Source organism: Melanerpes formicivorus, unplaced genomic scaffold (genome assembly GCF_026170545.1).
Source record: "Melanerpes formicivorus ecotype bairdi unplaced genomic scaffold, bMelFor1.0.p_v2 SCAF_116, whole genome shotgun sequence".
NCBI lineage: Eukaryota > Metazoa > Chordata > Aves > Piciformes > Picidae > Melanerpes > Melanerpes formicivorus.
In genome coordinates, this window is record NW_027142468.1 from 601,290 (window position 1) to 733,075 (window position 131,786).

A 131,786-nucleotide genomic window follows, 5' to 3' on the forward strand; every position below is an offset into this window, starting at 1 on the left:
GAGACAGGGGCGCGGCGGACGAGACGGGGGCAGGAACAGGGGGCAGGGACGGCGCGGACGGGACGGGACCAGGGACCGGGGCAGGGACGGCGCGGACGGGACGGGACCAGGGACCGGGGCAGGGACACGGCGGACGCGAAGGGACCAGGGACCGGGGCAGGGACACGGCGGACGCGAAGGGACCAGGGACCGGGGCAGGGACGGCGCGGACGGGACGGGACCAGGGACCGGGGCAGGGACACGGCGGACGCGACGGGACCAGGGACCGGGGCAGGGACGGCGCGGACGCGACGGGACCAGGGACCGGGGCAGGGACGGCGCGGACGGGACGGGACCAGGGACCGGGGCAGGGACGGCGCGGACGGGACGGGACGGGGGCAGGGACGGGATGGGGACCGGGACCGCGGGCAAGGACGCCACCGACGGGACCTCCAGCTCGGGCTGGGGTCCTGGCTGCTGAAGTTTTCACTGGATGGGGGCTGGAAGGAGAGAGGTTGCTGCCGAAGCCTGGGAGCACTCTGGGGCTCCTCTTGCTGCACTGCCGTTCACAGGGCCTGAAGGATGCTCCGGGGCTGCAGAGAGAGGAGAGAAGGGCATCAGGCAGCTCTGGGGCACAAGCAGCAAACGCAGCTCCCTTCCTGAGGCACACCCAGGCACTGGCACCTCCCTGCTCTCCCGCCCTCCCCCCAGCACCAACCATGCCCCTGCCAGGGCTTTGCCTCGCAGCTGGCACAGGGCTGGCACAGCAGCAGGCTGCAGGCTGCCGCGGGGCAGGGCTCACTCCTGGCTGAGTGGTTCCCAGGGCAGCCTCACCTGGGCTGCAGAGGACAGGGCAGCTCTGTTCCTGCTCTGGAGTTCCACTGCCCACTCTCCGGGGGGCAAAGGGCTCTGGGAAAGGCAAAGAGGCCATTGGCACCCAGCCAGGCTCAGGGCAGAGGCCACAGGCAAGGTGCAGCTGCAGCCATGGGGCAGGGCCCACACTGGGGAGCACAAGCAGCTGCTGGCAGCTCTCTCACCTCTCAGCTCCCTCCTGCTTCAGGGCAGAGGCTCTGCAGTCCACAGGCAGCCTGGGCACAGAGGGTGTCCGTGGGGCACAGGCCAGCTTGCAGGGCCTGCAGGCAGGGCAGAGATGGTTAGTGCCAGGGGGGATCCTGACTGCCCCTGGCACGGGGCTGGGAGGCACCTGGGTGCTGCGTGGCTCCCTCCCTGGGGGCCAGGGGTCGCACTCGCACCGTGACGGCCACGGCGCCCTCCTGGGGGGAGGGACCAGCACCATGGCGGCGACGACAACGCAGGGCTGAGGGCACTGCCCCTGGGGTCCGCACAGCACCGCTCCAAGGACAGCACTGGCTGAAGAACACAGCTCCGGGCTCCAACGTCCTGAGGGCGCACTCTCGGGAGAAAAAAAGGTCAGGCAGGGAGGGGAAGCGGCGGAGGGGGAGCCGCAGGCTGCAGAAAGCCTGGACACCCCCAGCCCCCCACCCGGGACCCTGCTCCCACACCCCCCCTGTGGTAACTCCCACCGGTACCCCGAGAGCTGCCCTTCCAATACCCTCCAGCCCTACAGGTTCCCAGCGTCTGCAAGGATCCTACATCACCCTGGGGTCCCCACAGCCACCCTAACGCTCCTACAACCGCCCCGGGACGCCCCCACATCCAGAGCCCTGATCCCTGATCCCTGATCCCCAACCCCCTCCCCACGCCCACATCCCCGGCCTCTAGCCCTCCCCGGCGCCCTCCCCAGCTTCCCCCCGGCGCTGCCACCGCCGCCTCCAGCACTCCCTGCCTCCCCCAGCCCCCGCTCCCCGCAGCCGTCCCCATCCCTCTGCCTCGCCGCTCCCGGGGCCCCAGCGCTACTCACCGCCGCCTGCGCCGCAGGGCTTCAAACGCTGCCGCCGGACACGCCCCCTGCGCTCACTGGCCGGTGCCCGAACGCAGCCCCCCATTGGCTCTCCAACGCCGACAGCCCCGCCCCCTCCCGCCCGCGCAGAGCACCATGGGAGCCGTAGGCCGCCGGGGCCCGGCCGCCATCTTTGCCCTCAGCCCCAGCCCTGCCCTGGCAGCTTCTCCTCCCAGCTCCCTGCCGGCAGCTCCGGCCCCGACCAGCCCCCGCGGCCAGCCCAGCGCCGCCTGCCCCTCAGCAGCGCTGAGAAGCCAGCACCGGGCACCCACCAGGGCCCGCACGGGGCACGCCCAGGGCTGTCCACACCTCCCCAGGGGCTCTGCTCTCTCACCCGGGGCTGGAGGCACTCTGGGGCTGCTCCTGCTGCGCTGCTGCTCAGAGGGCCTGAAGGATGCTCTGGGGCTGCAGAGAGAGGAGAGAAGGGCAGCAGGCAGCGCCGGGCACACCCAGGCCCTGGCAGATACCTGCTCTATTGCCCTCCCCCAGCACCAACCATCCCCATGGCAGGGCTGTGCCTCCAGCTGGCACGGGGCTGGCACAGCAGCAGGCTGCAGCCACCCCCAGCACCAACCATCCCCATGGCAGGGCTGTGCCTCCAGCTGGCACGGGGCTGGCACAGCAGCAGGCTGCAGCCACCCCCCAGCACCAACCATCCCCATGGCAGGGCTCTGCTCCAGCTGGCACGGGGCTGGCACAGCAGCAGGCTGCAGCCACCCCCCAGCACCAACCATCCCCATGGCAGGGCTGTGCCTCCAGCTGGCACGGGGCTGGCACAGCAGCAGGCTGCAGCCACCCCCCAGCACCAACCATCCCCATGGCAGGGCTCTGCTCCAGCTGGCACGGGGCTGGCACAGCAGCAGGCTGCAGCCACCCCCCAGCACCAACCATCCCCAGGGCAGGGCTCTGCTCCAGCTGGCACGGGGCTGGCACAGCAGCAGGCTGCAGCCACCCCCCAGCACCAACCATCCCCAGGGCAGGGCTCTGCTCCAGCTGGCACGGGGCTGGCACAGCAGCAGGCTGCAGCCACCCCCCAGCACCAACCATCCCCATGGCAGGGCTCTGCTCCAGCTGGCACGGGGCTGGCACAGCAGCAGGGCTCACTCCCAGGGCAGCCTCACCTGGGCTGCAGAGGCCTTGGCAGCTCGCTGCCTGCTGCGCAGCTGGGGGATGCGGCTCCGCTGTCCACCCCCGGGGGGGCAAAGGGCTCTGAGGGAGGCAAAGAGGCCATTGGCACCCAGGCAGGCTCGGGGCAGAGGGCACTGGCAAGGTGCAGCTGCAGCCATGGGGCAGGGCCCACAGTGGGGAGCACAGGCAGCTGCTGGCAGCTCTCTCACCTCTCAGCTGCCTTCTGCTTCAGGGCAGAGGCTCTGCAGCCCACAGGCAGCCTGGGCACAGAGGGTGTCCGTGGGGCACAGGCCAGCTTGCAGGGCCTGCAGGCAGGGCAGAGATGGTTAGTGCCAGGGGGGATCCTGACTGCCCCTGGCACGGGGCTGGGCCCTGCCCTGTCCCCATTTCCAGCTCTCCTCACTCTGAGCTATTTGCAGAGCCCCAGAAGCAAGGAGGTCTCCCTGGGGGTGTCCTGCACCACCAGGGCCAGGTGGGGCTCAGCCTCTGCACAGCCACAGGGCTCCAGAAGAGCCAGAGCCTCTTTGCTGCACCAGCCAAAAGCCACCCCAAAGATGCCCAGGCCCCCAGGGGCACAGCCCTGACCCCCAGTGCCAGGAGAGCAGATGCCCAACCTGCTCCCAGCCAGCACTCCTGAAGCAATCTGGAGGATGCTCCAGGGCCAAAGGGAGGAGCAGGAGCAGGAAAAGCTTCCCTTGGAATGCTCTCTGCCCTGTGCAGCCGTGCCCAGGTGAGCTCAGCCTGTGCCTGCTGGCCAAGTGCCTCCTGCCCACCCTCTGCCCTCCCCAGAGCTGCAGCCATCCCCACAGGAGGCACCCAGCCATGGAGGGCAGGATCCCCAAAGCCACAGGGAAGGCCCCAGGGCAGCACTCACTTGGGCACCGAGAGGGCATCCTGCTTGTGCTGCCAGCCTGGGGGCTCCAGGCCCCTGCAGCCCAAGGGCTCAGGGCTGCTGCCTGAGGCTGGCAGCCTGCAGACCTGGTAGGTGACATTGAGCTCATGGCTCCTGGCAGCAGCTGCAGCCCTGGGGCAGAGAGAGACAGAGCCAAGGAGCAGTCAGGGGCTGAACCTCAGCCCCTGGCACCCAAGACAGGCTCAGCACCACCAGCAGCACCTCTGAGCCCCCTCCTCAGCTGGGGCACAGCCTGGGGGGAGCTCTGGGCCAGGCAAGCTTTGAGGCAGAGCTCATCCCTGGGGCAGCTACGTGCAGGAGGAGGGGGCACACACTGTGCCAGGGCAAGTGGCACACAGGGGGGCCTTCTGCTTGGCTTTTTCTCTTCAGCAACCCCTGCCCAGGTGAGCTCAGCCCACTGCTGCCCACCCCCCAGCCCTGTGCCCCCTGCCCACCCTCCCTCCCCACCGAGCCGCAGCCACCCCCCCAGGAGGCACCCAGGGGGTCCCCAACCCCGCAGGGAGGGCCCCAGGGCGGCACTCACTTGGGCACCGAGAGGGCATCCTGCTGCCGGAGGAGGTCCTGGCTGGGGGGCTCCAGGCCCCTGCAGCCCGGGGGCCCAGGGCTGGCTGAGGCTGGCAGCCTGCACACCTGGTAGGTGCCATCCAGGTCAGGGCCCGGGGGCAGGGCACAGCCCTGGGGAGCTGCCAGCGGCGCCAGGGGCAGGCGGCTCCGGGAGAGCCTCTCCGGGCACAGGCTGGAGCCGCAGGGCCAGGCTGGCAGCGCCACAGGGGCTGGGGGGGCTGCAGCCGGGGGGCAGGGGCTGGGGGGGCTCTGTGCCGCCCTGGCAGCCTCTGCCGGCTGCCCACTCGGCCGCCGGCGTTTGGGCCGCGGGGAGAGGCTGCAGGCAGAGGCCGGCTGGGCAGGAGTTGGCATCTCAGGGGACCTCCTCCTCTTCCCGATGGGGCTGAGGGCCAGCAGCCTGGCACTGCTGAGCGCAGCCAGGTGCTGCCAGCCTGGCAGGGGAGAGCTGGTCACGGGGGCGCCAGGCACAGCCACGCAGCTCTCGGCTGGAGGAGCAGAGCAGAGACCGAGTCAGCTCCCTGGCTGCAGCTCCCAGGCCCTCCCCCCCTGCCCCCCACCCCCCTCAGCTCTTTGCTGGGACTGCCCCAAACCACACCAAGCCCAAGAGCCAGCACCAACCATCCTGGGCCCAGAGCAAGTGCCCCGGGGCAGGGCCTGGCCTGTGCCCAGCAGCAGCCTCTGCAGAGCCAGGCTCTGCTGCTGGCCTCATGCATGGGCACCGAGGATGAGGAGGAAGAGCTCAGCCCTGCCCAGACACAGGCTGCCAGCAGCCAGGCCACAGCTGGGCTGAGCGGGGCAGATGCAGCCCAGAGCAGTCACCCACAGGAGATAAAGGCAGGCTCAGCCCCCACTGGGTGCCAGGGCAGGAGAAACTTCTGCCCCTGCCCTGTGCCCACAGCTGGCAGCTGCCCCCCACCACCCCCCAGCCCTGCAGCAGAGCCTGGGACAGAGGAGAGAGAGGGCACCAACCTGGATCCTCAGCAGCACTGCCCTGCTGGCTCCTCTGGGCTGGGCTGGCCCTGCTGGCCTCTGCAGCCCTCCCTGGGGAGGAGGCCTGCTCCTGGCTGGCAGCAGCCTCCTGAGGGGCCAGGGGCTGCAGTGCCTCAGAGGCCACAGCAGCAGCAAGGAAGCTGCCAGCCTGGGGCAGGGACTGCTGCTCTGGGGAGGAGCTCCTGGCAGCAGCTGCAGCCCTGGGGCAGAGAGAGACAGAGCCAAGGAGCAGTCAGGGGCTGAACCTCAGCCCCTGGCACCCAAGACAGGCTCAGCACCACCAGCAGCACCTCTGAGCCCCCTCCTCAGCTGGGGCACAGCCTGGGGGGAGCTCTGGGCCAGGCAAGCTTTGAGACTGAGGGGTGCCCAGGCTGGCACTGCAGGACCTGAGCTGGGAGATCACCTGTGGGCTGCAGGGCACCCAACAGCAGCCCCAGAGCTGTGCTGGGCCTCAGGCACACAGCACAGGCAGCCTCCCTCGGGAGACCTTCCCCCTGCCAGGACATTGGGGCACAGACAGCAGCAGGTGGTGCCAGGGCAGCACCTCGGGGAGCAGAGGCAGCAGCAGAGCCCTGGGGGAGGCAGCTCCAGGCCTGGCAAGAGGCACTGAAGGCTCTCAGCTGCTGTGCCTGGAAACCTTCCCTGCTGACCCTTCCAGGGGAGCTTCTCCCCTGGGACTGGCTCTCTAGGAGCCAAATCCCACCTCAGAGGGCAGGCACTGCTCTGTAAGCCAAGGCCTGGGCCCTCCCCCACCTCCAGCACCCTCAGGGGGCTGCACACCACAGGAAGGTTGAAACTCTCTGAGCAGCCAGGAGCAAGTGGCACAGGGAGGGGGCACAAGGACACTCACCCCTCTGGCTGGCTGGCAGTCAAGCCCTGCAGGAGGGGGGCTGCTTCCTTTGCTTCCTGCTGCACATCTGCCTGCTGGATGGCTGGGGCAGACCTTTCCTCTGCAGCCTGCAGCAAGCCCCCAGAGCAGCATCAGGCCAGAGCTGAGCTGAGCCTGGGCCCCCAGCTGCCCCTTCCCTGCCAGGCTCAGAGCTTTCTCCAGCACTCCACAGCCCAGCACCTGCTGAGCCCAGACCTCCCAGAGCAGCTCAGCTCCTGCCCTCTCCCAGCCTGCCCAGTGCAGCCCAGCAAGGTACCTGAGCTGGGTCCCATCACCAGGCCAAGCCCTCCTCTCACCTCCTCCAAGGCCAGCTGCAAGGCAGCAGGACACCCAGCTGCCAGCTCCTGCTGCTCTCCAGCACTCTCCCCACCAGGGAGCTCCAGGCACGCCTCGGGCGCAGCCTCCTCCACCCTACACAAGTCACAGCAGCAGCCCCTGAGCCAGGGAAGAGCCTCTGGGGAAGCCATCCCTTGGCCTACCAAGGTTTGGGATGGAGCCAAGGGCAGCTTTGGCCTTTGTCCCCCAGCTCTGGGGGCTGCCAGGCTCCTCACTCCAGCTGGGCAGCGGAGAGGCTGTGGCACAGCAGCAGAGCAGCTCAGCTGCGTCCTGGCAGCCACTTGGGCTGCAGCCAGCAGCCAAACTCTGCAAGCTCCTGGCCCTGGGGGACCCCAAGGTGCCAGCCCAGGCTCCCTCCCTCCTGCCCAGCAGCCTCACCTGGGCAGCTCCAAGGGGCTGGAGCCGAGGGCAGGCAGCGGCTCTGGCGCCTGGCTCTGTGCCCCGCGGGCAGCATCCTCATAGGCACGGAGCTTGGCCTGCAGCTCTGCCACCTGTGAGCAAGGGGCAGCCCTGGCTCAGAGCATGCCCTGAGCCCCAGCAGCTCAGCAGGCTGGGTGCCAGGCAAAGCAGAGCCGCAGACAGAGCCCAGCCCTGCCCCCGGCAGCTCACCTCCGCTCTCAGCTGCGCACACAGCACAACGTACGGACAGACGTGGGAGTCCGGGCTCGGCAGGTTGCTCTTGAGCTGCGGGGAGAGGGAGGAGCGGAGCTGAGAGCAGCACCGGGACAGCTCCTTCCCCTCCGCTGAGGCGGCAGCGGGGCAGCTCCTCAGCCTGCCCTGGGCTGGTGGGGCCCGAGGGGCTGCAGCTGACTCTGAGAGGGGCTCCAGAGGCAGCCCGGCTGCAGCAGGGAGGCAGCAGCCCGCAGCAGCCTGCCCCAGGCTCCTTCCCGGGCAGCCCCAGCAGCTGCCGGCCGCGGGGCGAGTTGCTCACCGAGACCTGGATCTCCTTGGCCCTGCTGGCATACTTGAGGGTGTTGAGGGTGTCCTGGCAGCAGAGCGGCGAGGGGCTGAGGGCAGCCAGCATCAGGGTGCGGCAGTTGCCGCCGATGGAGTCCTTCAGCAGCCGCGTCAGCTTGCTGTCCCGGTACGGGACGTGGCTCTGCTTGCCCTGCCCGGCACAGCGAGGCTCCGCTCAGGGGCTGGCCCTCGGCTCCCAGCCCCCGGCTCCCAGCCCCGGCCAGGCCCAGCCCACGGCAGCTCTGCCGTGGGGACGGCGCTCAGGGCCCCTCAGCGGCAGCCTCACCTTGGCCCCAGCCAGCGCCTGGATGACGCTGAGCAGGGCCAGCAGCGAGCGGTTGATGCTGGCTCCCTCCCGCAGCCGCTCGCCGCTGGTCTTGGCCACCGCGGCTCGCTCCGAGCCGGCCAGGTCGACCAAGCTCATCTTGGCCACCCGCACGGCCCCAGCGAGGCCCTCGGCGCGGTCCTGCTGCTTCACGTAGACCTGGCAGGGCACACAGAGGGCAGGCTGCAGCTCCGCAGGGCGCTCGGGCTCGCCGCTCGCAGCCGCGGCAGCAGCCCTGGCACGCCGGCCCTGGCACAGCATCGCCGCCTGCCCCCCTCCGGGCAGCGGTGCCAAGGGCTGCCCCAAGCACCACCCCTCACCTGCAGCACGGCGTGGGAGCGGGAGGAGGAGGCGTTGGCATCGGTGGCATGCTGCGTGCGGTTCCTGCTGCCCCCGAGCAGCATCTGCAGGAGCTGCTCTGCCGAGCTGGGCTGGCGGGGAGCAGGCAGAGGGCAGGGATCAGCGCAGCCCCGGCACGGGCACCGAGCGCCCACAGGCTGAGGCCTCCTGCGCCCCTGCAGGGCTCCTCTGGCCTCGGGCTCAGCGCTGCTGCCAGCCGGCACCCACCCAGCCGGCACCCCCGGGGCCCCGCAGTCCCTGCCCCGGGGCCCCGCAGCCCTCCCCTCCCCCTCCAGCTCCCCCGGTCCCAGCTGGCACCCCTGGGGCGGGCACAGCGCTGCCCACACCTTGTGCCTGCTTCCACCCCCACCTGCTGGATGGAGAGGCCCTGAACCACAGCTCCTCTCTCAGGATCCTCCCGGATGGGCAGAGGGCCCTTGGGCTCCAGCAGGTCACGGATCTGCTCGTTGTAGACCTGCAGCAGGCAGCTCCAGCTCAGGATGAGGCTTGGGGCCCCAGAGGGCAGCAGGCAGAGGAGCTTGGGACCCCAGGGCCTGCTGCCCACCCAACAGCACCTCTGGCACCTGCCGCCAGCAGGAGCAGCTGAAGGTGCCCTAAGGCAGGGGACAGCTCAGGAGGCTTCAGCAGCCAGGCACTGAGCCACTGCTCCTCCAAAGCCCTTGCAGCCAGGAAGCCCTCATTGCCCTGTGGCCCCCAGCTCCAGAGGGGGCAGGCCAGCAGCACCAGCCCAGCAGCCTGGCCAGGGGCAGCCTGCTTCCAGTCTGGGGCTGCCCTGGGCACAGCTGGCAGCACAGGGGTAGCCCTGGCACTACAAGCCCAGACCTTGGAGGTGGTGGCCTGGCAGCAGGAGGGGCACAGCTGGGCACAGCCTACCTCCAGGTAGGAGACCAGGACCTCGCAGCTCTTCTGCTCCTGCCTGGCCTCCAGCCTCCTGAACAGCTCCTCCATGGTGAGGTAGATGATGCCAGGGCTGTTCTCCGAGCCCAGCATGGTGTAGGTTTTCCCTGCTCCGGTTGCTCCGTAGGCAAACACTGGGAGGAGAAAGGGAGGAGCCCTGAGAGCAGCCTCCATCGACAGCAGCACTGGGGGGATGCTGCCAGCTCTGCCTCAGCTGGGGACACAGCCCCAAACCCAGCTCCTGCTGTGGGGCACTGCTGCCTCCCACTCACATCCTGTCCAGCAGGGCCCCCGGGGCCCTCTGCACCAGCCTGCTGCCCAGCCTGCACAGGGCTCCCAGCTGATGCCACCCCACAGGCAGGACTCCACACTCATCTGGGCTTGTCTCTGCTCTCCTCTTGCTGGCCTGGGCCCTGCCTGCCCCCAGAGCCCTCGGATGACATCTCCAGGCCAGCACTGGCCCTGTCCCGGCCCCAGCTTGGTGCCAACAACAAGGTCAAGGCTTTCTCTTTCTGCAGAGCCGCTGCGTCCCCACTGCTGCCACAGCCGCTCAGGGCTTCTGGAACCAACCCCCAGCTCTGCTGAGCCCACCCAGAGCAGGGGCAGATGGGCAGGAGCTCCTGCAAGGGCCAGAGCAGGCTGCTAGGGCTCACCAGAGCAGTTGTAGCCATCGAGGAGAGTATCGACCATCTGGCGGGTGGTGTGCTGGAACACCTCCTCCTGGGTGGCCTGCTCAGCAAAAACCCGGTCGAAGAGGAACTTCTGATGTTTGCCTGGGTTCTTGCCGCGGCCAGCAGGCAGCACACCGCCGGAGGCACCAGGGTCGAACAGGAGGGTGTGATGGTCGACCACCCTCAGCAGCGGGTGCTGCGCGGCTCCCTCGCCGGGGGCCGGGGGTCGCACTCGCACCATGACGGTCACGGTGCCCTCCTGGGGGGCAGGGGCCGCCGCCATGGCGGCGGCGGCGACGAAGGTGACACAAGGCTCAGGGCACTCCCCTTAGGGTTCGCACAGCACCGCCACAAGAAAAGCACCGCTCGAAGGAAAGCGCCGGCTGAAGAACACCGAAGAACACAGCTCTGGGCTCGAAAGTCCTGAGAGTGCACTCTGAGAAGAGACAACAAGGGTCAGGCGGGGAGGGGAAGCGGCGGAGGGGGAGCCTGAGGCTGGAGAAAGCCTTTACCTCTCGAGCCCGGAGCCTGCTCCCGAGCCCTGCCTGCCCTAACCGCCGCCGCTGCCGCCGGGGCTGCCGTTACACCCCCCCAGCCCTGCGCCTTCTCCCCGTCCGGAAGGAGCCTGCATCCCCTGCGGGTCCTCACAACCGCCCCAACGCTCCGACCCCACCGCGGGTCCCCAGAGCCCCTCCACAGCCTCGGCCGCGATCCACCGGCCCCGGCCCCGCAACGCTCCCCGGGCCCCGGCCCCGCCACGCACCCCCGGGCCCGCAACGCTCCCCAGCCTCGGTCCCGCAACGCACCCCCGGCCCCGGCCCCACCACGCTCCCCCGGGCCCGCGACGCTCCCCCGGGACCGGCCCCGCGACGCTCCCCCGGGACCGGCCCCGCGACGCTCCCCCGGGACCGGCCCCGCGACGCTCCCCCGGGACCGGCCCCGCGACGCTCCCCCGGGACCGGCCCCGCGACGCTCCCCCGGGACCGGCCCCGCGACGCTCCCCCGGGACCGGCCCCGCGACGCTCCCCCGGGACCGGCCCCGCGACGCTCCCCCGGGACCGGCCCCGCGACGCTCCCCCCGGGACCGGCCCCGCGACGCTCCCCCGGGACCGGCCCCGCGACGCTCCCCCGGGACCGGCCCCGCGACGCTCCCCCGGGACCGGCCCCGCGACGCTCCCCCGGGACCGGCCCCGCGACGCTCCCCCGGGACCGGCCCCGCGACGCTCCCCCGGGACCGGCCCCGCGACGCTCCCCCGGGACCGGCCCCGCGACGCTCCCCCGGGACCGGCCCCGCGACGCACCCCCGGGGACCGGCCCCGCAACACAACGCTCCCCCGGGCCCGGCCCCGCAACACAACGCTCCCCCGGGCCCGGCCCCGCAACACAACGCTCCCCCGGGCCCGGCCCCGCAACACAACGCTCCCCCGGGCCCGGCCCCGCAACACAACGCTCCCCCGGGCCCGGCCCCGCAACACAACGCTCCCCCGGGCCCGGCCCCGCAACACAACGCTCCCCCGGGCCCGGCCCCGCAACACAACGCTCCCCCGGGCCCGGCCCCGCAACACAACGCTCCCCCGGGCCCGGCCCCGCAACACAACGCTCCCCCGGGCCCGGCCCCGCAACACAACGCTCCCCCGGGCCCGGCCCCGCAACACAACGCTCCACAGCCTCGGTCCCGCAACGCTCCCCCGGCCCCGGCCGCGCAACGCAACGCTCCCCCGGGCCCGGCCCCGGCTCCGCAACGCTCCACAGCCCCGGCCCCGCAACGCTCCCCCGGCCCCGCACCCAGCACTGCCCAGGGCGCTTCCACCGCCGCCTCCCGCAGCCCGCCGCAGCCCCGCAGCCCCCACAGGCTGCCCCTGACCTTGCAGGCTGTCCCGGATCCCGCAATGCTGCCTCAGCCCCGCAGCCCGCCTCAGCCCCGCGGAACCCGCAATCCTGCCTCAGCCCCGCAGTTCCCGCAGTCCTCCCCTGTCCTTCCAGGCTGCCCCCGGCCCCCGCAGCCGTCCCCATCCCTCTCCCGTAGCCCTTGGGGCACCGGAGCGCCTCTTACCGCTGCTTCCACCGATGAGGGCTCAAACAGTCCCGCCGACCACGCCCCCTGCGCTCATTGGTCAATCGTCGAGCAGAGCCTCCCATTGGCTCTTCAGCAACGCGAGCCCCGCCCGCTCCCGCCCACGAGCCCCGCCCGCTGCCGGCCGCTCCGCCCGCGAGCCGCGGCCGCTCCGCGCAGTGCACCATGGGAGCTGTAGGCCGCCGGGGCCTGGCCGCCATCTTTGCCCTGAGGAGCCAGCCCCGGGCACCCCTCAGGGCCTGCAAGGGGTCCCCGGCCCCGGCCCCGGCCCCGGCCCCGGCCCCAGCCCCAGCGCTGCCCACACATCGCCAAGGGCTCTGCTCTGCGAGCCGGGGCACGGAGCACTCTGGGGCTCCTCTCGCTGCGCTGCCGCTCAGAGGGCCTGAAGGATGCTGCGGGGCTGCCGAGAGAGCAGAGAAGGGCAGGAGGCAGCGCTGGGCACAAGCAGCAAACGCAGCTCCGCTCCTGCCGGCTGCCACAGTCCCTGTCCCGAGCAGAGGCTTTGCTTCAGAGGGCAGCTGGCAATCAGCTGCTTAACCCAGCCCCACGCTGGCCCCGAGCTCCTTGCCCAGCTGCTGCTCGTGGGGCAGGAGTTGCAGTAGGGAACCAGAGAGCTGCAGGGCAGTGCTGAGAGGTTCTGCTCTTGAATCCTGCCCTGCAGGTCCTGACCTGCTGCCCTGGCTCTGCTGCAGGCACCTGGTCCCCATCCTCACTCCCAGCCTGAGGCATAGATTGCTCTGCCTGCCCTGCTGCCTGCATCAGCTCTGTGCCTGCTGCCCACCCCCGGGGGGCAAAGGGCTCTGAGGAAGGCAAAGAGGCCATTGGCACCCAGCCAGGCCCGGGGCAGAGGCCTCCCTGCAGCCCCATGTCCCCTGGGTGCCAGCTCTGGGGACCCAGAGGCTCTGGGGAGCAGAGGGCTGGTGGCACTGAGGCTGCTGGATTGCCTTTCGTGCCCAGCCAGCTCTGTGCCCTTGGGGCTGTCCTGGGCCGCTGGCAGCAGTGCCAGGCAGGGCTTCTGCCCACACAGACAGCTGCTCTGGGGCACCGAGGTACCCCACAAGTGGCACTTGGCATCCCCACCCTGCCCCCCAGGGACAGCCCCAGGGACAGTGGCTGTGCCAGCCCCTGGGCTCAGGGCACCTCCAGCCCCACAGACTCCCTGAAGGCCCCCAGGGGGCACAGCCCTCACAGGGTAGGGGACAGTGTGGGGGCTTCGGGCTGCCCCTGAGCTGCCAAGCAGCTCCCCAGGGATTCCTCTTTGCCCAGCTCCTCCCCAGCCAGGATCCAAGCACAGAAAGTGTGGAGTCTCCTTCTCTGAAGCCTTTCCATCCCTGTCTGGATGTGTTCCTGTGGTTTGGCTGTGGTGCTTGGGGCTATGCTTGAGGGGTGACCCTTGCAGAGCAGGGTTCTGGGTTGGCCTTGGTGACCCTGAGGCTCTTTTGCAACCTGAGTGTTTCTGTGACTCTGTGACTGGCAGTGTGGAACCACAGCATCCCAGGTCTGTTGAGGGTGGAAGCAGCTCTGCTCCTTCTGATGTCATTAGAATACACAAACACAGCTCCTGGCCCACAGCTGCCCAGCTCCAAGGCAGACCATGCCTTGGGCCCAGACCCCACCTCAGGCACTCCTCCTTGGGCATGAGTGGAAGCCTTACTCTTGGGGGCAGGAGGGGTGGAAAGAGGAGGAGTTTGGACACAGGCAGGTGTGAAGCTGGTTATAACAGAGGTCTCCTTTTCAATGGGACAGGTTACAAGAAGAAGAAGAAGAAGAAGAAGAAGAAGAAGAGGCTGCCACAAGAAGGCAAAGAATACCCAGGAGGAAAGCTTTCCCCACCAGGATCCAGAGAAGATCAGAAGGAGCAGCAGGACTGCACCAGAGAGACAGCTTTGGACCCTCACAGTGGTGGTAGCCATAAACTTCTTCCTCTCTTCACTTTACCTTTCCACCTTTCTCCTCTCACTTTTCCCTACCTATTGCACACCAGCTTATGGGCAAACAGTGCCAGAGGGCACTGCCAGCAAGTCTGCTGCTGGCACCAAGCTGGGAGGAGTGGCTGACACACCAGAAGGTTGTGCTGCCATGCAGCAAGACCTGGACAGGCTGAGAGCTGGGCAGGGAGAAATTTGATGAGGTTCAACAAGGGCCAGGGGAGAGTCTTGCACCTGGGAAGGAACAACTCCATGCAGCAGTACAGGCTGGGGACTGAGCTGCTGGAGAGCAGGGAAGGGGAAAGGGACCTGGGGGTGCTGCTGGATGGGAGGTTGAGCATCAGTCAGCAATGTGCTCTGGTGGCCAAGAAGGCCAAGGGCATCCTGGGGTGGGTTAGAAGGGCTGTGGTGAGTAGGTCAAGAGAGGTTCTCCTCCCCCTCTGCTCTGCCCTGCTGAGGCCACACCTTGAGTCCTGTGTCCAGTTCTGGGCCCCTCAGTTTCAGAAGGACATTGAGAGACTTGAAGGTGTCCAGAGAAGGGCAATGAAGCCAGGGAGGGGTCTGGAGCACAGCCCTGTGAGGAGAGGCTGAGGGAGCTGGGGTTGCTTAGCCTGGAGAAGAGGAGGCTCAGGGGAGACCTTCTTGCTCTCTGCAACTCCCTGAAGGGAGGTTGTAGCCAGGTGGGGGTTGGTCTCTTCTCCCAGGCAAGCAGCACCAGAACAAGAGGACACAGTCTCAAGCTGTGCCAGGGGAGGTTTAGGCTGGAGGTTAGGAAGAAGTTCTTCATAGAGAGAGAGATTGGCCCTTGGGATGTGCTGCCCAGGGAGGTGGTGGAGTCCCCATCCCTGGAGGTGTTCAGGAGGGGATTGGATGTGGCACTTGGTGCCATGGTCTAGTCATGAGGTCTGTGGTGACAGGTTGGACTTGATGATCCTTGAGGTCTCTTCCAACCTTGGTGATACTGTGAGCCTGTGATACTCTGATGCTGTGATACTGTGAAGTTCCTCAATGTCCTTCTTAAACTGAGGGGCCCAGAACTGGACACAGGACTCAAGGTGTGGCCTAAGCAGTGCTGAGCACAGGGCACAATGACCTCCCTGCTCCTGCTGGCCACACTGTTCCTGATGCAGGCCAGGATGCCATTGGCCCTCTTGGCCACTTGGGCACACAGCAGACTCAGGTTCAGCTCCTGTCCACCAGTACCCCCAGGTCCCTCTCTGCCTGTCTGCACTCCAGCCACTCTGTCCCCAGCCTGTAGCTCATTAGAGAACATTTCTGGTCCCTGACAAAGCAGTAAAAGCTCTTATTACCAAAACTGCCCAGGGATTCTTTCTTTGCTCACATAGCTCTGCTTTCATTTGGGGAAACTGGAGGACAAGGTTAGTAGATTGACTTTTGTTCAGCTAAGTGCCATAAATTGGACCTGAGTGCTCCTGTATGGCTGGTTTCCATCACTGCAGACACTGAAGGCTTTTGAGGAGGCATGGGGGTGCACTAGAAGAGCCTCAAGCACTCAGGTCCTAATAAATCTGGGGAAAAAGTTTTGTTTCCACCTCAGCTTCTCTGTTCTGTGGTCTGACAGTGCCTCCATCCAGGGCAACATGAAGACTTTGAAGCAGGCAGAATGTTTTAGGCTAGCTTGGGTCATTAAGCATGCATTCCAGACACCAGTGGCACGTTAGCACTTGGGGTCAACACCTGCTGATGGCATCAGGATGTTTGCATCTCCTCTGAGCCCTCCATAGTCATGGCTTAGAGACAGTGTGTTGGATTGGACGGGCTTCTTCTGGTGTTCATAGAAACACAGAATCAGCCAGGCTGGAAAAGACTTCAGAGATCATCAAGTCCAACCTGTCACCACAGGCCTCATGACTAGACCATGGCACCAAGTGCCACATCCAATCCCCTCTTGAACACCTCCAGGGATGGGGACTCCACCACCTCCCTGGGCAGCACATCCCAATGGTGAATGACTCTCTTAGTGAAGAACTTTCTCCTCACCTCACCTCCAGCCTAAACCTCCCCTGGCACAGCTTGAGACTGTGTCCTCTTGTTCTGCTGCTGGGTGCCTGGGAAAAGAGACCAACCCCCACCTGGCTACAACCTCCCTTCAGGGAGTTGGAGAGAGCAAGGAGGTCTCCCCTGAGCCTCCTCTTCTCCAGGCTACACTACATTCTTGTAGTAAGATCCCCATTGCCCATCTATGGTGTAGGCTAGATGATGTATGCCTTCAAGGACCACAGATGAAGGTAAACCCCAGGAAAATGCTCCCTTCCCTCCTTCCTATGAACCCCCAAATGCACAAAGCCTCTTCTTAATTCTTGCTGCATTTCCTTTTCACTTGTCAGCACTTGCCAGAGGGTTTCAGACTTTCACATGAATTTACCAAACTATAGAGCAGCCACCTGCTGTCCTCCTGGGTCACACTTTGGTTGGTGACTGTATGCTGGGGGTTTGCTTCCTGTGGCTTGAGGCTTGCTTCTTTGGGGCTTGGGGTTTCCTTCCTTTCGACTGGGGGTTTACAGAACCAAGGGCAAGGTCCTGCAGCTGGCTCAGGGCAATCCCAGGCACTGCTAGAGGCTGGGCAGGGACTGGCTGGAGAGCAGCCCTGAAGAAAAGGCCTTGGGGGTGCTGGGGGAGGAGAAGCTCAAGAGGAGCCAGCAGGGAGCACTTGCAGCCCAGAGAGCCAAGCAGAGCCTGGGCTGCAGCAAGAGAAGTGTGGCCAGCAGGGCCAGGCAGGGGATTCTGCCCCTCTGCTCCACTCTGCTGAGACCACAGCTGGAGCTCTGGGGCCAGTGCTGGAGCCTCTGTGCCAGGAAGGATCTGGAGGTGCTGGAAGGTGTCCAGAGAAGGGCCACGAGGAGGAGCAGAGGGCTGGAGCTGCTCTGCTGTGAGGACAGACTGAGGGAGTTGGGGTTGTGCAGGCTGGAGTGGAGGAGGCTCTGAGGAGACCTTCTGGTGGCCTTCCAGGATCTGCAGGGGGCTCCAAGAAAGCCGGGGAGGGACTTTTGAGGGTGTCAGGGAGGGATAGGACTGGGGGGGATGGAGCAGAACTAGAAGTGGGGAGATTGAGACTGGCTGTTAGGAAGAAGTTGTTGGCCATGAGGGTGGTGAGAGCCTGGCCCAGGTTGCCCAGGGAGGTGGTGGAAGCCTCCTGCCTGGAGGTGTTTGCAGCCAGGCTGGAGGTGGCTGTGAGCAACCTGCTGTGGTGTGAGGTGTCCCTGCCCATGGCATTGGGCTTGGAACTGGCTGAGCCTTGAGGTCCCTTCCAGCCCTGACACTTCTGTGATTCCTTCCTTTGGGCTGGGTTATTTTTGTTTGTGGTTTTCTCTCAGGTGGTCCTGCTCTGAGCAGGGGGGGGGGCGGGGGGAGCTGGAGTAGATAATCTTTCAGGGTCCCTTCCAACCCCTAACAGTCTGTGATTGTCATTGGACCTTCACCCCACTCACCATCAACCTGCTTTTTGAAGTAGTCTTTGATATTTCTCCATCACTTCCACAACAATATTAAGGCTTCTGATTATTTTCCCTTTTGGTCATGGCTGTGTGACTCAAACCATTGAGCAGCTGCAGTACATCCCATAAATGGCCATTCACTTTAAGAGAGCCCTTCCAATGCTCTAGGCAACTGAGCCTAGAGCAAGCTCTGCCCCACTCCCCTGATGAAAATTGAGTTTATCCCTAGTTCCCTTTGACCCTATAAAGTGCATCCCCAGGACAGGCTCTTCTGAAATGAGTTGTATGTGGTCCTAAGTTATCTTTTAGGTTGGGACTAGGAGCTTGGCTTGGGTTAGGTATCTTGGAGCCACTGGGAACAAGAAAATACTATTGGCACTGTTAATGTACAATATTAATGTGCAATTTTATTCCTTTGGAGTCTCTCCTACAAAGAAGGCATTGAGGGGCTGGAGCAGGTCCAGAGAAGAACAACAAAGCTGGTGAAGGGTCTGGAGAACAGGGCTGGTGGGGACGGCTGAAGATACTGGAGGTGTTCAGCCTGGAGAAGACCTCCTTGCTCTTTACACTTCCCCAAAAGGAGGCTGAATCAAGGTGGGGCTTGGTCTCTTCTCTCTAGTAACAACTGATAGGACAAGAGGCAATAGCCTCAAGTTGCACCAGGTTAGAGATCAGAAGAAACTTCTTCACTGCAAGGGGTTTTGACCACTGGAAGAGGCTGCCCAGGAGGGTGCTTGAATGCTCATCCCAGGAGATGTTTCAGAGATGTGGTGCTGAGGGCCATGGCTTAGCACCAGACTTGGTATAGAATAGGATAGGATAAAATATAGGATAGGATAGGATAGGATAGGATAGGATAGGATAGGATAGGATAGGATAGATCTGACCAGGTTGGAAGAGAACTTCAAGATCATCCAGTCCAACCTATCACCCAGCACCAGATAATCAACTAAACCATGGCACCAAGTGCCTCATCCAGGCTCTCCCTAAACACCTCCAGTGATGGTGACTCCACCACCTCCCTGGGCAGCACATCCCAAGGGCCAATCTCTCTCTCTATGAAGAACTTCTTCCTCACCTCCAGCCTAAACCTCCCCTGGCACAGCTTGAGACTGTGTCCTCTTGCCCTGCTGTTGATGATTGTTGGACTCAACGACCTTAAAGGTCTTCTCTAACCCACACACTCCACGTGATTCCACATAGTCTGTCTCTGTTCACACCTAAGATGCTTTCACCTATTCTAAGTCAGTCCCCATCCAGGGCAATTCCCTTCCAGCCTGCTGTTTCTAGGAAGAGGAAGCACAAGTTGCACATAAAAATCAGCATTCCCCTTGAAAGAGCTGCTAAGATGCACTCAAAAGAGATTAGGAGAACATAATGAACCCCTCTGATCATCAGGAAAAGTGAGGTGTTTGGCAGTAAGGTGTTTATGGCCAGCTAGGTAGCTGGCTTTCAAATCCTCCTGCCATAAATTATTAATTACCTGAATGCTTAATTCTCTACATGCCCCAGGAGGGATTGCAGCTGTGCCTCTGTTTTGGTACAAGCTGAAGGATTGCCTTTTGCTGCCTCTGTAGCTCATCTCTTTCCCAAGTTTGGAGCTACTTGCTTACCCCTTAGCAACCAAATGGATCCATTTGTTAGCAATGTTTTCTCCATAAGCAAAAAGATGCTCACTTAAATAGCTCATTTGCATACTTCTCAGATCTCGGTTCTGCTAAAGCCATCATCAGGCTGTTAGCAAAACTGCTCTGAGCCCCAGGTGGCACTAAGGAGTCTGTCAGAGGCATATGTCAGGAGTGGTACCCACAGCAACGTTTCTAATGACCTTTGGGTGACAAACATGCAGGCATCAGCACACTAAAGAAAAAGTAAAGCATCATTTACAATCACTCAGTGATTTCAAGACAGTTGGAGGGTTTGGAGTTCTTTCTTTGCTTTTGGGGCATTTTCAGTGTGAATTGTTAGAGGAAAAGAGGTTCTGTGCCCAAGTGATTGAGGCAAACAGCAGGATCTCCTCTCCTCTCCTCTCCTCTCCTCTCCTCTCCTCTCCTCTCCTCTCCGAACCTCTCCGAACCTCTCCGAACCTCTCCGAACCTCTCCGAACCTCTCCGAACCTCTCCGAACCTCTCCTCTCCGAACCTCTCCTCTCCGAACCTCTCCTCTCCGAACCTCTCCTCTCCGAACCTCTCCTCTCCTCTCCGAACCTCTCCTCTCCTCTCCTCTCCGAACCTCTCCTCTCCGAACCTCTCCTCTCCTCTCCCTGCACTCTACCTGGCACCCACAGCTGTTGGTGATTCTTGACTACTTGACTGTCCCCCACAGCAAGCTCCTGGCCAAGCTGTCAGCCCCTGGCTGGGACAGCAGCTCTCTGAGCTGGGTTAGGAACTGGCTGGAGGCTGAGCCCAGAGAGTGGTGGTGAATGGTGCCACAGCCAGCTGGCAGCCAGGCACCAGTGGTGTGCCCCAGGGATCAGTGCTGGGCCCTGTGCTCTTTAACATCTTCATTGATGATCTGGATGAGGGCATTGAGTCCATCATCAGTAAATTTGCAGGTGACACCAAGCTGGGAGCAGATGTTGGTCAGTTAGAGGGCAGAAGGGCTCTGCAGAGGGACCTCAACAGGCTGGACAGATGGGCAGAGTCCAAGGGCAGGAGATTGAACACATCCAAGTGCCAGGTGCTGCACTTTGGCCACAGCAACCCCAGGCAGAGCTACAGGCTGGGGTCAGAGTGGCTGAGAGCAGCCAGGCAGAGAGGGACCTGGGGGTGCTGGTTGATGGTAGGCTGAACATGAGCCTGCAGTGTGCCCAGGCAGCCAGGAGGGCCAATGGCATCCTGGCCTGCATCAGGAAGAGTGTGGCCAGCAGGAGCAGGGAGGTCATTGTGCCCCTGGACACTGCACTGGTTAGGCCACACCTTGAGTCCTGTGTCCAGTTCTGGGCTCCTCAGTTTAAGAAGGACATTGAGAGACTTGAAGGTGTCCAGAGAAGGGCAAGGAAGCTGGGGAGGGGTTTGGAACAGAAGCCCTATGAGGAGAGGCTGAGGGAGCTGGGGTTGCTTAGCCTGGAGAGGAGGAGGCTCAGGGGAGACCTTCTTGCTCTCTCCAACTCCCTGAAGGGAGGTTGTAGCCAGGTGGGGGTTGGTCTCTTCTCCCAGGCAAGCAGCACCAGAACAAGAGGACACAGTATCAAGCTGCACCAGGGGAGGTTTAGGCTGGAGGTTAGGAGGAAGTTCTACACAGAGAGAGTGATTGCCCATTGGAATGGGCTGCCCAGGGAGGTGGTGGAGTCACCATCACTGGAGGTGTTCAGGAGGAGACTTGATGGGGTGCTTGGTGCCATGGGTTAGTTGATTAGGTGGTGTTGGATGATAGGTTGGACTTGATGATCTCGAAGGTCTCTTCCAACCTGGTCTATTCTATTCTATTCTATTCTATTCTATTCTATTCTATTCTATTCTATTCTATTCTATTCTATTCTATTCTATTCTATTCTATCCCATCCCATCCTATCCCACCCCACCCCACCCTACTCCACCCTACTCCACCCTACCCGACCCCACTCCACCCTACCCTACCCTACCCTACCCTACCCTACCCTACCCTACCCTACCCTACCCTACCCTACCCTACCCTATCCTATCCTACTTGACTACTTTTGACCATTACTCCTACTCTTGATTATTACTGCTGGCATGCAGCCTACAAACTGTTTCTACCTAGAAACACAGCTCAGACAGCACAGGTTCCCAGGCTGCATTGGGTTGGAAGGGACCCTTCTCAAACATCATCTTGCCCAGCCTCCCTGCAGAGGGCAGGCATAAGCACCTCTAAGGGTAGGGAGAAGCTTTGCTCATCTAGAATTTTCTGGCTGTTGGCAAAAGCCACACACTGGCCCTTGGCTGAACACTAAGTCATGCTCCAGGTCACTCCCCTTTGGGCAGCAGCAGCAGTTTTTTGTGCTAAGGCAGGAGTATGACTCATGGCTGTGTTCATCTCTCCGTGCCTCTTTCCTCTGGGTCTCTGAGAAACTAGATAAGCTCTGGCATTAGGATCTTAGCTCCCACGAGGGGAAGGTGAATTTCTTCAGACAAATGTTACAGGCACTGAGAAGTTTGAATTACTATGGGAGAGGAGAATTCAGCCAACAGCTATTTGAAAGTGGAGGTGGGAGGCAAGAGGATTGTTTTCCTGTCACCAGGGACAAAAGAAAGTGCAGGACCAAAAGACTTAGAAGTGAAGCAAAACACTCCCAAAGACTACAACCTTGTTGTAGGCTAAAGGCTAACCAGGACAGACCTAACCTAAGCCCTTTTTCTTTGCATGTAATGTCCTATTCCTAAGGAAAAGTACAGCTGCATTGTTCCTCCATGCTTTGGTTTTATTGCTTCTTTCCTCTGTGTTCTCTGTAAGATAAAGGGAAACCAAGAGCTCTGCTGAAACAGCAACTCCTGAAGTATTTCTTTCTCTCTGCTATCAATAACCCAGATGTTATAATGAGGATGGAAACACACTCACTAGGTCTGCTGGGGTGATCCATGGCTTGATCTCCACCTGTTGGTTTTATGATTGCTGCATTAACAAACGAGCAAACAAAGCCATCCACTTTAAAACCCAAGTGGTTCTGTAGAGGAGTATTGTGTTCAGTTTGGGGCACCTCAATACAGGAGAGATGTGGAGGTGCTGGAGATAGTGCAGAGGAGAGCAACAAAGCTGGGGAAGGGCCAGGAGAATAAATCTGATGAAGAGCAACTGAGGGAGCTGGGGCTGGGTGGTGTGAAAGAGAGGAGGCTGAGGAGAGGCCTTCGTTTAACACCAGAGCTAGATAGTGGCTGAACTTCATGATCTTAAAGGGTTTCTCCAACAGAAATGATTCCATGGCCCTACAAATACCTCTACCAACCACTCTGTTTGATAGGGTGCTTGGTGCCATGGGTTAGTTGATTAGGTGGTGTTGGATGATAGGTTGGACACAATGATCTTGAAGGTCTCTTCCAACCTGGTCTATCCTATCCTATCCTATCCTATCCTATCCTATCCTATCCTATCCTATCCTATCCTATCCTATCCTATATTCTTCTTCTCCTCTCCTCTCCTCTCCTCTCCTCTCCTCTCCTCTCCTCTCCTCTCCTCTCCTCTCCTCTCCTCTCCTCTCCTCTCCTCTCCTCTCCGAACCTCTCCGAACCTCTCCGAACCTCTCCGAACCTCTCCGAACCTCTCCTCTCCTCTCCGAACCTCTCCTCTCCTCTCCGAACCTCTCCTCTCCGAACCTCTCCTCTCCTCTCCGAACCTCTCCTCTCCTCTCCTCTCCTCTCCGAACCTCTCCTCTCCTCTCCGAACCTCTCCTCTCCTCTCCGAACCTCTCCTCTCCTCTCCGAACCTCTCCTCTCCTCTCCGAACCTCTCCTCTCCTCTCCGAACCTCTCCTCTCCTCTCCTCCCTTCCCAAACCTTCCCTTCCCAAACCTTCCCCTCTATTCTACTTCTATTCTGATCTTATTCTATTCTATTCTATTCTATTCTATTCTATTCTATTCTATTCTATTCTATTCTATTCTATTCTATTCTATTCTAAAACAGTCTTCGCTCTTCTTATCTCTTCTCTGTTCACTTCCTTGCTCTGAAGGGCAACAAAGCTGGGGAGGGGTCTGGAGCACAGCCCTGTGAGGAGAGGCTGAGGGAGCTGGGGTTGCTTAGCCTGGAGAAGAGGAGGCTCAGGGGAGACCTCAGTGCTCTCTACAACTCCCTGAGGGGAAGTTGTAGCCAGGAAGGGGTTGGTCTCTTCTCCCAGGCAGCCAGCACCAGAACAAGAGGACACAGTCTCAGGCGGTGCCAGGGGAGGTTTAGGCTGGAGGTTAGGAGGAAGTTCTACACACAGAGAGTGATTGCCCATTGGGATGGGCTGCCCAAGGAGTTGGTGGAGTCACCATCACTGGAGGTGTTCAGGAGGAGACTTGACAGGGTGCTTGGTGCCATGGGTTAGTTGATTAGGTGGTGTTGGATGATAGGTTGGACTCGATGATCTTGAAGGTCTGGTCCATTCCATTCCATTCCTTTTAAGTTTCTTGAGGCTGGATTTGGCCAGTGGGCATTCTCATAAACAACTGGCAGGAAGCAACAACTCTTGTAAGCAACAGGAAGCATGAAGCTAGAGTTGTGCCCATACTTCTTATTAGCACAAGCATCTCATGAGATGGGTGTGTGCAATTGTTTGTGCCACCTGGCTAATGCCTTGGCCTTTGTTCCCCTCAGGAAAGGAGGGGGATGTGTCCACACATGCTGAGACAAGGGGGAAAGAGAAGGAAGTAAAGCTACCAAAAACTAATCTGGAGTTGGTTTGGAAGTAGGAGAAGTAAATTCTTTTTAACAATATATGTATGGATAGTATTAACAGGGAGGGTTTACAAGGGTGAGGAATAAGGATGAGTAGGAAAATATATAGAACCCAATTTGGATGGCTTTGTATCTCCCTCAGTGTATGTGGATTTCAGTCCCTTAGAGAAGTGTGGATGCGGCAGGGAGAAGGCCAGGCCTGGCCCTGTGGCGGCACCAGGAGGCCAGCAGTGGCTGTTGGTCCTTCAGAACAAGCGAGGCAGGAGCAAAGAGGGAAAATGGCAGCAGTGTCCTCCTGTTTGTAGGCTTCCTGGACAGGAAGGGGGAGGGGAATAGACCACCTTTGGTCTAAGCTCATCACCCTGATAGTCTCCTTTATTGGGAGGACAAGAACTCCTACACACCCTGCCTGAACCAGTGAGCAGGTGCTGGGTAGGGTGCTTTGCACCCAGGGGAGTGCCCATGCAGTGGCTGTAGTGGCTTTTGTCCTTTGGAAGTGACCTGTAACCTACAGATGGGGAAATTGAGGCAGGGGGGTGGTGTGGGGGATCTGTCTCCAAGTGGGACTGGTCCACCCTCCACTTTCCCCTTGCCCTAGGCTTCCCCAGGAAGTAAATGTGCAGACCATCAGTGCTGAGGTAATGTGGAACCTCTTTGTTCAGGATATGCAATGGAGGGTGAGTGCTCCTGTGACACCCCAAGCCAGGCTGGAGAACCAGGCAGGAGCCATACTCTACTCTGCCCTGCCCTCACCTCACCTGTTCCCTGGCCAAACCCATTTCACCCCCTCACTAACACAACACCTGGCATAAACCCCACCCAAGAAGCTTTTCAATCTTCACCCCATTTCCCTGGCATCCCAGGAGCTGCCCTTGAAGCAGCTTCCCTGCAGGGCTGGGGCTCAAGGCAAAGCCTGGGCACACTCCCCTCGTGCAGAGCAGGACAAGCACTGCCTGTGCAAGAACACAGACTCCATGCAGCTGCACTCCAAGGTGCAGTGACTCTACAACGAGTACGGCACCGAGCTGCCTGCCTGCAGGAGACGAGGGCCCGAGCACCCTGCGGGAGTGCAGCCCTCAGGGGGTGGGGGGCAGTGCTTGTGCCCCAGGGGCTGGCTGGGGCTGGGCCTCTCTTCCAGATGGTTCAAGCCCTTTGTCTTCCAGTGGCTGGATGAGAATGAAGAGGTGTCCTGGGATATCCTGCATGGAGCACTGGAGCAGGACAAGGAGAATGGGGTATGCACAGGACTGCTGGTACAGGACCTGCTGCTGGGGGCTGGGCAGGGGGCTTGTCCCCAACAGGGCTAAAATCCTCCAGTTCCAGCTCGGTGGTGGATGTCTTCTCCCAGCTTAACCAGAGCTCGAGATCATCAAGAAGCTTGAGTGCTCTGCCCCCCCGATTGTTGGGTATCACATAAGAAAGTTTGCCAAGGTGAGCAGCTACCAGGGTGGGGCCATTGGGCCAGCATCACTCTTGGCACTCTTGACTCAGCTCTGGCCCAGGGCTCCTGCACTCTCTGTCACTTCCTGTCCAGCTGCAGGCAATGACATAGGGCACAGACTGCACCACCTCTAGCATGTTCAAGCAAGCATGCCACAGCACCTGTGGCTCTCCCAGCTTTGATAGCAGAGGAGATTAGCTCAATAATGAGATAATTGGTCAATGAATCTAGATAAGTTACATGCTGGTGGCTCGTTGCATTGTGGGAGATTTGTGCAGCCTTGCTGGCTGATGCTCAGAGCTGTGAGGGTGATGGAGCTGCTTACTGAGACCAAGCGTGCTGGGTCTGGCTTCCAGAGGCTGTGCTTCTGGCACATCTATAGGGCCAGAGGGTCTAGGAGCCCCAGCTCTTACCCAGGTTGTTTCCCTGCTGTGGGACTCAAGGTCTTCTCTCTCTGCTTTGCTGCTGTCTGGGTGTCTTTGCTGCTGCCATCCTGTGGCTGCAGACCAGCAATGTGCTGCTCCAGTACGCTGAGATCATCTCCAAGGATTTTGCCTCGTACTGTGTCTGCATCCTGCCTACTCTCCTTCTCCAAGGAGAAAGTGGTGATGGTGTCTTCCTTCTGCTTGCCACCTGTCTGGTTCTGCCAGGCAGAATTGTTCCCACATGGTGGCCCAGCCCCTCACCTCAGCTCCAAGGCTGGCTCCTGTGATGAAGGTTCTGCCCTCATCTCTGCCCCGTGGCAGTTTCTGAAATGCTGCAGGCAGGGCTCTCTGCCATGACTGTTCTCATGTCCAGGAGTACATGCTGGGAGGGAGCTGGGGCAGCAGAGAGCTGTTCCAGCTACTTTTGTTGGTGCTGACTCCACTTTCCATCCTTTCCCCTCAGCCCTGCATTCTGATGAACAACATCCAGCAGCTCCCTGTCCAGCTCGAGAAGATGTTTGAAGCCATGAGTGGGAAGGAGGTGCATATTAGGTGTCCAGGAGGGAGCCATGTGGGGGAGCTGAACCAGTGTCCTCTACCCAGAGGAAGTCCCTTCCCTGGCTCCACAGCACTGGGTGCAGACCCCAGTTCCTCACCCCTGTATGGGACCATGCTCTCCCATTCCATAGCACCCTGCTCTTCCACCATGTCAGATGATGGACGGGCTTCACCCTGCCCAGGGATGCATTTGGCATGCAGAAAGTCCCCCGGGGCTGGACCAGGAACCCTGATGGCTTCTCCAATCTGTCCCTCCTCCAGCTGGAGCCAGAAGCCAGAGATAGCCTCAAGGACCTGCAGGTGAAACTCAACCATGTCCTGGAGGAGCTGAGCAGAATCTTTGCCAGCAGGTACACCTGGCTGAGAGGAGGTGGGTTTGGGGGTCAAGGAACTGCAGCTGGGGCCTGGCTGGGGCCTCTGCTTGGCCAAGCAGGTCCTGGGCATGGCTGTGGGAGATGCTGAGCTGACTGAGCACTGTGCTCCCCGGTTTCCAGCCACGCCTGGAGGAGTGCTGAAGCAGCTGGGTGACATCCTGGGCCAGCTGAAGGAAGGGCACTGGCAGTGTCCCTGCCAGCACCTGCAGCAGTGCTGCACAGCATGCTGACAGTGTCCTGCAGCCCACCATGGGCCTCCTGGGCAGCAAGGGAGTGTGGGGCCAAGAGGAACACAGACATCTCTCAGCGCCCCTGACCCCCCCGGGAGTGTGGGGGACCTGCAGGCTCTGTAGTTCCTTTGAGCAGTTTGACAGAGTCAGGTTGCTGCTGAAACAAAGCAGACCTTTAGCTGCCAGGGGCAATGCTGCCTGAGCAGGGGCTCTGGGAGCCACTCTGGGCTATGCATCCTGCAGTGCTCTTCCCTCTCTGAGGTGAGTGAAAAGCAAGACTGCTTTGTAGGGTGAGTTGTGTTTGAAACAGCATAGAAGGGCTGAGGTTGGAAGGGGCCTCAGAGATCAACCTTCCCAGCCTGGGCAGGGACAGCTCTCAACTGGACTCAGCTGCTGGAGGCCTCATCCGACCTGGCCTTGGACACCCCCAGGGAAGAGGCAGCCACAGCCTCCCTGGGAAGCCTGGGAGCAGCCTGCAGCCTCAGGGTGCCGGTGGGTGAGGAACTGGACCTGAGCCAGCAAGGGGCACTTGCAGCACAGGAGGCCAGTGGCAGCCTGGGCTCAGCCAGGGCAGCATGGCCAGAGGGGCAGGCAGCTGGTTTGAGTCTCCTGGGGCAGCAGGAGCTGTGTGGGGGCTCCCCGCAGGAGCAGCTTGGCAGCCCTGGCTCCTGGGGGGCTTTCTGGGCCTGCCCTGGGGGAGCTGGAGCAGGGGGGCACAGGCAGCTCCCCTGTAGGCTCTGGGCAGCCCTGTGCCCGCTGGCTGCCATCTGGTGCCAGCGCTGGGCACTCCCCTCTTTGTCCCCGCGGTTGCCAGGGTGCCGCTGGGTGGCCTCAGGCTCTGTCGCTGTGGCAACCAGGCACAGCCCAGCCGCGACTGTGTGGCAGTGGGATCGCTGGTGGATGCTGGTGGATGCTGGTGGATCCTGGTGGATCCCATTGGAGACTGGTGCCGGCCCCGGGCCGAGGTGACGATGGCTGTGTCCCCTCCCCAGCCAAGCCCCGGGAGGGGCTTTGGCTGCCTCAGGAGGGAGGGCTGGGAGCAGGGCTGAGCAGGGAGGGTGGAAGCCTGAGCGCCGCTGTCCCACCCAGCAGTGCTGAGGCCATTGCCGGCACCCAGCTGCTGCTCGGGGCAGGATTTGAGGGAGGAGGCTGCCCCTTAGCCAAGGGGAGGTTCTTGTGCTGGGGGACAGGCCCCTGGAGCTGCAGCACTTGCCATGCTGGGCACCCCCGGAGGAGCTGGAGCCCCTTCTCCCTGCCCCCACAGCTGGACAAACTGCTCCCTGAAACACAAAATCCCTCTGGGTCTTCTTTGTTGCCATGGGATGCTGCTGTGTCTGCCTCCAGGCTGGGACTAAACGTGGAGGGGAGAGAGGCTGCCTGTCTCCCTGCTGCCAGTCTGATCCTCCTTCCCTTGCACCTGGGCTTTGGGATGTTTTTGCCTTCAGTTTTCACCTCTGCTGCCCCATCTGCAAGTGAGGGGTGAGAGGATTTCTCCTCTGCCTAGCAAACGCTGTGCAGGCTGAGGATGAAAGATGCAGCAGCTGCCTAGGTAGCAGAGACTGCAAAGCTCCCCCAGCCCAACTCTCCTTTCCTTGCATTTTAAAACCCTAGGGGATTTCCTGAGAAGCAGCAATTCTCTCTCTTGAAAATCCAGAGGCTGGACTGCTTCAGGAGGCTGCAGGTAACTCAGGACAGGCTGTCCAGCCTTGCCTCTGAACTGAGGGATGGGAAACAACTCCGTGAAGTCCAAGCTTCACCAGCACGGGGTCCCAGGCAGTGCTGCAGCAGGGCAGCCGCTGGTAATGTTCCCTGTCCTGGCAGCCAGCAGTGCCTGTGTGTGCTGGGGAGCCGGCACCAGGCTGAGCCTGCCAAGGTCAGGCTGGAGGCTGCATTCCTGCTGCTGCTTTTGGTCACTTCCCCTTCTGCAGCTGGGTGTCTCTGAGCTGAGTGTTTCTGTTCTTCCAGAGGCTGGGCCCCAGTGTGGGGGTGGGGCAGGCACACTGAGAATTATTTGCCCAAGAAGGTTTGGAGGCTTGAGATGAAAGCAGCTTGGTTGGGACTGAGGGTTACCGAGCATTTCAGAGCTCTCAGGGAGGCTCCAGGAAGGCAGCTGCTCAGGATGTGACCATCAACAGCCTCTGCTGGACACTGGGAAGTGCTGCTGCAGGATCTGCAGATGGTTCAGCAAGGGGGAGAGGCTGTTTTCCAGGGCTGCTGGCAGTGCCTCTTGTGCCAGCTTGGCTGTGGATCGCTGGTGCCCCTCAGCAGAGTGGAGCTCACTGTTGATAGCTTTGTGTCGATGGAGAGAGGTGGTGGCCATGCTGCTGAGTGGAAGAAGTTAACCTGGACCTGCTTCACTCAGGGGGACCTGTTAAGCCATGCTACTTGTAGGCTAAGGAGGCTGGAGAGCCTCTGCTGCTGTTAGGATGAAGCCTTAAGTGGCCCTGCTCTCACCCCTGCAGCATTTCTTGCTGAGCTTCTCCCTTGAGTGGTTTCCTGCTTTTCTTTCTGCTGCTGCAGCCTCTGGAGTGCCTGTGGGGAGCCTTGAGTTTGGGTGTCAGGGAGTGAAGAGCAGGGCCCTCATTCTCCATGGAGAAATGCTGGTGGGCACTGTGGTAATTGTGTGTCTGGAAGGAGTCATCTTTGCTGGCTCATTTCTGTCCCTGAAGCCAAGCAGAGCAGCCCTGAGCAACTCTGCTGAGCAGCTCTGCTTCTTGCCCAGGGAATGGAGCCCTGTGCTCCCCGAGGCAGAAACAGCAGCAGGGCAGCCCAGGTGCTCTCCCCTGGGGAAGGATGCCCCAGCCTGGAGACACTGTGGAGCCTTTGGCTTTGCTGGGAGTGGGCTTCTGGCTTTTCAAAGGTCTGCTGCTGCTCCTTGCAGGTGAGCTGAGCCATGGCCACTGAGCAGAACCAGCGCTCCAGGAGGCCCTCCAAAATGCCTGAGGGGCTCCAGGGCACAGTGGCAGCACCTGGTCACCTGAAGCCAGCCAGAGAGGCAAAGCAGCCTGGAACTGTAAGTAGCTGCTGTGGTCAAGGAGGAGCCTTGGAACAGGCTGCCCAGAGAGGTTGTGGAGTCTCCTTCTCTGGAGAGATTCCAAACCCACCTAGATGTGATCCTGGGCAAGCTGCTCTGGGTTTCTGCAAGAGGGTTGGACTGGCTGATCCCCAGAGGTGCCTTCCAACCCCCACCCTGCTGGGATAGCCTACATGGAGCACAGAGCCACCCCTCTGGAGCCAGGGCAATTCTTCCTTCCTCTCCATAACTGTCCCCTTTGCTGACTGGAGCTCACCTGACTGGAGATGCCCTGGTGCTGATGGTCTCTCAAGGAGATGTCTCTGTAGGCTTCTGAGGAGGGCTCTGTGAGGCCAGGACAGAGAGAAAAGTGCTAATGAAGGAGAACTCAGACTTGGAGACACTCCTCTGCACCTCAGTCCTGGCACAGGGCTGCTTTTCTGCCCTCCTCTGCCTCCCCCAGCAGTGCCATCTCCCCAGGGCAGGCTGGGGAGCCTGGGGCAAGGGCAGAGCTGGGGCAGTTCTGAGCACTCTTGCCCTGCTCTCTTCAGAGCTCCCTGGCTCTATCCAGCAGCACTACAGAGGGAACAAATGCCCAGAGAGCAGCAATCCCCAGGAGTGCCCCAGCAAAGCAGGCAGCAGCTCATGGGACAGAGCCCCTTGGTTAGAGCTTGTCCCTTCTGCTCTGGCTCAGGAGTGCTCTGATCTGAAACACTGCAGCAGGTCCCTCAGGAGGCTTCCAGGACTGGCCTGGTAGCTCTGACCACAAATTACTCCTCAGTGGCACTCGGACAAGAGGAGCAGAGGGGTTGCTGTGGCTTGTGCTGGTGGTGTGTGTTTCAGCTGACTCCCTCCTCCTTCCTGCAGGAGATGCCTGAGCTCATGGAGCAGAGCCTGGGTGGCACTCAGGAGGGGAGCCTGCCCCAGATCATCCAGAGGGGTGGCAAGGCTGAGGAGAGGAGGCTGCCCCGGCTCAGGCAGAGGCTGGGCAGCATTCAGGAGATGTGGCTGCCCCCAGTCTCCACCCAGAGGGGCAGCAGCCTGGAGGGGAAGCTGCCCCCAATCTGCACCCAGAGGGGCAGCAGCCTGGAGGGGAAGCTGCCCCCAGTCTCCACCCAGAGGGGCAGCAGCCTGGAGGGGAAGCTGCCCCCAATCCCCACCCAGAGGGGCAGCAGCCTGGAGGGGAAGCTGCCCCCTGTTCCCAGGAGGGGCAAGCCTGAGGCCAGGACCCTGCCCCTGATTGCCCAGCTTGCAGACTCCAGTGAGGCCTCCTGCCCAAAGGTAAGCTTTTCCTGCCCTTTCCTTGCTGTTTGGGGAGGCATTTGGAGAGGAGCCTGCTCGTGGCAGGCCTGCCTCCAGCTTAGCTCTAAGTGGCTGGCCAGGTCCTGTTGTGCTGTGCAGCTGCTGGCAGTGCTGAGTTCCTCCTGCCAGGAGAAAGCTCAGACCTTGCTCCCTGCTGAGCTGTTCAAGTCCTGAGCTGTGCTGCAGAAGCTCTGCTGCAGCTGGGGGGGGTTCCTGGAGCTGAGCCCCTGGCACTCAAGCCCCATGCAGGGGGCAGGCTGGGGCAGGACACAAGGGCAGGAGCTTGCCATTTGCCATCCTCCTGCTGCCACAGGCAGCTGCTGCTTGGGGTGGTCGCTGCCAAGTGCCTGGGGCTGGGACTCCTTCGCTGCTGGCAGCCTTGGCCTTGGGGGGCTGAAGGCCTGCAGGAGTTGCTCAGCACTGAGCACACTCAGCTGCAGTGGTGCTTTGGGGTGGAGCAGCAGGTTGGGGCCCTCCCAGGGGGCTGGCTTTGCAGGCTGCAGGCTCCTGCCAGCTGCAGAGGGGCCTCAGCCCCTGGCTGTGCCTTGTCTGGCTGAGTGTTTGCTGCAGCTGTGCCTCAAGCTGCTTTGCTGCAGAGCTGCTGGCCAGAGCACACAGCCCCGAGGGCAGAGCAGGGAGGGAGGCTGCTGAGCAGCAATTGCCAGCAGCAGACCTGTGACATACTGGTTGTGGGTTGCCCTGGCCAGCCCAGGAGGTTGGGAAGCCCTCAGCTGGGCACACAGAGCACTGGCAGCATGCTGCAGCTGCTGGCTTCAGCCTGGCCATGGCTTGTGTGGAGCAGCAGGAGAGCTGCCTGGGTCTGGTGAGTGGGAGCAGCACAGCTGGGAGAGGGGAGGCAAAGCAGGGAGGAACTTTCTCCTAGCAGTGCCTCTGCTCTGCCAGCATTTGCTGCTTGTGTGCATTGCCAGGCTGCTGCTGCAGTGGAGTTGAACAAAAGCAGCAGCACCAGAGCAGGACCAAAGAGCCACTGAAAGCTCCTGGCAGAAGGAGCTGCCAAGTCCAGTCCTCCTCCAGCTGCCCAGTGCTGCAGAGAAAGGAGCTGAACCTCGCCAGCACTCAGCTCTCCTTGTCCTGCCTTCCCTCCTCTGCTGCTGTTCTCTCCTTAGCAGCTCCCAGGCTTTACACTGGCAAAGCTCTTTGGGGCTGTGTGGGCCTCGGCCTCCCTGCCTCAGAGCAAAGATCATCCCCAGAGTGTTTCCCCTGGAGCCTCCTGTCCATTGCTGGCCCTCAGCTGCTCCATGAGTGCTGCCAGCACTGTCAGGGAGTGCTCTGGTGCTGTGTGACCACAGCAGCACAGGGCTTTGCCCTGTGTTTGGGAGAGGGAACCTGGAGAGACAGCCCAAGAGCTGCTTAGCCTGAGCCTGCTCAGCACAGCCCAGCTCCTCTTGAGCCACCCAGGAGCCAGGTGGGAGAGCTTCTGCTTGCCCAGGCTGAGCTGGGCAGAGGGACTCGCCAGGAGACTGGGCTGGACTGGAGAGCAGTGTAGGGTTGTCACTCAGGAGTCCTGCTGCCAGCAGCTGAACCTCTCCCTGCTCTCTGTGCACCCCCAGCTGCCAGCTGCCCTGCAGCAGAGCTGCTTTGAGCCTCTCCCAGCAGAGGTGGTCTTCCAGAACTACCTCCCCCACCAGGTCTACGAAGCGACGCTGGTTCTGCGCAACAAGGGCAGGGTAAGTGCTGGGGGGTGGGAGGAACCTGCCCTCTCTGGGCATGCTGTCTCTGACACTGCCATGTGCTGCTGGGAGCTAGCCCAGAGGAGCTTGCCTAGAGAGCAGCCTTGCCTCTGAAAGCCCTGGCTTGCTGAGAATGTTGAGGGCTCTGCAGCTGTTCTCTCCTCTCACGCTCTGCCTCAGGTGTGCAGCGCATCCTGATGGCTCCTTGGTTAGTCTTGCCTTTGGGGAGGGCCTCTCTGCCTCTCACAGCCTGCTTAGCTGCTTCAATCCCCTGACAAAGCTCAGGGCTTGTCTTCTCTGCTTGAGGCTGGAATAAGTCCTAGGGAGTGGCACTGAAACTCCAGGAGAGGTGTTTGGAAAGAGCAGTGGAACAGACTGATGGAGCAGCAGCAAGGGGAGGCCTTTAGGCACGACCTGGGGGTCCTGCTACGCTTCATTCAGCCCTGCTGGGGCTTTCCTGGAGCTCTGCTTTCCCTTTGGAACACCACAGCACATCCAGAGCCATCTCCTCCTGAAGGTCTCCACCTGTGCTTGGAAAGAATTGGTGGTGCTGAGGAGATTCCCCAAAGAAGTGGAGCAGGGAAATGCTGCCAAATGCCAGCAGTTTTGTTCCTGTGGAAAGAGGAAGATTTGAGACCCTTTGAATTTGAGCTGGGGAAACATTTGCTGGAGTGAGGCAGGTGCCCAGAGCAAGCTGGTGAGAAGAGACAGGAGGGAGGAGTGGGGCTGGGTTCAAAGGTGCTCCAGGAGAGAACCCTGTGCACACAGGGGCTTCTCTTGCCAGGCAGCAGGCAGTGTGCTGGAGGCAGAGAAGGGTCAGCAAAGGAAGTGTCCTGGAAGCTGCTGCTCTGCAGTGGGGAGCAAGATGTGAAGGGGAGAGGAGAGCAGCTGGGAAGGCAGAAGCAGCCTGCATGAGAGCAGGGGAAGGAGCTCCCCCCCACACACCTCCCTCCTGGGGGAAACAAGGGGACAACAAAAGCTGTGGGGGAAGAGCAAGAGCAGTCCAAGTGTGTCCTGAGAGAAGAGGCTTTGCCAGGGCTGTGGCTGGAAAGAGAAGCCCCTTTGGCAAGGAAGGCTGCAAAGTGTGGTCCCTCTCAGTTCCTGCTGGGGAGAACAGAGCCATTCCTGCTCTGGTGCCTGGCTTGGGAGTGTTGGCAAGAGGCCCCTGGGACATTGGTGTGCTCCACACTGACCCCAGACACTGTGCTGCTCTTTCCCCTTTCCTCATTAAAATGGGCCTCAGTTTGTCCTTTCCTCTGGCTCTGCTTCACAGCAGGGCTTGGGCCTGCAGCCCATGTCCCAGAGCTCCTTTGCCCAGGCAGCAGGAACTTGGCTCCAGCCTTGTCCTCTGTGCTGGAAGTGCCTTGGGAAGGAAGGATGGCAGCTGGCCATGGCCAGGTTTCTTCTCACAGTGCCACAGGTGGCAAAATCCCAGTTGTGTCTTCCCTGCAGGTTCCTCAGTGGGTGAAGGTCATCCTGGAGACCTCTCCTTACTTCAAGTTGGTTGGCCCCAAGGATGTGTGCCAGAAGGTAGCACCTGGCATGGCTTCTACTTACTGCATCCTCTTCACCCCTGAGGAGAACAAGGTGAGGCTGCAGGTCTCAAGAGGTTGCTGCCTGCAGTGGTAGGAGGAGCCAGGGAATTCCAGGCCTGTCAGCCTGACCTGAGTGCCAGGCAAGGTTATGGAACAGGTCATCTTGAGTGCAATCACACAGCCCTTACAGGATGGCCAAGGGCTCAGGCCCAGCCAGCATGGATTTAGGAAGGGCAGGTCCTGCCTGACCAACCTGATCTCCTTCCATGCCCAGGTGACTGCCTGGTGGCTGTGGGGAGCTGGGAGCCACTGCTGATGGTGATGTGGCAAAGGCCTCTGGGCAATGTGCCTGAGCATCCCTGCCAAGCTTCCAGGAGGTGCCTGCATTGCTGGGACTGCACTTGGCACCGTGGCACAGCTGGGTGCCTTTCCCAGGCTTCAGTGGCTCTGGGGGGCTGGCACCCCTGAGGTGGAGTCACTCTGGGCTGCCTCAGCATCCAAGCATCAGAGAATCTGCTTTGGTGCTGCTGGCCTGCTGAGAGAGCAGGTGGGGCAGAGGGGCTGGCTCAGCTCTGATCCTTCCCAGCCCTGTGCCAGTTGTGCTGCAGGAGAGAAGGGTGCCCAGGGGCTGCTGCATCTCTGCCTGCAGCTGGCAGTGAGACAAAGCCCAGCAGCTTCCCTTCTGCCCTGGGGCTGGCACTGCCTGCAGCCTGCTGAGGCTGTTCCTTTCCCTGCAGGATTACTGTCACCAGCTGCTCTGTGTCACCCAGAGGGAGGAGTTCACTGTGCCCATCCGGGCTGTAGGTGCCCAGGCTGTGCTGGACTTCCCCCAGCAGCTAAACTTCTCCATCTGCCCAGTCAAGTACAGCACCCAGAGGACTCTGCTGCTCCGCAACGTGGGCGAGCGGGAGGCTCACTACAGCCTCAGCACTCAGAGGTGAGGAGCTCAGCATCCTGCTCTGCTCTTCAGGCCAGGCTTTGCTTGTCCCTGCCTCTGCTTTCTAGGCTGGGATCTCCTGGGCCAGGAGTTGCCTTGCCATTTGCAGCTCTTGAGGTGAGGTTTCTGGGTGGCAGGGAGCCAGGGGGAAGCTCAGAGTGCCAGCAGCCCTTCCAGCCCTGTGCTCTCCAGCAGCCCTTCCAGCCCTGTGCTCCGCAGCAGCCCTTCCAGCCCTGGGCTCTCCAGCAGCCCTTCCAGCCCTGTGCTCTCCAGCAGCCCTTCCAGCCCTGTGCTCTCCAGCAGCCCTTCCAGCCCTGTGCTCTCCAGCAGCCCTTCCAGCCCTGTGCTCTCCAGCAGCCCTTCCACCCCTGTGCTCTCCAGCAGCCCTTCCAGCCCTGTGCTCTCCAGCAGCCCTGCTCTGGTGGCATTGCCAGCAGCTGGGCTCTGCAGCCTCACTGCAGGGAGCTGGATGCAGTGTATGGGGCACCTGCTGTCCTTCTCTACTCTAGGCCCTTCTGAGGGCTGAATCTCCTCAGCACTGAGCCAGGAGCTCTCTTTCTGATCCCCTGGGGGGTTGGTTTTCCTTCTGCTGTCTGCAGTGAAGGGAGCTAACTCCACTTGGTGTCTGGTCCCCAGTGGTGGTCCCCAGGGCTCAGTGCTGGGGCCAGCTCTCCTGAACACTTGCTCAATGCCCTGGGTGAGGACATTGAGGCTCCCTCAGTCAGTTTGCAGACAGGCCCAACTGGGCAGCAGTGCTGAGCTGCCTGTTAACCTACAGAGGCACCTGGCCAGGCTGGATCAAAGGCCAAGCCAATGGCATGAGGTTGATCAAGGCGAAGTGGCAGGTCCAGTACCTGGGTCACAGCAACCCCCTGCAGCACTGCAGGCTGGGGGAAGAGTGGCTGGAAAGATGCCCAGCAAAGACCTGGGGTGCTGCTCAACAGAGGCTGCAGATGAGCCAGCCGGTGGCCAGGTGGCTGAGCAGGCCAACAGCATCCTGGCCTGGGTCAGCCATGGTGTGGCCAACAGGAGCAGGGCAGTGTAGCCTGCACTGGGCACTGGATGCACAGCCTGAGTACTGCATTGACTTTTGGCCCCCTCACTGCAGGGAGCACACTGAGGTGCTGGGGTGGCTCCAGGAGGGACTACAAAGCTGGTGAAGGGTCTAGAGCAAAAGTCTTGTGAGGAGAGGCTGAGGGCACTGGGGATGTTTAGCCTGGAGGAGGCTGAGGGCAGATCTTCTGTCTCTCTTCAGCTCCCTGACAGGAGGCTGGAGCCAGGCAGGGCTTGGTCTCTGCTCCCAAGGAACAAGTGCTAGGCCACGAGGAAATGCCCTCAGTTGTGTGTGGCCTGGGACATGAGGAACAATTTCTTGCCCTTGAGGGTTGTCAAGGCCTGGTCCAGGTGGCCTGGGGCAGTGGTGGAGTCCCCATCCCTGGGGGGTTGGTGTGGTGCTGAGGGCCATGGTTTGGGGGTGCCCTAGCAATGGGAGCATGGTTGGACTGGAGCTGAAAGATCTCTTCCAGCCAAAAAGGTTCTCTGCTTCTGCTGCTTGGGGCTGCTTTGCTCCTTGCTTGCAGAAGGCAGCTGCAGAGCAGTGGCCTGCAGCAGGGCTGTGGTGCCCAGGTCTCTGCAGCAGCCCTGCTGTGTCTCTCTCTTGCAGCCCATTCTCTGCTGAGCCCTGTGTGGGAGCTCTGGGGGTCGGTGCTGCTGTGCAGGTGGCTGTGGAGTTCCTGCCGCTGCGGACCGGGGAGCACCGCGGGGTCCTGAGCCTGCACTGGGACTCAGGTCAGTGCTGGGCACTGCCTGCCTGCACTCTGTGTCCCTGGCTGCCCACTGCAGAGCCTGAGCTTTGGTTCCCAGCCAGTGCTGGGCCTGAGGGCTGACAGGAGGAGGGCAGGGCTCTGTCAGACGCTGTGGTGCCCAGGGCCTCTGGCACTCCTCTGTCCCCTGCTCTGCTTCTCCCTTGCCTTGCCTCAGAGCCTTTTGCTGCACTCTCCTCTCCCCATCTCCATCCCACACCTCCCAGCTTCAGGACTAAAAGGCTCTTGGGCTCGGGCAGGAAGTGCTCACTGCCTCCTTGGAGAGGTGTCAAACTCCTCCTGGGGTGGGAGAAGCCAAGAGCAGGCCCCAGGAGAAGTGTCAGCCTCAGCAGGCCCTTGAGGAGGAAGTGGGGAGCGGAGCTGGGACCTCCAAATGCTGCCCACAGGCTTGGCTCAGCAGAGCTGATGCTGAAGCAGAGCCTTGCTCACAGGTGCCCTCGGGGTGTGTTGTCTCTGCCTGCAGCAGAGCTTTGCTTTGTCCCTGTTGCTGCCCCTGGCTCCTGGGCAGCCTGATGTGCTCCCTGGGTGCTGCTGTGGTGCTGCAGCCCTGCAGTGAGCACTGGAGCTCTCTGGGGCTGGCAGAAAGGATCCAAATGCTGCTGTAGCTTGCAAGTGAGATGAGCAAGACTCCCCTCTGCTTTCCTGCAGGAGAAGATATTCACAGCAGCCTCAGTGGCACAGCTGTGGATGTGAACATCAGGCTGGACAGGAGCTCCTTGAGCATGGAGCAGACCTACCTGTCGCTGAGCAGCCGCAGCACCCTGCTCATCCACAACAGCAGCAGTGTGAGAGCTCACTTCCAGTGGAAGGCTGCTGCTAGTCAGGAGGAGGAGGAGCAGCAGCAGAGGTGGGTTGGAAAGCTGCACTGCAGGCAGATCCCTCTCCAAGGGTGACACTCAAGTGTGGCCTCCAGGGCTCTGGGTGCTTTGCAGTGGTTGAGGCCAGGAAAGCCCCCACAGCACCAAGGCCTGGATCCCTGGGCTTTGGGGTACTGGAGCTCAGCACTTCCCTTCCCAGCTGCATCCACACTCCAGCTGAGGATGGTGTCTTGGGGAGGAACTGCAGGGCCTGGATTTCCTCAGAGAGCAAACTGACTTGTGGGGGCCACAAAGCACTGAGGCCCAGAGATCTCTGGGCTCCAGAGGGACCATGAGGCTGAGGCAAGGCTCAGTGCTGGGCTGCACTGAGTAGCAGCACTGAGCACAGCTGCATGCAGCACAACTCTGCTGCTACTCGCTGCAGCTTCTCCTGCTGCAGCTGGCACAAGCTGGCAGGCTCCTTTCCCAGCCCTGTGCGGGGCAGAGTGCTTCAGGGGCCCAGAAGGTTGAGGCTATCCTGCTGCAGGCTGTTAACTGCCTGCTGGTGTCCCAGTTTCCAGCACCAGGAGCTATTTCCACCCTGCCTTGGAGGCTGAGCAGAGCTGGGAGGTGGAGGGTTCTGCAGGGAGGGTGGAGCAAGGCAGGACTTAGAAGTCCAGTTGAGTTTCAGCACCTGTGTCTTTGTGGTGGTGGGAGATGGGGCAGGCTCTCCAAAGGCTGCCTGTGGTGAAGCTTGGAAATTGCCACCTCAGGCAGCAGAGGAAGAGCTGGAGCCCAGGGGCTGAGCTGGAAAGCACACTGCAAAGCCTGGGGGATCCCGGGAAGCCTTGGGTGACTTTCCAGCCCCAGGTGCATGGAGGGATCTGGAGTTAGTCTGAAGCCACAGCTGGGGAGGAAAGTGCCTTCAGCTGGAGTGCTCTTCAGGGGCTTCTGAGCAAGTCAAGTTCAGTGTGGTTGGGCCAGGCAGGCCCTAGAGGCCAGCCCCAGGTTCCCCTCGCTCAGTGCTTTTCCTTGCCCAGTGTGTGGCTGCTGTGCAAGCTGAGGCTGTGCAAAGAGCAGCCCTGAGCAGCTCCAGGGGAGGAAGAGCCACTCGAGGCTGTTGTTGGAGCCTCCATCAGCTGTGGCAGTGGCTGTGAAGCAGGAAGGCTCCCGGGGGGCTGCTGCCTTTCACAAAGCTCTTCCGAGCTTGCAAGCAGGGAGTGCGAGTGGCCAGGGAAGAGGCAGGGATCGTGGGCTGGGAGCCGGGGGCTCGGGGGCAGCCCCTTGCTGTGCCGCTGCTGTGCCTCCCCGAGCGCTTCTGCCAGAGCCTCTGCAGAGCTGCTGGTGATGCCCTTGTCTGCTGGGCTTTGTCTCTGGGCTGCAGGCTGTGGGGGCAGTTCAAGCCGCGTCCCCCCCTGGAGCCCAGGAAGCAGCCTGCGCCCCAGGGACGCCGTTCCCGGCTCCCCCGCATCTTCCAGCAGCAGAGGGCGAAGGCGCAAGGAGAGTCCCTGCTGTGCCGCTCTGAGGAGATCTTCACCATCGAGCCGCTGGTGAGCCGCAGCTGAGAGCCCTCCTTCCTCCTCCTCCTCCTCCTCCTCCTCCTCCTCCCTGGGGAGGTCCCTTGGCAGATCCTGCCCCCAGCTCCCGCAGAGGGAGTGGAGCTGGCAGGGCTTGGTGCACAAAGCCTTGGTGAGCTGCAGGGCCCTGGCAGGCAGCGAGAGCCTGCTGGCAGCTGAGCAAAAGAAGGGCACTGCCTCGGTGTCCTTCCAGCCCTCAGAGGGCTCTGCGGTGTTAGCTGCAAGGACATCCCCTCCGTGTGGCTCGGGGGCTGCCCAGAGGCTGTTAGAGCACTGCAGGTCCCAAACCACCTGAAGAAGGGAAGGAGAGGAGGCAAAGGGCAGCTGAGTTATGGCAATAGCAATCCCCTCCTGGAAGCCGGGCTTCCACCAGCTCTGAGTCTCCCTGCCAGTGTCACCTGTGAGCCTGGGCCCCAGGCTGGCAGGTTGAAAGGGGCTCTGGGAGTTGTGGTGCCCCTAGGTACAGAGAAGGGCTTGCTGCTGGTTCTGGGAGCCCAAGGCCACATCCTGCCACCAACCAGAGCCCTGACTCGGAGGGAGAGCATGGTCTGAGCTGGAGAATGCTGCTGTCTGAGCAGCATCTCATCTGGGAGTAAAGCCTGCAGGAATCCCAACCTCTTCTTTCTATGCAGAGAGGTGAAATGAGTGTGAAGGAAGGGCTCAGCTGCTCTTGCTGCTTCCTCCTGGAGCCCATGGAAGGCTGAGAGCCAGCAGCAGCAGCACCACTGCGCTGTCCCAGCACAGCAGCTGGCAGCAGCAGGATGGGAGCAGGAGGTTGTGGCAGAGCAGTAGGGATGTTGGAGGCAGTGGGAGGTGAGCAGCATCCTGTGGTGTGTCAGAGCTGCTTTGGGAGTGTGTTGGGGGCTCCTGCTTGGTGACAGCTGCACTGTGTCTCCACAAGCAGCTGAACCTGCTCTCCAGCTTGTGAGGGGCAGCAGTCTGGCTGCCCACAGCACTGAGTCCTGGTGCTCCTGGTAATGATGGAGGGACACCAAGTGCAGCCTGGCCTCAAGCCTTGGGAGTGGAAACCTTTCCTCACTGGCTCTGGGGATGTGCCACACTGTGCTCTAGGACTGACTTAGAAGTGGGCTGCTCCATGGCTCTCTGCCCTTCTGCCCTGTCCAGCCTTCTCAGTCTCTTGGTTTCCCAGGCTTCCCTCCCCTCTGGAGCAGGTTCCCTTGCAGAGCTCTGCCTGTGCCTGTCTCTCCTCCCCCAGCCCAGCACATGTGGTGCTTGCTCCTCGCTCTCCCTTGGTGCTCTGAAGAAGGGCTGCAGGGCTGTGGCTGCAAACATGAGCTGGAAGCTTTGGTGATCAATGGTTTGCTGCCATCCTCTCTTCTAGGAGGGAGAGGTGTGGCCAAACTCCTCAGCTGAGATCCAGGTGACCTTTAAGCCCCAGGCAGCCAGAGTCTATGAAGCCAAGTTCTACTGTGACATCTCAGGTACAGCTCCATTCTGCTGCTCTCTGCCCCAGGCTGCAGGCCAGGCACAAGCAACCTTCCAGCCCCCTGGCTCCTGCTCGAGTTGCTAGGAAGGGTCAGTGGCCAACAGGACCCGTGCCTGCTGTCCCTGTGGCTCCCAGCTGCTCTGCTGTCCAAGGCCAGGGCTCAGGACACTGCCTCTGGACCACTGAGTCCAGAACATGTGAGGCAGGGAAGGGCTCAGGTTTCCTGCCATGGGTTTGCCAGCCTTTGCTCTGCTGGGAGGTGTCTGTGAAGGCCAAGGAGCTACAGAACACAGCAGCCCCTAAGCCCCTCCAGCCTGTTTCCCTCCAAGAGGAGTCCTCATAGCCTGGAGGCATCCTGGGGCTCCTGAGGTGGTAGGAGCTGAGTTCCAGAGTGCTGCCAGCCCCTGGATCTCCTCCCACTGGTCAGCTACTGCCAGCCCTTAGGTGGGGAACCCTGCTGAATGCAGGGTGCCCTCCAAAGGAGCATCTCTGGCCAGCAGGTGCTTCTCCCTGCCTGGGAAGTGTCTCCTGGCAGCTCTGAGGCTGTGCTTCCCCTGGGTGGCGTTGCTCAGGGCTTGCTCTGCTCAGCAGGAGCTCTCTCCCTGGCAAGCTGAGCCCCAGCAGCCTGCTGGATGAGCTCTGTGCCGCTGCTGTCTCCCTGCAGGGTGCTCAGGCTGTTGGTGGCAGCAGCCAGCACTGCCCCCTGAGTGACACCAGCTCTGCCCTTCCAGAGGTGGTGGCTGTGCTGTGCTAGCCCAGGGCAGGGAGTGCTTGTAGCCAGGTTCAGGCTTCCTTGTCCTTCCTCTCCATCTCTGCAGGGTGCTGCTCAGGCTGTGTCTCAAGGGTGGGAGCTCGCTGCCAGGCTTTCTCCACGGAATCTGATGGGTGTCCTCACCTCCAGAGCTCATGGAGGTCCAGCAGCCCAGCTCCCACTCTTGGAGGGTGCTGAAAGCACCAACCCTGCTCTGCTGCTTTGTTGATTTCCTTCCTGCCCCAAGCCAAGGGACACAGATGCCAGGGAACAGCTTTTGACTTGCCCAGGAATTGGGCCTGGTTCCCTTGGCCAGTGCCACCTCCAGTGTGAGCCCAGGGCTTGTGTTCCCAAAATGTCTTCCTGCCCCAGCTGCACTTGTCAGAGCTGGGCAAGGCAATTCTTGCTTCACAAAGTTGCCAGTGCTGAGCTGCTGGCTCTGGGCTTTCTGCTCTGCTGAGGGAGATGTCCATCCCTCTACAGCAGGGGTGGATCTCCAGGGCTTGTGCCAGGAGAGGTTTTGCATTGCAGAGCAATAAGAGAGCTACTTGCACACAGCCCTTGAGCTGCTCTGGGGCTCCAGGAGGCAGAGCTGAGCAAATGCTCTGTCTTGGGAGAGAGAAGCCTGCTCTTGACAGACCCTGCTGGGCCTTCAGGAGAGCTTCACTTCTTGCAGCCATTCTGTGGCAGATGAGCATTCCAAAGCAGCGGGTCCCCTGTGCTGCCAGGGTGGAAACTGTCCCAGAATCAAGGTCCCTGTGAGTTGAAAGAAACCAAGGAGTCAATTAATTTTGCTCCTTGATTCCTCCAAGCCCCTTGGCTGACCTCCTCAGACCTTGAGCATGTTTGACACTGAGGGTGGTGAGAGCCTGGCCCCAGTTGCCCAGGGAGGGGTAGGTGCCCCACTGCTGGAACCCCTTCAGGTCAGGTTGCTTGGGGCTCAGAGCCAGCTGCTGTGCCTGCAGCTGTTCTGCTGAGTGCTGCTGCTTGGGCTGGCTGCCCTTGGAAGGTCCCTTCCCACCTCAGGGCCTCAAGGAGTCATCCAATGGAACTCTCTCCCCAGGCCGTGAGGCCAGGCTGCCTCTGCACATCCAAGGGGAAGGCCGAGGGCCCTGGCTCTGCTTCAGCCTTGAGCAGCTGGACCTTGGGCAGGTGTTGGTTGGCTCCAGCAGCAAGTCTGAGGTGAGCAGCAGGGGCTGGCAGGGCTTGGGGGGAAGTCCTACTATGGAGACAGGCTGTGGGAGCTGGGGCTGTTCAGGCTGGGGAAGAGAAGGCTCCAGGGAGAGCTCAGAGCAGCCTTCCAGGAGCTGAAGTAGCTCCAGGAGAGCTGGGGAGGGACTTTGGCCAAGGGCTGGGGCAGAGGAGGAGAGGGAATGGGGTGAAGCTTGAGGAGGGCAGCTTGAGACTGGAAACTAGGAAGATTCTTTAGAGTGAGAGGAGGGAGAGCCTGGCACAGGCTGCCCAGGGAGGCTGTGGCTGCCCCCTCCCTGGAAGTGTTCAGGAGCAGGCTGGATGAGGCCTGGAGCAGCCTGGGCTGGTGGGAGGGGTCTCTGCCTATGGGGGGGGTTGGAACTGGATGAGCTGGAAGGTCCCTTCCAACCAACCCATTCCAGGATCCATTCTATGAAGTCCTGGCTGCTTGGCATCAAACCCCCAAAGGCTGAACTTCCCTTTGGCTTCTGCCAAGCAGCAGCAGGCAGCATCCTCTGCCTTTGCCAGCTGTCAGCTTGTGCTGCTCTGGGCTGGACCTGCAGGCCAAAAGTCCAAATGGAAACCGATTGAGATTCCCTCCCCCTGTCCCTTTCCTGGTAAGGTAAAGCAAATCAGGCAGGAGAAAGGAGAGGTAAGATCAGGGAAAAAATGGTCTGGAATCTGTTTGGAAGTGAAAAAAGGTAATTTTATCTATCTCTATGTATCAGTAACAGGGCAGGTTCCAAAGGGATAGGGTGAAGGGCAGGGGGCAAAGCATCCAAAGGCAGCCCCAGCTGGCACTGGATTCCCTTGGTGCCAGTGGCTGCAGCTCTTCAGGAGGTGTGGATGCAGCAGGGAGCAGCAGGGGGGGGATGCAGCAGCCCTGGGGAGCCTTCTGTGCAGCAGTGGCTGTGCAGGGGAAAGAGAGAGCAGGAGCAGAGCTCTGCCCTGCCTAGCAAGGCTTGCTGGGCAGGGAGGGGCAGTGGCATAGAGCCCCTTGGAGCCAGGGGACCCCTCCTCCTGGGAGGGGGAAAGCCAAGTCTCTCTCTGCCCAGCCAGAGCAGCTGGGGCTGGGCTCTTTTCAGCCCCCATCAAGGGGGGTGTAACCCTGCAGGGAGGTGCTTGGGCAGGACACAAATCAGCCTCCTGGAAGGAAAGAAAGTTCCTTAGGGGTTTCCATTGGCTGTCTTGCAGGTGATCCTGCACAACAAAGGAGCCATCCATGCCTCCTTCAGCTTGGTCCCTCCAACTACAGCTCTGGGCCCCTGCTTCAGCTTCTCCCCCTGTCAGGGCCTTCTCTTGCCAGATGAGTTCCAAGTCATCCAGGTCTGCTTCTGTCCCCCTGTCCTGGGGCACTTCACAGAGGAATTCAGGTTCAGTGTGGAAGGATGCCCTGAGCCTGTGACCTTGACTGTCAGGTGAGAGGCTGAGTGCAGCCCCCTGTGCTGTGAGAGCAGCTTTGCAGCCTGCCAGCAGCAGTGCAAGCTGCAGGCTCTGCAGTGCTCTGCAGCCAAGCCAAGGCCTCCTCTGCTGTGTCCCCCCAGGGGCTGTGTCTCTGCACCCCCTCTGCGCTTCGATGTCCCTTGCCTGCGCTTCGGGGACGTCTCCTATGGTGAGTGTGGCCTGGCCTTGGAGCACAGCCCGAGGGCTCTGCAGCCCCAGAGTGCAGCCTCAGAGCCTCCAGCACTGGTGGCCCTCCAGAGCAGCCTTCAGGAGGTTCAAGCAGGGCTGCAGGCTGCCTGGGCAGGGCTTTGCCATCCTGAGGGCACAGAGGCCCAAAGGACTGGCAGAGCAGGGTCTTGTGGGGTCCCTGATGCTCTGATCAGCCCCAGGCTGCCAGTCCTTGGCAGCAGGATGGCTGTGAGAGCCCCAGCAGGGCCCAGGGGCTGGGACTGCAGGAGGAGGGAGTTGAAGCTCTGGCCCAGCCCATAGCTGCTGGGGGTCAATGTTGCCAGGCTTGGAGACCATTTCCCCCCTGAGCTGCAGGGTGAGATGTTGCTTGGTGCTGGGAGGGCCACTGGTTGTCAGTGCCAGGGAATGTGGCCAAGAAACAGCTCTGCCTCAGGCCCTGGTGTGCTCAGAGCCCTGGGCTCCTTCTCCTTGCCCAGCAGAGGCCCAGCTCTGCTGCCTGAGCACTGAGCTGCAGGTTCTGCTGCTTCAGCTCAGGCTCCCAGAAGGCTTTTCCCTGAGGGGCTCTCAGCTCTGCCTGGGAAGCCAGTTCTGGGCTGACTGAAGAGCTGTGCTCAGCCTGGCCAGGATGCCTCTCTGTTTTCCTCCTGCTGAGGGACTTGGCTAAGAGAAGTGCTGGCCTTTGCTGAGCTGCAGCCTCCCCTCCCTCCATCCCTGCCCTGTCTCTTGGCTTCCTTGTGAGCAGACAAAGCCAGAGGGATGCCAGCAGGCAGCAGCCTGGGATCCAAGAGGAGAAGAGTCCTCTCCAGCTGCTGGCCTGGAGAAGGCCTTTGCAGCTGCAGGCTCCTGGTGCTTGCTGTGCCCTGCTGGCCACCCTCTGCTGAGAGCAGCCTTGGCCTTCTTGGCCAGGAGGGCCCCTGGCTGCCCGATGGGGAACTTGTTGTCCCCCAGCAGTGCCAGCACAGAGCTGCTTGGCTTCCGCGGCAGCTGCAGCTCAGAGGGAAGAGAGCCAGAGGCCAAGGGCAGCCTGAGCATGTCAGGAGATTGCCTGCAGGAGGCAGAGGAGCTGTGTGCAGAGGTGCAGAGCTGTGTCCTTTCTCCTAGGCTTCCCTCACAGCCTGTTCTGTCGCCTGACCAACACCTCCCTGGTGCCTGTGGCCTTCACCCTCCGTGTGCCCGGGGACGGTGTGGCAGAGCCCAGCGTGCCCAGCACTGCCCAGGTGCTGGACAACTCTCTGCCCTCCTGGAAGAAGAGAGCCAGGAGGTGCCTCAGGCCCTGTGAGTTCACCATCAGCCCTGGCAGAGGCACCATCCCTGCCCTGAGCTTCCAGGACATCCAGGTAGGGAGCAGTGGGGCCAGAGGGGCTTCAGCAGCTGGGGCTGAGGCTGCCCTGCTCTGGGAGAGGGCTTCAGTGCTGCTGGCTGGGAGGGGGAGGCCAGGCAGAGCCCTGCAGCAGGGCTGGGCTGTTGGGAGCTGTGCTGCTCTGGGACTTGCCTTTGGAGCAGCCTTTGGAGCCTGCAGGCAGAAGCTGCAGCTCCTGCCCCCCAGGCTCCAGGCCAGAAGCCACTGCTGAGGCTTTCAGAGCTGCTTAGGCTGATTCCTTGGCCTGCAGCTGGGCAGAGGAAGGCTGAGGGCAGCAGGAGGCTGTTGCAGGGAGAGATGTGGCTGGAGGAAGCAGTTAGCTTCTCTGCCTGCTCTTCTTCCTCCTGTGCTGTGGGCAGGATGAGTTGGATTCCCTGCAGTGCTCTGCAGGGGGACTGCAGAAGCTGTGGTGGCTGTGAGCTGAGCAGGTTCTGCTGGGCCAAGCTTCTGCAGCAGCTTCCCCCTGCACAGCTGGAGTGGTTCTGCTGGAGGCAGCAGCTCTGCCCTGCACTGCTGCTGTTCCCTGGCCATGCAGTGCTGAGTGGCAGCTGGCCCTGCTGGGGCCTGCATTCCTCTCACCCATGGCCTGGGAGCTGCCACAGGCACTTCTGCAAGCAGCTCTTGCCAGCAGCCTTGTGGTGCTGCCAGGGCCTGTGCTCTGCAGATGGAGCAGCACCAGGGCCAAGGCCTCCCTTGCTTCCCATGGCCTGGGAATGGAAAGGCAGCAGCTGTGGGGGTGCTGAAGTGTTTGGGGCTTTGCTCTCCCCCCAGGTCACCCTGTGCTCCAACACCCAGGGCTTGTATGAGCTGGCTCTGGTGGTGGATGTGGATGGTGTGGGCCAGGAGCTGCTGGCACTGCCCCTCACAGCCAGGTACCAGCACTTTCCTTGCAGGGTCTCTTGGTGCATCCAGCCCCTTGCATGTGGTTTGCTGGCTCCAGCTCCACAGGAGGAGCCTTGCATCATGAGCTGGTTCTGCCCAGGCAGAGCTGGGAGCAGCAGGGCTTGCAGGCAGCCCCCTGGAGGAGCATCATCCCAGAATGGCCAGGCCTGGCCCTGAGCCTTTTCCTAAAGGACACAGCAATTCTATGGCTGCTTGGCACTGCCCCTCCCCTGGCACAGCCTGGGGCCATTTCTCTTGTGCTGTCACTCGTTCCTGGGGAGCAGAGCCCAAGCCCCAGCTGGCTCCAGCCTCCTTTCAGGGACATGTGGAGAGCCAGGAGGGCTCTGCTCTGCCTCCTTTGCTGCAGGCTAAACGCCGCCAGTTGCTCCCAGCAGCTCTGCTCCTGCCCAGCCCTGTTCTCCAGACCCTTCCCCAGCTGTGTTGCCCTTCTCTGGACCCGCTCCAGCCCCTCAAGGCCCTTCTTGGAGGGGCCCTAAACTGCTGCCAGGATGTGAGGGGTGGCCTCAGCAGTGCTGAGCCCAGGGGGCCGATCCCTGCCCTGCTCCTGCTGGCCACGGGGTTGCTGATCCAGGCCAGGCTGCTGGTGGCAATTTGCAGCCACTCTGCTCTAGGCAGCTGTGTCCTGCTCCCTTCCATGCCACATGAGGGGTCAAGCAGCCTCTCCTCTGCCAGTGTCTCCATTGCCTCTGGCCCTCTCTCTGCCCAGGTGTGTGGTTCCTGCTCTGCGAGTGCCCAAGCCCGTGGTGACCTTCGGCCGCTGCTACCTGCAGCTCCCTGCCCAGCAGCTGCTGCCCCTGGTGAACGACAGCGACCTGCCAGGCTGCTATGCACTGCTGCCTCAGGTTGGCATCACCCCCACCCACCTCCTGCCCCCAGGGCTCAGCCAGGCTGTGCTGGGGAGAAAAGGCCTTTGGGAGAGAGAGACCTTGATGCTTTCCAGTCCATCCTACAGGTTTGCTGGGAACAGGAACCCACTGTCTTGGTCTGGAGAGGGAAAGAGCCTCAGTTCTTGTGAATATTCCTGTGTTAGGAAATTAGAGGCACAGAGGAGGCCAAAATAGCAACAGCTAGGCTATGTAGTACACAAATAAAGTGGATGGATCAGAAGGGGACAGAGAGAGAAAATAGGGAGAGAGAGAAGAGGAATTCTATTGGCACCCCCTCACCCGCCAAGACAGTTTGGGTCTGTGGAGGAAGGGTGCTGCAGCTTTGGCTGTAGAGGAGAGGTCATTGCTGTCCTCTGAGCAGCCTCTTCAGCTCCATGAGTTGTAGCAGGCACAACTTAGGACATGGAGAGAGGGTTCCTTTTGGTCTGCTTCTTCCAGGGTCTCTGTCATTTTCCCTCTCCTGGTATGCTCTCCGTTTTCCTTCAGAGCAGCATTGTCCTGCCTGCTGCCTTGGCCTCCTCCTGCCTTGGCCTCCTCCTGCCTTGCCCTCCTCCTGCCTTGGCCTCCTCCTGCCTTGGCCTCCTCCTGCCTTGGCCTCCTCCTGCCTTGGCCTCCTCCTGCCTTGGCCTCCTCCTGCCTTGGCCTCCTCCTGCCTTGGCCTCCTCCTGCCTTTCCCTCCTCCTGCCTTTCCCTCCTCCTGCCTTGGCCTCCTCCTGCCTTGGCCTCCTCCTGTCTTTCCCTCCTCCTGAGCCAGTAGTTGCTCAGATCTGTTGCACAGCTTTTCAGAGGTGTGTGTTCCAGAGAGCAGGGATAGCAGTGGCCTCTGCCCGTTTCCAGGACAGCTGCAGTCTGCTTATCTCTGCACCTTCCTGAGAGGCATCCCAGTGGCTGCTCCCAATACACATCAGCTATTGCCTGGGCAAGCAGCAAAGGTGATTTTACCTTTGTTGAGTCCCATCAAGAGAGCCAAGATTCAGTCTCTCTCAGCTGCCCAAATGTAAGCTCAGGAAGCAGGGAAATGGGAACCTTCCTGAGGATCAACTTTAGGCAGCAATTGAGACAAATGTAGGCAGCTCTTTGGGAAGCAGTTTGCGCTCTGGCTCTGGGGTGCTGTCATGCAGGAGAACTCAGAGGGTGGTGAGAAGCTGCTCTGCCAGCCCAAGCAGGGAGAGTTGTGAGTGCAGCAGCTTTGGGACCCCCTGAGGATGCTGAGGCCATCCAAGTCTTGCCTTTCATTCTGTGCCTTCCTGCCAGGGATTTCAAACTCTTTGGGAGTTGCTGCTGTGGACACCTTAAGGGTTGACATTTTTCTACAAGTTCCCTCTGCAGTAACCTTTGATTGCCAGGATCAACCCAGGCTGGAGAGCAGCCCTATGGAGAAGCCCCTGAGGATACTGAGGGCTGCCAAGCTGCTCCTGAGCTGGCATTGTGCAGTACCAGCCCAGAGCCAGCTGTGCCCTGGGCTGGTCCCCAGCAGTGGGCAGCAGGGGCAGGGAGGAGATTCTGCCCCTCTGCTGAGCCCCCCCTGCAGTGCTGGGGCAGCTCTGGAGTCCTCAGCACATTCAGGGACCGGCTGGAGGAGGCCACAGCAATGCTGGGAGGCCTGGAAGCCCTCTGCTGTGAGGCCAGGCTGGGAGAGTTGGGGCTGTTCAGCCTGGAGAGGAGAAGGCTCCAGGGAGAGCTTCTGGTGGCTTTTCAGAGCCTGTTGGGAGAGGGGATGGCTTGAACTAAGAGAGGGAGATGTAGACTGGATAAGAGGAAGACATTTTTTCACTCTGAGGGTGGTGAGAGCCTGCCCAGGGTGCCCAGGGAGGTGAGAGATGCCCCTCCCTGGAACCTTTCCAGGCCAGGCTGTCAGGGGTGCTGAGCAGTCTGCTCCAGTTGCAGCTGTCCCTGCTCAGTGCAGGGGGCTTGGACTGGAGGAGCTTGAAAGATCCCTTTCAGCCCAGCCCCTTCTGTGCCCCTGCCCCTTCCAGAAGCACCAGGAGGATGCTGCTGTGCTGTACTCCAGCCCCGTGCCCTGTGGGATCATTCAGCCTCACAGCTCCGTGGAGGTGCCACTGAGCCTGGAGGCCCAGGTGCCAGGAGAGCAGCACACTCCTGCCCGTGTGGCCGTCTTTGGGCGTGCAGGACACCCCCTGGTGAGTGCTGGAGGGGCCTGCTCCGTGCCACAGGGCTTGCTGGAGCCTGAGGTGTACAAGGCTTCTTGCAGGGCAAAGGGGGCTTGTACCACAGGGATCCCTGGCACTGGGTGAGGGGGAGAGGAGAGGCAGCGTGGTGCCCTCTGGGAGGGTGATCAGAGTGTGTGCCACAGCAGTGCACTGGGGACAGGGCAGATGGGGGAAGGAGCCAGCACTGTCCCTGCCTCTCCTCCTCTGCTCTTAGGAGAGGAGCAGCAACTGCTGCTTCCTTGGGGGTCTTGGGGAGGAGCAGCCAGGGACAGCCCAGAGTGCTGCTGAAGCAAAGGCTGGCTCTGGAATGAGTGAGAAGGTGCTGCAGCAAAGGCATCCAGGTGCCACCTCCAGTGCTCTTTGCTGCTTCTGCAAGAACACTGCTTTGGCTCAAGAGACCAAAAGGCTGCTGGAGTGCTGCCATCAGCTCTGTTCCTCAGGTGGTGCCAGGATTACCCCAGAGCACAAAGCAGAGCAGCAGCTTCCATGATCTCTCCTCTGCAGAGCCAGCTTGGTGCCAGCTAGGGCTGCTGGTCAAGGGGTAGCTTTGGGAGTGTTCCAAAAGCTGCTGCCCAAGCCTGGCTGTGCAGCAGCAGAAGCCAGGGAGAGTGGTTTGGGGCAAGGCTGAGCAGCAGCAGGGCTGGGAGCAGGCACAGGGCAGAGGAAGGAGAGCTGCTGGAGAGACTGCAGCCTGGGCAGGCTGCTTTCTTTCCCCCTGACAACAGCAGCTTGTGGCTTTCAGCTGGGGTCCCTCCAGAGCCCACCCTTGCTGCAGGCCTCCTGCTTCAGGCTTCCAACACTGCCAACTTCCAGCAGGCAGAGCTCTCCCCCATCCAGGAGCAGCCTCAGAGCTGTCTGACCCTTGCCAGCTTTCCCCATGGTGTTTTTCCTCTCTCCTCCCTGGAGCAGAAGGTCTCTTTGGTGAGCACTGGAGAGGGCCCAGTTGTCTCTGTGCAGCCCAGCCAGCTCGATTTTGGCAGCATCCAAGTTCTGCAGGAGGCCTCCCGGTGTCTGCAGCTCTGCAATCAGAGCCCCATCCCTGCAGCCTTCCAGGCAGAGGTGGTGAGTATCTGGAGAGGCTTCCAGTGGCAATGGCTGCTCTGTGGCCACCCGGGGCTCAGTTCTCCTCTGGAGCCTTTCCAGCTGGCTGCCTGAGAGAGCAAGCAAGATCTTCCACCCCCAGGTGGCCAGAGGAGCCTGGCTGTGGGGGCAGGTTCAGCTGGGGCAGCCCTCAGGAGCCCAGAGCTTGAGGAGATGTTTGAGCAGCAGTGAGCCTGGAGCCTGTTGCCAAGCTCTCCCTTTCCTTTGTGGAAGGTCTCTGGCTGTGAGAGTCATGGGTTTGGAGCTCTGGGATCACAGAATGCCTTGGGTTGGAAAAGACCTTTCAGATCCTCCAGGCCAAGCCTCAGCCCAGCACTGCCAGCTCAGCACTGAACCGTGGCCCTCAGCACCACAGCTCCAAGGCTTTGAAATCCCTCCAGGGATGGGGACTCTACCCCTGCCTAGGGCAGCCTGGGCCAGGCCTTGGCAGCCCTCAAGGGAAGGAATTGTTGCTCATGGCCACCCTCAACCTGCCCTGGTGCAACTGGAGGCCATTGCCTCTTGTCCTGTCGCTTGTACCTGGGAGGAGAGACTGAACCCCACCTGGCTCCAGCCTCCTTTCAGGGAGGTGTAGAGAGCCAGAAGGTCTCCCCTCAGCCTCCTTTTCTCCAGGCTGAGCAATGCCAGGTCCTTCAGCTTTGAACTGAGGACAGGGCTTTGAGCAAGCTGCTTTAGTTGGAGCTGTCCCTGCCCAGGTCAGGGGCTTGGAACTAGTTGAAGGTCCCTTCCATGCCAAAGCATTCTGTGACTCTCTGATCTTCTCCCTGGGATTTGCTGGAGGAAAGTCAACTTCTTGCAGCTTGTCAGTACTTCAAGAGGCCTCTAAGAAAGCTGGGGACAGACTGTTGACTAGGACTTGTAGTGAGAGGCCAAGAGGGCTAGTTGGAAACTCCAAGAGGGAGATTTCTAGCAGCTGTCCTGTGAGAGCTCAGGGCTGCCAGGCTGGAAACTCCAGCTGCCTTCCCCTGGCTCCTGCCCAATGCAATGTGCTTGGCTCGTGCCCAGCCTGCCAGCACATTGCTGCCTCCTGTTCCAAAGGGCAAAACCTCTCCAGGGATGCTGCAGGGTTTGGGCTGAGCAGGGCCTGTTGTCCCAAGCACAGCCCTGAAATGTGGAGCATGTCCCACTGCCCCCACGCTGGAGCCTTGGGAGCTGCAGATCTGCATGCCAGTGCATGTCCTGCTGGCCAGGGAGCACTCCCTGCAAGGAGGCTGGAGGAGGAAACAACCTTCTCTTGAGGCCGAGTGTCTCTGGGGCTGGTGAGGTGGTGGCTAATGAGGGGAGTCTGTGAGAGGAGGGTGGCACAGGGGGGGTGTCAGCTCCTGCAGAGGTGCTGCTTGCAGCCCCCCTAGCTCAGCTGCAGGCAAAGGAAGCCCTTCTGGTTTGTTGCCCTCACATCCTTGCTCCTCCAGCCCACAAGAGACCGAGGGCTGTGGCTCCTGGCCTCAGCTGGGCTCTGCCTTGTCTTGCAGTCTGGCAGAGGCTGGTGCTGGAGGGTTGAGCCCAGCCGAGGAGTGATCCCCCCCGAGGGCCAGGTGTCTGTGTCTGTCACAGCCCAGCTGGACGACACGGGGCAGTTCCAGGCCGAGGTGCAGCTGCTGGTGGAGCACAGCCGTGGCTACGGCATCCCCGTGCGGGCGCTCGGCGTCGGCAGCACCATCGTCCTCGACAGGCCCTTGGCTCCGCAGCTCAGCCTGGGCACTCGCTTCAGGTAGGTGTCCCTCAGCTCCTGCTGCTGCCGGGGGCTCAGCCAGGAGAAGCTCCTGGCTCTTCCAGGGCAGCCCCAGGGCTTCTTCAGGCTGAAGCCCAGCAGGAGCAGGGCAGGGCTTGTGCCCTGTGCTGGGCACCACTGAGGATACAGTCGGAGCCCTGGGCTCAGGTTTGGGCTCCTCGCTCCAGGAAGGGCAGTGAGGGGCTGGAGCGTGTCCAGGGAAGGGCAAGAAAGCTGGGGAAGGCTCTGGAGAACAGGGCTGGGGAGGAGCAGCTGAGGGAACTGGGGGTGAAGAGGAGGCTGAGGGGAGACCTCAGTGCTGTCTACAAGAGCCTGGAAGGAGGCTGGAGCCAGGTGGGGGTTGGGCTCTTCTCCCAAGGAACAAGGGATAGGAGGAGAGAAGATGGCCTCAGGTTGCTCCAGGGGAGGTTTAGGTTGGACATGAGGAACAAATTCTTCCCCTAAGGGACAAGGCCTGGCCCAGGCTGCCCAGGGCAGTGCTGGAGTCCCCATCCCTGGAGGGGTTTCCTGGAGCAAAGGGTGGCCATGTCTGCCCAGCTGCACTTGGGCTTTCTTTCCAGGAAGGAACTTCCATTCCCATGGGACATTCCCTTGGGTTTCTGTCTGGCTCTGGTTGTTCATCTCTGGCTGTGGCTCTGTTTCCTCAGCAGCCAGAGCTGGGCTGGCTGCCCTGCTCCTCTCAGCCACACTCCTGCTGATCCATGTTCTTAGGCTCAGTGCTCTGTCTCAAACACAACCCCAGCTGCTCTGGTCAGCAGAGGCTGATGAGGGTTGGATGCTTCCTAAAGGATGGAGGCATGGAAGGGATGCCAGGGCCCCCCACCAGCGAAGCCAGTGGTGCCCTGACCACCAGATAGGATCCTAGAATGGTTTGGTTTGGAAGGGATCATCTGGTTCCAACCCTCCTGCCACGGGCGGGCCCTGAGGAGTCCACACCCTGCAGCTCCCCGCTGGCATCTGCAGAGGAAGCCAACTGAGGCAGCAGCTGCCCAGGGGAAGCTGCAGTGGCCTGAAGCTGTTCCTCCATCTGCTTAGTATCACAGGATCAGTCAGGGTTGGAAAGGACCACAAGGATCATCCAGTTCCAACCCCCCTGCCATGGGCAGGGACACCCCACACTAGATCAGCCTGGCCAGAGCCTCATCCAGCCTGGCCTTAAACACCTCCAGGGACAGGGCCCCAACCACCTCCCTGCACAACCCATTCCAGGGCTTCACCACTCTCATGGGGAAGAACTTCCTCCTCCCCTCCAGCCTCAATCTCCCCACCTCCAGCTTCATTCCATTCCCCCTAGTCCTAGCACTGCCTGAGATCCTGAGCAGTCCCTCCCCAGCCTTCCTGTAGCCCCTTTCAGATCCTGGAAGGCCACAATGAGGTCACCTGGGAGCCTTCTCTTCTGCAGACTGAACAGCCCCAACTCCTTCAGTCTGTCCCCATAGGAGAGGTGCTCCAGCCCTCTGCTCATCCTCGTGGCCCTTCCCTGGACACCTTCCAGCACCTCCAGATCCCTCTTGTCATAGGGGCTTGCAGCCAGGTCAGGCCAGCTCAGGGTCTGATCCAGCCTGACCCTCAGGCAGCCCTTTGCTAAAACTCTGCTGAGTGTGAAGCAGCAGGGGCTGGTGCTGCTCTGCCCACAGCAGCTGAGAGGATGTGCTTCAGGAAGCTTTCCCTGGCTGGGCACAACCAGAGCTGCTGCTGGGTGGGGAGAAGCTCAGGGGTAGGCAAGGGCTGGCTCCCGCTGAAGGTTTGAGCTAGGTCAGCAGTTCAGAGGTGGTTCCATTGCCAGCTGTGTGGTCAGACAGCAGCAGCAGCAGCTGGGTGAGTGCTGGGCAGTAGCAGCTCTCCTGATCTTTTCCATCTCTGCTCCTCTTGCAGCCTGGCTCCCTGCTGTTACAGCTTCAGGGTCACCAACCGAGGCCGCCGCACCCAGCGGCTCCGCTGGACCGTGGGAGGTTGCTCCCCGCCTGGCCAGCACCGTTGGCTGCCTTCCCTCAGCAGCACCAAGGGCAAAGCTTCCTCCCAGGGCCCCCCTGCTGCCTGCCCTGTGTTTCAGCTTCGGCCCAAGAGGATGGAGCTGAGGCCAGGCCAAACGATGGAGGTGATGCTGGAAGGCTTCTCCAGCACTCCCCAGGTGAGGTCCCTCACAAGGGCTGAGCCTTCCCCATCAGATCACCTCCCCTGGGACTTGTCCTGCAGCCCCCTGGCACTGGCCTGAGAATGTGAGCAAGAGAGTGTTTGAAGGCCACAGGTTCCCCCTGGCAGAGTCCTCTGCTTTCCTTGCTGGCCACCATCAGTGGCTGGGGCTGCTCTGTGTTCCATCCTGCAGCACTTGCTGCTACCAAAGCAGGGGCTGAAGGCAGCTGCTGCTGTGGCAGGTGCCAAGGTGCCAGGTGCTGAGGCAGGAGGGAAGGGCAGAGAGAAGAAGTGACTCACAGCCTGGGAGCAGAGGCAGAAAGGAAGGCAGGAGGGCAGGTTTCCTGTGTCTGGGGGAAGCCAGCAGGGCAGGCAGTGGCTGGAGCTGCAGCATTTCTCCTCTGCAGACAAAGATGGGCAGAGGCCTTGTCTGGCACCAAGTGCTGGAGGAGAGGAAGGAGCCCAGTGCCAGCTCTGCTGATCAGGGATGTTCATCCCCATGGCACCACTGCAACTGGCAGCTTAACTTGCTTTCCTGGGAACAGTGACACTTGCCCCAGGCTCCCAGCCAGCCCTGCTGTGCCAAGGGCAGCCAGGTCTTGCCAGCACCCTTGGATGGGTCGCTGGGCCTCCTCCTGCCTGGAGCCTTCTGCCAGGGGAATGCAGCTCTGCAGAGGAGCTGCAGCCTGATGTGCACTGCTGAGCTCCAGCAGCACAGAGGTTGAAGTGGAGAGGGCTTGGACTGGATGACCTTGAATGGTCCCTGCCAAGCCAAGGCAAGCCATGAGATGATTCTCTGTGGAACAGCTCTAGAGGAAGCTCCTGCTGATGTTCATGTTTTGAAGGGTGTTCTAAAGGCTTGCCTCAAGAGTGGCTTGAAGAAGACTTCGTTGCTCACCTGGGTGGCTGTATTGGGGCTGTCCCCATGCAGTTCTGAGCCCAAAGGTTTTGCTGAGGAGGAGCAAAAGGCACCAAGCTGTTGAGTGCAGTGGTGAGAATGTCTCCCTGGAAAGCTGGCAGGGGCTCTGTGCAGCCAGCTGTGCCTGCCTGGCCCTGCAGTCAGAGCCAAGAGCTCTGGGAGGAGTTGGGTTGTGGTGCTGTAGCAGAGGAAAGAGCCAGCAGTGGAGAAGTGATCCCAGGAGCTGTCCAGAGCAAGGCTTGGCTGTGAGCCCATCCAGCTTGAGAGAGGACTTTGCTGGGACATGCAAGGCAGCTCTGTCCTGGGGAGGTCTCTTTCCAAAGCAGCTCTGGGAAGGAGGGCAGGAGGCATCCTAGTGGGGAGTGATCCCTCCTTGACCTGAAGGCATCTGCCTGTGGGGGGGTTCCTGTGGGTCACAGAATCCCAGCATGGGGGAGGTTGGAAGGGACCTCTGGGGATCATCCAGCCCAATCCCCCTGCTACAGCAGGGGCACCCACAGCAGGTTGGCCAGGTGCCTCCATCCTCTTGCCCCTCACCCTTTAGCTCTTGCTGAGCATGAAGAAGATCTGCTCTGGGGCTGCTCTTCTTTTTGAGGGGGTTGGACTAGAAGACCTTTGGAGGTCCCTTCCAGCTCAGAGCCTTCTGTGCTTCTGTGTGATTCTGTGATGCTCCAGGCTCAGCAGCTCCAGGTCTCAGCCTTTCCTCCTCAGAGAGGTGCTCCAGGCTCCTCAGCATCTTTGTAGTCTTCACTGGGCTCTCTTCAGTAGTTCCCTGACTACTTTGAACTGGGCAGCCCCAAACTGGACCCAGCTGTGGCCTCAGCAGGGCAGGATGGAGGGGGAGGAGAGCCTGCTGGCCACAGTCTCCTTGAGGAATCCTCTTGGCCTTCTTGGACACAAGGGCAGCTTGCTGGCTCGTGGGCAACTTGCTCTCCAGCAGCACTCCCAGGTCCCTGTCTGCAGAGCTGCAAGCTCCCAGCAGGCCAAGGCCTCAGCTGTGCTGGGGCAGGGGTTGTTCCTCCTCAGGAATCATTTCCACTGAGCTTCCAAGGCAGAGCTGACTGCCCTTGGCCTTTCTGTCTCCTGTTTTTCTGCCCAGTTCCATCTCCATCTTCATTCCATCAGCTCCTCCAGCTTTCTGTAGCACTGTGCTCAGCACTGGGGCACATCAAAGGAAGAACCCTTTGGGGCAGGGATTGTCCCTGGCAGCACAAGCCTCCCCAGAGCTGTTTGTGGCTGTTGGCTGCAGCCTGATGGCCACTGGAGTGCAGGAGAAAGGGGATGCAGCACAAGCTGTGGAGGGCAAGGGGAAACCAGCAGTGAGGGGGGCAGTGGCAGGGCCGTGGCTGGTGGCTGGCAGATGCAGGCTGTCCTCTGGCCACCCTGCTGGCAGCCCCCATGTGCCCTGTGGCTTCTCCTGCAGGCGGTGAGGGAGCAGCTGCTGTGCCAGGCCGCGGTGGGCAGCGAGGCCAGGAGCACCCAGATCCTGCAGGTGGAGCTCAGCTGCCAATTCATTGCTCCTGCCCTGCAGATGTCCTCCACAGCAATCACTTTCCAGGTGGAGAAGGTGAGTGTCTGGCTGGCATCCTGGCCCTGGACCTGCTGGCTGGAAGCTGTGGCTGTGCTTGGCTTCAAAGGAGGAGGGAAGAGAGCTGCTCTGAGTCCCCAGGGCTTTGGCTGTTGACTGCAGCAGGACCAAGCTTTTGCTGTTAGCACTGAGCTCATTCTTTGCTGCCCTGGGGCTGGCAACAGCCTCAGCAGCACTGCTTTGCTCTTGTTGGTGTGGCACCACTGAGGAGAGTGGCCCCAAGCTCTTGTCCCCCACCCTTTAGCTCTTGCTGAGCACTGATCAGATCCCCTCTGGGGCTGCTCTTCTCCAGGATCAAGAGCCCCAGGGCTCTCAGCTCCTCCCAGAGCTGCTCCAGGCCCCTGAGCATCTTGGCACTGTAGCAGGGGCAGCAGGAGCCTGGAGGTTGCTGGCTGGCTGTGCATACTCAAAGCCAGCCTTAGGCTCCTGCAGGCTCTCTGCTGCATCCTGCTTGCTTGTCTCCTCTGCCCAGCACCCCTGGCCTTAGGAGGCTCCTAGAGGCATGAGTGTAGGTGACTGGAACTCCTCTTGTGCTGCTGTCCCCAGGAGAGGACAGGCCACTGCAATCAGATGGGCTGGATCTCTTAGCAGCAGCTGCCTCCTCTCAGGGGCCTGTTCCCTGCACATTCCTGAGGCTGTTCCCCCTGGGCAATGCTGTGGTTTGCAGCCAGCAGCAGCATCTGCTGTGCTTGGAGAAAGCCCTTCCAGAAGGGGAGCAACCTATCCAAAGAGTCCAGAGGAGCTGTTGGGAGCTCTGGGGGCTGAAGGCTTTGGAAAGGCAGCGGGTGGGGAAGGAGGGCCCTGGGCACTTGGGGGTGAGTGATGCTTCTCTCCTGTGCTTGCAGCAAGCAGGGGATGTCCTAACTCCTCTGGCCCAGCCTCTGGCTTTGAAGAACATCTGCCCCCTGCCCCTCAGCATGGTCCTGGCCTTAGGGCAGCCCTTCTCTCTCTGTGATGTGGAGCAGCAGCCCCTGCCTGCAGATGCTCAGGTGAGCAGCCCTGGGCCTTGCTGCTGCTGGAGTGTGAAGAGGGAGCAGTGTGGTGGTGTGCTCCTGCTGGGAGGGCCTCCAGGAGAGAAGCTTCTGCAGAGCCAGCAGTGAGCCTGAGCTGAACCAGCTTGGAAATGAGTTGCTGGAGGAAACAAGGCATCATCTGGATGGGGAAGAGAGCCATGGGATGGTTTGGGCTGGAAGAGACCTTTCAGATCATCAAGGCCAACTGTGAACTTCTCACTGCCAGCTCACTGCTAGATCATGGCCCTCAGCAGCAGATCTCCATGCCTTTGCACTCCCTCCAGGGATGGGGACTCCCCACTGCCCTGGGCAGGCCTGGGCTAGGCCTTGACAGCCCTTGTGAGGAAGAAATTGTTCCTCGTGTCCAACCTAAACCTCCCCAGGGGCAGCTTGAGGCCCTTTCCTCTTGCCCTGTGGCTTGTTCCTTGCTTGCTCCTTGCTCCAACCTCCTTCAGAGTCCTGGCTCTAGGAGATGAAGAGAAGGGATCAAACAACTTGTGGGCAAGCCATCTAGTGAAGCTGTCTGCTGGAAGCCATCCCAGCAGCCCTCCTCAGCTGTCTGTCTGCTCCTCAGGAGCAGCTTGCTGCCTTCAAGGGCAGCCCTGCCTTTGAGAAGGCTGAGGGTGCTCCTCCAGCCACTGCCTGCCCCCTGTGCCAGCGGCAGGTGCTGGGCACAGGCTCTGCCAGGCACGTGGTGATGTGGGCATGGGCACCACTCCTGTGCAGCCCTGGCAGGGGGGTTGGACTGATGACCTTTTGAGGCCCCTTCCAAGTCCTAACCTTCTGTGCTTCTGTGCCGGTGCTCAGCCCTGCCAGGCCCAGGCTGCAGTGCTGGGAGGAGCAGAGAGTGCAAACGGCCTTGGCCTGCCAGGGTGCTGCTCTGGGGGGGGCTTTGGTGCCTCTGCAGAAGCCTGAGCTGGGCTGGGCCAGCAGTGGGGTGGGGCTGGCACAGGCAGGCCCTGCTGGAGCCACACTTGGGGCACTGCCATGGTTGTGAGCCCTGGGGATGGCCTCCCACGGGTGCTGGATGCTCTTCCTCTCCTTGCAGCCCATGAAGCTGGAGGCAGGGCAGGAGCTTCCCCTCTGCATCAGCTTTAACCCTGCTCATGAAGAGGGTTTGCACTCCTGGCAAGTGGAGCAGGCTCTGAGGATCCAGTTCCTGGAGCACCCTCATGAGGAGCAGGTCCTGCTGCGGGGAGAAGTCTGCTGCCCCAGCCTGCACTTCCAGAGCATGGCTGTGGACTTTGGCTGCATCCTGAATGACACTGGAGCTGTGCAGAGCCTGGAGATGACCAACTGCAGCCAGCTGCCTGTCTCCTACTGCTGGCAGCTGCTGCCAGCCAGCCAGGGCAGCCAGCTGAGGTATGGCCACCTCTGCCCTCTCCTTGCAGCTCTTCTGCTTCCTGCTGTCCTGCTTGTGCTTTGCAGAGACCAAGGTGGTTTCCCTGGGCTCTGGCCAACTGCTTTCCCCTTGGCCTGGCAGGAACAAGCCCTCCAGCTGTGGCCAGGCTGGGTGCTCAGGTGTCCTCCAGCACTCTGGGGATGGGCAGGGGACTGTTCTGCAGCCCAGCCAAGACTAGAAGACATTGCCAACACTTTTCCTGCAGCCCATGACCTCGGAGTCCTGCTTTGTCCCTGGAGCTCCAAAGCCCTGCTTGGGCCCTGGGACAAGCAGATACAAGTTGGGAGCTCTCTGCCTTCCCTGCCAGCCCCAGCTGTTGTCAGTTCAGTACTAAGAACCTCCACTGCCCCCACAACAGTGTGTCCAGTGCTGGCTCCCCAGCTCAGGAGAGCCAGGGAGCTACTGCAGAGAGTCCCAGGGAGGCTCCAAAGATGCTGGAGGGGGCCTGGAGCAGCTCTCTGAGGAGGAAAGGCTGAGAGCCCTGGGGCTGAGAGCCTGGAGAAGAGCAGCCCCAGAGGATCTGATCAATGCTCAGCAAGAGATACAAGGTTGGGGGCAAGAGGATGGGGCAAGAGGATGGTGCTGGGCTCTTAGTAGTGGTGTCCAGTGACAGGACAAGGGCCTGCTGAAGCCTGGAGCTTCCATCTGAGCTGGAGGAGAAACTTCCTTGATGGGAAGGTGCTGGATTGGCACCTCAGAGGTGAAGCCTGCCTGGCAGCCAGCCCCTGCTCCAAGAGCCTCCCCCTTCAGGCAAGCAGAGGCCACTCCTCTGTCCCCCCAAGCACAGCTGCTCTGCTGCTGCCAAAGCACAGGTGTCCTCTTGCCCCCCAGCCTTTAGCTCTGGCTGAGTGTTGAGCAGATCCCCTCTGGGGCTGCCCTGCCCCAGGCTCCACAGCCCCAGGGCTCTCAGCCCCTGCTCTCACCTTGCCTCTTTAGAGACAAAGCCCCAGCTCCTAGGGCTGCTGCAGGGACAGGTTGAGGGCTCAGGCAGTTCCTGATTGCAAGCTGCCTGGTAGCTTCTTTTTGTTCCACCTTCACCTGCCCTGGAGTGGTGCCAGGGATGGGGCATCTGCCCCCTCCTCAGGCAGCCTGGGCCAGTGGCTCACTGTTCTCAGCACCACAAATGTCTTCCTTCCATCTGCTCTGACTCTCTCTCTTTGAGTTCACCCCCACCCCCCCTTGGCCTGTCACAACAAGCCCTGCTCCAAAGGCTGTCCCCAGCTTCCTTGTAGGCCACTGGAAGGTCTCTGCTGGGCTCTGCCCCTTTGCTTCTTCAGTCTCCCTCCCACTCCTACAGTGTGTGTCTGGTTTCCCTTGTGGTGCCCTTCCTGCCTCCCCACAGGGCACCCAGCCCTGGCCTCTTCTCTGTCTGCCAGCAGCCAGGTGCCCACAGCTCTGCTGTGCCAACCTCCTCCCTGGGCAGCCCTGAGCCTTGCCCTGCTCCCTGCTGGTGTGGAGCTGCTGGGGCAGAGCCCTTGCTGAGCTCAGAGCAGCAGAGCCCAGGGGGGAGCTGCTGGGGCAGTCTCCCCTGCCTGCCCCTGCAGTCCCTGCTCACAGGGCTGTTCTGTTCCAGGTGCAGCCTCCCAGCCCAGGCAGTGCAGGAGGAGGGAGCCTGCTGGCAGCCTTGGGCCTCTGCAGGGAGCAGCTCCAGGGCTGGGGGTGTGGAGGAGCCAGCCCAGGCCCTGGGAGCAGCTGGGGATCCTGCCCAGGAGCCAGCAGATGCCAAGGACTCCCTGGAGGCAGAGGTAGATTTTCTGGGACACCTGCTGCTCCTCCTGCCTCCCAGTTTGCCAGCAGAGCCCTGCTGCTGCCACCCTCCCTTCTCACAGCCCTGCAGCCACTGCCCTGAGAGCAGGAGGGGCAGCAGCTGGCAGCTGGACACAGGGCTCCTGCCTTTGGGCTGCTCTGCAGGGTGGAATGAGGCTTGCTGCTGGGAAGGCTTTGAGCTTCCTTCTGTGCCAAGCCAAGCCCTCAGCCCCATGGGCCAGCTGCTCAGCCCCACTCCTTTGCCCCTCCCAGCCTCAGCCAAGGGCTGGGATTGCAGAGCCAGCCAGGGAGCTGGCAGGGGGCAGGAGGGGCACTGACACAGAAGACTCAGCCCTGCCTGGTGCTTCATCTCTCAGGGAGATGGAGCTCTGCTTAGGCCCAAGGATGTCCCAGCACCATTCCTGCAGAGCCTGCTGGTGGCCAGGCCCCAGCACCAAGCACTGCAGCTGCCTGAAGCAGCAGAGCCTCTGGAGCTGGAGGAGCAATCCCAGAAGCCTCTCTCAGAAACAGGCCTCAGAAGGCCAGAGCCAAGGCTCCTCTGGCAAGGTGGCACCTCTGAGGTTACAGATGAGCTCCCAACTGCTGCCAGGCAGGAAAGCATCTCAGCTGCCTTCTTCAGGAAGGTGTCCTGGGAATAATGGCCTGGGGGAGATCCTCAGCTCTCCAGCAGCCATGAGTGCACAGGATGAAACCAAAGCACCACTGCAGAGCTGGGCCAAGCACTTCCTCAGTTGTCCTTTGCCTGTTTGGGAGTCTGACTGGCAGCTCTGTTCCTGGTTTGCTCCTGGAGACCCTAAGCTGTCCAGGCAGGAGGCTCTCAACATGTTCTTTGGGCAGGAGGGAGCAGAGCTGGACTGGCAGAAGGGTGCAAAATGCCCCCTCAAAGTTTCTGCCAGGCCTCTCAGCTTGCTCCTGCAGGCTTGGGTGTAGGAAGTGAAGCTGGAGCCCAGGCCTCATCTGTGGCTGGGCTTGGAGCCACACTCAGCAGATGCCATGGGCACAGCCAGACTTGATTTGCTCCCAGCTCCCATCTCAGCTGCCCCTGGCTTGATGAGGTGCTGGAGCCTGCAGCAGAGTGCTCTCCCCCAGAGCAGCCACTTGCTCACTGCAGCCCTTGGGGCTTGCTTTGCAGCTGCTGCTGCTGTCCAGTGCTGTGGAGCTGGGAGGTGCTGTGGAAGCTCTCCCTTTGCCCCAGGCCAGGGCTGCTCTCCTGCCTCCCTCTCCCTGCTCAGCCTCTCCACCTCTCCTCCCTCCCCAGGTGTTCGATGTGCTGCCGCTGCATGGGCTGCTGCAGCCGGGCCAGAGCCAGCAGGTCACCTTCAGCTTCTTTGGCCACCCTAACACTGTGGCCTGTGCCAGGGCTCTCTGCAGGGTGCAGGGAGGCCCCAGCTACGAGCTCAGGCTGCGTGGGGAGGCCTCACTCATCAGCTACCTCCTGGACACCACGGAGCTGGACGTGGGGCTGCAGGTAGCGCAGGCTTCTCCTTGCCTGCAGCCCTGGCTGCTGGGGGCTGCCTGCCTGGGGCTAGGGCCAGCTGCTGTGCTGGCTCCAGGGCTTGGCAGCACCACCTTGGAGTGCTGCCTCCTGCTGCCAAGCTCCACCCCCACCTCAGCTGGGAAGTCCTCCTCTCCAAGGCACCTGGAGGTGCCTCCTGGGGTGGGCAGGAGGCCAGCGCTGCCCTCCAGAGGGCTGTGTTCTCCAGACAGCAGCTGCTGAGCTGCTGCTCAAGCCTGAGCTGCAGGAAGAGGCTGCTGTAATGCTCTTGGCTCATCAGCAACAGAAAGCCAAGAGGAAGCCCTCTTGGGCTTGCCAGTCCCCATCCTGGGGGGAATGTCCCAGAGTCACCCCCACTTCCCTTTTCAGTTCCCCCCCAGCTGTTTCCAGCTGTTGGCCCTGTGCTTGGTGTTCTGTCTGCCCTGTGTCCCTGCCAGCTCTGCAGGTGCCTTTGCCTCTGCCATGTGTTGATGCCAGCTGCTTTGCTGCAGCCAAGGCTTTGAGGCCCCCTCCAGGTGCAGAGAGCTCAGCTCCTCTCTGCTTCCATGCCTGATCTCTGGGTGCTTGGTGCTGTGCCTCTGCAGGGTGCCCCAAAGCTCAGCTGCTGTGCAGGGCCAAGAGGTCCCTTGGGGCTGGGGGTGCCCAGGTGAAGCTGGGAGCCAAGTGTCCAGCTCTGCTCTGCTGCTCTGCTGCACTGCCTCCCTTGGCTCCTTCCCCAGTGCCAGCTGCAGGAGATGCCCAGTGCCAGGCCTGTCTCTAACTGCCCACTCCTCTCTCCTCTCTGCAGCTGTGGGACGTGGTCACAGAGGTGGAGCTGACCCTGCAGAACTGTGGGAAGCTGCCCTTCCCCTTCGTGGTGCTGAGCCCTGGCACGGGCACTGCCCGCAGCCCCCTGCCCGCTGTGCCCCTGGTGGTGCCCAGCACGGTGAGGATGGGGGCAGCACAAGGGCCTGACCCTGGCCCTGTGCCAGCCTGCCCTGGCTGGGCTTGGAGGGGAAAACCGGGGAGAAAGAGAAGAGCAGGAGGGAACTGTCCCAGCAGCAGGCAGGGCTGGGAGCTGTCTCTGCTGAGGGGATGCAATCACAGGATCCTTGGGCTTGGAAGAGCCCTTTCAGATCCTCAAGGCCAGCTGGGAGCTCAGCACTGCCAGGCCAGCCCCAAACCCTGGCCCTTGGCACCACATCTCCACAGCTTTTCAGTGCCTCCGGGGCTGGGGACTGCCTGCTGCCCTGGGCAGCCTGGGCCAGGCCTTCACAGCCCTTGTGGGGAAGAAATTGTGCCTGATGCCCAACCTCCCCCTCCCCTGGCACAGCCTGAGAGCATTTGCTCTTGTCCTGGGTCACCTCCTGTGGGAGCAGACAGGAACTGCCCTGCCTGCCCCTGCCAGGGCTGCCCAGGAGACTGCCTTGCTCTTGCCTGGCCATGAAGCTCCTGTGCCAGGAGCTGGAGCAGCCCTTCCCTGCTCCTTCACCCCTCCAGCTCTGCTCCTCTGCAGCAGCTGGGGGGGGCAGTGAGGGGGCCAGGGCTGAGCAGGGCTGGAGCAGTGCAGAGAGGAGTTTGCAGCATCCCAGCAGCCTGCCCTAGCTGCAGCTGTCCCTGCTCACTGCAGGCCTGAAGGAGCTGCTGGCACAGAGGCTGGCTGGAGCTTCTGTAGTGAGTGGTGGTCCCCAGGGGGCAGGAGCTGGTCAGGACCTGAGGGAGCTGCTTGAGAGGGTCCAGCCAAGGGCTCTGAGGGGACTGGAACATCTGTCTGGTGAAGAAAGGCTGAGGGGCTTGGGGCTTTGTAGCCTGGAGAAGACAAGACAGAGGGCAGATCCCCTCAGTGCTTCTGAAGCCTTCAAGGGGACCCAGGGGGCTCTGGCCAAGGCTTTGTCAGTGGTGCCCAGGGAGAGGACAAGGGGCAATGGGCACACACTGCAACAGCCAAGTTCCATCTGACAGCAGGAGGACCTTCTGTGTGTTGAGGGCAGTGGGGCACTGGGGCAGGCTGCCCAGAGAGGCTGTGGAGTCTCCTCTGGAGCCATTCCAAAGCCTCCTGGCTGCACTCCTGTGCAAGCTGCTCTAGGTGACCCTGCTCTGACAGGGGGGTTGGACTGGATGATCTCCAGAGGTCCCTTCCAAGCCCTGTGATTCTGTGACCTTGAAAGGTCCCTTCCCAGCCAAAGCCTTCCAGGATTCTGTGACCTCAGCTCCTGAGCCTTGGGTGGATGTCTCTGGGCTGGAGCAGCATTCCTCTCTCAGGCCCTTGGTGCCATGGGCAAAGGAAGCCAAATGGCTTCCATCTTTCCTCCTGCCTGCCTCCTGCAAGAGGTGCCAGGCTCATGCCCTCTTCCTGCCAGCTTCTGAAGGCACAGCTCTGCTTGGTGCTGCTGTGGCAGCGTGGATGGTGCTGGCAGTGGGGCTGGGCTGGCTCTGGCTGTGTCCTGTGCTGGAGTGGGGGCTCAGGGGGCAGGTCCTGCCCCACTCCTCAGCTCCTCCCTGCAGCCTGAAGGGGAGCAGGGACCTGCAAGTGCAGCCCTGTGTGCAGTGGGCAGCTGAGGAAGGCTGCAGATGTGTCCTGTCACCCAGAGCCAGGTGCCTCTGGATCTGCTTCCTTTTGCTCTGGCCTGGGACAGCTCTTCTGGAAGCCAGAGACACTTCTGGAAGCCCCAGTGACACTTTCTGTTCTAGATCTTGTCCTAGGCTCTGCTGCTGTGTGGCCAGAGATGTGTTTGCAGCTCACAGAATCACAGGATTGTCAGGCTTGGGAGGGAGCTCAAGGCTCAGCCAGTTCCAACCCCCCTGCCATGGGCAGGGACACCTCACCCCACAGCAGGTTGCTCACAGCCACCTCCAGCCTGGCTGCAAACACCTCCAGGCAGGAGGCTGCCACCACCTCCCTGGGCAGCCTGGGCCAGGCTCTCACCACCCTCATGGGGAAGAACTTCTTCCTAACACCCAACCTGAATCTCCCCCTGTCTAGTTTTGCTCCACCCCCCCAGTCCTGTCCCTCCCTGACACCCTCCAAAGTCCCTCCCCAGCTTTCTTGGAGCTGCCTGCAGAGACCTGAAGGCCACCAGAAGGTCTCCTGGGAGCCTTCTCCTCTCCAGCCTGCACAAGCCCAACTCTCTCAGTCTGTCCTCATAGCAGAGCAGCTCCAGCCCTCTGCTCCTCCTTGTGGCCTTTCTCTGGAGCTCAGCATGAGCCAGGGCAGGCTCCTGCACCCTGAGTTGAACTGCACAGGCAGGAGGTTTGGTGGGAGTCCCAGGTGGGGCTCAGAGCCCTGGACACCCACCTGCACTCCCAGGATCCCAGGAGGGGGGGTGGTTTGCAAGGGGCCTCTGGGGGTCATCCAGCCCAACCTCCTCCTTCCAGCAGGGCACCCCCAGCAGCGTGCCCAGGGGGGGTTGGAATCTCTCCATAGGAGACTCCACAACTTCTCTGGGCAGCCTGCTCCAGGCCTCCAGCACCCTCACAGCAGAGAATTTTCTCCTCCTGGCCAGATGGAACTCCCTGGGTTCCAGCTGATGCCCCTTGCCTCTTGTCCTGTCAGTGGGCACCACTGACAAGAGTCCAGCCCCATCCTCTTGTCCCCCACAAGCCCTTTAGCTCTTGCTGAGCTTTGAGCAGAGGCCCTCTCTGGGGCTGCTCTTCTCCAGGCTCAACAGCCCCAGGAGTCTCAGCCTCTGAGCCTCACAAAGATGCTGCAGGCCCTCAGCATCTGTGTAGTCTCCCTTGGACTCTTTCCAGTAGGTCCCTGTCCCTTTTGAGCTGAGGAGCCTAGTGGCCACCACTGAGGTGCTGTGAGAGGAGCTGCTGGCCCTGCAGAGGGCAGGGGCACTTCCCTTGCCTTGCCCAGCACTGCTGCTGGAGCTTTGCTTGGTCAGGCCTGGCTCCTGCTGGCTGAAGGCAAAGCCTGGGAGCAGCAGAGCTGTGCTGGTGCTGAGCAAAGGCCAGGCTGTGCTGAGGGAAGGCCTCCTCCTGCTCTGGAGGGATTCCAGCTCCCCCTGGCCATGCTGCTCTTGGGCAAGCTGCTGGGGGTGCCCTGCTTTAGCAGGGCAGTTGGAGTGATGACCTCCAGAGGTCCTTTCCAGCTCTCCCCACGCTGGCACTCTGGAGGGGACCTGGCAGCCTGGGGCAGGAGACAAGCTCTTGGAAACCAGACAGCTAGAAGGTGCTATCTGCTGTCTTCTAGAGGAGAACCTGGCTGAGCATCACCCCCTCCATCAAAGCCTCTTTGGTGCATTCCCTCCCTGCAGGGTAGCCTTGGAGCCGGCCAGCAGCAGGTGCTGAAAGTCTCTTACCTGCCAGAAGCGCCTGGGGCCTTCTGCAAGGCTTTCCAGCTCCAAGTGGGTCACCTGGAGCCGCAAGAAGTCTGCCTGAAAGGAGAGGGAAGCTTTCCCAGGCTCTGCCTGCACCTGCCCAGGAACATCCAAGGTGAGCACTGCCTGGCTGCTCCTCAGGATGCTCCCCTGGGCTTTCCCCCAGGGCCTACCCCCAAGGCTGTCAGAGCAGCACTGGTGGCTTCCCCAGGCTCTGCAAGTCCCTGTGGGCTCTGTCCCAGGAGCCACCCTGCAGAGCTGGGTTTGCACCAGCTGGCTGGGGCTGAGCTGCTCCTCTGGGGGAGGAAGCTGGGCAGGGCTGAAGCTCAGCATGCAGGCAGGAGGAGCAGCTCCCACTGCCCAGAGCTGCTGGAAGAGTGTTTCTGGGAGAGGTGGTGTGGGGAGGGGGCTGCCCAGCTCAGATGCCCACACTGCACTCTGGGGGGTTTCTGCCTTCAGGAAATGAGAAATATGAGAAGGCCTTCAGGAAGGTGAAAGAAAAGATGGCCAAGGACAGTGAGAGAGATGGAGAAGTTGTCCTGGGGGAGGCTGCAGCCACAGAACCAACCCCAGATGACTTGGCTGCCACGGTGAGAACAGCTGCTGCCCTGTGTGGCAGGAGCCAGCCTCTCCCCCTTGTGTCACTGCATCCCCTTGTGCCCCACAACAGGCTTCTTGGGGCCCTGCTAGCAGGTGGGACCTCCCTGCCCACACTCAGCCATGACTCTCATCAGCTGAGTGCTGCCCCAGGGGCTGTCCAGCCCTGGAGGTTGTCCCTGCTGGAGCTGGAGGAGCTTCCTGGCAGCTGGCTGAGATCCTGCAGGCCATGCTCATGGGGGTGAATTGATGGGGCCCCATCCCTGGGCTGTTTGTTCCTCCCAGGCCAAGCCCTGCCAGGTTTGCAGAGCTTGAGAGCAGCAGCCTGGGCTGGCCCTGGGACTGTGCTCAGCTCTCATCTGCAAGAGGCAGCAGCTCTCTCCTGGTCTCCTGCTCCAGAGGGCTTTTGTCCAGCTTGCTTCGGCACTCCCTGTGGGCAGGCAAATCCCTGGAGCTCTGAGAAGTTCCTGGCTTGTCCATCTGTGTCTGGCATAGCTTTGAAGGCAGTGTCTGGGCAGGGGAGGGTGCTGGAGCTGGTAGCTCTGGAGAGAAGGTGCTGCCCAAGAGAGCTGGAGGTGTCCCAGGCACTGAGCAGTGAGACAAGAGGACTCCATCACCCCCTCGAGAAGAGCAGGATGGGATCCTCTTCCAGAGCCAAGCCCATGCCCTGGGAAGGACCTTGGCTAAGCAGCCCCTGTCTTTCCCTGCCTCAGCTGGACACTGGGCTGCAGATGCAGCTGGAGGACATCCTGCTCAAGGAGCACATCCTGGAGCAGCAGGAAGCTGTGGCCTGCAGTGCCCCAGAGGAAGCTGCCTTTAGGCTGCAGGCTCGCCGCAGGCTTCTCAAGTGAGTAGAGACCTCCACAGCCACCTGCAGGTGCTCTGGGGGTGACAGCCAGCAGTGCAGCCCTGCTGCTGAGAGCTGCTGGGCTCTGCAGAGCTGGGCACAGCTGTGGGCAGCACAAAGGCTTTGCTCCTGAGAGCTGTGCCGTGCTGCCTGGGAGCAGCTGAGTGTCCTCACTTCCCTGAGCTTTGGGGGTGCTCAGCTGCCCACAGATGCTGGGCTCTCTTCATGGAGCCAGTGCAGAGCATCAGGCCCTTCCAGACAGCACAGACAGCATTCCTGCTGAGCAGCTCTGAAAGAAGCAGCTCAGAACTGGCCTCCTTTTTTTCCCACCAGACCACACTTGGCCCCAGAGCAGCTTGGCAAAGTCTCAGCTGGGGGCTTGGCTGCTGGGGGGACTGCAGGGCTCTCCTAGGTTGCTTGGTCCTTCCTTCTGCTGCTTCATGCTGAGGAGCAGCTGCAGCAGGCTCCAGCCCAGGCAGAAGATGCTCTGCAGAACAGTGGGATGGCTCTGGACAGGACCTGCCCATGGGTCTTGCAGGTGTTGGTGGCTGTGGTCCCTGGGGCTCTGGGGACAGAGCTGGGTGAAGGTTTCCTGGGGCTCAAATCTGACAAGGCCCTGAAGCAGTTCCAGGCTTGGGCTGCAGGCCAGGCTCAGCAGTTGCACTGAGAGCAGTGGAGCTGCAGGGGGCTTCTCTGCAGTGGCACAGGAGGTGTGGGCAGTGTCCCTTGGGAACCAGCTGTGTTTGAAGGTGCCCCTGGGAGCTGCTAGAACCTGGGCCCTGCCTCCCCTGGCACCGGCCAGAGTCTTGTCCCCGGCTGCTCAGGTGTTGGGTGTCAGCAGCTTGAGCTGAGTTTTCCCAGTGGATTTGCATCTCCCATCCTGTGGCAACGTGGCCAGGCTGTGGGTTCAGGAGTGCCCTCCCTCCTCCCTGCAGAGCTGAGCTGCCTGAGCACATCCTGGACTTTGGCTGCGTGGCTCTGGGTGGCATCCACAGGCGCAGCGTGAAGGTCACCAACCCGGGGCACTTCCCTGTGTCCTTCCAAGTCTGTGGGCAGCTCCTGCGTGGCACAGGTAGGCAGTGCTGGGGACCCTTCCTGTGGCCTGCCTGGGACAGCTCAGCCTGAGCCCCTGGCCATGGGGAGTTCTCTTGGAGCACTTGTTTGTAAAGCTTTGTCCTCCTTGGGACCTGCTGCTTTAGAGCCTGAGCTCTCCTGGCCAGCAGTGCCCAGGGGCCTGGCCTGCCTGTGGCTGCCCTAAGTCTGCCCTGCAGGGGCTGGGTGGGTGAGCACCTTGGGCACCTCTCAGCACCTTCTGCACTTGGCTGCCAGCAGCAGCAGCTGAGCTTCTCTGTGCACTCTCTGGCCTTGTGTTGCAAGGAGCTGGAGCCTTGGTGGTGCTGAGCTGCTTGGTGTGAGGCTCACGAGGTCCTGGGGCTTGTGTTCAGCCTCCCCTGGGGGTATCCCAACAGCTTCTGGCATCAGCCCTGAGGCAAGGCTGCAGCACCACCAATCGCTGCCTTGCTGTGCAGAAAGGGTGCTCAGAGGTCTCCTCCCAGCTGCTTGTAGGGAGCACCATGGCATGGGAGTTCTTTGAAGAGCTCTGAGTGTCCTTCCCTGCACTTGCTGGAGCTCCTCAGCTGCAATGTTTGCCTTTCCCCTGTGGCCCCTGGGCTCTGGCTGTGCAAAGCTTTTGCCAAGGGAGAAGGAGCAGCAGCTTTTCTGGAGGTGCAAAAGATCCTTCCCAGAGCTGCTAGCCAGGACACTTAAGGTGCTTGTGAGCCATCTCATGTCCCCTGTGCCTCAGCTGCTTCCTTTCCATCTGTTGAAGGCTTCAGCGTGGACCTGGGGCTCGTGAAGCAGCTGCCCTGCTCCCAGAGCAGAACCTTCACTGTGTGCTTGGAGCCCCAAAGTGCCACCCTGCCGCAGGGCGAGGTGGAGGCACTGCTGCCCATCAAGGTGCCCTCTGCTTCCCCCCCTCCCTGTGCCCACACTGCCTTTTGGGGCAGCTGGCAGGCTGGGATCTCACCTGGATGCTCTGTCCCTCACTAGGTTGCAGGAGGACCCACATGTCGTGTCCTCCTCCGTGCCAAGGTGGCTGTGCCCTCCCTCAGCCTCTCCAGGGCCAGGCTGGAGTTCTCTGCTGTCCAGTGTGGGCAGTGCCAGGAAGAGACCATCCGGCTCTACAATCAGCTCCCACTGCCCTGTCAGTGGTTCCTCAGCAGGGAGGAGCCTGCTCAGAAGGTAAAGCACAGACAGGGTGTGACTTGGAGCCTCTTGGCTGCCTTTCTTTCTCCTCTCTTGTCCTCTCTGCTCCTCTGGCTGCTCGAACGCTTGGGCTCCAGCTGGGCTGAGGAGGCTTTGGAGGGTGCAGAGCAAAGCTGCAGCCCCTGGGCCTGTTCACCAGCTGGTGCTTCACTTTCTGCCATCTTCACCCCTTGCTCCTCTTCTGAGGAGCACCCTCCCCAGCTGCCTCTCCTGCCTCCACATTTTGCCACCAGTTCTAGGCCAGTGCTGGCCACATCTGGTTTGGATGTGTGCTCCTACCCCACGAGTGCCAGCACTGCAGGCAGCCAGCTGTGTCCTGCCAGAGCAAGGAGACCTCACCCCCCTGGTTTTGTGCTCAGGTGGACAAAGCTTTGCCAGCCAGCAGGCGTCAGAAGCTGCTGCAGGAGCTGAAGGCCAAGGCCTCTGTCTTTGAGGTGCTTCCCTCAGCTGGAGTCCTGGACCCTGGGCAGTGGTGCAACCTGCAAGTTAGATTTTCCCCCGTGGAAGAGGTGAGCTGGGTGGATGTCAGCCCCAGGAGGTCTGGCAGGGCAGTGTGGGAAGGAGAGCCCAGGCAGGGAGCAGGAACTGAGCTCTTCCTCGACATGCAGCTTTCTGCAAGCTCAGCTTCCCCTGCTGGAGCCTCTGCAGAGGGGGCTTGGAGAGCCAAACACTGAGCAGAGGACACTCCCCTCCCTCCTGTCTGCCTCCTCTGCCCCTCTTCTTCGGCTGCTCTTTGCCCAACACAGCAGTGCCAGGGCACTGGGCAGGATAACCCTGTGGATCTTTCTGCTAAGCACTGCACTGTCCCAGGGAGGGCTCCAGGGATGGGCATCTCCCACCTCTTTGGGCAGCCTGGGCCAGAGGCTCAGCATTCAGCTTCCAAAACATCTCCTTTCCTTGGGGTCTGCATCTCCCTTTTTCAGTTCCAAACCATCCCTCCTTGTCCTCTTTTCAGTTCTCCATTCCCCTCAGAGGTGCTGCTACCATCCCTGGCCTTGGGGCATGGGGTGAATTTGAGGCCCTGCCACCTGGCACTTCATGGAGGAGCTTCTGCACTTTTCTCTTTTCAGAAGCCCTACCTGAGCCAGCTGAAGATCAACATTTGCCAGAGCAGCCAGCACCTCCAGCTGCTGGTCTCGGGCAGTGGCCTGGAGCCACGCCTGGAGTTCCAGCCTGAAGTGCTGGAGCTGGGGCCAGTGCTGCCATCCAGCCCCGGGGCACAGGGCACAGTGGTGGTGAAGAACCCTTGTGAGTTCCCCATCGAGTTTTACTCCTTGGAGTTTGACCAGCAGTACCTTGCTGAGGAGCAGGTAAGAGACAAAGTCTGGTCCCCAAGGCCACGTTCCTGGAGCTTCAGGGCACTGCAGCATTCCCAGCCTCGTGCCAGGGAGCTGGAGACAGAAGCCAGGGCAAAGCCTGGTGGTGTTGCAGGGTTAGCTCCTCTGCTGGCAGGCTGTGGAGGGGCTTGGCTAGTCCCTGGTGTTGGGAGGGAGGCCCGAGGGAGAAGATGGCTTGGCTGGGGAGCTGCTCCTGTGCTGGAGCTCCTGTGCTGGAGCTCCAGCAGTGCCTCCCACGAGTGGTTTCTCTTTCCCATGCACAGATCCTGCGGCAGCTGCAAGACTACGACTGCCGCAGGACCTTGCTGCTGCCTCCACGTGCCCCAGGGGAGCAGCTGCCTCCAGAGCTGCTAGAGGGCTGTCAGGGCCAGAAGAGGCTGCAGGATGAGCAGGCCAGGTCCAGTCCTCAAGACCCAACAGCCCAGGACAAGGCTGAAGGTTTGACGTTGGTTGTCTCGAGTGGAGGCTCAGCAGGGAGCCCAGCCCCCTTCCCCTGAGCTCTCCTCACTCCCTAGCTTGGTGGAGCAGGTCCAGGGTGACACTTGTGACAGCCATGAGAGCAAGCAAAGCAAGCTTCTGTCTGCCCTGTCTGGGGAAGAACTCAAAATGTCCCCTTGCAGGAGGGCCAGGGCCAAGGCAGAGGTCTGGGAGTTTTCCTCAGCTTCCCCAAAGGAACATCTTTGCCCCGGGAGCTGCTGGGGTCAGGCTGATGGTGAAGCTGTCCTGGGCAGCTCAGCGCCTTTGCTCTCCTCCCTGGCACTGCAAGCTGAGGTGCTCTGGGTGACCTCCTAAGGGCTGTTCTGGTGAATTCAGAGCCAAGCCACATCTACTGCAGTGACATTTCTAAAGCACCCAGGTGGAGCCTCTCCCTTGGGGCTCTGTCAGATGCCCCTTTCTGCCTGTGCCCTCCTTACTCAGCAGGACCTGGGACCAAGCTCCCATGAGGACCATGTAGACAGTTGATGGAAGGAGATTTCTCTCAGTCCTTTTAGGTGTTGCTGCATGCTCTGCTTTCCTCTTGCTGCCACCCCATTTACTTATGGGCATGTTCAGCAGCATCAAGGGCAGAGCCTGATCTGCACAAGCTGAAAGGAAGTCCATGGATGTGACATTGGTTTGAGCAGAGTCTCCTCTGCCAGGATCTGAGGGGCTGGAGGGGATGGTGAGGATCACAGGTAGGCTGGAGGCTGACTCCTCTACCCATTTCTGCACAGCTGAGCATCAGCCAAGCTCCACCAGCACCAAGGAGGCCACAGAAGAACTGGAGGCCAGCCCAGTCCGTAGGGCCCTCGCCCGGTACCTCAGCGTCGCTGAAGGAGCCCCACAGCGCAAAGGGATCGTGCTCATCATCCATGGGGCACCCCTGGCAGGTACCTGAGCTGGAGCTCTTGGCTGTGAGGAGGGGAGAAGCAGGAGAGGCATGTCCTGGTGGAGCACGGTGCTGGGTTGAGCAGTTGAAGCGATGCAGGGGGAGGCACAGCTCTGCTGGGGTGGTCCCAGGCCCTCAGCAGCTGGTGCCAGTGGTGTGGCTCATCTGGTGTCCATGCAGCTGGGCTCTGGTTCCCCCCAGGAGGGTGACCATGTGCCCCTTGCTGCATGGCAGCACGGTGCCTGGTGTCCCTGTTGCCTGTGGAGCAGTGCCGAGCCCGGCCCGAGCCCTAAACTGTGCCCAGCTGCTGCCTGAGGCAACGCCAAGCGGCACAGGCCAGGGGATGGTCTGAGTGGTGGTGGCACAGGGCTCAGAGCAGCGCCCCAGGCCCAGGCTTGAAGTGGCTCCCTAAGGGAGGGATGAAGTCCTCCTCTGTTTGGGGAGCTCGCAGAGCCTGTCCCCGGCAAGCCCTGCGGCCGCAGGGGTCCCCAAGCAGCCTCCCTCTCTCTGCAGGCAAGACGTCGGCAGCGGCCGCCCTGGCCAAGCACTACGGCGCCGCCTGCCTGTCCCTGGACGCTGTGGTGAGCGAGGCCGTGGCGGCCGGGAGCAGCGCGGCAGGGCGGCGAGCCCGGGAGCTGTGCAGCGCCGCCGGCAGCCAGCAGAGCCTCCAGCAGGCACAGGATGGCCGTAAGGAGACAGGCTGGGCCCGGAGCAGCGCTGCTGCAGCCCCCGGGGCTTCCTGCTTCTGCTGGCTCCAGAGCAGTGGCACAGCCCCGGGGGCTCTTGAGGAGCAGGGGTGCAGCACAGAGCAGGGCAGAGCCCTTGCAGAGAGCAGTCCTGGGGACTCAGACGCCAGCCGAAGGGCTCATGCAAGGGCACTCTGCCTGCCCTGCCCTGCCCTTCTCTGCACAGCTTCCTTTGCTAGGGGTGGGGAAGCCCCCAGCATCTTTCTCAGAGCTTTTCCCTTGCCTGCGTGCAATCTCCACCCTGTCCCTCATGGCCATCAGGCAGAACTTCTGCCTGCTTTCAGCAGGCACAGCCCTCTGAAGTGGCTCCTTAGGCATGAGGTGACTGACTTTGTGGCTTCACAAGGCCAAGAGGAAGGGCAGGAGCTCCCAGAGGAGTCTGAGATGAGAGCCATGCTGTAGCTGAGCTCTTTTCTCCCGCGGTTTCCCTGGGGGTGCTGTCAGCTCCTGCAGCTCCTGCACACTGAGTTGTTTTCCACCTGAGTCCAAGCTCTTGGCGGAGCCTTTATGGGGCAGTGGGTAGCCCAGGCTCTGCTGGCTGAGGCCACAGCTTGGCTCTGCTTGGGCTACCTTGGCATTGCTCAGCTTTGAACCTGCCTGGGTTGAAAGCTGGTGGAAGGAAGAAGGGTCTGGGTCCCTGGCAGGGTTGTCTCCCGTGGAGATGGACAGTGGAGGTGGGGCAAGGCATCCAAACCTCTCTGGCTTGTAACTGCAGTGCCAGGTTGGTCTGTCCTGCCACAGGAAGAGGAGAGCAGGGAAGGAGCTGCTTCTGGAGAACAGCGAGTGCAGTGTCCCTGCCAGGGTGCCCACTGGGGTGGAAGGTGCTGGTGTGCTCCTCCCAGCAGCCCCCTGAGCCTTCTGGGCCCTCCGCAGGTGTGAGGGCAGCTGCTGCCCTCTGGCGGCGGCGCAGCACCAAGGCCAGGCCCCAGAGCTCTGTGGACAACGGCAGGCAGCAGCCGCTCAGCTCCCGAGGCCAGCCCAGAGCTGCGGCCGGCAAGGGGCAGGCTTCTGCTGAGAGACAGCTTCCGACGGAGTCCTCAGGCTCCCAGGTGAGGCATGGCCTGCCCTGGCTGATGCCAGGGAACTTTCTGTGACCTTTGAGCTGTTTTGGTCGGGATAGGACTCCAAGATTATCAAATCCAGCTGCTGACCCAGCACTGCCAGGTCACCACTACACCGTGTCCCTCAGCACCACATCTTTCTGGCTTTGCAGTCCCTCGGGGATGGGGACACCCCCCCTGCCCTGGGCAGCTGAAGATCAGGCTAGTCCAGGAGGCCTGGTCAGCTGCTTGTCCTTCCTGTGCTGTGTGCTGGTGCCAGCGCTGGGGGCTGCTGCTCCAGGGCTGTGCTCTGCAGGGTTGTCCCCCGGAGCCGCTGGCCTGCGCTTTCCTTTCAGTCCCTTGCTAGGGAGAGAGCTCAGCTCCAAGGCCAGCAGCTGGGATTGCCCAGGGGGTGCCAAGGGGGTTTATGTTGTGGTGATGTTCAGTGTGGTGCTGTTCAACACTGCAGGGCTCCTCCGGCTCTCCTCTCATCTCTGCCCCTCCTGCGCAGCCCTGGCTGAGCCCCAGCGGCAGCACGGTGGCAGAGCTGGGCCCGGTGAGCTGCGTGCTGCCCGAAGAGCTGCTGGTGGCCATCCTCTCTGAAAGGCTGCAGGTGCGTGGCCAGGGGGCAAAGGACACCTTCCTGCTGGAGAGGCACAACTGGGAGAGCAGGAGGAGTCCTGCTGTTGGAGGGGTCCTGGGCTCCTTGGGGGAAGCTGCAGATGCCAGCAGCTGGCAGGGCCGTGGGGACAGCTCAGAGCTTGGCACAGCTGCTTGGTGACCTTTGTCACTGAGTGGCCCAGAGCTGCAGCATGGCACAGCTGATTTTCTCTTGGCCTTTCTTCACAGCTGAGGGACTGCTCCCAGGGAGTGGTGTTTGATGGCCTGCAGAGCCTCTTTGCAGGCAGCACAGTGTCTGCTCTCCTCTGCCTGCTCAAAGCTGTTGGAAACCAACCTCGCATCTATTTTGTCAACCTGCTGCAGGATTTTGCCTCTTGGCAAGCCAGGCAGGCAGCTGCAGAGGAGCAGGAAGGTGAGAATCCTCATCTCCCTGCCTCCCAAGGCTTCTCTCCAGAGCCCTCAGCCCTGTCCCCATGTGTCTGGTTCACCAGCAGAGCTGGTGAGAGGTAGTTTCAGGAAGCCTTCGACTTCCTGCCTTGGTGCAGCTCACTGTTGCTTAGAACACAGCAGAGCTGAGGCTGGGAGACTTCTCTCAGTCTCCAGCACTGAAGCTTGGGCCCAGGTGCAAGCTGCTGGGGCTCAATGTCTGAGCAGCAGCCGGCTATGCACCATGCCTCTGTGCCAGACTGGTGCTGGTTTGGGGGTTCTTTGGAGCTGGGAGCAGGGCTGTGAGCTCCCTGCTGGCTCCTGGCAGGGCTGGGCCAGAGCTGTGGCTCCTCGCAGCTCCCCCAGCACAGCTCTGCTCTGTCTCTCCTCTGGTGCCTGCTGCAGGCCGGCAGCGGGAAGAAGCGGCCAGGAGGGAGGAAGCAGAGCTCTGGGAGCTGGGGGAGGAGGAGTTTGATGCCCTCACGGAAGAGCAGAAAGCTCAGCTGGAGAGCAGGATCCGACAGCTCCAGAGGGAGAGGAGGCAGAGGTCTGTAAGCCTTCTGTGGGGAGCTGCCCAGCACAGTGTCCCTGCAAGGTGTCCCTGCTCTGGGGACCTTGGTTGGGCTTGGGGAGGTTCCAGAGAAGAGGCCAAAAGTGTCCCTGCCGAGCGGCACAGGGATGCTGCCTTCCCCCTGCCTGGCTGCCAGCAGAGGAGAGACCTTCCTGCAGGGAGCTGAGAACATCTCCTCCTGCTGCTAGTGCTGAGGCCTCGGGCTCAGAGCCTGCTGCAGGCAGCTGGGCTCTGTGCTGGCCTTGCCCTTATGCTTCTGAGGGTCTCTAATTTCATGATGTTAATTCCCATCCCCTTCAGCCCTTCCTCACCTCAGCAGAGGGGCTGTGGTGTGGGTCTGTGTGAGGCACATCTCCCAGGACAGACAGCACAGGTTTCCCACAGTCCCAGCTGGCTTCCAGCAGGAATCCTGTTTGTTCAGAGCCTGTTTTGCAGGAGGGGAGCTGCTGCAGCCTTTGTTTTCTGACTGCTGTGGCTGTCCTCCATAAGGAGCAGGCCATGCCCATGGAGAAGGGCTGGACAAGCTGAGCAGAGTTGGCATCAGTGAGCATCTTGGGTGGGATCAGCAATAGTGTGGTCAGCAGGAGCAGGGAAGGGATTGTCCCCCTGTCCTGGGCACTGGGGAGGCCATAGCTCCAAGCCTAGATTCAGTTTTGGAAGGACACTGAAGGGCTGGAGTGTGTCCAGAGAAGGGCAATGAAGGTGGGGAAGGCTCTGGAGAACAGGGCTGGTGAGGAGCAGCTTAGGGAGCTGGCATTGCTTAGCCTGGAGAAGAGGAGGCTGAGGGGAGACCTGCTGGCTCTCTACAGCTCCCTGAAAAGAGGTTGGAGCCAGGGGCAGGGTTTGGTCTCTTCTCCCAAGGACCAAGCGATAGGACAAGAGGAAATGGCCTCAAGCTACACTGGGGAGGTTTAGGTTGGACATGAGGAAGAGTTTCTTCACCACAAAAGGGTTATCAAGGCCTGGCCAGGCTGCTCAGGCCAGTAGTGGAGTCCCCTGGAGAGACTGCCAAACCCCTGTGGGGGTGGTGCTGAGGAGCATGGGTTAGTGGGCAGCTGGCAGTGCTGGGCTCCTGGTTGGACTTGATGATCTGAAAGATTTCTCCCATCCAAAGGGATTCTGTGAGTCTCTGATTCTGAGCACTGGTGCAGGGAGAACTAGGTGTAAGTGCTTGGTCAGCTGCTTTACTCGGGGAAATCAAGAGAGAGCTTCAGGCATCAGTGTGGAGTGATGGTGGAGCAGCCTTTGGCCGGTGCCTGGGGGGACCTTACTGGAGCAGCAGCAGGATTTAGCCCTTCCAACAGCAAAGCCTCACTGGGGCTGGCCTTGCAGACCCCCTCCCCCCTTTCCTCCCTTGGAATGTTCCCAGCCTCCCCAGCTTGAGGGAGATCCCTGGAGAGGTTGTAAGGGCTCTGCATGGGCTCAGGGTCAGTGGCTGAAGTGCAGGAGCCCAGGGCTCTGGTGGGGACTCTCAGAGCTGTTTTCCTTTTGCCTTGCTGCAGGGCGCTGCAGCGGCTGGCTGAAGAGCTTGAGGAGCAGCAGCAGGAGCTGCAGCACTGGAAGGAGGCAGAGGAGCTGAGGAAGTGGAAGCAGAGCAAGAAAGAGCAGAAAAGGCAGCCTCTGGTCAGGGAGGTGGGTGGCTGTGTGAGCAAGAGCCCTGGGGATCTTCCCGCTGAGCTGCAGCCCTGTTGAGAATGCAGCAGCCCCAGGCCGTGCTGGGCAGCCTGCTCCTGGCTGGGGCTGTGCTGGGAAACAACAGCTGGTGCCTGATGGTGCTGCTGCTTCACCAGGGGCTTTGCCACAGCTCTGGGGGTGAGCTGCTCTTTTGGGATCAGGCTGCCTTGGAGTCCTGGCTCCACACAACTCCAGACATGCCCTGGGAAGTCCTTGGTGGCTTTGGTCCAGCATTCCTCCCCACCCTGCTTGTGCCCTGCAGCTCTGAGCCAGGGCCTGCCTGGGAAGTGGGGTCTGCTCCTGCCTGCCTGGCAGGAGAGAGCAGCAGGACCCAGGTGTTTGTGAGCAGCCAGGCTTCCTAAAGAGTCAGGGGTACTCAGCATCCCCAGAAACGAGCCCCAAGGAGTGCTCAGGAGGAAGGAGGGCTCTGGAGTTTCCTGCTGGGCTTGGGGCAGCTCCTATGTTGCTGACTGCTTGTGGGTCTGGCACTGAGGGCTTTGGTTTCAGTTGAGCTCACCTGGGTACCAGCTGTGTTCTGGCCTGGGACTTGTAGAGCACCTGGCACAGATGATGCCTGGGCTGCTGTTGTAAAGATCATCAGTGTCCTGCAGCATTTGAGTCCTGCTTTGAAATGCTGATGGCTTTCTCCTGCTCCTCCTGCCCAGAGCATCAACACATCCAGCAGCAGCACCAAGCAGCTGAGTGTCAGTGAGCAGGCAGGCAAGAAGGGCTCTGCCAAGGAGGGCCCAGACTCTGCTGCAGCTGGCAAGGAAGATGAGAAGAAGCAGAGCAAGCTTGCCCCGGCAGACACCTGCTCAGAGCTAGAAGCCCAAGAGCAAGGCCAGGCTGACAGCAAGAACTTGGCCCTGAGCTTTAAGGCCTATGAGGCATCACAGAAAGATGTGGCACGTGTTTTGTCATGCTGGGACAGGGTGCAGGGTGTCCTGCTGTCCCCTTCAAAGCAGGAAGCTCAGCAGCAAGCAGAAGATCAGCAGCAGCATTTATCCAGGCCCAGAAGGCAGAAGGCTAAAAAGAAGGAGCGTCAGGAGAGGCAGGAGAAAGAGCTCCTGGAGAAACTGAAGCCTCCTGAGGCCCCCAAGTTGTCTCAGCTGGAAGGGGGAGGTGCAGCAGGGTCAGCCAGTGGCCAAGAAGTCGGCGTGCCCTGCTTGGACATCGAGGTGCTGAGCTCTGCAGATGTGCTGAGCACCATCCTGGAGAGCAGGAAGCTGCCAGGGGCAGAGCAGGTAGGGCCCCACAATGCTCAGGTGCTGAGCCTGCCCCGTGGGGGCCCTGGGGCCTTGTGTCCCAGCGGGTGCCAAGGGCACAGAGCCTTCTCCAGGCTGCTGCTGCTGTCCCTCAGCAGCCTTGTGCTTTGGCTGGGGGCAGAGGGAGTGCTCTCTGTGCAGGCCTCCTGCCTGTCAGCTGCTCTGCCAGTCTGGGGAGAAAGGGGGTGCCAGGGCAGCCCCTGGGCTTTGCTCCCTTCAGCTGAGTCACTTGGGGCAGAGATTCCTCTGCAGGTGCCACCTGTAGTCCTGGCCCTGCTCTGGAGCCTGCTCCCCACCCTGGGCAGAGCAAGGGCTGTGCTCCACCTCAGTCAATCAGAGCTCCCTAACAGCTCAGTGTCTTTCAGGAGGTGTGAGGATAGAGGCCACAGGAGCATGACCAAGGTTTGCTCTTCTGCTTTAGGTGCTGGATGAGCTGGGCCTGGGTCCCTCAGGGCCCCCCATTCCTCCCCCTGCTGTCTACTCTGTGGTTCACTGCCCAGCCAAGCGGGAGGTGCCTGCAGAAGTCCTCCAGCACTTTGTGCTCCTGCCAGCAGCTGCCACAGGGCCAGAAGAGGAGGAGGCTCCTGAAAGTGTTGTGGATGTCCCCACTGTGCCCACAGTGAAGGTGCCAGGACAGGGACCAGGCTGGATGGGGGCAAAGGGGCAGGTGGGATGGAAAAGGGTGAGAGTGGCAGGGCAGTGAAGATGTGACAGGGCCCAAGCCTGCAGAGATCCCTTCTGGCTGTCCAGAAGAAAGAGCTCTGCTTGAAACACAGGGCCAGTCTGAGAGGAGAGGCAAAGCCTCAGCAGCAAAGCCTGCTCTGCCCCTCAAACCTTCAGCTGGGAGGTGCAAAGATGGAGAGGAGCTGGCACTGAGTGCTGAAAGCCCTATCCTGGGCTGATCCCCAGCAATGTGGGCAGCAGGTCAAAGGAGAGGCTTTTGCCCCTGTGCTGTGCTCTGCTCTGCTGAGAGCTCCCCTGCAGTGCTGGCTCTCAGGGCAGGTCTCAGCTGTCTTTCCCTTTGCTCTCTCCCTTTGGGGTGAAGACCTCAGAGGAGCAGGGCACCCCAGCCAGAGGCCATTGGAGAAGGGAGAAAGGCAGCAGCAGCCAGGAGGCTGTGAGGGGAAAGCAGAGCTCTGGCTGTGGCAGGAGAGATCTCCAGGGACCAGCCACAGGACCCCCCAGCCGTTCCTCTGAGGGGGACCAAAGGCACGTGGACACCCTGCCCCCCCCAGAGAGCTGTGCCAGGTGAGCTGTGAGGGAGGAGGGATCCCTCTGCTTCAGGGCCAGCTTGCCAAGGAGGTTTCCCACCCCAGCTCCACCATGGCTCCTCCTGCTCTCCTTTGCTCCTCAGCAGTGCCTGAAGGTTCCTCTTTCCCTGCCAGGCTCAGCAGCTACCGCTGGGTAGTGCCTGCCCAGGGCCAGGTGGTGCTGCAGGTCCACTTCAGCTCCGCGCTGCTGGGCAGCTTTGAGCAGAGGCTGCACTTCGAGCTGCTGGGCACCAAGCGCCCCTACCAGCTGCACTGCAGGGGCACCTGCCTGTACCCCAGCATCAGCCAGGAGCCACGGTAAGGCTGGCCCCTGGGGCCGTCCCGCTCTGCTGCCCCTGAGCTCAGAGCTGAGACTCTGCCCCTTGTGCCCCTGGGACCTGCCTGAGCCCCCCAGCATCTCTTGCCGTGCTTGGAGCTGGGCAGCGGTGCTGTGCCTCAGCCAGCACTAAGAGTTCAGCCTTTGGGAGCAGGTTTTGTGCTCAGAGAATCTCCCAACTCTTCCTTCTCTCTGTGCCAGGGAGGTGTTTCCTCGCTGCAGGCAGAGCAAGGCAGCTGATGCCATCATCTCCAAGCAGTATGTCCTGAGCACGGGGATGTTCCACTTCGGGCCGCTGCTGTGTGCCAAGGCAAGAGACAGGTAGGTGCTGCCCAGCCCCCAGCTGTGCTGCTTGCAGGACCTTGTGCTTCCAGGAACATGCACCCAGGGGCACGATTCAGGGCAGGCCCGGGCAGAGAGCTGGGAGTTTGGTGGCTTCGAAGGAGCACAGCTGTGGCAACTTGAGCACCTAGCAGGCACAGGAGTGCTGGGGGGGATGGAGCTGATCTTCCTGCCCCCTGGGGGCTTTGGTGGCCAGAGCCAGGTGCTGCTTGCGGCCTGAAAGCAGCTTGGGGTCACTTGTCAGCCCCCATCTCAGCTTCAGCAGCTTTGTGCTGTTTGTTTCAAGTGCTGGGAGCTCTGTGGGTCAGCCTGAAGGAGCAAAGGAAGTTTTTCTGCTGAGGGACTGGAAACCCTCCGTGAAATCTGCAGTGTCAGCAAGACTTGATGGTTGGAGCTGCTGTTGGGGGACAAGCACCTGCAGGGCAGGGCAAATGGGATTTCCATTTTCCTGATCCTCACTGCTGGATAGAGTCTGGCCTTAAAATAATGTCCCTGTAGCTGCTGGCATCTTTCTGGTTTTCACTTCCCTCTTCTTTCAGCATTAGAAATGGAGGTTTGTCTGCAGGGGAGCTCTGGAGAGCTGGTGGCATTCTGACACCCCAGGGAGGTTAAATCAAAAGAGTTTAAAAACCAAAAGAGGATTTGGCCAGGCTGAGGCATTGCCTTTTTTTGACCTTTTCCCACCAACCTCTGTCCCACACCTGAACCAGGAGGTGTTTGTGAACTCTGGGATTCCTCTTGGGAAGGAATCCTTTTGCTTTCCCGCCCTCAGCCTCAGGCTCACCCAGGAGCTGGGCCCAGGCAGTCTCCTGGCTGCTTTGGAAGAGAGAAGCTGAGCTCTTGCCACACTTTCCTGGGAAGCCTGCAGGGAGGGAAAGCCAGCAGAGGAGGGGAGGAATCCAGGTGCCTGCTGTGCTTCTGTTTTGCCAGGCACCTTTGAGGTCCTGGTTTGTAGAAGGCCTCTTGAAGTGGCCTGTGCACACCTCTGGGATGGAGACACCAAGTGTGGGCTGGGCATCCAAGGAAGCAGGGAATGAACACAGGCAGCATGCAAGGTGTCCCTCCCACATGAGCCTTTCTCTCAGGCTGCTTGACAGAGCTCCCCTGCAGCCTTTGCCCTTTCTGTGGCCAGGTCCAAGGCTGTGCTGCAGGATGACAACTGCGAGCAGCTCTCCATCTGCAATGTCAGCCCCTGGGAGGCAGAGGTGCACTTCTCCTTTGAGCGGGGTGGCAGTGGGGGCACCTTCCTCTTGGAGCCTGCCAGCATGCAGCTGGGACCTAAGGAGAAGCAGGTAGGAGACAGGCAGGTGGGACAGGGAGCAGCAGCAGAGCCCAGGAGCTGCCCCTCCTGCTCACTGAATGTTCTTCTGTGCTTCTCTTTGTGGGGCTGGGGCCAGGAGCTGAGCATCTGGGCATACCCCACTTCACCTGGCCTGGTGGAAGACAGCCTCATCTGCTGCATCAAGGGCAACCCAGAGCCAGTGGTCTTCCACCTGTGCTGCCAAGGGGTGCAGGTGAAGCTGGGGGTCAGCCCCAAGCAGCTGCATTTCAACAGGGTGCTTCTGCACAGGTCAGTCAGGCCAGGGGCACTCTGCTGGGGGTGGCTCTGCTGCAGCTTCCCTTTCCTCAGCTTGGAGGCTGGGCCAGCAGCCCTCTTGCTCCCAGCACTTGCCAGCCTCTTGCTCACCGTTCCTTGCTGGCTGGGATGTCCCATGACAGTCCCCAGCTCTAGCCCCCCAGCAGTGGGTGCCCTGATGCATTTGCTTCTCCTCTGCTGGTGCAGAGAGAGTGGCTCTGGCTCTGGCTCTGCCTGCTGTTGGATCCCCTTCTGCCACCAAGCTCTCCCTAGGGGCCTCCCCTCTCAGGCTTGTGGCAAAGAGCAAAACCTGCAGGGTGGTTTCAGCCCCATGGGGAGGGCTGCTGCCAGCGGCAGGGCTGCCGCTGTGCCCCTCAGCAGCTGGCACTGAGCCTTGGTGTCTCCGCAGCGAGCACAGCAGGAGCCTGCTGCTGCGGAACAGCTGCCCCCTGCCGGTGGCCTGGAGGCTCAGCGGGCTGGAGAGCCTCGGCGAGGGCTTCTCGGTGCGGCAGAGGCAGGGCACGGTCGGGCCCCGCTCGGAGCTGGCCGTGCAGCTGTGCTTCAGGAGCACCAAGGCTCTCGGCGTGGAGAAGAAGATCCGCTTGGAGGTGAGGGGACAGGGCCCTGCCTGGCAGAGCTGGGCAGAGTGCTGTGGGCCCTGGGGGATGGAGGCTGTGTCTGAAGGCAAAGAGGGCCAAAGGATGAGCCCTGAGGAGATTCCTTTGAGCCCCCATTGTCTGGGCCCTTAGCACCAAGGGACCCTCACTGAAGGATGCTGCTTCTGAATACCTCAGTGCTGAGCAAGAGCTGAGGGTGGGGGGCAAGAAGATGGAGCCAGGCAGTGGTGCCAGCACAGAACAAGGGGGAAGAGGCAGGAACTGGAAGCCAGGAGGCTCCAACATCTTTGGTGTGAGGGTGCTGGAGCCCTGGAGCAGGTTGCCCAGAGAGGTTGTGGAGTCTCCTCCTCTGGCTATTAAGGCTTTGTTCCCTGGGGTTTAGAGGCTGCATTGCAGTGAGGCTGCTGCCTGCCAAGAGAGAGTTGGCTGTCATTGCCACCTGCTCTGGGACACCTCAGGACTCTTGTGGGTGTTTGTACATCACACTGCCTCCCAGGCTGGGTAAAGACAGCTGCTAGAGACAAGGACTCCTCTTGTTTAGCAGGAACACTGAGGAGAATGACTTTAGGGTTTGCTTCTTGCTGCCTCAGGTTTCAGATGCAGAGAATGTCCAGGGTGTTGTTCAGGTGGAGAACATTGAAGTTGTGGCTGAGGCCTACGAAGTTGCTCTGAACATCACCCTGCCTGAAGGTCAGTGGCTGGCCCCAGAGCAAAGGAGTTCAGATGCATTGCACTGCTGGGGCAAGTGGGGGATGGGATGGGATGGGATGGGATGGGATGGGATGGGATGGGATGGGATGGGATGGGGTGGGACAGCAATGCAGGCCTGGCATGGATCCATGGCACAGGTCTCTTGCCAGCTGTGTGGAGTAAAGCACTGTCAGGTCACACAGTGCCTTGCCTCTCTCACACCTTGAAGTGTGCCCCTTTGAAACACCAGGGGTGGGAACAAGCAGCTGGCAGTTCCTGAAGGCTCAGTGCAGCACATCCAGTGGTTGATCTGTGCTTGGAAGCAAGGAGGTGGAGGCTGAGCTCCTTGGCTGCTAAGCCCTACAGGTCCTCTCTGAGTAAGAAGAGCAAAGGGCAGCAAAGCAGGCAGAGAAACCTTGCAAGGCTGGAGACTTGCTGAGCAGAGCTTTGTCCCACCTGAGCTCTCCCAGTCTCTGTCTCCTGACTGGGTGCAGCCTGCAGCAGCTCCAGCATCCTCCCCATCCCTTCCCTCGCTCTGGGGGTGTCCTGCAGGTGCAGATGGCTGTGTGAACTTTGGAGTCCTGGAGGTCCTGGGGAGTGCCAAGCAAGTGCTGACCCTGAGGAACCAAGGGCAGTGCAAGCTTGCATACAGGTTGGTCCAGCTGCCTGCTCTGGGAGTGCCTGGGGCCACCACCTGCCCAGGCCTGCAGTCTGCTCCTGTGGCTAGAAGCTGTTCCCATGCTGGCTGCCTCATGGTGTGTGTGACCACTGGGACTGTCCTGAGCTCCAGGCTCCATTTGCATGGAGAATCCAGCCCCAGCCCAGCAGTTCTGCACAGCTCAGCAGGCACCACAAGGAGAGTCCCTGGGCTCTGGGGTGCAGTAAGAAGAGTGTGGCCAGCAGGTCAGGGGACATTCTCCTCTGCCTGTCCTCTGCCCTAGGGAGACCACCTCTGGAGTCCTGGCTCCAGCTCTGGGCTCCTCAGTGCAAGAGGGAACCACTGGAGAGAGTCCAGCAGAAACTAGAAAGGTGCTGAGGGGCCTGGAGCAGCTCTGTGAGGAGCAAAGGCTGAGAGCCCTGGGGCTGCTGAGCCTAGAGAAGAGCAGCCCCAGAGGGGAGCTGAGCAATGCTCAGCAGCAGATAAAGGACCTGTGGCAGGCAAGAGGTTGGAGCCAGACTCCTAACAGTGGTGTCCAGGGACAGGCCAAGGGGCAGTGGGCACAAACTGGAACCCAGGAAGTTCCATCTGAGCAGGAGGAGAAACTTTGCTGTGAGGGTGCTGGAGGCCTGGAGCAGGCTGCCCAGAGAGGTTGTGGAGTCTCCTTCTCTGCAGAGATTCCAACCCCCCCTGGCCCTTGTGCTCCTGGGCAAGCTGCTGTGGGTGCCCTACTTTAGCAGGGGCCTTGCACCAGATGAGCCCCAGAGGTCCTTTCCAAACCCTCCCATGCTGGGGGTCTGGGATTTTGTGCCCCTGAAGTTGAGGCCAGTCCCTGCTGAGCTCTGTTGCTGTCCTTCCAGGGCTAAGTCCTTTCTCTTCAGGAGACTCTTTAGAGGAGGAATGAAAACGCTGGGGGTGGAGGGGAGCTGCCAGCACTCAGCACTGCCTGGCTCTGCCAGGGCCTGGGGCTCCTAAGCACAGCAGAATTCTTTGGTTGGTTTTTACTGGTCCCATGCCAGGTCCTGGCTGTGCTGCTGGCCCCTGGGCTGTTCACTGCAGAGATCTTCTTCTCCTTCCCTCCCCAGGTTCAGGCTGCGCCCCACAGACCCCGGAAGCCGTGACCTGGCCTCCCACCTCACTGTGCAGCCCCAGCAGGGCCTGCTGCCTGCCTCTGAGCGTCCTGTCCGTGTCCAGCTGCTCTTCCACCCCCAGAGGGAGATCAGCATTGAGGACAAAGCCATCCTGCTGTGCCAGGTGAGCTGCCTGGGGCAGGCAGGGTGAGCACAGCTGGGCTGAGGGGGTCAGGAGGACATGGCTGTGCTGGAAAGCAAGCTTTAGCTGGGGAACCTTCTGTTATTTGCACACAGCAAAGGCTTTCAGAAGCCAGCTCTGGCCCTTCCAGTGCTGGAGGGGGCCAATCCAAAAGCTGGGGAGAGACTTTGGATCAGGGCCTGCTGGGACAGGACAAGGGGTGATGGTTTGAAACTAAAAGAGGAAGATTCAGCCTGGATAGGAGGAAGAAATGTCTGACACTGAGGGTGGTGCCAGCCTGGCCCAGCTTGGCCAGGGAGGTGGTCATTGCCCCATCACTGGAAGCACTGCAGGTCAGGTTGTTTGGAGCTCTGAAGCACCTGCTCTGCCCTCAGGTGTTCCTGCTGACTGCAGGAAAATGGAAGCAATGACTCCTCCAAGCCAACCCATTCCATGATTCTAAGAGGGGCTGAAAATGCAGTTCTGGAGAAGGACTTCAGAGCAGGGGGATGAGCTGATGGGCACCTGGGCTGTGGCCACAGGCCAGAGCCAGAGGTTGGGCTCTGCTGGATTTACCAAGGCCTGCCCTGGTTGCAGGTGCTGGAGCCCAAGCTGAGGGCAGGAGGGGAGCCCATTGCCAGCATCCCAGTGAGGCTCTCAGCCAGAGCTGTCTTCAGCCAGTACAGCATCAGCCCTGCGGCGCTGCTCGACTGCGGGGCCATGGCCAGCGGCACCAGGAGGGCCTGCAGCTTCCTGCTGCAGAACAGAGGCCTCCTGCCCTTCCAGTTCCTCATCTGCAGAGCAGAGCAGGCTGCAGCTGAGCCCACAAAGAAAAGGTGAGAAGGCCTGCAGCAACCTTCCTGCTGGAGGAGGCCCCACAGCAGGGCTGGCGTGTGGCAGGCAGCCAGGACACACAAGCAGGCTGCACTGTGAGTCCTGGGGCCAGGTTTGGGCCCCTTACTCCAAGAGCATTGAGGTGCAGGAAGGTGGCCAGGGAAGGACAACAAAGCTGGGGAAGGGTCTGGAGCACATGGGCTGTGAGGAGCAGCTGAGGCACCTAGCATTGTTTAGCCTGGAGAAGAGGAGGCTGAGGGAAGCCCTTCTGGCTCTCTACAACTCCCTGAAGGGAGGCTGGAGCCAGGTGAGGTTAGTCTTTTCTCCCAAGGAACAACTGCTAGGACAAGAGGACACAGCCTCAAGTTGTGCCAGGGGAGGGTTAGGCTGCACATGAAGAACAATTTCTTCCCCTTGAGGCTTGTCAAGGCCTGGCCCAGACTGCCCAGGGCAGTGGTGGAGTGCCTGCTCCTGGAGGGGTTTCAGAGCTGTGGAGAGGTTGGTGCTGGTCTCCTCTCACAGGTAATTAGTGACAGGGAAAGAGGGAATAGCCTCAAGCTGTGACTGGGTAGGTTCAGACTGGGCATTAGGAAAAACTGTGTCCCAGCAAGAGTGGTCAGGACAGGAATGTGCTGCCCAGGGAGGTGGTGGAGTCACCAAGCCTGGGTGTGTTTGAAGGTCGTTTAGATGTGGTGCTTGGTCTGTTCCAGCCCCAACACCTCTGTGACTCTGTGAGGTGTGGTGCTGAGGGCCATGGCTTAGTGGTGACCTGTAGTGCTGGGGTCAGTCTTGGCCTTGCTGACCTTAAAGGTCTCTCCCAACTAAACAAGTCCATGTTCTGTGAGCCCTGGGTTATTGTCTGCCTGTGCAGTTGGCTTGTGAGCAGGGAGGAGAGAGATGCCAGAGAATCCTCCTGCTCATCCTCATGCAGCTGCTGCTGGAGCCCATCTGCCCATCAGCTACAGCCACAGGTGGTGCAGGGGGCTGTGAAGAGCAGGAGGACTTTCTTCCCTGGGGAGGAAGGTTTGGCTGTGGAGAAGGGCAGGAGGAGCTCAGCCTGAGGGATGTTCTCTGCTCTCTCCTCTGGGTGCACATCAAAGGAAGTTCTCCCACTCCCACAAGCAGGGGAGCTCCAGTGGAAGGTCTGCTGCAGCCAAGCAGAGCAAGCCCTTGCTGCCAAAGGAAACCAAGCCCTCCGTGAAGGTGGGTGGCTCCTGCTCCCCAGGACAGGCTCCTCCCCTGCTGTGCCCAGGCTGGGGGCTTGTGCCCACGGCATGGGACAGGGGCTGCATGGGGGAGACCCATCCTCTGCCAGCCATGAGCAGAGGAAGGAGCTGCTCAATGCTGTGCTCTTGCTCAGCCCTGGAGCTGTGGGGCCAAGGGGAAGGGATCTGTACCTGGGAGCTGCTGGCCAAAATAAGGCTGTGAGTGCCACAGCTGTGGAGTGTCCCTGCTGAACTCCCAGTCCAGGGACAGGAGATGACCTTGCCTTGCCTTCTGCCCAGTCTGCTCTCCTCTCTGATGGTTTCTCACAGTTCTCTCTGCTCTCCTGTTTCACATTGGAGGCTGAAGGACCCCAGCTCCCACCTTCACCCTTTACAGCCCAACTCCTTTCTCTAAGCCACTCAGGCTAGGCCTGCACATCTCCTTAGCTTGTTCCTCTCATCCTGGGTTGTGCTCTGGGCCGTGGTGTCATCCCTGCCTGCCCTGGGCCCAGCTGGAGGCCAAGGCCCAGGGTCCTCCTTGCTGGGATGCTCAGAGTGAGGCTGTTTGCCATCAGCCTCTGCTGGGACTCTTTCTGCAGGCTCGCCTCACCCTGGGCATGTTCACAGTGTCCCCTGCCTTTGGCTCCATCCTTCCTGGGGAGCAGCAGCTGGTGACAGTAGATTGTGCTGCGGAGCTGCCAGGGCCGTGCCAGGAGCAGCTGCTCATCGACATCAGCAACAGAGACCCCAGGGACAACCCTCTTGGCATCCCCTACACCCTGCTGGCCGAGTCCTGCCTTCCAGGTGAGTGCTGCCCACGGGTTCCTGTGGCCAGGCTGCTGCTGCTCGGCACCCAGCCTCAGTCCTGGGACAGAGCAGACAGCCTGAGCCTGACCTTGCATCTCTCTGCCAATCCTCAGAGGTTCTTGCCAAGCCCACCAGTGGGAGAGGCTGGGAGGGATGCATGGAAGGATCAAAAGAAACCCTTTCAGACTGAGGGTGCCTGAGCTCCATCCTCACAGGCAGCTCCCCCACCCAAGGCTGGGGTTTGCAGCTCCCTGGGCAGAAAGAGCTTCTCAGAGGCCAGCAGGGGCAGGGCAGGTCAGCAGGAAGGATTCTCCATCCTCAGCCCTCCCTCTGCTCTGCTCACAGCATTCGTGGCTGATGACCTTGAGGCCATCTTTGAGGGGCATCAGATCTGCAGCAGCAGCAACCTCTGCCAGGTCCTCCAGACAGTGCAGGAGCAGCAGGGGGTGTTCCTCACAGATGAGAACAAGTTCATCTTCACCAACGTCCTGGTTGGGCACCAGGCCACGGCACGCTTCAAGATCTGCAATGTGAACAGAATCCCCTGCCATGTGCTCCTCTCCATCAAACCCAGCCCCAGCAAGGTAAGAACAGGAGGCCTTGGGGAGTCTCTGAAGGCTGTGTGGCATCTGCCTTGTTCTCCAGCTTCCTTGCTTCCTTTTGCCCAGCCTAGTGCAGCTCAGGGCAGGTGAGAGCTGGGCTGCATTCAGTGTGTCTCAGGCAAGGTTTTAGCTCCAGGCCCCTGGGGCTTTGGAGTGAGACCTGAGCCCTTCTGAACATCTCTTGGAAGCACAGGCAGAGGAGGAGCTTTTCCTCAGCTTTGAGCCAGGGCTCAAAGCAGACCCTTTTGGGGTGGGCTTGGTCTCCTCTCAAAAGGAATAAGTGCTAGGACAAGAGGACATGGCCTCAGGTTGTGCCAGGGGAGGGTTAGGTTGGACATGAGGAGCAATTTCTTTCCCTTGAGGGTTGTCAAGGCCTGGCCCAGGCTGCCCAGGGCAGAGGTGGAGCCCCATCTCTAGAGGGATTTCAGAGCTGTGGAGCTGTGGTGCTGAGGGCCATGGTTTGGTGGTGACCTGGCAGTGCTGGGCTTAGAGTTGGACTTGATGATCCTAAAGGTCTCTTCCAACCAAAGCCATTCTCTGCTTTCCTTAGGCTCCCTGCTCTTTGCCCCTTCTCTTTAAAGGCCAGGGGCAGGTTCTTTGCAGGGTTCTCCATGCAGTCCCCACTTCCCATGTGTGCTGGAGGTCTGAGCAGCGCTGAAAGCAAGCTTTGCACTCCTGGGCTTGATGGCAGCCCCCTGGGGCAGCACTGCTTTGGATTCCCCCCCGAGACAGATGGAGCCTGTCTAGGGAAGCCAGAAGGGGGCCACACTGTCTGGGGCTGTTCCTCATGATCCTTGTATGGGTGAGACAGCAGCACATGGAGAAAAGTTTCCTCCTAACAGCCTTCTCTGGGCTTCCCCAAGCTGAAGAGCCACTCTGGCCAGGTGTTTGAGGTGGATCCTGTCCGGCTGTCCGTGCCCAGCTGCTCCCAGGCCTTTGCCACGGTCACCTTCACTCCACGGAAGGTGAAGAGCTACCATTGCACTTTTGAGGCCTCCCTCGATGTCCACACAAGGTAACTCACCTCAGGAGAGCTTGGGAGGGGACCTTCCTGAGAGCTTCTAGCTCTTTGAGTAGCCTGGGGTAGAGTACTCAGCGTTACAGCATCCCAGCAGGGAGGGGCTTGGAAGGGAGCTCTAGGGATCATCCAGCCCCACCCCCTGCCTGAGCAGGGCACCCACAGCAGCTTGCCCAGGATCCCCATGGCCAGGGGACTGTGGAATCTCTGCAGAGAAGACTCCCCAAGCTCTCTGGGCAGCCTGCTCCAGGGCTCCAGCACCCTCACCTCCAGGATCCCCTCTGGGGCTGCCCTTCTCCAGGCTCAGCAGCCCCAGGGCTCTCAGCCTCTCCTGCTGACAGAGATGCTGCAGAGAACTCAGAAGCTGTAGCTGCGAGATCCAGCAGAGCCGGGGAGTCAGTGCCCTGCTGTAGCCTGCAGCAGTGCCTGTGAGGGCAGTGGGACACTGACACTGGCCCAGGGTGCCCAGAGAGGTGGGGAATGCCCCATGCTTGGAACCATGCCAGGTCAAGTTGGCTGGGGCTCTGAGCAAACTGCTGGAGTTGCCAAGGGCCCTGCTGCCTGCAGGGGGCTTGGACTGGATGAGCTTTCAAGGTCCCTTCCAAGCCAAAGCATTCCAGGATTCTCTGATGCCAAGGAGCCAACAGGGAGTGGATGAATCAGGAAGCAATGGAGCTGTGTGCAGCTTCAGCTGAGCTGGAGAATGCCAAGGACAGAGGATTGTTTCCATGCCCTGAGCCAGCTGCCCTTGTTGCCTCCTTGTTCCTGTGCTCAGGAGGTGATCTGGTGGATCTCCTGGGGTGCATGAAGATCTTTGATGCTAAAGGAGCCATTGGATCCCCTCTAAAAGACCCCAGCTCTTCTGCCCTAGGCCCTGTGTGTGTCCTGGGCCTGCCTTGCCCTTGCCCAGCCCTTTAGTAGCTGAGCTGGGACTGGATCCATCAGTCTGCTGCCCTAAGGAGCAATTCCTGCTCTGAGCCTCTGTGGAGATCACCTTCCCTGCTGGGGTCACTGATTTGCCCCTTCTGCCTTGGAGACTTTTCCATGCTCTGCTCATGCTCCTTGCTTCTGTCTCACCTCAGCACAGCCAGGGAACCTGCCCCATGGCCTCTGTCACCTCCTCATGTCTCTGCTGCCCTGCAGGGCTCCTCTGAGTGAAATGGTTTGAACTGGTGCTCTGGGAGGCTCTGGCTCTGCAGAGCAGATTCCTCTCGGATGGGACTGGGTGGAGAGGGGCAAGGGGGAGCTGTGTCCTGGGGGCCAGGAGCCCCAGGCAGGGGAAATGCAGCAGGTGGCCCTGGCTTCAGTGCTTGCCAATTGAGCAGTGGCTCTGCTGCCCCTCTCCTGCAGCCCTGCAGCAGTGAGAGCACAGAGCCTGAGCTTTGAGATCAGCGGCGAGGGGAAGCTGCCGGAGGTGAGGGTCCTGCGCCCGGCGCTGAAGGACAGGAGAGGGAACCCCCTGCTGCTCTTCAGGAGGCTCCTGCTGGGGGCCTGGGAGAAGCTGCCCCTGGTCCTGCAGAACTCTGGCCCTGTCCCTGCCCAGGTGAGCAGCTGCTGAGGGAGCTCTGCTCTGGGAACAAGGCTGCTGCTGGGCAGGAGAGGGCCCAGCGCAGCCGGTGAGGGTGGGCAGGGGCCCCACTGCTCTGCAGGTGCCCTTGGAGCCCAAAGGAAAGCCTTGGCTTGTGCTCAGAGCCCCTCTGTGGCAGGAGGACGACCTCCTGAGCTTCTGCTGTGGCAAAGCAGTGGGCAGAGGCTCGTGCCTCAGCAGCCCTTCACTTTTGCCTCCACCTCCTTTGCAAGCTCTGCTGCTGTCCTTGCCAGCCTTGAGCCAGCCCTGGGCTTTGTGTTTTCCCTGCCTCAGGGAACAGCCTGGGAAGGGGCCTCAGAAAGTCTGTTGGAAGCCCCTGGCTGACTTCTGCTTGCCAGGAAGGGAGTTCCTCTGGGAAAGGGGATTTTGGGACCTTCTCAGGGAAACACAACTCAGAGAGTCAGGCTGGAGCCTTCCTGTCCTGCCTGCTTCTGTTTCCATCCCCTCCCAGTGTCTCTGGATGCCTGGCTTTGGGCTGGTTTCGCTCCAGCCTTGTGCTCAGAGCTGTGTTGGAAGGGGGGCAGCGTGCTGGGCTGCCCGTGGTGGAACAGCAGCAGTGTGGGCTCAGGCCCTGGGCCATGCTGTGCCCACCCCAGTCTGGTCCTGCTCTTTTCCCAGGTGCTGCTGGACCTGCTGGATGAAGAGGGAGTTTTCTTCTTGAAAGCCAGGCCCAGCACCAAATGCCTCTACCAAGCTGTGGGCATGAAGGACTCTGCTGGGGAAGGTGAATTCATCACCCATGAAATGTGGTCACTCCCAGAGGGAAAACTTGTGTCCTGCTGCTGGCTTGGCCAAGCAGCAAGCAGCTGTTGGCCAGAGCTTGTGTCCTGGGGCTCTCTGGGGCTTTTGCACATGGACTCTTTGCAGGGTTGATTTCTACCTGGCAAGCTCTAGGAAGCTTTTCCATTCTTATGGAGGTGGTGGGTTGAGTCCTGGGGGGGGTAACACCACTTCAGTGGAGCATCTGAGGTCTGTGCTGCGTATGGGGAGTCCCCAGCCTGAAGGGAGGCTGCCCCTGAGCTCACAGCCAGCCAGCAAAAGCCCAAAGCACTCTGACTCAGCTCTGCTTAAGGCAGGAGCTATCTGGCTGCAGTTTGAGCCAGGGCTGAGCACTGAGCTGAGCTTAAGACAACTAACAGGGATGGCCCTGGTAGTGTCACAGCTTTGTGACCATGGGAGGAGGGTCTGGAAGCACTGGTGAGCCAAGCTGTGCTTAGAGACAGCTGTTTTTCAAGCTCCTGTTCCTTTTCTGGAGCATGGAAATGTTTGCAGTGCCTCACCTGTCCCTGGTGTCCATCTCTGTGCAGAGAGGAAGCCCCACACTGCTTCCCTGCTCCTGCAGCGTGGGCAGACAGCAGAGTTTGAGGTGGTTTTCAAGCCCACCCTGGCCCAACGCCTGGAAGGGAAGCTCCACCTGTCCGTGCTGGACAACCCCTCTGAGACCACCATCAGGCTGCTGGGGGAAGGCTATGAAGCTGACTTCACCCTGGACAACATCCAGGGACTAGTGGCAGACAGGCAGGAGCAGAAGCTCCCTGAGAGCAGCCTGGAGGAGGACAGCCTGGAGGGTAAGAGGAGAGGCTGCCAGGGTGTAGCAAGGAACCTCCAGGGCTGGGCACACCTTGTGGCAGCACAGGGCTGGCCCAGATTTAGCAGCCAGCTGCTGTCACCTTTTGTAGCCTGCAGAGCAGCCTTGCTTGGGAGCCCCAGGGCAGGTGCCCTGTCAAGGGAGAAGTTTGCAGGCCAGCAGGGAGGGCTCAAAGGAAGCAGCTTTTGATTGAGGAGCTCTAAAAGGAGGTCTGCCAGCCCATGGGGTGCTGTGAAGAGCACATCTGATCATTTGTGTCCTCTCTGGGTGGACTGCTTGGTGGCTAAGGAATTGGTTGGATAGTCACAGCCAGAGGATAGTGATCAACAGCTCAATGTCCAGATGGAGACTGGTGTCCCTCAGGGGTCCATGCTGGGCCCAGAGCAGCCCTGCAGAGAAGGACTTGGGGGTGCTGGAGGGTGCAGATCTGGAGGTGAGCTGGCGCTGTGATCTCAGCCCAGGCCCAGACATGTCCTGGGCTGCATGTCCCAGGGGAAGGAAGGCTTGGAGAAGGTAGAGCTGGAGTCCTGTGTGTCTGTGGGGGGCAGAGGGCTCTCCCCTCATGCTGAGAGCTCTCTCTCTCATTGCCAACAGCTGACCCAGGGGATCACATCCAGTTTGGGTTCTGTCCCATTGGCACCCCCTGCACCGTGACCTTCACCATCGCCAACCGCAGCAGGGGGCAGGCCCTGCGCTTCCAGTGGCTGCCTGAGCCTCCCTTCCACTTCTGCCCCCAGGTGAGCTTGGTTGTCTCTGCTTTTCCCTGCTGCTCAGACCCTGCCTGGCAGCTTTCTGGGAGCCACCATGGAGCAGTGAGAACCCCTTTCAGTGCCACCTAGGAGATGCCATCCCTGGCTTTGCTGGGGCCAGAAGAGCTCCGTGTTGTGGGACATGGCATCTTTTGGTGGTGTTCTTCTCCATCAAAACCCAGATAAATCCTCAGTAAGATGCAGTTTGACACAATCCCAGCATGGTGGGAGTTGGAAGGGACCTCTGGGAGTCATCTAGTGCAACCCCCCTGCCAAAGCAGGGCACCCACAGCAGCTTGCCCAGGATCACAATGGCCGGGGGTGTGTGTTTGAATCTCTGCAGAGGAGGAGACTCCACAACCTCTTTGGGCAGCCTGCTCCAGGGCTCCAGCACCCTCACAGCAAGGAATTTTCTCCTCTGGCTCAAATGGAACCTCCTTGGTTCCAGTTTGTGCCCCTTGCCCTGTCCCTGGGCACCACTGAGAGGAGTCTGGCCCCATCCTCTTGTGCCCCAGCTTCTAGCTCTTGATAAGCTTTGAGAGATTGTCTCTCAGGCTGCTCTTCCCCAGGCTCTCAGCCTCTCCTCACAGAGGTGTTGCTGGCACAGCTGCTCCCCACGCCCACAGCCTGTGATCCCTTGCCAGTGATCCCAGGTTGGTCTTGGCTCTCTGCTTCTCCCTAGGTGGGACACCTCCATGCTGGCTGTGTGAAGGACATCACAGTGACTTTGCAATCAGAAGTTGAGGTCACCTTTAAAAAGCACCCAGTGAAGTGTCAGGTGTCCAGGATCTCCTTCCAGCTGCCACCAGAGGAGGTCCCTGACTGGGATGACAGCCTGCATGCCATCAAGTGGGTGGATACCACAAGGGCCCCAGGTGCCACCTGGCCTGTCAAGAAGAAGGTGAGAAGCACAGCAGCAAAAGCTCCCTGAGCTGCCACAGGAAGGTCTGCTGATGGCAGCAGATCTCCATCTCTGCTGGCTGAGCTGCTCCTCCTGACAGTGAATCCATCCCTGAATGGGAACCAGCAGGATGTGTTAGAGGAAAGGATGCTGCTGAGGGATCTGAGGGCTCAGACAAGATGGGGAAGTCTCTTGGACAAGAAAGGCCAACCCTAAACCAAGAGCTGAAGTGTTGCAGTCTGTGTTGGATGGGAGCTCACAGTTTTGAACCCACTTGCACAGCATGGTGGGGGTTGGAAGGGACCTCTGGAGGTCATCCAGTCTCAACGCCCTGCTAAAGCAGGGACACCCACAGCAGCTTGCCCAGGGTCACAATAACCAGGGGGGGTTGAGATCTCTGCAGAGAAGGAGACTCCACAGCCTCTCTGGGCAGCCTGCTCCAGGCCTCCAGCACCCTCACAGCAAAGAATCTTCTCCTCCTGGTCAGATGGAACCTCCTGGGCTCCAGTTTGTGCCCCTTGCTTCTTGTCCTGTCACTGGGCATGACTGAGAAAAGAGTCTGGCCTCATCCTCTTGCCCCCCAACCTCCTGCCCCCCACTTGAGCTGTTGGTCAGCACTGAGCAGATCTCCATTCCCTGGAGTTCAGATCTGGTTTAGATTCAGTGTCTTTGAACTCCCAAGGAGTTGAATCCCCTGCTTCTTGTTTTGGCTGCAGAGCAGCAGTAGCAGCACTCTGCTGTGTGTGCTGCGGAGCCCCCCAGCACCCTGGGGCTGAGCTTTGAGCGTTGTCTGCACTGAGCAAGGCAGCAAAGCTGGCCAAGGGTCTGGAGAGCAGGGCTGATGGTTGGACTCGACAATCATCCAGGTCTTTTCCAACTCCAACACCCTCTGCTGTTGGCTGTGGGGATCTCAGCAGCAGCTTCTGCTTTGACTTTCCTTGCCCAACACACTTCTCTTGGGTGATGGCTCTGCCCCAGCTGCTGAGCCACTGCAAGACCTGGAACCCAAATCGTTTTGCCTAGCAGAGGCAGAGCAGTCAGAGACTTTCCAAATGAGTTCACTCCCAGCCCCGAATGCCCCTTCCCAGCCCCCAGCAGTGTGGTGGCTGCCCCACACCAGACATCTCTCCGGAAAGTCCTTTGTCCTAAAAAGAGTTTCCGGAGCTGTTCGTTCTTGGGGTTCTCCACCCACAGCCTCCAGGAGGGAAACTGCAGGCTGCTAGGTTTATAGGGGCCAGGAAAAGCAAGGTCAGGCACTGGTACCCAGTGGCAGTTCCCACGTGTGTGCTTGCAGTGCTGGCGCTGCTGGCTTTGGTCAGCAGGTGACACACAGCCTACAGCAGAAGGGTCTCCTGCTGCCGTCTTCATGGGATGAGCCATGGGAATGTCCTTCCTAGCCCCTCTGTGTGGCTGCTGTTGGAGGCTCCCTGATCAGCCTGGCACTCAGGGCCCTGCTCAGTGACTCTTCTCTTCTCTTTGCAGGTGCTGGAGCCAGAGGCAGAACCAGCTCACACTGTCTTGGAGAGCAGCAGCCGTGAGGTGCACATTTTCCTCAGCGCTGTTGTCACTGGCTCAGAGTGTGATGAAGAGGTTATTAATTAATATGAAACACAGAAATATTAATTGTATTAATTATTAAAATAATTAATAACCACTATTTGATGTACATATTCTAGTGCACAGCTGTGCAATACATCCCAGAAGTGGTTTAGTATTTATCATTTGGACTCCATTGGAATATTTACAGAGTTAATTTCTATGAATCTAAAGAAGGGTGCAATTCCACTGCTTGTCCACCAGATGGCGGGTTGATGGGACATTGGCAGCTGCCTAACTCTAGAGAGAGACATTACAATACATCAGAGGTGACTTTGCTAGACGCGGGTGCTTTGAACCAAATGTGAATGAGTAAGTGGAAAGCACGGGGGAAGATTCACTGTGTCCTTTGTTGTAGCAGTCTGCTGTCACCGGGCTGGCTCCTGACTGGTCCAGATGGTGACAGTGGGGGGCAGCCTTCTCCCTCCCACGGCAGCAGAGAAGAGATGGAATGGAGGCTAGCTGGCAGGCAGGTTCCCTTGGCAGGACTGTGGCGGCTCCCTTCAGATGGCAGGGAGCGGTCCTGTGGGATCGGCCTGGCAGGGCCGGCAGGGCTGGTCCCAGGATGGGGTCGGCCCTGTGGCAACGACCTTCGGGGCCGGCGTGGACAGCCCTGGGGAGGAAGTGCGGCTGCATGAAGCAGCGACTTCCCCTTTGCTTGGCTCGAAGGTGTGGACGGGACCCTATCGGAGTGGTCCCAGCTTTGGAGCACAGGGCATGGACTCCTCTTCTCTCCCACAACAGTGGCATCATGCAGGCATGCGATGAAGCACTGGTCCTGCTTGCTGAGCTGACACCCAGGGTTGTGCAGCTTGTTAGTCTGCTGCTTAAGGCTGAGGCAGATGTTTGGACTGCTGGACTCGGCTAGTCTCTTCCCTGGCAACTGGGCAGATCTTACCCTCAGGGGTCCAGTCCTCTTGAAGACATGGCAGGGTCTTCCGGCCTGTGAGACTGGTAATACAAGGCTGTAGCTTCTCAGGCGCTCAGCGTATGTCACTCCTCTAGAGATACTCTCAGGGCCAAGGCTCAACAGGCCTGCCTGGATGCAGGCTTAAGAGCAAGGCTATGGCATGAGGTTAGGCTGGAGCAAGGAGAGAGAGCAAAGTGAAAGAGGGCAACGTATTTACAAGTTGGGGTAATACTTAGAGGTTTCTTGCGGCTAGACTTGGCCAATGGGCATGCCGTAAACAATCGGCTGCAGCCTACAGGAAGCATGAAGCTAGAATGATGCCATACTTGGTATTAGCACCAGCATCCCCTGCCATGGGTGTGTGCGGTGGGCTGTGCTGCCTCGGCCTTTGTTCCCCTCATGAAAGGAGAGGGAACTTGTCCGCATGCTGGGACAGGTTTCAGTATCTGGGCATAATTCTGGGCATAATGTGCCTTCACCACACTGAGCTCCACCCCTTCTAAACAATTCCAGTGGCTGCTAATACTATCCATCTCATCTAAAACAACAGCTACAATGAGTAAATAAAGTTCACAGTCCATTCTGGATACTTTCCGATGGAGATGATTCAGGAGTCCAAAAACCAGGCACCAAGAAAACAGAAAACAGTTTGTCTCTCTGCATTGCAGCAAAGAAAAGGAGCAGGGACTCTCAGGTGACTCAGGGCTCTCAGGGCTCTTAGGGTTCGTGCTCCGTAGATGCCTCATGGATTACTCCTTTGGGCACAAGGTTGTATCTGTACAGCACTCTGAATTGAAACTCTCTCAGCTAAAGTTGGATTTCTTTGGGGAATGCACTGAATTTCTCCATTCTCTTGCATTACCCAGTAAGTGTGACCAGGACCTTCAGCAGAAACCACCCCTTAGACAGGTTTGGCCTCTCCTGAAGGAGAAAATATCCAAAGAGTTTTGCCTAACAGATCCTTTTCTCTAACAACAGGAACTCTATCACCTTCTACCTTTCGGGACAAACCTGAGTGTGCAGGTCCAGCTCCATTCACTGAGCCTCTGCTATTTACCAGCCAGGTTGCTGCTGCTAGATGTTTCTCCCAGAGTGGTCTTCAGCAAACTATTGTAGTGCTCAATCTTCCCTGCAGCTGGTGCAGAGTAGGGGATGTGGAATATCCACTCCATGCCTGCTCTGTGGCCCAGTTCTTCACAAGATTGTTTTTGAAGTGAGTTCTGTTGTCTGACTCAATCCTCTCTGGAGTTCCATGTCTGCACAGGATTTGTCTCTCCAGACCAAGAATGGTGTTAGGTGCAGTAGCAGGAGGTACGGGATGAGTTTCCAACCATGCAGTGTTTGGCTCTACCATAGTAAGAGGGGATTGGATGTGGCACTTGGTGCCATGGTCTAGTCATGGGGTCTGTGGTGACAGGCTGGACTGGATGATCTTTGAGGTCTCTTCCAACCTTGGTGATCCTGTGACACTGTGAAGCAATATTCAGGCCGGAGATTGTGAGCCTGGGAGGAAGGTCTGGAAGCATTGCTGAGGCAGGCTGTGCCTAGAGGCAGCTGGGTTTGAAGCTGGGCTTCCTCTTGTGCAGCATGGAAATGTTTGCAGTGCCTCACCTGTCCCTGCTGTCCATCTCTGTGCAGAGAGGAAGCTCCACACTGCTTCCCTGCTCCTGCAGTGTGGGCAGGCAGCAGAATTGGAGGTGCTCTTCAAAGCCAGCCTGCCCCAACGCCTGGAAGGGAAGCTCCAGCTGGCAGTGCTGGACAACTCTGCTGGGGCCAGCACCATCAGGCTGCTGGGGCAGGCTGCCAGGAGGACTTCAGCCTGGACAACATCCAAGGGCTGGTGGCAGACAGGGAGGAGGAGAACCTCCCTGAGAGCAGCCTGGAGGAGGACAGCCTGGAGGGTAAGAGGAGAGGCTGCCAGGCCAGAGCCACACTGTGCTGGAGGGCAGCAGCCGCGAGGTGCAGCTTCTCCTCAGCGCTGTTGTCACCAGCTCTGAGCTCCAGCTGCCCGCAGATGACCTGGAGAAGTCTCCCTCTGAATTGGATCAAGTCAGAAGATAAGGCTCCTAAGGCTTGATAAGCAGGATGATCAATTAATAGAAGAAATCAATTTCTTTTATTCATCATAACTTTCCTGCCCCAAAGATCAATAAACTTCTTTCCCCTTTGTTTGGGCTCGGGGATCCGGTGGGGAATCCCTTCCCCAACACCTCGGTAACGCTAACGATGTGAACACTTTAGAGAGAGGAAGGATTCCCTCTAGAGTGACTGCCCTCCTGACAGCAAACTCAAACTGCTGGAGCAAAGGCAGAGGGGGAGAAGGAAATTCATGTCCAGTCTGCTTCATGGAGTCAATAATCAGAATCACTGACGAATGGCAACAGAAGGCAAGCAAACAGCGCTGGGTGCGCGGGGAGTCTGTGCTCTACCAACAGGCACACCATACAGAACTTTGCTTCCCTTTATGTACTCCATCCTCTGATACATGTTCATAACAGTCCAACAGGATGGCATTCAACAAGTCCAAGTGCCAGGGGCTGCACTTTGGCCACGGCAGCCCCAGGCAGTGCTACAGGCTGGGGTCTGAGTGGCTGAGAGCAGCCAGGCAGAGAGGGACCTGGGGGTGCTGATTGACAGCCGCCTGAACATGAGCCAGCAGTGTGCCCAGGTGGCCAGGAAGGCCAAGGGCATCCTGGCCTGCATTAGGAGTGGTGTGGTCAGCAGGAGCAGGGAGGTCATTGTGCCCCTGTGCTCTGCATTGGTTAGGCCACACCTTGAGTCCTGTGTCCAGTTCTGGGCCCCTCAGTTTAAGAAGGACATTGAGAGACTTGAAGGTGTCCAGAGAAGGGCAACAAGGCTGGGGAGAGGCCTTGAGCACAGCCCTGTGAGGAGAGGCTGAGGGAGCTGGGGTTGTTTAGCCTGGAGAAGAGGAGGCTCAGGGGTGACCTCATTGCCCTCTACAACTACCTGAAAGGAGGTTGTAGCCAGGAAGGGGTTGGTCTCTTCTCCCAGGCACCCAGCCCCAGAACAAGGGGACACAGTCTCAAGCTGTGCCAGGGGAGGTTTAGGCTGGAGGTGAGGAGAAAGTTCTTCACTGAGAGAGTCATTGGTCATTGGGATGTGCTGCCTGGGGAGGTGGTGGAGTCCCCACCCCTGGAGGTGTCCAGGCACTTGGTGCCATGGTCTAGTCATGGGGTCTGTGGTGACAGGCTGGACTGGATGATCCTTGAGGTCTCTTCCAACCTTGGTGATCCTGTGACACTGTGAAGCAATATTCAGGCTGGAGATTGTGAGTCAGGCCCAGACCTGGGGTTGGGAGCAGCGGGCAGGAAAGTTTATCACCCAGAACTCTGTGCTGGGTATAATGCTGTAAAGCCAAGGAACAGTACAAATAGGACCCAAGCACGGTGCCTGACACTGACAGTGAAACTGGAGTACAGGTGGGGGATGCTGGTGCAGGGGGATGGGCGAGTGGCACACACCTGGCTGGCTGAAGAGGAGCCAGAGGCAAAGGCAAACAGGGGCCAGGTGACTGAAGAACCTCTCTGTTGAACTGCTGCTGTGAAACACAACTGAGCCCTGGCAGAGAAGCGATTGGAAACTTAGCCCATCCCCTGCTGGGCATCAGCACAGCGCTGAGTGGTCAGGATCCCTGCCAAACAGCTTTGGCTAGCTTTGTGCTGGGACATCTTTCCTTTGGTCTGTCTCCCCCAGCTTCTTGGGGCTCTGACTGAAACCTGTTTTGGGCCTAGTCCTGTCCACCCAGGACATCCTGCCAAGAGGTATTCAGCTGGCACTGCCTGGGCTGTGTTCTCTCTGCCTTCAGCTGCCTTCCAGCTTTCTCCTGCTCTCTTTCCACAGGGGTTTCTCTTTGGCTCTCTGGCTTTGTTTCCCAAGTGCCCACAGCAGGCAGGGTTCCTTTGGCTTCTTCCTGCCCCTCCTGGGCTTAAGGGGGAGCAGCCATGGGCTTAGTTTTCCCTTGGACACAAGCTAGGTAAGCCTGGCCTGCTAAAGGCTGCTGCTGGGCCAGCTCTCAGCTGCCAAGGGAGCGCTGATCACTGCCATGCCCTGGTGCCTGGAGCAGGAGAGCTGACTCCAGGGCAGACTTTCCCAGCAGTTTCTGCCTGGCTGCTTTTCCCCCTCTGGTGTTTTTACAACTGGGTTGCACTTCAACTGCTCTGAGCCAAGGCTGACTTCCTCTGGAGGCAGCTGTGCAGCCCCCCCAGACATCCTCTTAGCAACCTCCTCCTGTGTGGCTCAGGAGTGCCCTTGTTCCTGTGCTGCCAGGCCTCGGGGCCTGAGCCAAGCCAGCAGCACTGCTCAGGGAGTTTTGTTCCCAGGTGTGGGTTTGCCTCTGCCCAGGTCAGGAGGGACAGGGATCTGCTGGAGAGAGCCTGGGGTGCTTTCAGGAGCAGGCAGCTTGCTCTGTTGCTGCACAAGGGGCAAGAGAAGGGCTTGGGCTGCCAGAGAGGAGGGGATAGGATGGGGAAGTTGCACTGGAGAGGCTGCTCACAAACTCCACTGCTCCAGGGCTGTAGTGCAGAGCAAATAGACAGAAATCCCTGCTCTGGGCTCCACACAGAAGCTCCTGAAGCCAAAGCTTCACACAGACCTCTCTCTCTACCAGGCCACCCACCCCCAGGCTTCCACGGCCCCCTCCCTGCCACTGCCTCTCTCCCCTCCCTTCCCCCACCGCTTGTGCCGCAGCACAAGATTCAGCCTGGCAGCTCCAGGCCCCAGTTCAGCTGCTCCAGGCCTGCTTGGCAGAAGCACCAATGCTGAGCAGGCCTCAGCTAAGAACCTGCACATCTTCCCAGGAGGAGAGCAGAAGGGAAAAGGGAAGAAAGGAGCTTTGCAGGCAGTGTTCCAGGGGGGCAGGACTCCTGGGCATGGAATCCAGAGGTGACACTTTGTGGGACACCTCCTGGACCTTTCTAGCTGCTGGAGCTTTGCAGTTCTTCAAGGCAAGCAGCCTCAAACTGCCACAGAGCCCAGCAGAGAGCTAGGAGGATGAGGAGGGGACTGGACCATCTCTGTGCTGAAGAAAGACTGAGAGCTCTTTAGTCTGGCAAGGAGAAGGCTGAGAGGGGACCTGCTCACTGTCTATCCATATCTGAGGGCTGGGAGTCAGCTGGAGGTGCCAGGCTCTTCTCAGTGGTGCCCAGGGCTAGGCCAGGGAAGAGGAGGCACCAATTGGAGCACAGGAGCTGCCACCTCCACAGGAGGAGACACTTGTTTGGGGTGAGGGTGCTGGAGGCCTGGAGCAGGCTGCCCAGAGAGGTGGTGGAGTCTCTTTCTCTGGAGCCTTTCCAAAGCCAGCTGGCTGCATTCCTGTGGGACCTGCTCTGGCTGCTGCTGCTCTGGCTGCTGCTGCACTGGCTGCTCTCCAGAGGTCCCTGCCAGCCCCTAGCAGTCTGTGATTCTCTGAGCTCCTGGCCAGCTTTTCCCCTAGCTGCTTGTCTGTCAAGCAGGACATTCTTTGCAGCTGCCATTTTCTTAGGAGCTCTCTTTCCCTCCTGGCCTGCTCTGGCAGTTCAGCAGGGGCAGTGCCAGCAGCTGCAGGCAGTGCTCAGGTACCCCTGGCACAAAGGCACAGGTGGTTGGCTCTGCAGCTCAGCCATCCTGCTTGGTGCCAGCTGGGCCTCACAAGGTGTTCTGCTCTGGGCTGCTCTTTGTTTCTTGACTCAGAGCTGTCCTTATGTTCTGGCAAGGGCAGAAGCTCTTCAGGAGCAGGAGTGAGAGTCACTCAACTGAACTCTGGCACACAAAGCCTCCAGGCAATTCTTAGACCTTCTTGAGCCTGGAGCCTGAGGGCAGGCTGTGAACAGAGTCCTTGGAGCATCTGCTGAGGATTGCTGCTGCAGCACTGAGCAGGAACCAGGCTGTGGGCTTGTGTGACAAGCAAGGCTTGAGAGGTGGTCCCCAGCTTCTCAAGGCAGATCCTAGACCCCAAGCTTTTCAGTCTTCCATTTTTCATCTTCCTTTCTTTACCTTCCCAGCTTGATGCAGGGCAAGCTCCAAGCAGTGCCTGCTCGGGGGCAGGAGTGCCCAGCTGGGCCCCGCTCCAGGCTCCAACCTTCTCCTGAACAGCTCTTTCCTAGGGCTCTAGAGAGGCTCCCACGGGCTCTAGAGACACTCCCATGGGCTCACTGTGGGCTCCTTAGGCCACAAGAGAGGCTCCCAAGGTCTAGAGAGAGGCTCCCAGGGGGATAGAGTGTCTGCATGAGAGTCTAGAGAGGCTCCATAGGCTTCTAGAGAGGCTCCCAGGGGCTCTACAGAGGCTCCCTTTGGCTCCATATGGACTCCATAGGCCACTAGAGAGGCTCCCACTATGTATATAGAGGCTGCATAAGCCTCTACAGGAGCTCCAATGGTCAATAGAGAGGTTCCTCAGGCCTCCCTAGAGGCTCCCACAGGCTCTTCAGGGGCTCCCTAGGCCTCTACAGAGCCTCCCACGGGCTCTATAGTCGCTGCCAGTGGCTCAATATGGGCTCCTCAGGCCACAGGAGAGGCTCCCAAGGTCTAGAGAGAGGCTCCCATGGTTTATGTAGAGTCTCCATAGGCCTCTAGAGAGGCTCCCATGGTTTATGTAGAGTCTCCATAGGCCTCTAGAGAGGCTCCCACCGGCTCTACAGAGGTGCCATAGGCTTCTGTAGAGGCTCCATAGGCCTTTACAGAGGCTCCCACTGTCTAGACAGAGGCTGCATAGGCCTCTAGAGAAGCTACCATGGTCTACATGGAGCCTCCAACGGCCAGGACAGAGGCTCCACAGACCTCTGTAGAGGCTCCAACAGTCAATATAGAGGTTCTATGGGCCTCCCTAGAGGCTCCCAAGGGCTCTTCAGAGGCTCTCTATTCCTCTATAGAGGTTCCCACGGGCTCTATAGCTGCTCCCATTGGCTCAATATGGGCTCAATATGACACCATAGAGGCTCCATAAGCATCTATAGAGGCCCCCATGGGTCTATGGAGTCTCCATAATGCTCTATAGAGGCTCTATAGCCCTCTATAGAGGCTACCATGGTCTACATGGTCCCCAACAGTCAATATAGAGATGAGGATAGAATAGGATAGGATAGAATAGAATAGGATAGAATAGACCAGGTTGGAAGAGACCCTCAAGATCATCGAGTCCAACCTATCATCCAACACCACCTAAACAACTAACCCATGGCACCAAGCACCCTATCAAGTCTCCTCCTGAACACCTCCAGTGATGGTGACTCCACCAACTCCCTGGGCAGCCCATTCCAATGGGCAATCACTCTCTGTGTGTAGAACTTCCTCCTAACCTCCAGCCTAAACCTCCCCTGGCACAGCCTGAGACTGTGTCCTCTTGTTCTGGGGCTGGTTGCTAGAGAGAAGAGACCAGCCTCTGCCTGTCCACAACCTCCCTTCAGGTATTTGTGGAGAGCAATAAGGTCACCCCTGAGCCTCCTCCTCTCCAGGCTAAGCAACCCCAGCTCCCTCAGTCTCTCCTCACAGGGCTGTGTTCCAAGCCCCTCACCAACTTTGTTGCCCTTCTCTGGACCCCTTCCAGCAAGTCAACCTCCTTCCTAAACTGAGGGGCCCAGAACTGGACACAGGACTCAAGGTGTGGCCTAACCAAAGCAGAGTCCAGGGGCACAATGACCTCCCTGCTCCCACTGGCCACACTATTCCTGATGCAGGCCAGGATGCCCTTGGCCTTCTTGGCCACCTGGGCACACTGCTGGCTCATGTTCAGGCAGCTGTCAATCAGCATCCCCAGGTCCCTCTCTGTTTGGGAGCTCTCAGCCACTCTGACCCCAGCCTGTAGCTCTGCCTGGGGTTGCTGTGGCCAAAGTGCAGCCCCTGGCACTTGGACTAGTTGAATGCCATCCTGTTGGCCTCTGCCCATCTGTCCAGTCGGTCGAGGTCCCTCTGCAGAGCCCTTCTGTCCTCTAACTGACCAACATCTGCCCCCAGCTTGGTGTCATCTGCAAATGTGCTGATGCCTGACTTAATCCCCTCATCCAGATCATCAATGAAGATGTCAAAGGGGATGGGGCCCAGCACCGACCCCTGGGGGGCACCACTGATGCCTGGCTGCCAGCTGGCTGTGGCACCATTCACCACTGTTGGGGATCGTTTTGAGCAAGAGGGGACATGGGTCCCAGCAACACCTGTGCAATTCAGGCCTTGAAGAATTCTCTGTTGATAATAGAGCGGTGGAGTAGGAGCTGTGGGAAAGAGTCGATTGCCTGGTATGCTGAAGTCCAGCTGCCCCTGAGAAGGGAGGCAAGCAAGATAAGGAGGAGGCGAGATCTGGGAAAAAGAGCAATTAGACTGAGTAGGAAAGAACTCCACAGAGTTGTGAAAACAATGATGTAACCTTTTAGAGAGAAACCAACAGTGTGTGCTAAATTAGAATGAACTATGCATGAGATAAGACTATAAATAATGAAGTGTGGGACAATAAAGTTGGATGATTACTATCACTCATACTGAGTGCTGTCGTCCCTCCGTTCTCGTCAAGTGGCACTCGAGCAGGGACCCGATTCTGCGGGTACTCTGAGCCGTTTCGACGGGCACGACAGTGGAGACCGCACCCGGGGATTACGGGCGAGCCGACCGCGGAGGAAGGCTGGGGCGGGCCAGTCTTGGCGGGCCGAAATCGGCATGCCAGTGGAAAACGTCGGCGGGCTGGAGGTGGCGGGCTGGAGGTGAGCTCGGGCGGGCCGGGAGCGGCGGGCCTGAGGAAAGGAGCAGCGGACACCGGCGGGTACCGGAACGCGGCAGTGAAGTTCGCGGACCTCGGTGAATATGGGCAAAGAGGGAGCGCTCTCCTTATTTCAGTGCTTTCTAGGAAAGCGTAAGGCGGAGAGAGCGCCCAAAGTAATGCCTGGGCTTTGGGCCCATGGATCCGCTTCGGGGCATTTCCCTAGCGGAGAGAGTCATTGTGGTGAAGCTTGTTGGAGAGAGTACGGGAACAAGCTGTGGGACTGGGTCATTGATGGTGATAAAACTGCTATAAAGCTGCAAAAGCCGTGGCGAGAATGCAGAAACTGCATCAAAAACTGTTAGTTAGAGCAGCGAATGGCTGCTGCGGTTACAGCGAATTTGTCAGGGCGGGATGCAGCGCCAGTTGTATCTGAATTGCGACCGAAGGATGTGCTTGAGAAGTATCGACCGATCGACCGGGGCCGCCCCCGAGACACCTTGCGGCGACCACACCGCGTTTGCCAGCCGCCACCACTGCTGTTTCGCCTCAAGCAGAGAAACAGCCGGAAAAGGGCAGCGAAACCTGTGCCTCGGCGTGTTCGATCCCGTTCATCTGCATCTTCCTCGGACATCGCCAGCGAGGGCTCGCATTCGGAAGATTCAAACTCAGGGGCTCAGGGGCTGGGGCCATCGACAGGGCTTTGGGTTCCACAAGCATGGAGTGGTTTTCAAGGCACCTGAGCTGAAAACAACTCATGGGACACACTTGTCCCAGAGGGGGATAAGAATCCTGGGGCAGGAATTGGCAGGGCTCATTGATAGGGCTTTAAACTAGATTTGAAGGGGGAAGGGGTTCATAGTCTCCTGCTGGCCGGTGACAAACAGAGGGGCAGCTCACCAGCAGCAGAGAGAAGGAGAGCTGGTAAGGGCTCTCAACTTGCTGCCCTGAGGCAAGCCACGAATGATCCACCAGGACATTCTGTGGAAACCGAGGGGAATTGGCACAAGAGGAGGACAGGGCCAGCCCAGCTGAAGTGCTTCTGTGCGAATGCGCGCAGCTTGGGCAACAAACAGGATGAGTTAAGGGCACTGTGCTGCTGGGGTGCCACGACACAGTGGCTGTTACTGACACTTGGTGGGATGAATCCCATGACTGGGATGTAGGGATAGATGGGTATAAACTCTTTAGGAAGGATAGGCAGGGAAGGAGAGGAGGAGGTGTTGCCCTCTATGTCAATAGCCAGCTGGAATCAGTGGAGCTCCAACTGGGGAGGGATGATGAGCTGGTTGATAGCGTATGGGTTACAATTAAAGGCAGGACAGGGGAAGGAGATATTACTGTGGGGGTCTCCTACAGGCCACCTGACCAGCAGATCCAAGCAGATGAGGCCCTCCACAGGCAAATAGAAGTGGCTTCCAGGTCACAAGCCCTGGTCCTCATGGGTGATTTCAACCACCCAGACATCTGCTGGAGGGACAACACAGCAAGGCACCAGCAATCCAGGATGTTCCTGGACTGCATAGAAGACAACTTCCTCCTCCGAATGGTAGAGGAACCAACAAGAAATGGTGCTATGCTGGACCTTGTTCTCACCAACAGGGAAGGGCTGGTAAGCAATGTGAGGCTCAGAGATGGCCTTGGCTGCAGTGACCATGAAGCAGTTGCATTGAATCTCCTCAGGGCAATCAGGAGGAAGTATTCCAAGCTCACGACCCTAGACTTTAGGCGTGCAGATTTTGATCACTTCAGGGATCTGATAGCCAAAGTGTCGTGGGACAAAGCCCTGGAGGGAAGAGGGACCCAGGACAGCTGGTCAGTATTCAGGGACCACCTCCTCTGTGTCCAGGAGCTCTGTATACCAACAAAGAGAAAAGCAGGTAAGAATGCTAGGAGGCCTGCCTGGATGGGCAAGGAGCTACTGGGCACACTGTTACTTAAAAGGAAACTCTACAGGCAGTGGAGAGAAGGACAGCTAGAACAGGGGGGAGATAAGGAAGCTGCCCGAGCAGCAAGAGTCCTGGTTAGGAAAGCCAAAGCAGAGTTTGAATTGAATCTAGCCAGGGAGGTTAAAGGGAACACTAAGAACTTCTACAGGCATATGAATGGGAAGAAGAAGCCTAGGGATGGTGTGGGCCCCCTCAGAAAGGAAACTGGTGACATGGCCACAAGTGATGAGGAAAAGGCTGAGATACTCAATAGCTTCTTTACCTCAGTCTTCACTGCAAGGGCCTCCAGCCACACTCCTGATGTTATGGAAGTCAAAGCCAGGGACGGGGAGGAAGAACTGCCCATGGGAAGTGAGGATCAGGTTGGTGATCATCTGAAGAACCTGAAAGTGTTCAAGTCCATGGGACCCCACGGGATACACCCATGGGTGCCGAGAGAACTGGCAGAGGAGGTTGCTAAGCCCCTCTCTATTCTATTTCAAAAGTCCTGGCAGTCTGGGGCAGTCCCCACAGACTGGAGAAGGGGAAACATTGCCCCCATCTGCAAAAAGGGTAAGAAGGAGGAACCAGGGAACTCCAGGCCAGTCAGTCTCACCTCTGTGCCTGGAAAGATCATGGAGCAGATCCTCCTGGAGGCACTACTGGCTCAGAATAATAGTGAAGAGGTGATTGGGAACAGTCAGCATGGCTTTGCCAAGGGCAAATCCTGCCTGACCAACCTGGTGGCCTTCTCTGAGCAGGTGACAACATCAATAGCTGAGGGGAGAGCAACTGATGTCATTTACTTGGAGCTGAGCAAAGCCTTCGACACTGTCCCGCACCACATCCTGGGCTCCAGGCTGGTGACACATGGGTGTGATGGGTGACCACTAGATGGATAAGGAACTGGCTTGATGGCTGCACCCAAAGAGTGGCTGTCAATGGCTCCATGTCCCAGTGGAGGCCAGGGACAAGCAGAGTCCCTCAGGGATCAGTCCTGGGACCTGTCTTGTTCAACATCTTTGTGGGTGCCATGGACAGTGGCACTGAGTGCACCCTCAGCAAGTTTGCTGATGACACCAAGCTGTGTGGGGCAGCAGACAGCTGGAGGGAAGGGAGGCCATCCAGAGGGACCTGGACAGGCTGGAGAGGTGGGCACAAGCCAACCTCAGGAGGTTCAACAAGAGCAAGTGCAGGGTCCTGCATCTGGGTCGAGGCAATCCCAGGCACAAATGCAGGCTGGGCAGGGACTGGCTGGAAAGCAGCCCTGAGGAGAGAGACTTGGGGGTGCTGGGGGACAAAAAGCTCACCAAAAGCTCTCAGTGTGCACTTGCAGCCCGCAAAGCCAATCAGGTCCTGGGCTGTATCAGGAGAAGTGTGGCTAGCAGGGCAAGGGAGAAGGCTCTGCAGATCTCCCCTGCTGAGGGAAGGGTCCCTGGAAGCAGAGAGGGATGGATACAGGTCCCTGCCAGGGGTGGCAAGAGAAATCGACCCCGGCCCTCTCCTCCTCCTCCGCTGCCCTTGCATAATAAGTATGAGGCCCTGCAGGCTGAGGGCAGTAAGGATGAGAGGGCTGAGGCTGAGGAGCAGCCATCCAGAGGGGAGCCTAAGCCCAAGCGGTCCTCACCAGCTATAACGACCAGCTCCACAAAGAAAGGGAGAAGGGTTATAGTTGTTGGGGACTCTCTCCTGGGGGGTACTGAGGGACTCTTATGTCGTCCCGACCCATCCCACAGGGAGGTCTGCTCCCTACCAGGGGCAGGGGTTAGGGACATTGCAAAGAGACTCCCTAAATGAATCCAGCCCTCTGACTATTCCCCCCTGCTGGTAATACAGGCTGGGAGCGATGAGATTGACAGGAAGGGCACCAGGGCGATTAAGAAGGAGTTCAGGGCCCTTGGACAATTGATTGATGGGGCAGGAGCTCAAGTGGTGTTCTGCTCAGTTCCCTCAGTGGCAGGGGTGTACACTGAGAGGAATGGGAGAACCCACACCATCAACAACTGGCTCAGGGGATGGTGCCAGAGGCAGAACTTTGGGTTCTTTGACCATGGGACAACTTTCACCGCACCTGACCTGCTGGGTCTCGATGGGGTGCATCTATCTAGAAGGGGTAAGAGAGTCCTGGCACTGGAGTTGGCAGGGCTCATTAGGAGGGCTTTAAACTAGGTCTGAAGGGGGTGGGTGAGGCAATCGGTCCCTCTGCAGAGGTAAGAGTAGGGCACAAGGTAGGGTCAGTTGAGAAGTCAGGAACCCAGCTGCAGTGCATGTACACCAATGCAGGCAGCCTGGGCAACAAGCAAGAGGAGCTGGAGGTCCTGATCCATCAGGGCGACTATGATGTAGTCACCATCTCAGAAACTTGGTGGGACAGCACCCACGATTGGAGTGCTGCACTGGGGGGTTACAGGCTCTGTAGGAGGGACAGGCGAGGGAGGAGAGGAGGAGGGGTGGCTCTGTGTGTTAGAGAGTCACTCTCTGCCACACAACTTGAGGTGGAAGATGAGGGAGTTGAGAGCCTGTGGGTCAAAATCAGAGGACAGCCTAACAAGTCTGACATCCTGATTGGAATCTGTTACAGACCACCCAACCAGGATGAGGAGGCTGATGAAGTATTCTACAAGCAGCTGGAGGCCGTCTCAAGATCATCAGATCTTGTCCTTGTTGGTGATTTCAACCTGCCAGATATCTGCTGGGAACTTCATTCAGCAGGGAGGAGGCAGTCCAGAAGGTTCCTGGAGCCAATGGAGGACAGCTTCCTGACACAGCTGTTAAGCGAGCCTCCCAGGGGCCAGGCTCTGCTTGACCTGCTGTGCTCCAATAGGGAAGGGCTGGTGGGAGAGGTGATGGTGGGAGGCTGCCTAGGGTGCAGTGACCACGAGATAGTGAAGGTTTCAATATGCAGGGAGCTAGGGAGGAGCACCAACAGGACCTTCACCTTGGACTGCAGGAGGGCAAACTTCAGCCTATTTAAGAAACTTGTTTGTAAAGTCCCCTGGGTACGAGCCCTCATGAACCAAGGGGTCCAGGAGGCTTGGACCTACTTCAAACAGGAGCTCTTGAAGGCACAGGAACTGGCGGTTCCCACGTGCCGGAAGGCGAGCCGGCGGGGAAGGCGACCGGCCTGGATGAGCAAGCAGCTCCTGGAGGAGTTAAGGGGGAAGAGGAGGCTGTATCACCTTTGGAAGGAGGGGAAGGCTTCTCCAGGTATGTTCAAGGAAGCTGTTAGATTATGTAGGAATAAAATTAGGGAGGCTAAGGCCCAGCTGGAACTGAAGCTGAACAGCTCTGACAAAGACAATAAAAAGCATTGTTATAAATATATCAACACTAAGAAGAAGGGCAGGAAGAACCTGCACTCCTTCTGGGACCTGGAGGGGAACACTGTGACTGAAGAGGAGGCAAAGGCTGAGGTCCTGAACACCTTCTGTGCCTCAATGTTTAAAAGCAAGGCAGGAGGAGCTCAGGAGGAGTGGCCTCCGGAGCTGGGCGATGGGGTCGGGGAGCAGTGTAATGCCCCGAAAATCCATGAGGAATTAGTTGGGGACCTGCTGAGCCACTTGGACACTCACAAGTCCATGGGACCGGATGGGATCCATCCTAGGGTGCTGAGAGAGCTGGCGGATGTGCTAGCTAGGCCACTCTGCATCATTTTCCTCCAGTCCTGGCTCACAGGTGAGGTCCCAGGTGACTGAAACTGGCCAATGTGGTCCCCATCCACAAGAAGGGTTGGATGGAGGAACCTGGAAACTCCAGGCCTGGCAGCCTGAGCTCAGTGCCAGGGAAAGTGATGGAGCAGATTGTCCTGGCGGCAATAACTGCGCACCTGAAGGACGGCCAAGGGCTCAGGTCCAGCCAGCATGGATTCAGGAGGGGCAGGTCCTGCCTCTCCAACCTGATCTCCTTCTATGACCAGGTGACTGCCTGGTGGGTGTGGGGCAGGCTGTGGATGTGCTCTGCCTGGACTTCAGCAAGGCCTTTGCCACCATCCCCCACAGCAAACTGCTGGCTAAGCTGTCAGCCCGTGGATTGGACCATTACACTCTGTGCTGGGTTAGGGACTGGCTGGAGGCTGAGCCCAGAGAGTGGTGGTGAATGGTGCCACAGCCAGCTGGCAGCCAGGCACCAGTGGTGTCCCCCAGGGATCAGTGCTGGGCCCCATCCTCTTTAACATCTTCATTGATGATCTGGATGAGGGGATTGGGTCAGTCATCAGCAAGTTTGCAGATGACACCAAGTTAGGGGCAGATGTTGGTCAGTTAGAGGACAGAAGGGCTCTGCAGAGGGACCTTGACTGACTGGACAGATGGGCAGAGTCCAACAGGATGGCATTCAACAAGTCCAAGTGCCAGGGGCTGCACTTTGGCCACAGCAACCCCAGGCAGAGCTACAGGCTGGGGTCTGAGTGGCTGAGAGCTGCCAAACAGAGAGGGACCTGGGGGTGCTGATCGACAGTCGCCTGAATATGAGCCAGCAGTGTGCCCAGGTGGCCAGGAAGGCCAAGGGCATCCTGGCCTGCATTAGGAATAGTGTGGCCAGTGGGAGCAGGGAGGTCATAGTGCCCCTGTGCTCTGCATTGCTTAGGCCACACCTTGAGTCCTGTGTCCAGTTCTGGGCCCATCAGTTTAAGAAGGACATTGAGAGACTTGAAGGTGTCCAGAGAAGGGCAACAAGGCTGGGGAGAGGCCTTGAGCACAGCCCTGTGAGGAGAGGCTGAGGGAGCTGGGATTGTTTAGCCTGGAGAAGAGGAGGCTCAGGGGTGACCTCATTGCCCTCTACAACTACCTGAAAGGAGGTTGTAGCCAGGAAGGGGTTGGTCTCTTCTCCCAGGCACCCAGCACCAGAACAAGGGGACACAGTCTCAAGCTGCGCCAGGGGAGGTTCAGACTCGAGGTGAGGAGGAAGTTCTTCACCGAGCGAGTCGTTCGTCATTGGAACGGGCTGCCCAGGGAGGCGGTGGAGTCATCGACCCTGGAGGCGTTCAAGAGGAGATTGGACGTGGCACTTGGTGCCATGGTCTAGGCATGGGGTCTGTGTTGATAGGTTGGACTCGATGATCCTCGAGGTCCTTTCCAACCTAAGTGATACTGTGATAGTGTGATACTGTGATCCTCCCCCTCTACTCAGCCCTGGTGAGACCCCACCTGGAGTACTGTGTCCAGTTCTGGAGCCCCTATGACAAGAGGGATCTGGAGGTGCTGGAAGGTGTCCAGGGAAGGGCCACGAGGATGAGCAGAGGGCTGGAGCTGTTCTGCTGTGAGGACAGACTGAGGGAGTTGGGGCTGTTCAGTCTGGAGAAGAGAAGGCTCCCAGGTGACCTCATTGTGGCCTTCCAGGATCTGAAAGGGGCTACAGGAAGGCTGGGGAGGGACTGCTCAGGATCTCAGGCAGTGATAGGACTAGGGGGAATGGAATGAAGCTGGAGGTGGGGAGATTCAGGCTGGAGGGGAGGAGGAAGTTCTTCCCCATGAGAGTGGTGAAGCCCTGGAATGGGTTGTCCAGGGAGGTGGTTGGGGCCCTGTCCCTGGAGGTGTTTAAGGCCAGGCTGGCTGAGGCTCTGGCCAGCCTGACCTAGTGTGGGGTGTCCCTGCCCATGGCAGGGGGGTTGGAACTGGCTGATCCTTGTGGTCCCTTCCAGCCCTGACTGATCCTGTGATACTATGATACTATGATGATACTATGACACAGCGCCGACTTTGCGTTACGGCCCCCCTTAGAGAACAAGGAGCGCTTGGAGGCTCGCGGTTACGGCATTCTTACGAGCACAGCCCTCCCGCGACCCCCGATGGCCCCCGCGGGCGCCGACAGCTCCGGCCGAGGCGGCACCGACAGCTCCGATGACACAGGCAGCACCGACCGTAGCGCTGGCCCCGGTGGCAGGCACCAGCGGAACCCCCCCCGGCGGTGGCAGGCACCAGCGGACCCCCCCCGGCGGTGGCAGGCACCAGCGGAACCCCCCCCCCGGCGGTGGCAGGCACCAGCGGACCCCCCCCCAGCGGCTCCAGCTGCACTACACCCCCCCACACCCCCAGCGGTCTCTGGTACGGCTACTGTCGCCCATGGCTCTGTTCTGATTGAAAGCAACAGTGCTAATTGCTTCACTTCTGATTGCGATGTCTCTCAGAGCTTTGTTATTTAGAGCTGTGCTGAGTTTTCCTGGTAAGCATAATGCACGGCAAACGTTTGGTATTTACAGGTACTTAGTACACAGTGATTGCAGTAAGGTGTAAGTACTTAGTCATGAGTTCACATTGTAAGATTCTCTTTCGGTTGGAACCTTCTTAGCTGCGTGCCTTGGCATTTCAAAGGAGCTCCATGTAATGTAGTTAAGGTTTGTAGTAAAGAGGGTTTAATTGTAACAAGTATTCCTTCGCTAATGTGCGGAAGAATCAAGACTAAGAGGAAGCAGCACTTCCCATGCCGTCGAACATGGATCACAATAGCTGCTATGATAATCTGGGATCAAAAGCATCACCCAGAAGCATGTACCACAGCACCAGGTGAATTAGGACTGAATGTTATGGTTGGCTGAGTGATTAGAGGAAATGTTCACAGGGACTTATCTGTTATCTCAGCAGTTTGCTGTAATTTTACACACCTAGAGGGAAAATCAAAGCTCATAACAACACAACATGCATTTGCATTTTGGGCTGAAAACATCAACAAACAAACAAACAAACAAAGAAAAAGGGGGAAGAGAGAATAGCCCATAGCAAAACAAAAAAGGTGTTTTTCCAATGGTCCCAATAAGAGATCGGTGTTACCAGGATGAGCAAAAACACATTATTATGGGTAATTTTATGTTGGGCACAGCAATGGAGCTCTTTTGCTCTTGCTGATTGCCTGCAAGTTTTCTGTCTGTGAAGCTAGAGCCTGGCCAGATCTACCTTTACAGATGAAAGAAATCTTGCTGCCGTTAAACAATTCATGATTTTTGACCATCCTAGAGAAAAAAAAGATGCAAGATAACCCTAAAGCAGATTGCAAGAGACAGTGCTGAGGATTGCAGTTGTGCCTCAACCTCTGTGTGCAATGTGTTCAGGCAGAAGCAAGTCTTCTCTGTCAGTAAGAGGAGTGAAATGCAAAGATCAGAACTGTTAAGATCTAAGTTCTTCTTTACAATGTCTGTTCTCTCTGACCATGCATTATGCCAGCTCTGTTAGAGCATTCTATCCAGTTCAGCTTAAGCTTTGTGCCTTGTCTAGGGAACATGGCCCAACAGGACAGGCAGCAATGAATTTTGTTTGAGCCTTCAGACTGTGGGTGAACCTTTTCAGACATGTCTGATAGGGATACCCAGATTTGATGTAAATATGTTTGTTAATGATAGTAGTAATAGTTGTAGTAATGAGAGTGAAGTGGCAAATTGTAGTGCATTATTGACTAAGGGACTGCCTCAGCGGTTACCGTATGATCCCCAAGAGCTGCGATCATTGGGCTCTCAGCAGGTTGGCAACGCATCGAGGAACTGGACTCGAACCTGTATTGTGGTTGGAGGTGTTTAAAGGACAGCAAGGTTTTGAGCAAGTGTTAGAAGGTTGGGGGAAAGTGCCAGTTGGGATACAAAGCAGCTCTCAGGGATGGACTGACGTCCGTCCCAAAAGACCATATAACGTGTATGGTGACTATTGCCTCCAGGAGAGAAGCTTCTGCAGAGTCAGCAGTGAGCCCTTGCTCCACAGAGCCAGCAGCCTTCTGTGGAGCTGCTGGGAGAGGGAGTGCTGAAAGACCTCCTCTGATGGGGCAGGCTCCAAGGAGCTCTGCTGCAGGGCAGCTGAGGAGAGCTGGAGGTGCCCAGAGAGCAGGGAGAGGTTCAGCTGCTGGCAGCAGGACTCCTGAGCCAGCAGCCTGCTCTGCTCTCCTGGCAGGGCAGCAGCTCTCCCACCTGGCTCCTGGGGGATCAAAGGGCCCTGGGCTATGCTGAGCAGCTCTTTGCTCCAGGTTCCCTCTCCAAAACGCAAGGCAAAGCCCTGTGCTGCTGTGGGGCATCTCCCCCGTGGGGCAACCTGGGCCAGGGGCTCAGCACTCAGCATCCCAAGTGTCTCCCTTCCCTGAGCCTGACTCTGCCTTCTCCGGTTTCAAGCAGCCCTCCTTGTCCTGCTTTCTGGTCTCCATTCAGCTCTGCTGCCTGTCGCAGGCGCGGCGACCTGGTTCAGGACCGGCACGGCGGCCAACCCCAGGCCGCTCGGTCCATGGGCTCGCAGACACCAACGCGCGGAGGGCAAACGGCCTCTGCCCGCGAGCGCCGCAGCACTATATAGCTGCGGTGTGCGTCACTGCCGGCTGCCGGCACCGTCAGCTGAAGGCTATTGGCTGGCAGGGGCGGGGCCCTCGCGTCCCGTACCGCGCCAGATCCTCCGCCCGCTGGGTCCTAGCTCCCTACAAGCTGAGAGGTGCTGCTGCCAGCCCTGGCCTCGGGGCACAGGGTGAGTTTGAGGCCCTGGCACTTCATGGAGGAGCTTCTGCACTTTTCTCTTTTCAGAAGCCCTACCTGAGCCAGCTGAAGATCAACATTTGCCAGAGCAGCCAGCACCTCCAGCTGCTGGTCTCGGGCAGTGGGCTGGAGCCACGCCTGGAGTTCCAGCCTGAAGTGCTGGAGCTGGGGCCAGTGCTGCCATCCAGCCCCGGGGCACAGGGCACAGTGGTGGTGAAGAACCCTTGTGAGTTCCCCATCGAGTTTTACTCCTTGGAGTCTGACCAGCAGTACCTTGCTGAGGAGCAGGTAAAGAGCGGAGCTCTGCTCCCCACATCCACCTTGTGCAGCTTCAGGGCACCGCAGTGTTCCCAACCTTGTGCCAGGGAGATGGAGACAGGAGGCAGGGCACAGCCTGGGGGTGGTGGTTCAGAGTGAGCCTCTTCTGCTGGCAGGCTGTGGAGGGGCTTGGCTGGTCCTGCAGTCGAGAGGAAGGCAACAGGGGGAAGCTGGCTGGGCCGGGGGGGTGGCCGGGGCTGTGGCCGGGGCCGGGGCTGGGGCTGGGGCTGTGGCTGGGGCCGGGGCCGGGGCCGGGGCCGGGGCTGTGGCTGTGGCCGGGGCTATGGCTGGGGCCGGGGCCGTGGCTATGGCTGGGGCTATGGCCGGGGCTGGGGCTATGGCTGTGGCCGTGGCCGGGGCCGGGGCCGGGGCTGTGGCTGGGGCCGGGGCTGTGGCTATGGCTGGGGCCGGGGCTGTGGCTGGGGCCGGGGCTGTGGCTATGGCTGGGGCCGGGGCTGGGGCTGGGGCCGGGGCTGTGGCAGTGGCTGTGGCCGTGGCCGGGCCGGGCTGGAGCTCCAGCAGTGCCTCCCAGGGGTGGTTTCTCCTCCCCATGCACAGATCCTGAGGGCGCTGGAAGGCTTCGACTGCCGCAGCACCTTGCTGCTGCCTCCTCCTGCCCCGGGGGAGCAGCTGCCTCCAGAGCTGCTGCAGCTGTCTGGGGGCCAGAAAAGGCTGCAGGATCAGCAGGTCGAGGCCAAGCCTGAGCAGCCCACAGCCCAGGACGAGGGTGAGGCTTTGCTCTCGGCTGTCCTGAGTGGGGGCTCAGCAGGGAGCCCAGCCCCCAGCTCTCCAGGGCCTCATTCTCTGGGGCTCCAGCAGTCCTCATGCCCCAGCTGGGTGGAGCAAGGCCCTGGTGAAACTGTGGCTTGGCACAGCCAGCAGTGCAACCAAAGCCAGCTCCTGTCTGCCCTGCCTGGGGAAGCAGTGAGGATGGCTCCTGGCAGGGGGGACCAGGGACAAGGGAAGGGCCTGGGCAATTTGCCTCAGCTGTGCCAAATGAGCCTCAGCTTTGCCCCAGGAGCTGCTGGGGTCAGGCTGATGGTGAAGCTGTGCTAGGCAGGGCAGCACCGCTGCTCTCCTCTCTGGCACTGCAAGCTGAGGAGGCTCTGGGTGACCTCCTGAGGGCTGTCCTGGGGAATTCAGAGCCCAGCCACATCTGCTGCAGTGCCATTCCTCAAGCACCCAGCTCCTGGATGAGCCCCAGATGGAGCCTCTGCCTTGGGACTGTGTCAGATGCTCCTTTCTGGCTTTGCCCTTCTTGCTCAGCAAGCTTGGCACCACGCTCCCACGAGGGCCATGTGGACAGTTCATGGCAGGAGACTGGGCTTCAGTCCTTTTGGGTGTTGCTGCATGCTCTGCTCTCCTCTTTCTGCCACCCCATTCACTTGTGGGCACCTGGAGCAGCATCTAGGGCAGAGCCTGATCTGCACAGGCTTGAGAGGAAGGGCAGGGCGAGCCCATGGGTGTGCCATTGGCTTGAGCAGAGTCTCCTCTGCCGGGAGCCGAGGGGCTGGTGAGGATGAGGAGGATGACAGGAGGGCAGGAGGCTGACTCTTGTACCTGTGTGTGCACAGCAGAGCATCAGCAAAGCACCACTGGCACCAGGGAGGCCTCAGAAGAGCCAGAGGCCAGCCCAGTCCATAGGGTCCTGGCCCGGCCCCTGGGCACCGCTGCGTCTGCTGAAGGAGCTGCAGCCCCACAGGGCAGGGGCATCGTGGTCATCGTCCATGGGGCACCCCTGGCAGGGAGCTGAGCTGCAGCCTGGGCTGTGAGGAGGGGGGAAGCAGGGGAGATGTGTCCTGGTGGACCATGGTGCTCGGTTGAGCTGGGCCCCGCTCCAGGCTCCGACCTTCTCCTGAACCTTCCCTCACAGCTGAGAGCTCCAAGGCTCTGACACCTGCCAGCTCCAAGCCTGTGAGCTGAGCAATGGGTACCATGCAAAGGACACAGAGCAGTACCACAGATGTCCTGGTGGCACTGGCTTGGCTCTGCTCCTGCTTTACCAGGCTCTGCTGAGCCTCACTTGTAGTTTAGTCCCCTTGTGCTCATCACTTTGGGCCCTCCTGTCCTGCCTGCTTCTGTTTCCATCAGCTCCCAGGGGCTGTGGAGACTTGGCCTTGGTCTGGTTTCACTCCAGCCTTGTGCTCAGAGCTGTGTTGGAAGGGGGGCAGCACACTGGGCTCCCTGTGGTGGAACAGCAGCAGTGTGGGCTCAGGCCCTGGGCCATGCTGTGCCCACCCCAGTCTGGTCCTGCTCTTTTCCCAGGTGCTGCTGGATGAGGAGGGAGCTTTCTTCTTGAAAGCCAGGCCCAGCACCAAATGCCTCTCCCAAGCTGTGGGCATGGAGGACTCTGCTGGAGAAGGTGAAGTCATGGAGCATGAAATGTGCTGACCCCCCCAGGGAGAATTCCTCCCCTGCTGCTGGCTTGGCCAAGCAGCAAGCAGCTGCTGGCCCTGGGTTGTGTCCTGGGGCTCTCTGGGCTCTTGCAGAGGGACTCTCTGCAGGGTTGCTTTCCTTCTGGCAAGCTCTGGGAAGTGATTCTCTTCCTCTGGACATGGGGGCTTGAGTCTTGGGGGTCTGTCAGCACCTCAGTGGAGCATCTGAGGTCTTTGCTGCAGCAGGTGGGGAGTCCCCAGCCTGGCAGGAGGCAGCCCCTGAGCCCACAGCCAGCCAGCAAAAGCCCAAGGCACTCTTTGAGTCAGCTCTGCTGAAGGCAGGAGCTGGCTGGCTGCAGCTTGAGCCAGAGCTGAGTGCTGAGCTGAGCTCAGGGCAAGCAGCAGGGAGATTGCTGGTGGGGTCCCAGCCTTGTGAGCCTGGGAGGAAGGTCTGGAAGCATTGCTGAGGCAGGCTGTGCCTAGAGGCAGCTGGGTTTGAAGCTGGGCTTCCTCTTGTGCAGCATGGAAATGTTTGCAGTGCCTCACCTGTCCCTGCTGTCCATCTCTGTGCAGAGAGGAAGCTCCACACTGCTTCCCTGCTCCTGCAGTGTGGGCAGGCAGCAGAACTGGAGGTGCTCTTCAAAGCCAGCCTGCCCCAACGCCTGGAAGGGAAGCTCCAGCTGGCAGTGCTGGACAACCCTGCTGGGGCCAGCACCATCAGGCTGCTGGGGGCAGGCTGCCAGGAGGACTTCAGCCTGGACAACATCCAAGGGCTGGTGGCAGACAGGGAGGAGGAGAACCTCCCTGAGAGCAGCCTGGAGGAGGACAGCCTGGAGGGTAAGAGGAGAGGCTGCCAGGCCAGAGCCACACTGTGCTGGAGGGCAGCAGCCGCGAGGTGCAGCTTCTCCTCAGCGCTGTTGTCACCAGCTCTGAGCTCCAGCTGCCCGCAGATGACCTGGAGAAGTCTCCCTCTGAATTGGATCAAGTCAGAAGATAAGGCTCCTAAGGCTTGATAAGCAGGATGATCAATTAATAGAAGAAATCAATTTCTTTTATTCATCATAACTTTCCTGCCCCAAAGATCAATAAACTTCTTTCCCCTTTGTTTGGGCTCGGGGATCCGGTGGGGAATCCCTTCCCCAACACCTCGGTAACGCTAACGATGTGAACACTTTAGAGAGAGGAAGGATTCCCTCTAGAGTGACTGCCCTCCTGACAGCAAACTCAAACTGCTGGAGCAAAGGCAGAGGGGGAGAAGGAAATTCATGTCCAGTCTGCTTCATGGAGTCAATAATCAGAATCACTGACGAATGGCAACAGAAGGCAAGCAAACAGCGCTGGGTGCGCGGGGAGTCTGTGCTCTACCAACAGGCACACCATACAGAACTTTGCTTCCCTTTATGTACTCCATCCTCTGATACATGTTCATAACAGTCCAACAGGATGGCATTCAACAAGTCCAAGTGCCAGGGGCTGCACTTTGGCCACGGCAGCCCCAGGCAGTGCTACAGGCTGGGGTCTGAGTGGCTGAGAGCAGCCAGGCAGAGAGGGACCTGGGGGTGCTGATTGACAGCCGCCTGAACATGAGCCAGCAGTGTGCCCAGGTGGCCAGGAAGGCCAAGGGCATCCTGGCCTGCATTAGGAGTGGTGTGGTCAGCAGGAGCAGGGAGGTCATTGTGCCCCTGTGCTCTGCATTGGTTAGGCCACACCTTGAGTCCTGTGTCCAGTTCTGGGCCCCTCAGTTTAAGAAGGACATTGAGAGACTTGAAGGTGTCCAGAGAAGGGCAACAAGGCTGGGGAGAGGCCTTGAGCACAGCCCTGTGAGGAGAGGCTGAGGGAGCTGGGGTTGTTTAGCCTGGAGAAGAGGAGGCTCAGGGGTGACCTCATTGCCCTCTACAACTACCTGAAAGGAGGTTGTAGCCAGGAAGGGGTTGGTCTCTTCTCCCAGGCACCCAGCCCCAGAACAAGGGGACACAGTCTCAAGCTGTGCCAGGGGAGGTTTAGGCTGGAGGTGAGGAGAAAGTTCTTCACTGAGAGAGTCATTGGTCATTGGGATGTGCTGCCTGGGGAGGTGGTGGAGTCCCCACCCCTGGAGGTGTCCAGGCACTTGGTGCCATGGTCTAGTCATGGGGTCTGTGGTGACAGGCTGGACTGGATGATCCTTGAGGTCTCTTCCAACCTTGGTGATCCTGTGACACTGTGAAGCAATATTCAGGCCGGAGATTGTGAGTCAGGCCCAGACCTGGGGTTGGGAGCAGCGGGCAGGAAAGTTTATCACCCAGAACTCTGTGCTGGGTATAATGCTGTAAAGCCAAGGAACAGTACAAATAGGACCCAAGCACGGTGCCTGACACTGACAGTGAAACTGGAGTACAGGTGGGGGATGCTGGTGCAGGGGGATGGGCGAGTGGCACACACCTGGCTGGCTGAAGAGGAGCCAGAGGCAAAGGCAAACAGGGGCCGGGTGACTGAAGAACCTCTCTGTTGAACTGCTGCTGTGAAACACAACTGAGCCCTGGCAGAGAAGCGATTGGAAACTTAGCCCATCCCCTGCTGGGCATCAGCACAGCGCTGAGTGGTCAGGATCCCTGCCAAACAGCTTTGGCTAGCTTTGTGCTGGGACATCTTTCCTTTGGTCTGTCTCCCCCAGCTTCTTGGGGCTCTGACTGAAACCTGTTTTGGGCCTAGTCCTGTCCACCCAGGACATCCTGCCAAGAGGTATTCAGCTGGCACTGCCTGGGCTGTGTTCTCTCAGCTCTGCCTTCAGCTGCCTTCCAGCTTTCTCCTGCTCTCTTTCCACAGGGGTTTCTCTTTGGCTCTCTGGCTTTGTTTCCCAAGTGCCCACAGCAGGCAGGGTTCCTTTGGCTTCTTCCTGCCCCTCCTGGGCTTAAGGGGGAGCAGCCATGGGCTTAGTTTTCCCTTGGACACAAGCTAGGTAAGCCTGGCCTGCTAAAGGCTGCTGCTGGGCCAGCTCTCAGCTGCCAAGGGAGCGCTGATCACTGCCATGCCCTGGTGCCTGGAGCAGGAGAGCTGACTCCAGGGCAGACTTTCCCAGCAGTTTCTGCCTGGCTGCTTTTCCCCCTCTGGTGTTTTTACAACTGGGTTGCACTTCAACTGCTCTGAGCCAAGGCTGACTTCCTCTGGAGGCAGCTGTGCAGCCCCCCCAGACATCCTCTTAGCAACCTCCTCCTGTGTGGCTCAGGAGTGCCCTTGTTCCTGTGCTGCCAGGCCTCGGGGCCTGAGCCAAGCCAGCAGCACTGCTCAGGGAGTTTTGTTCCCAGGTGTGGGTTTGCCTCTGCCCAGGTCAGGAGGGACAGGGATCTGCTGGAGAGAGCCTGGGGTGCTTTCAGGAGCAGGCAGCTTGCTCTGTTGCTGCACAAGGGGCAAGAGAAGGGCTTGGGCTGCCAGAGAGGAGGGGATAGGATGGGGAAGTTGCACTGCAGAGGCTGCTCACAAACTCCACTGCTCCAGGGCTGTAGTGCAGAGCAAATAGACAGAAATCCCTGCTCTGGGCTCCACACAGAAGCTCCTGAAGCCAAAGCTTCACACAGACCTCTCTCTCTACCAGGCCACCCACCCCCAGGCTTCCACGGCCCCCTCCCTGCCACTGCCTCTCTCCCCTCCCTTCCCCCACCGCTTGTGCCGCAGCACAAGATTCAGCCTGGCAGCTCCAGGCCCCAGTTCAGCTGCTCCAGGCCTGCTTGGCAGAAGCACCAATGCTGAGCAGGCCTCAGCTAAGAACCTGCACATCTTCCCAGGAGGAGAGAGGAAGGGAAAAGGGAAGAAAGGAGCTTTGCAGGCAGTGTTCCAGGGGGGCAGGACTCCTGGGCATGGAATCCAGAGGTGACACTTTGTGGGACACCTCCTGGACCTTTCTAGCTGCTGGAGCTTTGCAGTTCTTCAAGGCAAGCAGCCTCAAACTGCCACAGAGCCCAGCAGAGAGCTAGGAGGATGAGGAGGGGACTGGACCATCTCTGTGCTGAAGAAAGACTGAGAGCTCTTTAGTCTGGCAAGGAGAAGGCTGAGAGGGGACCTGCTCACTGTCTATCCATATCTGAGGGCTGGGAGTCAGCTGGAGGTGCCAGGCTCTTCTCAGTGGTGCCCAGGGCTAGGCCAGGGAAGAGGAGGCACCAATTGGAGCACAGGAGCTGCCACCTCCACAGGAGGAGACACTTGTTTGGGGTGAGGGTGCTGGAGGCCTGGAGCAGGCTGCCCAGAGAGGTGGTGGAGTCTCTTTCTCTGGAGCCTTTCCAAAGCCAGCTGGCTGCATTCCTGTGGGACCTGCTCTGGCTGCTGCTGCTCTGGCTGCTGCTGCACTGGCTGCTCTCCAGAGGTCCCTGCCAGCCCCTAGCAGTCTGTGATTCTCTGAGCTCCTGGCCAGCTTTTCCCCTAGCTGCTTGTCTGTCAAGCAGGACATTCTTTGCAGCTGCCATTTTCTTAGGAGCTCTCTTTCCCTCCTGGCCTGCTCTGGCAGTTCAGCAGGGGCAGTGCCAGCAGCTGCAGGCAGTGCTCAGGTACCCCTGGCACAAAGGCACAGGTGGTTGGCTCTGCAGCTCAGCCATCCTGCTTGGTGCCAGCTGGGCCTCACAAGGTGTTCTGCTCTGGGCTGCTCTTTGCTTCTTGACTCAGAGCTGTCCTTATGTTCTGGCAAGGGCAGAAGCTCTTCAGGAGCAGGAGTGAGAGTCACTCAACTGAACTCTGGCACACAAAGCCTCCAGGCAATTCTTAGACCTTCTTGAGCCTGGAGCCTGAGGGCAGGCTGTGAACAGAGTCCTTGGAGCATCTGCTGAGGATTGCTGCTGCAGCACTGAGCAGGAACCAGGCTGTGGGCTTGTGTGACAAGCAAGGCTTGAGAGGTGGTCCCCAGCTTCTCAAGGCAGATCCTAGACCCCAAGCTTTTCAGTCTTCCATTTTTCATCTTCCTTTCTTTACCTTCCCAGCTTGATGCAGGGCAAGCTCCAAGCAGTGCCTGCTCGGGGGCAGGAGTGCCCAGCTGGGCCCCGCTCCAGGCTCCAACCTTCTCCTGAACAGCTCTTTCCTAGGGCTCTAGAGAGGCTCCCACGGGCTCTAGAGACGCTCCCATGGGCTCAATGTGGGCTCCTTAGGCCACAAGAGAGGCTCCCAAGGTCTAGAGAGAGGCTCCCAGGGGGATAGAGTGTCTGCATGAGAGTCTAGAGAGGCTCCATAGGCTTCTAGAGAGGCTCCCAGGGGCTCTACAGAGGCTCCCTTTGGCTCCATATGGGCTCCTCAGGCCACAGGAGAGGCTCCCAGGGGCTCTACAGAGGCACCATAGGCTTCTGTAGAGGCTGCATAGGCCTGTAGAGAGGCTCCAATGGTCAATAGAGAGGTTCCCTGGGCCTCCACAGAGACTACCAAGGGCTCAACAAAGGGTCCATAGGCCTCTAAAGAGGCAGCCACTGTCAATAGAGAGGCTCCATCAGCCTCAATAAAGACTGCATAGGCCTCTAGAGAGGCTCAGAGCAGGACCACCTGAGAGAAAACCACAAACAAAAATAACCCAGCCCAAAGGAAGGAATCACAGAAGTGTCAGGGCTGGAAGGGACCTCAAGGCTCAGCCAGTTCCAACCCCCCTGCCATGGGCAGGGACACCTCACACTACAGCAGGTTGCTCACAGCCACCTCCAGCCTGGCTGCAAACACCTCCAGGCAGGAGGCTTCCACCACCTCCCTGGGCAACCTGGGCCAGGCTCTCACCACCCTCATGGCCAACAACTTCTTCCTAACAGCCAGTCTCAGTCTCCCCACTTCTAGTTCTGCTCCATCCCCCCCAGTCCTATCCCTCCCTGACACCCTCAAAAGTCCCTCCCCAGCTTTCTTGGAGCCCCCTGCAGATCCTGCAAGGCCACAATGAGGTCTCCTCAGAGCCTTCTCTCCAGCCTGCACAACCCCAACTCCCTCAGTCTGTCCTCACAGCAGAGCAGCTCCAGCCCTCTGCTCCTCCTCGTGGCCCTTCTCTGGACACCTTCCAGCACCTCCAGAGCCTTCCTGGCACAGAGGCTCCAGCACTGGCCCCAGAGCTGCAGCTGTGGTCTCAGCAGAGTGGAGCAGAGGGGCAGAATCCCCTCCCTGGCCCTGCTGCCCACACTTCTCTTGCTGCAGCCCAGGCTCTGCTTGGCTCTCTGGGCTGCAAGTGCTCCCTGCTGGCTCCTGCTGAGCTTCTCCTCCCCCAGCACCCCCAAGGCCTTTTCTTCAGGGCTGCTCTCCAGCCAGTCCCTGCCCAGCCTCTAGCAGTGCCTGGGATTGCCCTGAGCCAGCTGCAGGACCTTGCCCTTGGTTCTGTAAACCCCCAGTCGAAAGGAAGGAAACCCCAAGCCCCAAAGAAGCAAGCCTCAAGCCACAGGAAGCAAACCCCCAGCATACAGTCACCAACCAAAGTGTGACCCAGGAGGACAGCAGGTGGCTGCTCTATAGTTTGGTAAATTCATGTGAAAGTCTGAAACCCTCTGGCAAGTGCTGACAAGTGAAAAGGAAATGCAGCAAGAATTAAGAAGAGGCTTTGTGCATTTGGGGGTTCATAGGAAGGAGGGAAGGGAGCATTTTCCTGGGGTTTACCTTCATCTGTGGTCCTTGAAGGCATACATCATCTAGCCTACACCATAGATGGGCAATGGGGATCTTACTACAAGAATGTAGTGTAGCCTGGAGAAGAGGAGGCTCAGGGGAGACCTCCTTGCTCTCTCCAACTCCCTGCAGGGAGGTTGTAGCCAGGTGGGGGTTGGTCTCTTTTCCCAGGCACCCAGCAGCAGAACAAGAGGACACAGTCTCAAGCTGTGCCAGGGGAGGTTTAGGCTGGAGGTGAGGAGAAAGTTCTTCACTAAGAGAGTCATTCACCATTGGGATGTGCTGCCCAGGGAGGTGGTGGAGTCCCCATCCCTGGAGGTGTTCAAGAGGGGATTGGATGTGGCACTTGGTGCCATGGTCTAGTCATGAGGCCTGTGGTGACAGGTTGGACTTGATGATCTCTGAAGTCTTTTCCAGCCTGGCTGACTCTGTGTTTCTATGAACACCAGAAGAAGCCCGTCCAATCCAACACACTGTCTCTAAGCCATGACTATGGAGGGCTCAGAGGAGATGCAAACATCCTGATGCCATCAGCAGGTGTTGACCCCAAGTGCTAACGTGCCACTGGTGTCTGGAATGCATGCTTAATGACCCAAGCTAGCCTAAAACATTCTGCCTGCTTCAAAGTCTTCATGTTGCCCTGGATGGAGGCACTGTCAGACCACAGAACAGAGAAGCTGAGGTGGAAACAAAACTTTTTCCCCAGATTTATTAGGACCTGAGTGCTTGATGCTCTTCTAGTGCACCCCCATGCCTCCTCAAAAGCCTTCAGTGTCTGCAGTGATGGAAACCAGCCATACAGGAGCACTCAGGTCCAATTTATGGCACTTAGCTGAACAAAAGTCAATCTACTAACCTTGTCCTCCAGTTTCCCCAAATGAAAGCAGAGCTATGTGAGCAAAGAAAGAATCCCTGGGCAGTTTTGGTAATAAGAGCTTTTACTGCTTTGTCAGGGACCAGAAATGTTCTCTAATGAGCTACAGGCTGGGGACAGAGTGGCTGGAGTGCAGACAGGCAGAGAGGGACCTGGGGGTACTGGTGGACAGGAGCTGAACCTGAGTCTGCTGTGTGCCCAAGTGGCCAAGAGGGCCAATGGCATCCTGGCCTGCATCAGGAAGAGTGTGGCCAGCAGGAGCAGGGAGGTCATTGTGCCCTGTGCTCAGCACTGCTTAGGCCACACCTTGAGTCCTGTGTCCAGTTCTGGGCCCCTCAGTTTAAGAAGGACATTGAGAAACTTCACAGTATCACAGCATCAGAGTATCACAGGCTCACAGTATCACCAAGGTTGGAAGAGACCTCAAGGATCATCGAGTCCAACCTGTCACCACAGACCTCATGACTAGACCATGGCACCAAGTGCCACATCCAATCCCCTCCTGAACACCTCCAGGGATGGGGACTCCACCACCTCCCTGGGCAGCACATCCCAATGGCCAATCTCTCTCTCTATGAAGAACTTCTTCCTCACCTCCAGCCTAAACCTCCCCTGGCACAGCTTGAGACTGTGTCCTCTTGTTCTGGTGCTGCTTGCCTGGGAGAAGAGACCAACCCCCACCTGGCTACAACCTCCCTTCAGGGAGTTGTAGAGAGCAAGGAGGTCTCCCCTGAGCCTCCTCTTCTCCAGGCTAAGCAACCCCAGCTCCCTCAGCCTCTCCTCACAGGGCTGTGCTCCAGACCCCTCCCTGGCTTCATTGCCCTTCTCTGGACACCTTCAAGTCTCTCAATGTCCTTCTGAAACTGAGGGGCCCAGAACTGGACACAGGACTCAAGGTGTGGCCTAAGCAGTGCTGAGCACAGGGCACAATGACCTCCCTGCTCCTCCTGGCCACACTACTCCTGATGCAGGCCAGGATGCCCTTGGCCCTCTTGGCCCTGTGGGCACACTGCAGGCTCATGTTCAGCTGCTGTGCACCAGCACCCCCAGGTCCCTCTCTGCCTGGCTGCTCTCAGCCACTCTGACCCCAGCCTGTAGCACTGCCTGGGGTTGCTGTGGCCAAGGTGCAGCACCTGGCACTTGGATGTGGTCAATCTCCTGCAGGAATCCTCTAGCTACTAAATTCTTCAGGACATAGCTTCCTCCTCCTTGCTGCTGCAAGACTTATTGTTGGAAACCACCAGTAACTAATTACAGACCAGCTCCTTGTGTCAGGAGCTCCAAAAGAAAGGAAATATTCATTAGAGATGTCTGCTTCCCCTCCAAATGAAATAGCACCCACAAGCAACTCCTTATGGGCCATAACTGAGGGAGTGGAGCCTGCAATGAGCAAGGGCAGGTGTCATGCCAGGGCTGTGGTCACTGAAAGTCCTCCTAAGATGTAATCTGGCAGAGAGAGTGCACAGCAAGCCCTTGAATCATAGAATCATAGGGAAGGCTGCCTGGGGAGGTGGTAGAGTCACATCCCTGGAAGTATCTCAGAGAGCTGTGGATGTGAGTCATGGTCCAGACAGGGGACTGGTGGTGCTTTGTGAGAGTGATCTCAAATGCAACAACTCAGGAGACTACACCAGGGGTTCACTGCCATCAACAGTGAACCTTCACTGTGTCATCACAGAATGCCAGGGGGGGAAGGGACCCCCAGAGCTCATCCAGGCCAACCCCCCTGCCAGAGCAGGAGCACCCAGAGCAGCTCACACAGCAACACAGCCAGGCAGGTCTTGAATAGCTCCAGAGAGGGAGACTCCACAACCCCCCTGGGCAGCCTGCTCCAGGCTTCTCTCACCCTCACAGGGGAAAAATTCTTCCTCCTCTTTCCATGGCACTTCCTCTGTCTCAGCTTCCACCACTGCCCCTTGTGCTGCCATTGGGCATCCCCCAGCAGAGCCTGGCTCCAGCCTCTGGGCACTCCCCCTGCACAGCTTTAGCCACAGCAAGGAGCTCACCCTCAGGTTCCTCCTCTGCAAGCTCCAGAGCCCTCAGCTGCCTCAGGCTCTCCTCCTAAGGAAGATCTTCCACTGCCTGCAGCATCTTTGTGGCTCTGTGCTGGACTCTCTCAAGCAGCTCCCTGTCCCTCTTGACCTGAGGGGCCCAGAACTGGACACAAGATTCCAGATGTGGCCTCAGCAGGGCAGAGCAGAGGGGGAGGAGAACCTCTCTTGACCTACTCACCACAGCCCTCCTAACCCAGCCCAGGATGCCCTTGGCCTTCTTGGCCACCAGAGCACATTGCTGGCTGATGCTCAACCTCCCATCCAGCAGCACCCCCAGGTCCCTTTCCCCTTCCCTGCTCTCCAGCAGCTCAGTCCCCAGCCTGTACTGCTGCATGGAGTTGTTCCTTCCCAGGTGCAAGACTCTCCCCTGGCCCTTGTTGAACTTCATCAAATTTCTCCCTGCCCAGCTCTCAGCCTGTCCAGGTCTTGCTGCATGGCAGCACAACCTTCTGGTGTGTCAGCCACTCCTCCCAGCTTGGTGCCAGCAGCAGACTTGCTGGCAGTGCCCTCTGGCACTGTTTGCCCATAAGCTGGTGTGCAATAGGTAGGGAAAAGTGAGAGGAGAAAGGTGGAAAGGTCAAGTGAAGAGAGGAAGAAGTTTATGGCTACCACCACTGTGAGGGTCCAAAGCTGTCTCTCTGGTGCAGTCCTGCTGCTCCTTCTGATCTTCTCTGGATCCTGGTGGGGAAAGCTTTCCTCCTGGGTATTCTTTGCCTTCTTGTGGCAGCCTCTTCTTCTTCTTCTTCTTCTTCTTCTTCTTCTTGTAACCTGTCCCATTGAAAAGGAGACCTCTGTTATAACCAGCTTCACACCTGCCTGTGTCCAAACTCCTCCTCTTTCTCCCCCTCCTGCCCCCAAGAGTAAGGCTTCCACTCATGCCCAAGGAGGAGTGCCTGAGGTGGGGTCTGGGCCCAAGGCATGGTCTGCCTTGGAGCTGGGCAGCTGTGGGCCAGGAGCTGTGTTTGTGTATTCTAATGACATCAGAAGGAGCAGAGCTGCTTCCACCCTCAACAGACCTGGGATGCTGTGGTTCCACACTGCCAGTCACAGAGTCACAGAAACACTCAGGTTGCAAAAGAGCCTCAGGGTCACCAAGGCCAACCCAGAACCCTGCTCTGCAAGGGTCACCCCTCAAGCATAGCCCCAAGCACCACAGCCAAACCACAGGAACACATCCAGACAGGGATGGAAAGGCTTCAGAGAAGGAGACTCCACACTTTCTGTGCTTGGATCCTGGCTGGGGAGGAGCTGGGCAAAGAGGAATCCCTGGGGAGCTGCTTGGCAGCTCAGGGGCAGCCCGAAGCCCCCACACTGTCCCCTACCCTGTGAGGGCTGTGCCCCCTGGGGGCCTTCAGGGAGTCTGTGGGGCTGGAGGTGCCCTGAGCCCAGGGGCTGGCACAGCCACTGTCCCTGGGGCTGTCCCTGGGGGGCAGGGTGGGGATGCCAAGTGCCACTTGTGGGGTACCTCGGTGCCCCAGAGCAGCTGTCTGTGTGGGCAGAAGCCCTGCCTGGCACTGCTGCCAGCGGCCCAGGACAGCCCCAAGGGCACAGAGCTGGCTGGGCACGAAAGGCAATCCAGCAGCCTCAGTGCCACCAGCCCTCTGCTCCCCAGAGCCTCTGGCTCCCCAGAGCTGGCACCCAGGGGACATGGGGCTGCAGGGAGGCCTCTGCCCCGGGCCTGGCTGGGTGCCAATGGCCTCTCTGCCTTCCTCAGAGCCCTTTGCCCCCCGGGGGTGGGCAGCAGGCACAGAGCTGATGCAGGCAGCAGGGCAGGCAGAGCAATCTATGCCTCAGGCTGGGAGTGAGGATGGGGACCAGGTGCCTGCAGCAGAGCCAGGGCAGCAGGTCAGGACCTGCAGGGCAGGATTCAAGAGCAGAACCTCTCAGCACTGCCCTGCAGCTCTCTGGTTCCCTACTGCAACTCCTGCCCCACGAGCAGCAGCTGGGCAAGGAGCTCGGGGCCAGCGTGGGGCTGGGTTAAGCAGCTGATTGCCAGCTGCCCTCTGAAGCAAAGCCTCTGCTCGGGACAGGGACTGTGGCAGCCGGCAGG

The 131,786-nt window shown here is 59.7% G+C and overlaps 5 protein-coding genes and 1 long non-coding RNA gene across 6 annotated transcripts; 3 read left to right on the top strand and 3 right to left on the bottom strand.

The window, feature by feature from the left end:
• Window positions 1–280: 280 nt before the first annotated feature.
• On the bottom strand, window positions 281–1,673 carry LOC137456093 (uncharacterized). The gene is made up of 4 exons (XR_010990952.1): window positions 1,233–1,673; window positions 1,017–1,112; window positions 814–888; window positions 281–572 (listed from the first exon to the last, which is right to left on the bottom strand). It is a non-coding gene; the product is annotated as an uncharacterized lncRNA (long non-coding RNA).
• Window positions 1,674–1,771: 98 nt separating this feature from the next.
• On the bottom strand, window positions 1,772–6,663 carry LOC137456094 (uncharacterized). Its single transcript, XM_068167395.1, has 5 exons — window positions 6,346–6,663; window positions 5,475–5,695; window positions 4,465–4,990; window positions 3,903–4,052; window positions 1,772–2,305 (listed from the first exon to the last, which is right to left on the bottom strand). Exons 3-5 carry the CDS (start codon window positions 4,854–4,856, stop codon window positions 1,915–1,917), a joined length of 933 nt encoding a protein of 310 aa, XP_068023496.1. The 5' UTR covers window positions 4,857–4,990; window positions 5,475–5,695; window positions 6,346–6,663; the 3' UTR covers window positions 1,772–1,914.
• Window positions 4,955–10,619, bottom strand: LOC137456113 (kinesin-like protein KIF18B). Its single transcript, XM_068167418.1, has 10 exons — window positions 9,913–10,619; window positions 9,236–9,393; window positions 8,712–8,816; window positions 8,323–8,433; window positions 7,964–8,161; window positions 7,652–7,828; window positions 7,330–7,404; window positions 7,099–7,211; window positions 6,681–6,795; window positions 4,955–4,990 (listed from the first exon to the last, which is right to left on the bottom strand). The coding sequence occupies exons 1-10, from the start codon at window positions 10,211–10,213 to the stop codon at window positions 4,955–4,957; spliced, it is 1,389 nt and encodes a 462-aa protein (XP_068023519.1). The 5' UTR covers window positions 10,214–10,619.
• Window positions 10,620–12,413: 1,794 nt separating this feature from the next.
• LOC137456114 (protein unc-13 homolog A-like) lies at window positions 12,414–26,746 on the top strand. Its single transcript, XM_068167420.1, has 5 exons — window positions 12,414–13,909; window positions 24,882–24,953; window positions 26,048–26,125; window positions 26,404–26,512; window positions 26,637–26,746. Exons 1-5 carry the CDS (start codon window positions 13,742–13,744, stop codon window positions 26,744–26,746), a joined length of 537 nt encoding a protein of 178 aa, XP_068023521.1. The 5' UTR covers window positions 12,414–13,741.
• A 5,099-nt stretch (window positions 26,747–31,845) lies between these two features.
• On the top strand, window positions 31,846–97,765 carry LOC137456115 (hydrocephalus-inducing protein homolog). Its single transcript, XM_068167421.1, has 60 exons — window positions 31,846–31,884; window positions 32,633–32,749; window positions 34,205–34,339; window positions 35,025–35,224; window positions 36,888–37,012; window positions 37,696–37,894; window positions 39,229–39,394; window positions 40,764–40,863; window positions 42,683–42,801; window positions 44,005–44,228; window positions 44,355–44,422; window positions 45,544–45,779; window positions 46,574–46,674; window positions 47,412–47,547; window positions 49,569–49,733; window positions 50,673–50,825; window positions 52,337–52,575; window positions 54,472–54,727; window positions 57,072–57,215; window positions 58,082–58,225; window positions 61,225–61,257; window positions 62,677–62,886; window positions 63,701–63,814; window positions 67,152–67,329; window positions 67,674–67,804; window positions 68,525–68,658; window positions 69,594–69,730; window positions 70,487–70,614; window positions 70,708–70,899; window positions 71,283–71,432; window positions 71,994–72,233; window positions 72,524–72,698; window positions 73,475–73,507; window positions 75,249–75,424; window positions 75,885–76,028; window positions 76,265–76,448; window positions 76,868–77,009; window positions 78,536–78,665; window positions 79,373–79,951; window positions 80,394–80,597; window positions 81,018–81,220; window positions 81,358–81,540; window positions 81,761–81,880; window positions 83,034–83,193; window positions 83,299–83,471; window positions 83,887–84,085; window positions 84,685–84,784; window positions 85,337–85,436; window positions 86,528–86,696; window positions 87,291–87,529; window positions 88,628–88,730; window positions 89,332–89,536; window positions 89,885–90,123; window positions 91,005–91,156; window positions 92,510–92,702; window positions 93,366–93,471; window positions 94,055–94,315; window positions 94,930–95,072; window positions 95,767–95,985; window positions 97,468–97,765. Exons 1-60 carry the CDS (start codon window positions 31,846–31,848, stop codon window positions 97,585–97,587), a joined length of 9,867 nt encoding a protein of 3,288 aa, XP_068023522.1. The 3' UTR covers window positions 97,588–97,765.
• Window positions 97,766–114,884: 17,119 nt separating this feature from the next.
• Window positions 114,885–121,345, top strand: LOC137456116 (uncharacterized). The gene is made up of 5 exons (XM_068167422.1): window positions 114,885–115,010; window positions 117,237–117,821; window positions 120,117–120,213; window positions 120,800–121,063; window positions 121,154–121,345. Exons 1-5 carry the CDS (start codon window positions 114,885–114,887, stop codon window positions 121,237–121,239), a joined length of 1,158 nt encoding a protein of 385 aa, XP_068023523.1. The 3' UTR covers window positions 121,240–121,345.
• Window positions 121,346–131,786: the final 10,441 nt, after the last annotated feature.

Bases quoted from the DNA above. Each gene is read 5' to 3' on its own strand.
- LOC137456094 (XM_068167395.1), bottom strand. From the start codon at position 4,856: ATGCCAACTCCTGCCCAGCCGGCCTCTGCCTGCAGCCTCTCCCCGCGG. The intron at 4,053-4,464 runs GTGAGTGCCGCC...TCTCTGCCCCAG, and splicing joins GATGCCCTCTCGGTGCCCAA to GGCTGCAGCTGCTGCCAGGA. The intron at 2,306-3,902 runs GTGAGTGCTGCC...CTCTCTCTGCAG, and splicing joins GATGCCCTCTCGGTGCCCAA to CCCCAGAGCATCCTTCAGGC.
- LOC137456114 (XM_068167420.1), top strand. From the start codon at position 13,742: ATGGGACAGGTTACAAGAAGAAGAAGAAGAAGAAGAAGAAGAAGAAGA. The intron at 26,126-26,403 runs GTGCATATTAGG...TCCCTCCTCCAG, and splicing joins AAGCCATGAGTGGGAAGGAG to CTGGAGCCAGAAGCCAGAGA. The intron at 26,513-26,636 runs GTGGGTTTGGGG...CCCGGTTTCCAG, and splicing joins GTACACCTGGCTGAGAGGAG to CCACGCCTGGAGGAGTGCTG.
- LOC137456113 (XM_068167418.1), bottom strand. From the start codon at position 10,213: ATGGCGGCGGCCCCTGCCCCCCAGGAGGGCACCGTGACCGTCATGGTG. The intron at 8,434-8,711 runs GTGGGGGTGGAA...GCTCCCCGCCAG, and splicing joins AGGGCCTCTCCATCCAGCAG to CCCAGCTCGGCAGAGCAGCT. The intron at 7,829-7,963 runs GTGAGGCTGCCG...TGTGCCGGGCAG, and splicing joins AGGCGCTGGCTGGGGCCAAG to GGCAAGCAGAGCCACGTCCC.
- LOC137456116 (XM_068167422.1), top strand. From the start codon at position 114,885: ATGGCCCCCGCGGGCGCCGACAGCTCCGGCCGAGGCGGCACCGACAGC. The intron at 117,822-120,116 runs GTAAAGAGCGGA...CTCTTTTCCCAG, and splicing joins AGTACCTTGCTGAGGAGCAG to GTGCTGCTGGATGAGGAGGG. The intron at 121,064-121,153 runs GTAAGAGGAGAG...TGTTGTCACCAG, and splicing joins GGAGGAGGACAGCCTGGAGG to CTCTGAGCTCCAGCTGCCCG.
- LOC137456115 (XM_068167421.1), top strand. From the start codon at position 31,846: ATGGCTTGTGTGGAGCAGCAGGAGAGCTGCCTGGGTCTG. The intron at 61,258-62,676 runs GGGAGCCTGCTG...CTCCCTCCCCAG, and splicing joins GCCCAGGCAGTGCAGGAGGA to GTGTTCGATGTGCTGCCGCT. The intron at 85,437-86,527 runs GTTGGTCCAGCT...TTCCCTCCCCAG, and splicing joins CAGTGCAAGCTTGCATACAG to GTTCAGGCTGCGCCCCACAG.